Raw genomic sequence first — 144,179 nt, forward strand, 5'->3', positions numbered from 1 at the left:
GTTTATATTTATTTGTGCACATGTTCACACTCTCCCTACCCCCATCCAACCAACCATTTAAAATAGGTAGGATCCTTGAGGACAGGGACTTTCATTTTGTTTTTCTGTTTTCTCTACCTAGCACCATACCTAACACATAGGAGGAGTTTAGAAAATACTCATTGAATTGAAGCAGTACTATTCTGCTGAACAATTATTATGTCTCTTCTTGCCCCATTCCATCCCCAATCCAAGGTCACTTTTTGGAGTAACTGGAGAGGGATCCTCTACCCCAAATGAAGATATCTCACATCAAGCTAGACGCAAAAGGCTAAATACTGGTGAGATAGTCCTATTTTCTCCTCAGTTGAGAGCTCAGACTGTAGGAGGACCAGCATCGGAAACATTCCATCTCTGACTGGCTACAATGTGTCCTCTGAAGAAAGACTGCTAGGGAGGAGCTTCTTCACTATACTCCTAAGCAATCACTTCTCTCTCTCCACTAGCATGAGACATATTCTGCCTCCTGCTACCAACTGAATGTCCCAACTGGCACATGAAGAACCTCTAATACAAAAAAAGAATGTCCCTTTCTATGGCTTCAGATGTCCTATCTCTTGCTGCACTTGTCCTTTCAAGGTAGGGGACTGTTAGGGACTCAGTGATGAACATTTTCATACCTGGTCATACCCTTCACATCCCAGTGAATGAACTACACATCATTATTTAAACAACACTCTTCAACCCCTACCATCAGATTCCTCCTTCCCCTTCTCTCACCCCAAAGTTTCATCCTAACTCTACCCTTTCCCTTTCACCTTGCCCTCTGAAATACCTGTTCTATAGGCAACAAACTTTCCTTCATCTTAAACTTTTTCCTTTTCCATTCCCTCCATCTACTAGCTCTTTTTGTCACCTGGCTTTCTCCTGATGATGCAGACTCCCTGATCACCCTTCCAAGTATTGGCTGTACTTTTTCATTCATTCACTCTCGTTGGCTCACTGGTTTAGGTGGGGGAGTTAGAATACTTTTTGCTCCTCAATGCACTTTCAGATTCTTTCCCTACCTCTATTACTCAATAAACTCTTTTCCTTTGAGGTTCAGGCTATTCATATCTACCACTCAATCAAAATTCTAATAGCTCTTGGCCACAGATCTTCCAGGTCACTGAATGAGTTTGATATCTGGCCTTTTCTCTCCTCTCCAACTTTTGCCTGTACACTAGAAGACTTCAGCATACTTAATTGAGTTTCCTTTACTTAGCATCTCAATTTACTTACCCCTCAAACTATTCTTTCACACCCCCCCTTTATCCACACATAAAGATGGTCATACCCTTAATCTTGCTATTAGACACAAATGTACAACTTCCATGTTTAAGAATTCCGAAATTCCCTTGGTTGACCATAATCTATTGGCTTTTCACCTCTCCCTCTGCCTTCCCTCACCAAACTTTCTTCTTTTATTAAAACTTTTTATTTACAAAGCATATACCTGGGTGATTTTTCCAACATTGACCCTTGCATAACCTTTTGTTCCAAATTTTCCCCTCCTTCCCCCCCCACACTCTCCCCTAGCTGACAGGTAATTCAATATATGTTAAATATGTTGAAATACATGTTAGGTACAATATATGTATACATATTTATACAATTATCTTGTTGCAGAAGAAAAATCAGATCAAGAAAGAAGGAAAAGAAAAACTGAGAAAGAAAACAAAATGCAAACAAATAACAGAAAGAATGAGAATGCTATGTTGTGTTCCACACTGTTCCTATGGTCCTCTCTCTGGGTGTAGATGGCTCTCTTCGTCACTGAACAAGTAGAACTGGTTTGAATCATCTCAATGTTGAAAAGAGCCATGTCCCTCAGAATTTATCATTGTATATTCTTGTTGTTGCCATGTATAATGATCTCCTGGTTCTGCTCATTTCACTCAGCATCACTTAGTCTCTCCACACCTCTCTGAAATTATCCTGCTGGTTGTTTCTTACAGAACAATAGTATTCCATAACATTCGTATATCATAATTTTTTCAGCCATTCTCCAATTGATTCTTCATTCAGTTTCAAATTTCTTGGTACTACAAAGAGAGCTGCCACAAACATTTTTGCACATACTTTCCCTTCTTTAAGATCTCTTTGGAATATAAGCTCAGTAACACTAATGCATTATTGGTGGAGTTGGGAAAGAATCAAGCCATTCTGGAGAGCAATCTGGAATTATGCCCAAAAAGTTATCAAACTGTGCATACCCTTTGATCCAGCAGTGCTACTACTGGGCTTATATCCCAAAGAAATATTAAAGAGGGGAAAGGGACCTGTATGCACCAAAATGTTTGTGGCAGCCTTTTTGTAGTGGCTAAAAACTGGAAAATGAACGGATGTCCATCAATTGGAGAATGGTTGGGTAAATTATGGTATATGAATGTTATGGAATACTATTGCTCTGTAAGAAGTGACCAGCAGGATGAATACAGAGAGGTTTGGAGAGACTTGCATGAACTGATGCTTAGTGAAATGAGCAGAACCAGAAGATCGCTGTACACTTCAACAACAATACTGTATGAAGATGTATTCTGATGGAAGTGGATATCAACTACATCCAGAGAAGGAACACTGGGAATTGAATATAAACTGTTAGCACTACTGTCTTTCTACCCAGGTTATTTTTACCTTTGGAATCCAATTCTTAACTTGCAACAAGAAAATTGCATTTACACACATATACTGTATCTAGGTTATACTGGACTCATATGAGGGCTAACAGGAAAGCCAAGATTAAATTTAAGTTGACAGGAAACATAAGGTATTTATGGGGTAGAACCATGATTTATTGAGTCGAAATCAATTATCTTACTTAGATTAAAAACCTCTTTGGTTCATTCAAGACCTTTTTGGAACCATTCATATGCTAGACCCCCTGTGAGTAAGATAATTAGGGAGAATGATAGGATGAGCATAGTTCCTGTTGTTGGGAGTTGAATGGCCCCTGGGAGTGGTAAAAGGAGAGCAATTTCCAGGTCAAAGAGAACACATTTAATATGTATGGGATTGCCTGTCATCTGGGGGAGGGAGTAGAGGGAGGGAGGGGAAAATTTGAAAAAATGAATACAAGGGATAATGTTATAAAAAAATTACTCATGCATATGTACTATCAAAAAATTTATAATTATAAAATTAATAATAAAAAAGGAATATTAGCCCAGTAGTAACACTGCTAGATCAAAGGCCCTGCACAGTTTCATAACTTGTTGAGCATAGTTCCAAATTGCTCTCCAGAATGGTTGGATCCATTCACAGCTCCCCCAACAATGTATCAGTGTCCCAGTTTTCCCACAACCCCTTCAACATTGGTCATTATTGTTTCCTGTCATAGCCAATCTGAGAAGTGTGTAGTGGTATCTCAGAGTTGTCTTAATTTGCATTTGTCTGGTCAATAGTGATTTTTCATATGACTACAAATAGTTTCAATTTCTTTATCTGAAAATTGTCTGTTCATATCCTTTGACCATTTATCAGTTGGAGAGTGGCTTGAACTATTATAAATTTGAGTCAATTATCTGTATTTAGAAATAACGCCTTTATCAGATCTTTTGCATGTAAAATGTTTTCCCAGTTTATTTCCTCCCTTCTAATCTTGTCTGCATTAGTTTTTTTTGTACAAAAACTTTTTAACTTAATAGTCAAAATTATCTATTTTATGATCAATAATGATCTCTAGTTGTTCTTTAGTCACAAATTCCTTCCTTCTTCACAAATCTGAGAGGTAAACTATCCCATGTCTTCTAATTTGTTTATAGTATCATTCTTTATGTTTAGATCATGAACCCATTTCGACCTTATCCTAGTATATGGTGTTAGGTATGGGTCAATGTTGTGACAGTGGATAGAGAGTCAGTCTAGAAGTCAGGAAGGTCAAGATTTAAAAGCCTTGGTTCTGACACCTGACATCACTGGAGAGATATCAAAAGTCATTTAACCCTTCAGTGCTTTAGAAAGGTTAAAAATTGTACAAGTACTGATAGTATTAGGGGAAGGAGCTTCTTCACTGGGTTTGCCTTAAATCTCTAAAATCAGAAATCTAATCCAAATTTGGATCTAAGGTAACTTTTTCTGTTCTATAATTCTAAACCCCTCTTCTGCCATGTTTAAAGATCCCAAATCATTTGTCTTTACCCTATATCCTAACTGGACAGCTATTCCTCAGCACAAACTTTAACTATAGCTAAACAAGATTTGTCTTTGAACTGTATCCATACCATGTTCATTATTCTGTGTCTTTATTCATGAGAGTGCTGATTTTGGCCAAGATACCTCTTGGTTATAAATGTAAGCAAATTGAAGAAAGGAGATGTGTTACAAGCTAAAGGGAACATGGAAGAGGTGGGATTAGAATCCAGGTCTCCTTTCACCTAATTCAATGTACTCTCCTTTAGGGAAAGAGCCTTGAACTTGAAAGGAGGAATGCAGAATCACAGGGCTTGTCTCTCCTACTTACCACTAGTCCCTTAACTTCCTGGGCTCCAGATTTCTCCTCTGTAACATAAGAATGCTGGATTATATGACCTCTAAATTCTTTTTTAGCTATTGTACATTCAGAGGCATATTTGTCTATTAGTTAAGGAAAGGCTCCCCTATCAAGAAATGGTGTTTTTGTGATTCATTTTTAAAAATCAATGGATTTCTGCAGAATCTCAGATTCCATAAGTATGGGGATCAGGCCCCCTTAGTAATACGTACAGCTTATACAGTATAATAAAAATAGTACCAACATATACTCCTTCTACACAAATAAGGCAACAAAAGAAGGTGGGTGGTTTCAGATAACAATTAATCCAAACCATCATTTAAGTAGAGAGCAGAGCCTAGAACAGGCTTGAAGGCTCTGAGGTCTCTCTTCCCTTGGATTCTGCCTGATTGCAAGGTTGGGCCACGTCATCCCCATATTTCAGATCACAAGCTGGTATGCTCTCGTTGCCCATGGCAACCCAGCTGCACCAGAATGTTAGCATTTGTAAACGTGTGGAGGCTTAATATTATATTGTTGATTCCGTCTGGAGGGCGATAGTCTGATTGTACACAGCTCTGAATAAATTACTCATTATCCTTTACAACCATCGAGAGAGAGAGAGAGAGAGAGAGAGAGAGAGAGAGAGAGAGAGAGAGAGAGAGAGAGAGAGAGAGAGAGAGAGAGAGAGAACAAGAGAGGGAGGAAAGAGAGAGAGAGAGGAATTAAGGGAGAGAGCTCTTCTTTCTCCTTTCTTTTCCTTCCTTTCTTTTTTTTTTTTCTATTGAGGCAGCGAATTGTGTCAGCAGGTGTGAAATGAATGTTAACCATAACAACCAGGCCTGAGTAATCAACATCCCTGTGACTAATGTTAAGAAATACACAGGATATCATTGAACAACACAGAAGACAGGCAGGCAAAGTCTAGCATCAGTTGGATTATTCCAAGGAGAACTTTAGGAATAGTGGTTGAATGAATAATAATTGCTCCCATTTATACAGTGCTTTGCAGTTTGCAGAGTGCTTTCCTTGCAATACCTCCATGGGTTAGTACCAGCCTTATTGTCCTAAATCTGCTGATAAGGAAACTGAAGTTCTTAGGACTGGACAGTTAGAGAAAAGACGTAAGAAATCACTGGTGTGATATGAAGGTTATACTTTATATGATACTTGCCACATCATAAATTAAAATGTCTTAGAATTATTATGAAACAAGTTTTGGCCTCAAGGAACCCCTAAAAGATTTCAGGGACCCCTAGAGGTTCCCAGACTTTGAAGAACCAGTGCTCTCAACAAAAAGTTAGCATTTTCTTCAGCTAAGAATGTAGGTAATAAATCACAGTAGTATCAGCCTCCCCCAGATTGCCAAAGAGGGTTCATGACATAAAACAGGTTCAGAGCCACTCGACTAGATGAACTATGTATAAGGTCCTTTAAACTCCAAATGTCTAGGAGTCTATAATCGTTTGGAAAAGTGATTGTACTTGTTTTGCTTCAGAGGGCAAAAGAGAATGGGATGGCTTAAACACAAGCTTCATGTCCCTGGAGTCTTTACAAAAGCTGTATAATTAGTTTTCAGGAATGCTGCAAAAGGAATAAACTCTAAAGATCCTTCCAGCTCCAAAATTCTGTGAGCTTAAATTCTGTGGAACATCATGGGATTCATCTGGAGTCATATATTTGAAAATATTCAATTCTACAGGATACTATGTTAAATGCTGGGGATATGGGAATAGGGATTGGGACTGGACCTATTATTTCATTCACATAGAGAATTTCCAGGTGAAGAAATCCCAATGCAGATGAACAGCAACAGGTATAGTGTCACAAGACTATAATGTCTCTGACAGTGTCACTTGGAAGAGGCCAAGAGCTAATTCTGAGAGAGTTATAACACAACTGAAAATGTGTTTTTGAGAGCTGCTGGACATTCCGTAGTTGTTTCCAACCTGATAGCCACATGGTAAAAGTGGGGATCTTTGGCTGTGGAGGCATTCAGAAAGGAACAGGATGAAAATCTTGACCATTTTTCTCTTTGGTTGTGCACTAGTGGGTTTGATAGCACTATGGTACCATCCAGTGAGACACACAATGACACAAAGGAAGAGTCCTTGGATTTTGTCACTAATGAAGTCATGTGGCCCCATGAAAACGGACCTCTGGTTTTTGCTGTCTTAGCTCTTGAACAGGGAGCCAAAGCATATTCGCCATACCTATGTGGATGTATATGAGACACATATAAAACAATCACAAGGCAACCTTGCGAGGGACTGCACTAGCAACTGGAGGGAGGAGGGGAAGGAGAAGGAGGAAGAAAAGACGCATAGAAATTAGTGCTTGAGCAGAGTTTTGAATTATAACTCCATCCATGAGGCAGAATGAGGAGTAATGAAATCCAGGCATGGGGGAGCAACCAGTGCACAGAGAGAGGAGATTGAGAAGCACATGTGTTTAGTAATAGCAAGTAGTTAAATCTAATTAGGCTTTTGGATGGAAGAAAGGGAGCAACATGTTAAAATATTGGAGAAGTAGAGAGAACAAGTTGCAGAGGACTAAGTGCAAACAGAGGATTTTGTTTTGTATCCTATAAGTAACAGGGAACCATTAGAATTTCTTGGCTTTAGGAAAGCACTATGGCAGATGAATGGAGACTGGATTAGAAGTAGGAAGAGGCTTGAAGCAAAGAGACCATTTAGGCTATAGTAATAGGGGATAAGATGTGTCAGAAGTCATAAGGACTTGATCTAGGGATTATCAAAAGTCCTAAGGTAGAGGAGGGTTTGATAATAACTCTATCAAACACGTCACATAACATCATGTCACCTCTCTAAAGAACTATTTTTTTTTTTGTAGACCCATTCCTCAGCAGTTAACTCCACTAAAACAAGTTCCCTTCCCCACCTCAATCATGAGTTTTATACACTTTCCAATCTTCTTTGCCCTTTTTTTGCTTCTAGATACAAGATTCCAGATCTCAACTTCCAGTGTGTTGGAATGTGTTCCAATAATCTTGTGCACTTTGTAAGCCACCAACGTCTTTGCCATTTGCCAGGTCACTAGCCTCTTAAATGGGTACGAATGGGATTTATTTTGCAATTTTCCTTGATTTTTTAAAATAGGGGTAAAACTGAACAAGACTCCATAGGACCACACCTCTGCTGCCATTATTCTTTGTCACAGCTGAAGGCCAGTCACTAGGCCAATTAGTACAACAGACCTGCACTGATTTGATTCTTGACTTAATGGGGCTTTTGTTTGTTTTTGCTGAAGGAATTGGGGTTAAGTGACTCACCCAAATTTACACTGCTAGGAAGTATTATAGGTCTGAGGCCAGATTTGAACCCAGGTCCTCCTGACTTCAGGGTTGGTACTCTATCCATTGAGCCACCTGGTTGCCCAAGACTTAATGGTTTTTTTTTGGTTGTAATTAGAAGGCTTTAATGCATTAAAAAGTCAGTCTCATCTTCAACTGCAGGTCATCTAACACTTTAATTCAAGGTAACTAATCAATCCAATTCTTTCAAAGGACTTTTATAGGGATTGTACATTTCTTTTGTAAGGCATTGCTAGGGAAACACAAAGCATCATAACATGTTATTGTTGTTAGGGACTAGAGTTACAACCCAACAAACTAATTGGGGGTGGGAGGAAAGCTGTGGCTAAGAGTGGACCTGGAGCTAGATGAATTAAATTTGAAGCTTGTCTGCCAAGCTGGATCAAGTCATTTAATCTCCTATTTCTCTATCAGACTATAGAAACTTCTTCATCCTAGAAGTTCACTCCTCCTCTGGACTATTCTCACATTGGAAACTTCCTCCCATCCTCCAGGCTTCTCCTCCTGATCATTGGTTCTTTTCAGAACCTCCATTTGGAGGAGACCACCCATGTCTTCGTGCCTCTTTAAACTGCACTCCTGACTGCCCTCAAACCAGGCACCTTCTGCTATCTCAGGCCCCCTTTTCAATCCCCTTTATGGCTTTTTTTGTGTCATCTTCTTACATTATAATGCAAGCTCCTTGAGGTCAAGCACTGTCTTTCTTTCTGCTTATTTGTATTCCTAGTCTTAGCACAGTGCCTGTCACATAGTAGGTGTGTTATAGATGCTTGCTGATTTGATGTGATTTAATCTTTCTGAGGTCAATTTCCTCATCTTTAAAGATGAAGATAATAATGTTTAGAGAAACTCTGCAGGAGGGCATTTAATAGTTATAAGAAAGCCACCCTTTCATTGCTTTGTGATTCAAGATACACTTGTGCTGATCTCTATTCCTCACCCTTTGAAAAAGGAAGCCATATGAGATTCCTACCTAGCTCCCCATATCAAAATTTGTTATGCGCAGTTTTTTTCAGTCATGTCCAACTCTTCATTACTCCATTTGGGTTTTCTTGGCAAAGATACTAGAATGATTTGCCATCTCCTTCTCCGCTCACTTTACAGAAAAGGAAACTGAGGTAAACAAGGTTAAGTGACTTGCCCTGGGTCACACAATTAGTGGAGCTGGATTTGAACTGAAGTCCTCAGTTGGAAGGACCACCAGCATTTACTGAGTTCTTATTGTGTGCTAAACACTTTTATAGATGCTATCTCATTATTATAGATCCTCATAACAACCCTGAAAGTTAAGTGCTATTATTATTTCCACTTTATAGTGTAAAGGACTGGCACCCTATCCACTGTGCATTCTACCTTCCCATTTCAAATTGGTATATATGCTAAAATAATATTTTATATATCAAACACATCTTGGGAAACATAACATAAGAGTGTTATGGTTCAGTTAATATAATTATTCATAAAAAATTGCTCTCATCATTTAGCTATGGGTCTACTCTATTTAGCGCTTGAATTCCAGCTAACTAATCAAATTAATCCACGTCAACAAACTTTTAGCAAACCTATTTTCTAGAGAAGTCAGGAGATAGCTGCTATTTACAAAAATGGTAACTATTCAGACTTTTTTTTTTAATAGATTAAGGAACAACCTCCATATTCCACTTACCCAGTTTATAGTCAAAATTCAGAAATTTGCAAGACTAAATAAGCTTTTGATCTTAGTTGTCTTAGAAGAATTGAAGCCTGAAGAATTGAAGCAGCAAGATCAATAACTAGGGTGAGGTTAAAGATTTAGTGGAAAACATGAAGGAAGCTCATTCTTAAAGTAAAGAAATGCAAGCATATGATGGGATAAAGATGAGAGACAAGGACAGACCCCCAACCATGTGTGACCAAAAAAAACTTAGGAAAAAACCCCAAGAACTTCAAAGTTATATTTCTAAAGATTGAACAGAATCATATAAGGTATTTTTGGTAAGGTTATAAATACTTTGAAATACAAAAATTTACATCTTGGGTTTTAAGAACAGGATCTTTCAGTAGCATTCCATATACTGTTTTTTTTTCTCTTTTTCTTTTCTTTTTTTTTTTTTTTTTTTTTTTTGAGGCAATTGGGATTAAATGACTTGGGCAGGGTCACACAGCTAATAAGTGTTATGTATCTGTCACTGAATTTAGTCCTCTTGACTCCTGGGCTAGTATCTATCCACTGTGCTATTTAGCTGTCCTTTTCATTCATTCATTTTTTTTTCATATGGTGCTTTCTACCCACCATTTACTAATTTTATTTTTCCTTTTTCAATGGTACTTGTGGCTGTGTTATAGCTAAGATTTTTACCAATGCATTATACTCGCCTTTTTTGTGGCTATACTTTAAGAGAGACACTCCAATTACAAGCTTACAAATTCCATGGCAACAGCCATTCAGCCTATGTTCTGGAGGTCCTAATTCATCCCTGAACATCAATGCACAGCCCATGCCAACAGAAATTGCGAATGCTCTGTAAACAAATGAGACAAACAGGTCTTTCTTTTCTTCTGGGCAACAAAGTCTACTTCCTTGACAGCAGTACACAGTTCTCTGCTACCCTTCCCTCCCCCATATATCTATTTCCACAATAAATGACTCCCTACTTCTCCTGTCCCCCAATACTTTATTGCATTCTGGAGAATTCAGGAAACTAAGGCCAGAACCAGATGATTCTGAAAGGACTTTCCTTACCTCTGGTCATTGGAGGTCTCTAACCTGCCCAGTGCTGAATTTGAACGCATTTTGTTTCTTGGAGTCATGGTGCAAGACCGGAACTCTTTGCCTTCTCTCTAAGGGACCTTAGAATCCAATTGCACCTATGATTGTGGCGCAAAAACAAGTGAAATCTGGAATGTGATGGAGAGCAGGAGGTTTGCTCGCTACAGCCGGTGCCCTTTTTCTCGGCTCCAGTGTTTGGCACGTCGCACCCTGTAATTGGAGTGATGTTGTACATCACCTCCCCAGGGACATCGTCAGCATCACATGGGAAGGTAACTGATTCCTATGTGAACCTGGGGGAGGAGGAGGAAGAAAAATGAACCCTTGAACTGACTTCATTCTTATCTCCCAAGACAGAACTCCCCAGTGCATAGATTATCTAGCCTTGTGCATCCAGCCTTCACTATACCCTCCTCGCTTCTACTCCACATCAATAAAGTCTTTGAATTTCACAAAGGCGGCAGATTTTGAGCACAGAGCTAGAAGGAGGAAGGACCACCAGCATTTATTGAGTTCCTACTGTGTGCTAAACACTTTTATAGATGTTATCTCACTTAATCCTCATAACCCTAAAAGTTAAGTGCTATTATTATTTCCACTTAATAGTTGAGGAAACTGAGGCAAACTGACTTGGTGAAGGTCACATAACTAGTAAATGCTTGAGGCTGGATTTGAATGCTGGTCTTCTGGACTCCAATTTCAGTGCCCTCTATTCCGCCCCACCCAGTCATCAACAGGTGGGTATTAGAGAGAGACAGATTTTGGCTTAATATAATAAAAGAGCAATCCATATGAAAATGGTTTAGATTACTCATTAAGTAAATAAAATTCCTCATCACTAGAAGTGTTCCAGCAGAAACTTTTCATTGAATAACAAATAAGAGCTTTTGTTTATATCGCGTCTTTTCAGTGGACCTGTGATTTTATCAGGGTAGGAAGTTCCCAGTGTGAGGAACTCCTACTTCAAAACAGAACCCCCTCTACTATTAATAGTCTTAGAGGGCTGTCTGAGGCACTGAGTTAAATTATTTGTCCAGCATCATACCGCCAGAATATTTTTAGAGGCTAGGCTCCTGCTTAATAATAATAGCCAGCATTGATATATAAAATTATAATACATACATATATATATGTATATATATATATATGTACACACATGCATATATCCATGTGTGTGTATATATATAGGCAAAGTTTGAGAAACATTTTACAATTACTAACTCACTCAATCCTCACAAGTCTGAGAGGTAGATGTTACTATTATCTTCATTTTAAAAATGAAGAAACTGAGGCCTGGAGAAGTTATGGCATCTCAAAGGTAACAGTCGGCTAGTAAGCCAAGATTTGAAGCTGAGACTTTCAGAACCCCAAATTTGGTATCTTTTAAAAAAAACATTTGGTATCACTTTCAAGAATACCATAGAGGACTTTCATCCACCAGGGAGAAAGTTTTACCAGAAGATCTCAAAGATAACTCCTAGCATCAGTATTCTGTGGTCTTCTGTTGTCATGTTTGTTTAATCATGTCCAATTTGGGGTTTTTCTTGGCAAAGACAACTTGAGCGGGTTGCCATTCCCTTCTCCAGTTCATTTTACAAATGAGAAAACTGAGGCAAACAGGGTAAAGTGGCCTAGCCAGGGTCACACACCTAGGGTCTGTAATTGTATTTAAACCCAGGAAGCCAAACACTTTATCTACTGTGCCTAATAATATTTATTCTCATCTACTCCCAGCTTTAGGTTGATCTTGTTCAGGTGAGAATTTAATCAGTTCTGAGATGGATATTGGATGTTTACTCTCATTTAAACAGATAGGATTTAAAAAATATACTCTTCTAGACCCAGCTTTCTCCTACAATCTAGTCTTGCAATTCTAGTTAACTGTCAACAGGTGCCTTGGGTTTACTCTTTAAGGTCCCAGAATTCATTCTATTTTTTTCTATTTTATGCTTTTATGTTCCAGTATCCAATGCCTGGAACATTCTCCCATTTCCATCTCTAATTATTCAAATCCTTGTTTCTGGGATCCAGAAGAGATCATGTCTTCCATGAAACTTTTCCAGATTCCCTCCAAAAGAAATTGATTTAGTCAGTCAACAAGAATTTCCTAAATGCTTCCTAGATGTACTGTGCTTCTCTTCTTTCATATCATTCTTTATGCCCTCTGTCCTTAATCATATTCTAAATAGCATTCTAATTAATTCAGTTTTTTTTACCTTCCTGATAGATTATAGGTTTCTCGAAGCAGGGACTGTTATCTCATATCCCCAATATTAAGCATGATACCTTACACTTAATACGCTCTCTCTGTCTTTCTGTGTGTATGTATGTATATATATATATATATATATATATATTAGACATCAATGTTAACATAGATTATATATTATTGCATATTGTACATATATTACATATTGTATATAATCTATAACACATTATATATTATATGATATTAGTTCAGTTGGCAACATTAAATAATTGAGTTTATAGTTGGGTATCTATCTATTTCTCTTGAAGAAGGGCTGTAAGAATCCTATATATCTAATGCAGCAGAAAGAGTTAGAGCTGTAGCACTGATAAGTATTTTTTTTTTACTAAGGTAGTTGGGGTTAAGTGACTTGCCCATGGTCACACAGCTAGGAAGTGGTAAGTGTCTGAGGCCACATTTGGACTGTGGTCCTCCTGACTGCAGGGCTGATGATGCTCCATCCACTGCACCTCCTAGCTGCCCCAGCACTGATAGTCTTAGAGAGGAATTGCATTCTAGGATGCAGATATGTAGAAGTCTGTCCCTTGCATGGACATAAGCTGTTTGAGGCTGTTCCCCTTCTCTCAGAGCAGCATGGGCCCTGGATCCATGGATACCAGCATTAGTGTGACAGACACTGCTGACCTCACCTAAGATCCGTATAGGAAGAAGAAGAATCCGACTACATCTGAATTAGACTCCTGGTCACAACATCCCAACAAATGGGTATCCAGAAAAAAAGGCATCAATTTTGTTCAAGTCAGTCCATTCCACTTTCGGAAAAGTCAGAACTTTCAGGAAGTTCTCTGTGATATTTAACTGAAACCTGCCTCTTAGCATATTCCCCACCTATGATTCTGACTCTGCATCCTTCTTCAACACCACAATTGCCCTCAAAGTACCCATGGCCTCTCTATCTTGTCCCCTGTTCTTTTAACAGAATTTTGTGTGGCTGTCTCCAGTCTCTTCACCATCCTTGTAAAATATCCTTTGGGCCCATTCCAGTTTCCTCTTACCTAGAGAGTCTCTGGCCCTTTTACCAGGTATCTCCCTTCTCCTAGACAACATGTTTTCAACCTCTTGCCATGGAACTCACCAGTGAATCAGTGTCACTATAGTAGACCAGGTCTGGATCAGACTGGTCTGGTAATTCAGATAAAGAGATTCAAACCAAAAAAGTAACAAAAGGTGGTTTATTTGGCTAGGGCATGGAAAGGATATTCAGCAAGTATACAGCACTGGTCTAGTAGTGAACTGGTTCAATCAGCTTTGAGTCCGAGAAGCACTGACTCTGCTCAAAGACTGGTCTCTTCTATGTCCATAGGGAATCAGGAAATCACATCAATCAATGATGCTTTAGCTCTATGCTCATCAAGTCTCCAAGATGGCTTCTCAGCTTTTTAGAAAAAAAAGAATTAGCCTAACCTACATGTAGGGGACTCTATAGCAATTGTCCAAATTTCCTCCCAATGTGCACTACTAAAATCCTCCTAGACCTCTTACCTTACCTAAGCATGTCCTGGAGCCAGCCTTCCTGAGTCTCCCCTGTCCTATCACTATTTGGAACTAGAAAACAGATTGAGTCTCAGAATGGACCGGGATCTCTACAGCTCTTGTCAGAAGTAACCAGCGGAATTAGTTGGCTAGGCTTGCTCCCCTACAAAGAAAAAGCTGCAGGGAGAATATCCTTCTGTTTTTAGCTCCCACCAAGTACCTAAATCCTGACCCCATCAAGTATCAACACATCCCCTGCCTTCCCTGCTGATCCTAGGCTCCGGTTCATGGCCTGACAACATTGCTAGAGACAGTTATTCTCCACCCTTTCTGACCTTGGAGATTCCAAAATCTTCCAATCCCCTTCATTCTCATATTATTCCAGATTATACCACCTGCAACCATGAGTTCCAGTCCTGTCTTTCTATGGGAAAATAGAAATCTTCAGCTGGAAACTAGGTCAGATCTAAAAATTGATGTAAGGAATTTTCTCACAATTAAACATATCAAGCAACCCATTCTCTCATCTGAAAACTGAATCCATACTGGCTAATCAGTTATTATTTCCATATTCCATTCATTGAATACAGACACTTGGGAGGAATGGGATGTCTTTCTGATTTCAGAATATTGCACCTGTTTGTTCTCCGCCTCCCAACTTGGAAAGCCCTTCATTTTTCCTCCAATTGAAAATCAAATTACCTCATTTTGTATGCTGTTTTTTGCCTATTAATCATTTTCTTTTAATTATTTGGTCTTATTTGATTGCTTTTAATATAAAAAGTCTGTCTCCCTCTGTAGTCGGGGTCTAGTGCCAAAACTGAGGAGGCCCTGTCCCAATTTGTTATACAATTGGCATATATTATTTAATAAATTGACATGATCAGAAACTCAAATCTTTGTTTCTTTTCTTTCTCCTAACACATATTTCTCATCTTTCTTCTAACACATATTCTTGGATTAAGTTTCAGTTCTTCTCCTGGTGCTAAGGGAGTTCTGATTTGTTATCTCACCTACTTCACAAAATAAGAATAACTTACATTGGAACAGTGCTTTAAAGTACACAAAGCATTTTCTTCACAACAATCCTTATTGGGGAGTATTGCAAATATTGTCATTTACATCTTATGGATGGATGAGGTCAAGATTGATTAAGTGATCTACTCAAGCTCACTCAACTTAGGTCTTTCCTAACTTCAAAACATTTTCTCTGCACCATTCTACTTTTAAGAGGAAAACTAAGGTTATTCCTGTCCCTAGCCTCTGCAGTCACCAGTAGTCAAGAGTTTTTCAAACCTAATTGAATCAGTCTTTCAATTCCTTATAGGTAAGTTTCCCCTTCAAATTGAAGCTTCTGGGGGAAAGGACTTAGTGATTGTTTTATAGTGAGCCTCAAGGAGTCAGAATTAATTCTTAGGAGATGAAATAGCTGATTAATCCTCTGAACCATTAAAACAACCAGTGACTATTGATCTCAAGAAAAATCCTTGAAATGTTCAGTTTCTTTATTTTCCTGTTCCCTCCATAACATGGTGTATTTTAAAATCCAAGTGAACATGATAAAAACCATAATTACTCTAGTTTCCTAAAGTTTGAATATAGCTCCAAAGTCATCTAGCATAATTCACTACTAGATGATCAGTTATCCTTTTCATATCATGGAGATTAAGGGCACAGTTCCCTCTTGAACTGGAAAATCCATGTAAAAATATTTTGACCCTCCCTTCATACCAGAGAAGTCTGATTTTTTTCTTTTTTTGAGTATTTACAGTAATTTATTGTAAAATTTGGGTTGACATTATTCATTCCTATACACAGATTATGTGCATTTCTGAGTTTCTAAACTTTTCCTATGGTGTCTGCTGGCCTTTCACATATCTGCAGCATTCACCAAACTCCCCTCAAAATCCCATTTAATATCTTATGCTGATCTTCGATATATTGAAACTAACTGTATACTTTCAAGACACGTCAGAGTGGACTGATTCAGAAGGTCTCAGTTACCTCAGCCATCAGAAGGGAAGGAAGATATAAATGCACTGGTATAGGGAAATGGATCTCATTACAAGAAACACAGAAAGTAAAATCAAAATTCAAACTTAAGAAAACTATTCTTCTGTCGGGGGAAGGGAAACACTGATTTAAGGCTTTGTAATCAACAGATTGTGCCTGTTGAACAAAGAGAAGACCAGCTAAATTTAGAGGGATTCATCGTCAAAAGACTACCCACTAAGAAATTATTTTCTTTTCAGTCAAAGCAATTCACCTACTAAAGCAGGAAAGGATTGCTATTTACATAAGCATATGGAGCATCCAAGTGGTTAAATTCATAGATTCTAAAAGCACTAAAATATACATACCAGAATACACATTTATCTACATACCTCTTCATTTGGTTTGGCTTTTGTTTTTAACTAGCTCATCTTCTCTATCAAACAACAAAGTAAATTTCTTTAGCTGGTTGGGCAATACCAGGCCAATATGGCCATTATGAAAAGCATTTATCGAACACTTCCTATGTGCCAGGCACGATGCTAGGAACTGGTAATATAGACAAAGATAAAAACAGTCCTTCCCTCAAGGAGCATACATAATATTGGATGCTACTCTTCTAACTAAATTGACTGGACAATCATTCACACTGACAACATAACTTATATGTGAAACTTAACTATGATATCATCCTGACATTTCAAGCTACTGATTTAGCTATACTGTGAGCTTTAGTTAGCTATGAATACAAAATATAAAAGAGGTTAAAAATTAATTAGTTTTTAAGAAGCCTAACAACTCAATTCTAAAGGACAGAGGCTTAAGATCTTTGTTTTTGTTTTAATAAGACACTATTGAGATTTGTCAGCTCACTACAAAGGAAAGTATAGACAACTCTGTGCTATCGGATTTACACATTGAATAGGAAAAATGTGATTTTGGATCTATCTGCAATGCAATGATATTGAGGGATCTCATTAGTTCATTTCAGACTTGCTAGAACAGATACCTTTCAGATGTCTTCATCTTAAGGAGCTGGTAGAATAACCATTCCATCTCCACAGGGCCCCCAAAATATCACTGGACTAGAGTGCAACTTCCTATTCTCAAATGGAGCAGGATTTCTTCAGCCAATCTTGTGATTCCCCATTAATCATTTGGACTGAACTGAGAAGAGAGCTTAGGATCACATTCTAATCGGATTCATAAAGACATTTCTGTTAGAACTTCCAATATAAATAGACATTCTCAATCTGGGGCATTGGAATAGACTTAAAAGTGTATCCTCAGTCTCCTTAAAAGGAAGTTGCATGTGTAGAAATATGCACTGGTTGGATAAAAAATAGAAAACTAAGTTTTGGGAGTTTGGATCTTGACTTTATTTTCTATGTCTGTCTTCCTCCTGCCTATGGTTAAGAACAGTGCATTCCCCTCTCCTTTCCCTTTTGTTGTCTGAGGGAGTGTGACTAGTGATTCCAGTGAAATGTGCTCTATCTTCTTTCTGGAAAGCAATAAGGAAAGTTGTTCCCAAGTGCTGCTTTTATTATTATTCTGTCTATTATATATCTATTATTCTCTTCCCTTTTCAGGAAAGAAGAAAATGGCAAGCTCTTAACGGGTCTCCTCCTTTCTCTCTCCCCCTCCTGTTTCATCATCCAAGTGATACCTGTTAACTATGGGTGTCCAAGACATGATCATAAGATCTGTTCTCTTCATCTATACTACCCACAAGATGATCTGATCGGCTCCAAGTTCCTAGAGATTCAATTATTAACTCTATTTCTAGCAGCCACATGGTGTAAAAATGAACACTAATGAGCATGGTGAGGAGATGTTTTGCTTCAGAAAGCATTTAGGCAGAAGGTTCTGTAGAAAGTACCAGAAAACTTGCAAATTAAAGACACAATGATGTATATTTTTCCCTACTTTTCTTCAATTTAAGTCTGAATTTTGAAATAATAAGCTCATGATTTATAGTCAGCTCCAGGTAATAATAACTGCTTGTATCGAGTTTTGGCTACAATATCTGTATGTGTTTGTATGTATGTATATGTGTCTAAATATATGTATTTACATGTACATATATGTATGTATGTATGTGGGTGAATATATATATACCCCACACACACACACATATACTCATTCTGATTTCTATATTAACCATCCATGTGTAGAGTCAACTTTTGGGTTGTTGAAAAATAGTATTTGCAATGATTAACAAGTTATCTTGTCAAAGTATTAAGTCTCTGTCTGGCTTCATTTTGTACTCCAAGGCTAAACTTGCCGTGTTATTCCAATTATATTTTTACTTCCTACTTTAGTATTCCAACCCCTATGGCGATGAATGTGACATCCTTTTCTGCTGCTATTTCTAGATGATGTTGTAGATCATCATAAAACTGATCAACTTGGGTCTCTTTATCATCAACAGTTAAAAGAGACTTGTATTACTAGTGTTGAACAATTTGCCTTAAATTCAAACAAATATCATAGTCATTTTTGATAATATACCTCAATACTGCTTTTGTCATCCTTCTGTTGACCAAGAGGACTATTCTATTCTTGTAAAGGATTCTTGCCCACAGTAGTCTATATAAGGATCACCTGAATTAAATTTTACCTATTCCCTTCCATTGATCCAAGATGACAGTGTTTAATCTTTCTTTCCATCTCCTATTTAACCACATCCAGAGCACCTTGGTTCATAAATCTTACATTCTAGGTTTCTACAATTAATTCGCTGGATTTCCCTTTCATCACCAGACACATATACAGGGGAGCTCCTTTCAGTGCAGCCACTTCATTGATTTTGGAGCTCCTTGTTCTTGTTTTCTACTCTTTCTACTACTCACCCAGAAGGGTGAGAATATCTTCTGACCTAAGATGCTCATCTTCTGATGTCACATCTTTTAACATTTTAATACCATCCATGGAGCTTTCTTGACTAAGATGCTGGAGTGTTTTATTCTTTCCTTCTCCAATGGATCACTTTTTGTCTTAACTTTCCATCTTGGATAACTCTGCACGGCATAACTGGCAATTTCAGTGCAAGTCCCTCACACCATGACAAGGCAGATAATAAGAATTTATTAAGTATCTACTATGTGCCAGGCGTTGTAGTTTGCTTAAAGAGGCAAAAGATAATCCCTTTCCTCAAGGACTTCACAATCTAATGAGGAAGATAAAAAGCAAACAAATATGTAGAAGCAGGATACAGGATAAATAGGAAATAATTAATAGAGGGAAGGCACTAGAATTAGGAGGAGGCTGGGAACGGATTTGTGTAGAAAGTGGGATGTTAATTGGAACTTGAAGGAAAGCCAGAAGGTGAAGATGAGGAGGGGGCATTCCAGGAGTAGAGGACAGCTAGAGGAAATGTGGGGGGAAAAGATGGAAAATTTTGTTTATGGGATTGCAAGAAGGCCACTGCATGGTCACTGGGGATGGGAAGGAGCAAGGTAGAAGAAGACAGGACAAGTAAGAGACATAGAGGCTAGATTATGAAGGTCTTTGAATGAAAAACAAAGGTTTGTTTACTTGACCTTAGATATGATAGCAAGATACTGCGAATGGTGATATGATTGGACCTGCATTTCAGGAAAATTGCTTTGGCAGCTAAATGAAGGGAGGAGAGATTGGAGGCGTCAGACCCACCAGCCACAGTAGAACAGTGTGTGGGGATGAGGGCCTGCATGCACTAGAGTGGCGGCAGTGAGCCAGGAAAGAAGGAGGAGTATCGGAGAGATGTTGCACTATGCCCAAAGGGCATAGCTTGTGCATGCTCTTTGATCCAGTAGTGTCACTACTGGGTCTGTATCCCAAAGAGATCATAAAAGATCAAAAAAGAATTCCCATGTGCAAAAGTGTTTGTAGCAGCTCTTTTTATGGTGGCAAGGAACTGGAAGTGGAGTGGATGGTCATCCACTGGGGAATGGCTGAAACAGTTATGGTATATGAATGTTGTGGAATATTCTTGTTCTATAAGAAATGACCAACAGGATGATTTCAGAAAGTTCTGGAAAGCATAACAAGAACTGAGTGAAGTGAGCAGAACAAAAACATAGTACATGGTAGCAAGATTATGTGATGATTAACTATGATAGAATTAGCTCTTCTCTGCAAAACAGTGATCTAAGACAATTTCAATGGACTTGAGATGGAAAATGCCATCCGCATCTAAAAAGAAAACTATGGTGACTGAACACAGATCAAAGCATACTATTTTCACTTTTTGTTGTTGTTTGCTTTTTGTTCTGATTTTTCTTTTACAACATAAATAACATGGAAATATGTTTTAAATGACTGTACATGTATAATCTATATAAGATTGTTTGTTGTCTTAGGGAGGGGGAGAAGTAAGGGAAGAATAAAAAAATTTTTAACTCAAAATCTTACAGAAAATGAATGTTGAAAATTATCTTTACATGTAATTGAAAAAAATAAACCACTACTGAAGGGGGAAAAAGAGATGTTGCAAAAGTGAAAACAAGCAGCCTTGGCAACAGATGGAATATGGGGGTGAAGACAAGGGAAAAAATACTTAAGGATGACACCTAGGGTGTGAGCTTGGGGGATTGGGAGGATGATACTACCCTTAAAAGTAACACGGAAGTTTGGAGGAGAGATGGGTTTAGGGGGCAAGATAATGAGTTCAGTTTTTGACATGATGAGTTTAAGATGTCTACAAAACATCTTTGAAATGTAAGACTGGAAGTCAGAAGAGAGAGTCAGGGCAGGATAGGCAGATTTGAGAATCATCAAGGAAATAATATAGAGGGGAGAATACTCAGGCCAGAGCTCAGTGGGACATTTATGGTTTGTGCATATCCCCTGGATGAAGATCCAGGAAAGAAGACTGAGAATCAGGTAAGAGGAGAACCAGAATCTTATCCCAAAAATCTAGAGAAAAGTCAGTATTCAAGGAAAATTTGTTGATCAATTGTGTTAAAGGCTGCAAAGAGGTCAGGGAGAATGGAACTGAGAAAAGGCCAGTGAGAATGGTTTTTATGATTTTCTCCACCTCCTTTCAGTAGAACATGTGTAGGAGAAAAGGCAGAGGATGGTGGGAGTAATCCAAAACTGAGTGCAGTTGGTGAGATTATAATGGACTCAAGGACTCAAGAGGTAGGGTTGAACTGTTTCACCAAAGAATGAAGAGGAGGAAAAGAGGAGCAAGTGGCCTGATGGGGCAGGGAAATTATGGTGTGGACAGAGTTCAGTATGGAAAGGGAGAGGGAGAAAGCCAACAGATTATGGTGAGATAAGGGAATGTTAGAACATGAAAGGGGTGATGGCAAATCAAGGGAATGACCATTTTAGTGTTTTTCTGAGGTGGAGATAGAGGATTAGATCATAGGAAGTAAGTAGGTTAAGGAACCGGATGGTTAGGCTGTTTGAAAGTCAAAAAGTATATTGAAGTCTCTTGGTATGAGGGCAGGAGTTGGGGAGGAGAGAAAGATTGTAAGTCAGGTACTGAACTCATTAAGGAAAGAAGTGGGAAAGTGTCCGAGATATCCATTGAGGAGTTACCAAGAAATTTACTGGAAGATGTGGTTTGTAGGGCTGTAAGAGGGAAATATACTGAATGATGGAGTTGGATGGGATCCTGAAAGTGACAAAGAGGAGCAAGGAGTTTTCTGACTGTCCTACTTTGATCAGTAAGCCAAAGGGAAGGAGTGAAGGTGCAGCTAACATTGGAAAAAGGCTTTATCATCCAGCAGAAGTTAAGTCTCTGTGAATGCTGTAATATAGGAGAAATGGGAAAGAAAAAGATTTAATAAGATTGAAGATAGGAAAGTGTATTGCCTGTGAACAGGCCTTCCAGAGGGCATGCTGGAAAGGAAGGATGATATTTGGTTGGGAATTTGTGTGGGAGAGTTGTGGAGAGTTGAGGAAGATGGGAATAAAGAATTGGGTGATAAGGGATAGGAAATGGGATTCACTTGATGACTTACATGAGTTGAGAATCACGGGGTTGTAAGATGTATAATTAATATAAATATGTTCATTATTGATTAAAAGGTGTCATTCCTCTCCCAAAGTATGCTCAATATCAGTCATGAAACATGATCAGCTGAGATAGAAGAGAAATGGTCAGATGGGACAGACTCTTCCACCTCCCCTCTTTTCCTCCAAGGCTGGAAACTAAACATGAGAAGGTACCGCAAAAGGTGGAAATCAAACTTGTTCATCAGAAGTTCTGCTCTCTCTCAACTTTCTCTTTCCTTTTTCCTCATATTCTATTGCAGAACTCTAAAAGCTTCATACTGTATTAGCTAGCAAAAATATGGTAGTTGATTTTATATAAGATCATATATTAAGAGCTAGAAGGGCCCTGAGATGTCGAATCCAAACACATTTTACAGAGAAGAGACTCAGAGGACTTAAATCAATCGCCAGAGAACTAAGTAGCATTGTGAATAGAAAGAGGATGAACATGGAATCTGGGACAGCTGTTAAATACTGTTTCTACACTTAGTGGCTGTGTGACCCTTGGCAAGTAAGGTGGCTTCTAATTTCCTCAGCTTCCAGGGATGTTATGAGGATGCTAGCTATTATTATTATTATTATTGTGCCAAGACACAGAGATAGTAAGCAGCAAAGCCAGCATTTAAATACATCTTTTCTGACTTTAAATTCAACCTTCTTTGCATTGAACCATGGAAGAACTCTAATGCCTGCCGCTTGAAGCATTCTACAGAATTTCATAGCTAAAGTGTTAGCATTGGTTTTAAATTTAGTCAATTCAATATTTGTGAGGGCAGAACTATAAAGCAATTCAACACCCAGTGAAGCTTTTTGCCCTTCCTGGTCAACTATGAGAAAAAAAGATCAAAAGTTTCTTTTGCTGTGTATAAAAATTTTGCAATTTTTCCCTACTTCATTTTTCTTATTGTCTCTTTCATGGAAATGAAATGGAAATGTTCAATTCTTCTGCAATTGATTTAATCTAAGTGAGATTCCCTTCAGCTATGGGTTCACATAATATTCTCAACAAAGATCTCTTTCATCTAACTTGGATTTTTTAGGTTGGCGAGACTAATATCCTAAGACTTCAATGCTAGACTAATTTCACTGGCAGAATTTCATTCTATCTTACCAGTGCACACAAAAACCAAAAATTTATTTGGTGGAGAAAACTTTAAACCAAAGAAATCCTTTTTGGATTTGCCAAGATATTGCCAACAGTATTGTCTAACACCTTAGCTGTTCTGCTACTGGTAAGCCTAAGAATCTCTGAAGCTTTTGTTTGGAAAAACCAACATATTCTAAAAGCTGTCTGTGCATGTTAACATTTCCCAGAAGCTGGTAAAACTTGAAAAAAATGTAAAAAGATTTTGTTCTGTTCCTCCAACTGCAAGAGCTGCATTATTCAAAAAAGCTCAATTGATGCCTTGGAGATTAAGAGTACTGCAGACATATGTTACAGATTTGGCAAATATATTGTGAAGCATGTTTTCTTGATTTGCTTGAAATTTTTTCTGCATTGTTATACCCTTAACTTCTTACATTTTAATGTAATTTTTATTCAATTCACAATTGATAGAGAATTTGTGATTCCAAACCCTTTTATTCTTTTCATGAGCATGAATGTATTCCATATTATTCTATTTCTTCCTAACAATAATACTGTCACAACATAATAGGAAAGCCAGAATTTATACAATATATACTATGTGCCAGGTACTGTGCTAAGCGCTTTACAAATATTTCATTTGATCCTCACAACAGCTCTGAGACATAGATATTATTATTAATGTCATTTTGCAGTTGAGAAAACTGAAGCAAACAGGATAATCAGGGTAAATGAGTGACCCAAAGTCATAGTGTGTCTAATTTGAACTCAGGTCTCTCTAAGTGAGACATTTCAAAGAAAATAAAAATCTATTTCCAATACATCATCTATGTCTTAACGAAGTTTCCATTGGAATGTTACTTGCAAAACTATATAGTCTGCAAAGCAATAGCCATCACACCCTGGTTTGCTTTGAAGAGGTATCTTTATCTTGAAATTCAACTCATTTATTTGCCCAGGATGGAGGACCTTTTAAGTTTACTGGAACATTAGGATATGGAGCTATTCATAGATGACTGGCTGTTGATTGAGCCAATCAGACCTGCATGTGTTAAGTCCTTTCACAGGGGTGATTCATTTTCAAAGTCTATGTAATAATACACATGGACTCCTTTTTTAAGGGATATTTGTGATTAACCATTTCTGCCACACTGTAATATCTTTACTTCCTCTTATTCCTTCATTTTCTCCCCTTACCTATTATTTTATTCCCCCAGAGAAAATTCTGACAACAGACTAAATTAATTTGCATGAAATATTACATACCCAGAAGAAATATAATCTCATATCATATTATTTCCCTCTAATTTACCTTGTAGATTATCCAGAATGCAAAAAATTGTGAGAGAAAACAGCCCTATCCTGATTTAGCATTCCCTCTCAATTCACTTTCATAAGAGTTAATGATCAAGGATATCATTATTTGATAGACAGTAATGAGCATTTAGATCATTTCCTGTGACCCAATATTCCTGACAATAATGATGGAAGACAAGCAATGGCATATTAAACCAGTGGTAGATATGTTTTAAAAGGTGCCTTCCTTCCACCCTAATTGCTTGGATTTTGAAGATGAAGAAAATGCAGAGCTGCATTATTTGTACATATGAATATTTTAATTACCCTAATTCCTCCTAAAAAAAAAAAAAAAGAAAGAAAACCACACTGCATTTCTGACTAAACTATCACCTCAAGTGCACTACATTTTGCTGAATGGAATTGAACTTTTCTCTCCCCATAAAAATACATAGAAACAAAGTATAACAGTATATGCTTTGAATCTGACCATTTTTATTGAAAATTTTATTGAAAAGTATTCAATAAAATGAGATTATAGATCTGTTTTTCTTCATTTTGCTCTGGTTTAGAATATGTTATGATAATGAAACTTCATTATTCATATATGATGATTTATCACAAAAATACATGAATATCACAGAGTTGAGCAATTTTCTGGCATTGAAAATATTTTTAAAGTATATTTTGTTGTACTCCTTGCATGTGTTGTACCCACTACATGTTGTTATTGTTCAGTCATTTCAGTCATGTCTGATTCTACATGTCTCCATTTGGGATTTTCTTGGCAGAAATACAGTAGTAGTTTGCCATTTCTTTCTCCAATTTATTTTTGCAAGTCAGAAAATTAAAGCAAACAGGATTAAGGGACTTGCCCATAGTCACACAGCTGTCAAATGTCAAATGTCAAACCCAGGTTTGAACTCGGGTCTTCCTGACTCCAGATTCAGCTCTTTTTTTACTGCACCACTTAGCTGCCTTACCTCTGGTATCTGGTCCACTAGAAAAAGCTCTTCTTTGCTATTGTCTTCTGTGCCAAAAATAATGAAGTTTTTGGACTGGAGGATTTGAACAAAATTGGCAGATGGGAAACTAATACTCAATATAAACCAGGAGCTAGTCCTAAGAGAACACCTGATGAATTCAAGTCATCTAGCGCAGATGAGTTATATCCCTTAAATATTGAAGAACCTGGAAGATGTATAATTGCTGAGTCATTGAAAGTGATATTTCAAAGATAAAAACTTTGGAGAAATATCTCAGAAGAGGGGCATTATATTCCAATTTTCAAAAATGGGAAGAGAATGGAGTCTGTAAACTATACAGCCAACTGACGTTGACTGATTTCTGACAAGATCCTGGATTATTAAAGAAATTGTTGAAATATGTATCTAGAAAACAAAGTGGCAGCCCCCAAAGACCCAGTAATATTTCATCAAGGGCCATTTTCCCTTATTTCCTCTTGGGAAAGGGCTATTAGATTAGTAGACCCAAAAAGTGCCATAAACTTTAGCTAACCTGGATTTAAACATAACATTTTATAAGGTATCTCATGTTATTCTTATGGAAAAGATGGAGAAATGTGAGCTATATAAGCCATACAAAGATAGAACCTGACATAAGAGTAGTCATCTAAATTTGGAAGGAAGTGTTTAGGAAGGTGGCCTAGGTCTCTGTGACTGTATTTATGCCATTTAACATTTTTATCATTGACTTGGAAAAAAAGCATAGAAAACATTCTTGTTACATTTACAGATAAACACAGAGCTGGAAGAGATAACCAATGTGGTCAATGACAGGTCGAAAAAGATTTCGATAAGCCAGAATTTCAGGCTGAATAAAGATGGATGGAGTGTAAAAAAGGATAAAACTAAGGTCTGATGTTTGACTTCAAGAAATCCCCTTCACAAGCACAAATAGGAGAGAAATTTAGTTAGCCAGAAGCTTATATGAAAAAAGGAGAATAAAGGATTGCAAGCTTATATAAATCAATAATATAAAAAGTTATATTGGAACACAGAGTTTGACAAGTAAGCTTCAATTTAAGAAGGGCATTGATAATCTAGAAAGCATATAGAGATAGTGAAGGGCTTGAAGACCATGCTATACAAAGATTGAAGGAAAATATGACATTTAATCTAAAGATGATGTAGGGACTATGTTCAATTTTTTCATGATTCTTTGGGCTATACTGCCTATGGAATTTTCTTGGTAAAGGTTCTGAAGTGGTTTACCATTGAATTAAGTCAATCACAGGTTAAGTGCTTTAGGTAGAGTCACAACTATTACGGATCTGAAGCTGTATTTGAAGTCAGACTTTCCTGACTCTGGGTACAGCCCCCTCTTCACTGAGCTATCCACAGCTGCCCATGGAATGATAACTAGTTTTCAAATATCTGAAGTACTCTCATATGGAAAAGATGGCTCAAGAAAATTTATTCTGCATTGCAGAATTACTGGGAGGATATTGGGAGGAAGTTTCAAAGAGGCAAATTTAGGTCTACTGCCAGAATAAATTTCTTCCCACTTTTCTTATGCAAAGAATGAATCATAATTTATTTTGGTATCTTAACATAAGAATCACTTCTGGTGTATAGGTTGAACCAGATAATTAAGGTCACTTTGAACTTTGAACTCTGAAATTCTGAGATTCTGTGAGACTTTGGGAAAGCTGCTTAATTTCACCGGGCTTTCTTCACTCCTTCATCTATTAAATGAAAGTTGGATTGTCTGAGGCCTCTTTATCCAAGAATCCTATTATCCTGTATTTTAAGTGGATGGCAGCCTACCTATCACTGCTGATTCTGCCAGAGAATTGTTTGATGCAGTAATGTTGCATTTTTTACTCAGTCTTCTGGAAGAGGAAAAAAGGACAACCTTGTACAGTTATGGAATTTGTTGCACACATCCTCCCCATCGCACTCTTCCCCCAAAAATCTGTCAGGTGAGAGACTCATTTTAGAACTCACAAAATCACTACACAAATTTGCTGACAAAGAGAGCTATTTAATAGGGCTCACTATAAAAGGTCTTTAGGTTCAATGGAAAGGATGATAAGCCTGGATACAGGAAAACCTGAGTTCAAATTTTATCTTAGAAATTTAGCAGTTGTATCCATCTTTGGACAAGGTCCAGTGACTGATTAAGTGACTGGACAAATCACTTAAGAAAACTCCTCCAACTATAAAATAAGGATATAATAGCCCCAACCTCCCCAGGGTTGTTATAAGGATTAAATGTGATAATTTTTGTATTAAAGATTTTAATTTCCAAAACTTATGCATGGGCAATTTTTCAATTAACCCTTTCAAAATCTTGTGTTCCAATTTTTCCCATCTTCTCCCCACTCCTTCGCCTGGATGGCAAATAATCCAATATATGTGAAACATGGTAAAATACATGTTGAATCCAAAATATCATGCATACTTATACAATTATCTTGTTGCAAAAGAAAAATCAAATAAAATGAGGAAAATAAAATGCAAGCAAACAACAACAAAAAGTGAAAATGCTATATTGTGATCCACACTCTGTTCCCCACAGTCTTCCCTCTGGTTGTAGATGACTTTCTTCATCACAAGAACTGGCCTGGATCATCTCATTCATCAAAATCAATCATTATATAATCTCGTTGCCATGTATAATGATCTCCTGGTTCTTCTTATTTCACTTAGCATCAATTCATGTAAATATCTCTAGGACTTTCTGAAATCATCCTCCTGATCATTTCTTATTAAATTCATATACCATAATTTATTCATCCACTCTCCAATTGATGGGTCAGTTTCTCAGTTTCCAGTTTCTTGCCACTATAAAAAGGGCTGTCGCAAACATTTTTGCATGTGTGGATGAAAAGGCTTTTTAAAGTGCTTAAGAGGACAATGCCTATAACATAAGTAGGTTCTTAATAAACTTTTTTCTTTATCAGTAAATATACTATAAATGAAGTTTTAGCTCAGTGGTATACAGATAAATCAAAAACTATACATATAACATAGGATAAAAAAATGTAATGATAATTCTAAAGATAAAAAGCTCACAATTATTTCTGTAAAGAGAAATACAAATAATTAAACTCTCCTAAGTTCAGTTGGCTATTCCAGAACAGGAGGCTATCATATAGATTTCCCAACTCCTAAAGTAAGAAATAAAAAGAGTGAGATCAAATCAAGTCAACAAGGATTTATTAAGTTCGTTCTGTGTCAGACACTTACTAAGCAGGGGAAAGGCAAAAGTAGTCCTTACCCTCAAGGAGCTTACAATCCAATGTGGGAACATCATGCAACCAACTATGTACAAACAAGGAGTAAATTGGAAATGATCTCAGAGGGAAGACACTTAAAAGGTAAGAAAGGCAACATTATGGAGCCAAATTTTTTAAGCCCAAGAGATTTTATTAAAGCTTAAAACTAAGCTTTCAGGATACTCTCTATCTGATGTTAGAGACAATAAGGAGCTACTGGAGTTTATTGCATAAGGGAGTGATAGTCAGATCTAGATTTTAAGAAGATGAATTGGATGGCCTGTACTGGAGTGGAAGAAGGGAGACCAACATATTGTAAAAGTTCAGTGTGAGGGGCCCATATCAGAGTGGTAAATAGTATCAGAGAAGAGAAAGGGTTTACCTGAGAAATGTGAAGGTAGAATTGACAGGACTTGGTAACTGATTAGATGTGATAAGAATGAGGAATTAAGTGACATCTAAGTTGTAAGACTGAATGCCCTCAAAAATAATTGGAAAACTCCTGTTTTCGTCTGCTTTCATTTTTGTTTTCCTTCTCAGGTTATTTTTATCTTATTTCTAAATCCGATTTTTCTTGTGCAGCAAAATAACTGTATGGATATGTATACATATATTGTATTTAACATATATTTAACATATTTAACATGTTTTGGACTATCTGCCATCTGGGGGGGGAGGGGAAGGAGGAGAAAAGTTGGAACAGAAGGTTTTGCAAGGGTTTAATGCTGAAAAATTACCCTTGCGTATGTTTTATAAGTAAAAAGTTATAATTTTAAAAAAAAGAAACAAGTAATTAGAAAGCTTTGAAGGAGAGTGAGTGTGGGGAGGGGAAGATGATGAACTCAGTTCTGAACATGTTGAGTTTGAGATATCTATACAATATCCAATTCAAGCAGCTGGAAATGGGAGGCTGGAGGTGAATGGAAAGATTAGAACTAAAGTAGATTTGAAAATCATCAGCTTGTTCAATGGTTTAGTCATGTCTGACTCTTCATGACACTATTTGGGGTTTTCTTAGCAAAGATTTCTTGGAGTGATTTGTCATTTCCTCCTCCAGCTTCATTTTACAGATAAGCAAACCGAGACAAAGTTAAGTGACTTGTCCAGGGATACAGCTAGTAAGCGTCTGAGACTGGCATTTGGACTCAGGCCTTCCTAACCCCAGGCTTGGCACTCTATCTACTACACAACCTAGTGTTGACCCTCCCCAATAAGTAGAGCTGTGCAAAAATGAGCTGCCTGAAGAGGCATTTGAAGATCTTCAAACAGAGGCTTGGGTTATCATTTAAGTTATTAAGTGAGAGAGGGGATGTCAATAGTTGACACCTTGTTGATCAATGAAGTACCTTCCTACTCTAAATTTGTGATTCTTTGATACTATCCAATATGTGTGTATGTACATTTTGATACTTTCCATGACTCTGAAGCCATTAAAGCCAGGGAAGCTATATATATGGTCATCATTATTAAAGATGTGACTGGATTTCTATTTAGGTATGGCTTTTTGTACTGCCCTACTTCCAAATGGAGATGAAATGTTCTAAGGGAAAAAAAAAGAAAAAAGAAAAAAAAAAAAGAAATGTTCTAAGGAAGCAAATTGTGTGAGTCAAAGGCACACTTTTCAAATGCATGTCAATACCTTTAGTTTCAGATTCCTCTGTCTAAATGCTTTCTGAGGTACAACATTCCTTTACCAAGCTTATTAATGCTCACCACTGGTATCTAGATAAACTTCTGCAGAATAGCATGCTTCTAATGAGGCTATGTACATCTGGCCAACATTTTTGAGGCTACCTGACACATACATGTATTTTCACATGCATCTTTTTTGCTGCACCAAAATTTGTACCAAATAAGAATCATTGCCTCCTTTTAAAAACAAGGTGACCAGTCTGTAATTTTACCAAAGATAAAAACTAGAAGCTTTTCTAGGCGATTTTAAAATTTGATGAGTTGTTAAATTCATTATTGCATTAGTATTTATTAAACCCTCTACTAAATGTAAGGCATTGTGTGTTGGTTGCTAAAGATTAAAAGATTTTACATTTCAAATTATGGGGAAAAGGAATATAACCTGAAGAAAAATAAGTATAATATAAATTGGAGAAAGGATGGCAGGGACAAAGAAAGATATAAAAAAGTACTTTAAGACAATCTGAAGAAAGAGAGAAAGCTTTCAGCTAAAGGAAATCAAAGATTTTTTGCAGTGGTTGCACCTGAGGTGAGCGTTGATGGAAGGGAAGAGTTGTAAAAGGCAGGGATGTGGAGGAATTCCAGGAATGTGGAGACCTGCACAAATGTACAGGGCATCCGAGATGTTATATTAAATTTGGGGGAAAGTTTGTATTTTATTCTAAAGGCAATACAGAGCTCCTGAAGGTTTTTGAGGAAGTGACACATGAAGAATTTATGAAAAACACAAGAACAGTAAGACAACACATTTAAATTAGCAACTATCTTATTATTTTTCAATACTGACAGAAGTATGAATTTATTCATTAAGTACTGGATTGATGTCCATACACATTGGCTAAGCTTATTTATTATGCTTGTTGCCACTCCTGTTGTAATTTTCATTAATAAAATTCTGAAGAAGTTTTCTTTCTGGAAATAAGGGGAGAAAAGTTTTGTTTAATAAATGCTAAAGCAAGAGTAGAATAGAAGCAATTTATACCATTGTTCTTTATACCATTGTTTTAAACAAAATTGAGTATGCTAGGGAATATAACACTAACACAGTAATCATACAAGTAGAGAACAAACATGTCTTGGGCTATGATCCTTACTTAAATAAGAGGATATAATTATTTATTGATTGGCAAGACTAAACTTAATATTTAGAAGATCAGATTAGACTATATGGATACAAATCTATTTTCACTTACACTCTGCAGAGGAAAAAATATTTTGCCCAAAATGCTAGCTTAATAAACTCTTTTCCTCCTCTTAAAAAACAAAAAAACAGGTAAAGAAAAACATACAAACCATTTTTCATTATAAAAAATGATTATTATATTTCAATTTAAAACTGCATATTTGCTCACAATTGATTAAAAGTAGATGCCATCAACAATTAACCACATCACAGAAAGGAGCTCCTTCTAAAAATAATAGCAATTATCTAGTATTTATATATTGCACTTTAAGATTCCAGTATACTGTACATATGTTACCTTATTTGATCTTTAATATAACCTTGTGGACCTCTAAGATTGGATAAGATGACAGGAAAAGATAATGATAAATGTTGGAGGGATATGGGAAAACTGGGATACTAATACATTGTTCATGGAGTTGTGAACTGATCCAACCATTCTGGAGAGCAGTTTGGAACTAAGCAGAAAGGACTATTAAACTGCATAACCTTTGATCCAGTAGTCTCTTTACTACATCTGTATCCCAAAAAGATCTTTAAAAAGGGGAGAGGAACCCTCATGTACAAAATTGTTTGTAACAGCCTTTTTGTACTAGGCAAAAAACTGGAAACTGAGTGTCCATCAACTGGGGAATGATTGAATGTCATGGAATATTATTATTCTACAAGAAATGGTCAAGCAGGATGATTTCAGAAAGGCTTGAAGTGATTTACATGAACTAATACTAAGTGACTAATATTAAGTGAAGTAAGTAGAACCAAGAGAACATTGTATATAGCAAACAAGATTATGGGATCATCAACTATGATGAACTTGGCTCTTTTTAACAATGAGGTGATTCAGGCCAATTCCAATAGATTTGTGAGGGAGAAAGCCATCTGCATCCAGAGAAAGGACTATGGGGACTGAATGTGGATCATGACACAATAATTTCAGCTTTTTTGCTGTTATTTGCCTTTTTTTCTTTTTCTTTTCTTTTTTGATCTGATTTTTCTTGTGCAGCAAGATAAATGTGGAAATATGTATATAAGAATTGCATATGTTTAACATACTGAATTACTTGCTGTCTAGGGGAAAGGGTGGGAGAAAGGAAGGGAGAAACATTTAGAACACAATATTTTGCAAAGGTGAATGTTGAAAGCTATCTTTGTATATATTTTAAAGATAAAAAGTTATTATTTTTTAAATGACCTTGTGAAATAGGAGCTATTAACTATTTAGATTGATGATGATGATGATGATGATGATGATGATGATGATGATGATGATGATGATTTTACAGGAAACTAAAGTTGAGTGTGATTTGATAGTCAAGATCAGGATCACATTTCAGCAAGAGAATTCTGGTCTTCCTAATTCCAAATCTAACATTCACACCCACTGTGCTTATTTAATCTGTTTTATAAAGTTAACTATGAATAGTAAAAGTCAGTTATTTAGCATGTTTTATCATCTCATTGGTAGATTAAAAAAAGTTCTCTAGTCTTTCTTACAATTTGTTCCTGCTTCAAATACCAACTCCCCTCTCTCCTTCCTCTTTCTGAAATCTTTTATGCCTGGAAACCTCATCTGTTATAAATAGTACTTGACTACCTGAGACATCAGAGATGTGAATCAGTCAGAAGTATCTGAATGAGACTCTTCTACCCTTCCCTACAAAACCCCTTTAAAATATTTTCCCATTACATGTGAAAACAATTTTAACATTATTTTTAAAACTTAAAAAGTTCCAGATTCTTTCCCTTCAAACCTCCCCACCCCTCCTTTATTTAGAAGGCAAACAATTCTGTATAGGTATGTAGTCATGCAAGGCACTTCCATAAAATCATGTTGTGAAAAAAATCATAGACAAAATAAATTAAATAAAGTAAAAAAAATATGCTTCTGTATTCATATGTATTCTTTCTCTGGGTATGGATAGTTTTGGTTTTTTTCACATAAGTCCCTCAAAGTTGCCTTAGAGATGGTTGTAATGCAGAGAATAACTAAGGCATTCACAGCTGATCGTTTTACAATTTTTGCTATTATTTTGTACATACAATACATTTCACTTTGCATCAGCTCATAGAAGTCTTTCCTGGTTTTTCTGAGAGCATCATGCTCATCATTTCTTTTAATACAATGATATTACATCTAATTATACAGCACAATTCTTTGACACTTGAATCCTTTTTATTAGGGGATTGCTCCCAAAAGTGAGCTGCTCTCTACTGTCAAATTATATGAATTGATCCTACCAAAAGAGAGCAGCTTATGGACCTAGTATGTGTGTATTGGAGGAAAGAGGGTAAGGATATTAGAGGGAAATCAGTCTTGGAAGTGATAGTTCAAGTTTCCAGGATAAGAAGTTAACATTCTACATTGCTGGAGGAGACAGACTCCCGGTCTCCCTCCCCTCTCAGTGATTAGGAGATGAGGACAGACAGCTGAAACTCTCAGACCACATCAATGGACAGCAAATGAACCTCTTTCATATCATGATATAGCCTTTCTTTGATGTTCCTGCCTTTCCTCCAACGTTCCTATTCTTGGATGTCCACTTAAGTCTCAAAGCCTTCCCTTGGAGGAGGTTAAAACACTCAGATAATAGAAGTCTATTGCTCTGACCCTTTTGCAGACGTCTCTGTATCTCCCTATTCTCTGCTCCCTACCTCTCACCCCTCACCCCCACCCCCCAAATGGACTTAAGAGATCCAGTTTTTATACTTTGAAGAAAATAGCTTTCTAGCTCTAAAATAAAGCTGAAGGAAATGAACAACATAAAGAGTTTAAAGCAAACAAGCTGGGTCCAATGTAGCTTATAGGTCTACAGTTTTCTTATGAAGCTGTCAAATCCTGGCAGGAAAGAGAGCCATCAACTATCTGAATGCCCAGACAACTGGATCCAGACTCTTCTTGACTTTGAGTAAGACAACACTTGTGCTTCTTAGCAACCTTAGTCTGAACTTGGGGAGGAGAACAAAGCTCTTTCTCCATTGGTCTGAATATCTCTTGCCTTAATCCCATTCTTTTGTGATGATTCACTCATTCTGCTATGCTCTTTCCATCTCTCCTTGCTCCACTTATCTTATCCCTCCTTCTTGTCATCTTCCCTCTTCCTTCACTTTCAGCTGCATTCTCAACATTCAGGGAGTGCATATATAGGCTCCCGTTTTTGTTCCAATAAAAGGAAATCCTGAGATATAACTCCAAAGAAAAGATTTACAGGTATGTGAATAAAAGGAGAAAGCTAGAGGAATAGTAGCTGATTTTTTCCTATTTGAGAAATGGGAATGGTTTTAGGAAAGACTATGGTTTTTAGGGATTTTAATGTTGTTGTTCAGTCATTTGTCATGTCTGACTCTTTATGATCCCATTTGGGATTTCCTTGATAGAAATACTGGAGTTGTTTGCCATTTTCTTCTCCAGCTCATTTTACAGATAAGAAAATTGAGGTAAACAGAATTAAATGACTTGCCCCAAGTCACACAGGTAGTAAATGTTAAGAAGCTGGATTTGAAATCAGTAAGATGTCTTTCTGACTCTAGATTTGTATAATTTTTACCCTTTATACTCAGTGCCTAACATAGTTCTAAGTGCGTAATAAATACCTAATTGATACACCATTTTAAAAGGCATTAGAAGGCGGCCAGAAAAATGAAAATGATCATATAACTAAATTCTTATATGGAGACATTATGATTAGGTCCTCTCTTTCAAGGGAAATATCAGTTCAGAGAATAGAGCATAACAAAGTGGTGGTGGTTATTATTTGCCCTTCATTCTCAAAGGGGACCATGACATGCACATGAATTAGATATAAGTGACAGAGGGCTGTGCAATTCACCTGCCTCACCTTCCCCTCAAGAGCCATCTAGGACCAGTGACCAGAAACAGATTTAGAACAACTGGATGATCCTGGATGCAATGGAAGACCTTGGCCTTTTAAGAGACCGAGGTCACATCTGGTAGCAACTGAGGCAAAGAATCTCCTCTTTATTCAAGTCAAAAAATGTTAAATAATAAATCTGGGAAGGGAAGACCCTCAGGGTTTCTGGTCAAAAATCACCTCTCTCATGTCATGGTCCTACTTTGAGAGCAAAAGGCATAGCAAGCTAGGATGATGGAGATTGGCCACTAAGTGGGATAGTTCTATTTGACAAAGACCCATTGGGTTGCATTTTACCAAGGGACCAAATTGTGTCCTAGTTTGTTTTTCAACTTACCATCCTCTGGAACTCTTTCAAGATATTTCTTGATTTCATTTTCATTGAGAGAATTCAAAAGCATTGCCAAATCTAAGCTTTCCTTTCCATAATGCCTCTCATATGTACTCTGTGTCTTTGAAAGTTCTTGGTTCCAAATGTGATTAAGCAGAATGGAAGGAACTATGAAGACAAAGGAGAAAAAAATCAAAGAGAAGAAAGCTTGTTGGGTAAGCAAAGAATCGCAACTATTAACATTGTACTGAAAGTCTTAGTTCCTCATGATGAGCTGAATCTGCATCTTCAATCACGTGAGGAATTAAGTTAACATTTTAAATGAAACCTCTTTAAGTAACTAAGCCAGGAAAATTGGAAGGGCACAGAGCCACAAAATTATTGGTTTTCTTTTTGGAGGAGAAATGATGGGAAATACAGGTTTGAGTTTCCACTCACAGGAGTGCAATCAGGAAAGTAAATGAGTATAGTATATTGGAAGCTTGGGGAAAGGTTCAGGGAAGACTAGGGCCTGCTGGTGTGATACTACATTACTATAGTCATTGATTATTGTGCCTTGTGAATTTAGCCTATTCTGACAGTGGTATCTTTAAAAGGGAGTGTGAGGCTGACAACTTCATGCAACTCTGCCTCACTTAAAATTCAGTTTATACAAGAATCAAAAAAAAAAAAAAAGAGTAGAGGCAATGTTTTTACATGTAATCAGAAAAAATATGAAAATTTTCCAAAAAATTATTAGAAAATAAAAAGGACTGCTTCATTTTTGTCTCTGTATCCTTAGTACCTAACACAGTGTCTGGACCTTAAGATGACACTTTATAAATACTCACTACTGATTCAAATTGTGTTCTGAAGATAAGAATTTGGTTCCCCGTTTAACTTTTTTTTTTAAGCATATTTATGACTTCTAGAGCATTTTATTTTTTGCATCTCAGCTTCTTTATCTGTAAATCATGAGGTTTAAAATATCTTGAAATAAGGTATATAAGAACTCTTTCTAAGTAGCTTGGTTTTTGGAAGGTGCTTTCTTTGGTTCTTCTATTAGAATAAGGTAGTGTCTACAGATCTGGAAATTCATTTCAAACAAAGCAATGGTGTCACACTATGAAGATTTGTCTGGTTCTCCTTCTGGCTTTCATGGAGAGAAACTTGTAGAAAACTGTGTGAAGAGACAACCACAACTTTCTTTGACCAAGAAGAGTAATGAAATTGTATAAGTCGTTTGGAATGATTTTCTCTAGTGAAGGAGAGTAGAAATTGAATTTGAGAAAGAGAAATTAAAGAAATAATCTCTTCAACCAGATAATTCAATAGACCATTGACAGAAATAAGAAAGGGATGAAGAGTTTGGGAAACTAGAATGGGGTCACCCAAGTCATGATAGGGTGCCTCATTCATCCAGCCAACTGATTAACTGCTTTACCCAAAAAAAACAAAAACCTACAACTGATAATTTCTTGAATGTTCTTAGTGATGATTTTATCCTTAAAAAGGTAGAGGAAACCCCCCCCAAAAAAATGGAAATTCTATTCTGAACCTGATTCTCACTAACAGAAAGTGGCTGAATTTAGAATTAAAGCCTAATTTCACAAGATTAAGGTTGCTTATGTCTCAGTAGTGTTTAAGCAGTGAAATATACTTTTTTTAACTGCATAGTGGTCCTATTGACTTGAAGAGATACTTAACACTGTCTTCCTCTAGTTTCTGCTTCCTGTCTCTTCCCATAAAGGCTCCAAAGTGAGTAAGAGCTTTTAAATACTTGGTAAAGATATACAAAAACAGGTACACAATCAAGCTGTATTAGAGCTCACACATTTGATTCCTATTCCCCATCCCACCTCACCATGAAAGGCAGTTTTAATCATGATGTCTTTCAGTGGTTTTCGTTGGGAAAGTTCTTACAGAACTGAGAAGATAAGCCCACAATACTAAACTAGGAAGATAAGCCTATAATACTATTATAAATATCAAATCTATACTTACCAGTTCCACAAGCTGCAGCAATTGGTACTGTTGCATTAGATCCATATTTGACATTCAAGTCTCGTAATTCAGGTATCTTCAATGGGACTTGGAAATTACGCCTGAACTCAGTTTCTAGACGCTGAGGAATTAACTTTTTCCAATCAAGAGGCCCTTGTATAGTTGGTTTCTTTACTAAAAAGAATGGAAAATAACAAATGTTGTCTATTAGCTTAATGGAATTCACATTTTAAGTTAATTTTCTCTTCCTCGAACTATTTTCTATGCCAAAATATACTTCTCATATCTAGAGATAAAGCAAACATACTGATTTACAAATACAATATGACCTGGAATCAATCTGGAGCAGCTAAGTGGCACAGTGTGCCACAGAGTGCCAAATCTGGAGTCAGGAAGACTCATTTACCTGTGTTTAAATCTGCCCTCAGATTTGATCCTGTGTGATCCTGGGCAAGTCACTTAATGCTGTTTACCTCAGTTTCCTCATCTGTAACATGAGCTGGAGATGGAAACACGAAACTAGTCAAGTTCATCTTTGAAAGGAAACCCCAAATGGGTCCACAAAGAGTCAAACATGAGTAAAATGGCCAAACAACAAGAAGCAGCAATCTGCTCATTTATTTGAAACATGGGAGTCTGAGGGCTGATTGACTTGATTAGTTAGGATCATGGTCAGGCTGAGGTAATGGACTTAGTGTCAGTTAGTTCTTTTGCTCTACTATATGATTCTAAATGGCAGTCTTCAGGATGGACAGTTATATACTGCAAGTGTCTGCTATTGCTCAAAAACTAGAGTTTTCTCTCATTAGGAAAAAATTTTGTATAGTCACATCAAAGCCAGGAAAGTTGTTTGTTAGGTATATTTACATATGGATATTATAGAACAAAAATTTTGAAAGTGATGGCTTCATAGCCAACTTTTCCTTTTTTATCCTAGTCTTCCGCTTCCCCTTTCTTTTGCATAGGAGATCTAGAAATTTGAAAGGGGAACTGTAATTCCTTAAATCCACACAGCCATTTGTAGCTTTTGCATTTCTTTGTATTCCTAGCGTTAAACACACAGGTGCTTAATGAATGCTTACAAACATTTGGCATTTAGTCTTAGGGCGTCACAAAAAATGGTTAAAAGGAAAGACACTGACAATTAGAAATTAACTAGAATTAAAAATGTCTTCCTATCCTTAAATCAGACAGAATCTTAAGGCAGGAACTTGGATTCTATGAGCAAGAGGAAATCAATTCAAAAGCCAGATTACAGATCATTAGAGGTTAAATCAGCTGGTTAGTTGATCTGTCTTCCCAGTTAGCTTAAACCACTGGACTAAAACTTTGGAAGTTGTCAAAATCCTGCCAGGCTCAGATGCTTCTCTGAGCAAAAAGCTGAGCAGTATAACAAATCCACCAGATGACATTAGAAGTGTCAGAAATATGAGTTGCTCTTCCACATGTGTCCTTATGCACAATCCCTATACATGTTCACTCTTTCTACTGAATTTGTGGGAATATATGGGGGAAATGTTCTATTGCTGCTTATTATTCTATTTTGTTAAATACCTTTGCTTTGAACTGATCACTTCCTGTGGTTGATTATTAAAAGTAGGGGTTCATAAGCTATGGATGTTTTGAGTGTATATGGACTGAAAACTACCTTAAACTTGGGGTAATTCATCTGTTTTTTAAAATATATTTTATGTCTTTTGTCTGTACACTAGTTCATTTCTAGTATTCCTTTTAGATCAAACGCTTGTGTGATAAAAATAAAGCAATTTAGCAGAAATATATTTTATATATGTATGTTTTATGTATCCATATACCAAATAATTATAAATCATATATAATTCTATATATATCATGCATATACACATGTGTGTATGTGTGTATAAATATATATATATATAATGTATGTATGTATACATTACACAAGTATATTGTTTGACCAAGTAGTCCTCCTACCTATCCAGCATGAAAAAGGCAGAATGTTTTAACTCCTCTCTACAATTTATTTAGAAATCAATTTCCTTTCAGCAAAGCTTATATTTACATTGTGGTATTCATTGTTAATATTATGTCTCTTGGTTCTCTATAAATTAATACAAAATTTTCTCATGATTCTCTGAATCCCTCCTAGTTATTTCTCATCCCACATTATATTTCTATAATGTGTTTTTTCCTGTTATTTATCAATTTGTGAACATCCCTTTATTTCCTGTTGCTTCCACAAAGAACCATGTCTATGAATATTTTGGTATACATTAGAGTGTTGTTTTTCTTTGACTTCTTTGGGGCATATGCCCAATAGAGGGAATACATATCTATATATTGCGTAAGATACATATATGTGTGTGTGTATATATATGCATATATATACATATAAAACATTTCCCTATATGTTCTTGATAACAAATTTTATTTCCCTTTTATTTTTGTACCAAATATGTTTTTAATATGATTTCATCTTTTATGAATCTTTTATCTTTATACCTTTTATGATATCCTTTATTCCTTGTTTAGTTAAGAATTTTATAGGGAGAACATTTTTTCCTGGTTAATAATCCTCATAATACTTGCATGATATTAATAAAAAACTAGTCATTTGGCAGTCTCTCTTATTCCAAAGATGGGGGGAGGGTGTTCCCCACAAGCTTTTCTAAAGTTCTAGCCTGTGTAGGCTCTGTACTGTTTGCCTTAAGGTGAAATCTTGGTTCAGTGTTCCCATCCCAGAGTCCTTAGTTCTAGATGAAGACTGGGGATAACTGATGGTCAATTTTCCTACATCTCTGAAGAGAAATGGAGACATCAAGAGAAGATGAGAACCCAATACATTATTTCCCATGCAGGAGACAAGAAAAAAAGGGTGCTTACATTTTGTATTATCCAAGTAGTCTTCTCGGAAACGAGAAGTATACTGATCTGCTATTGCTTTACGGATTTCTTTGAGTGTAGCAGGAATTCTCCATGGAGAACTCTCTGAACTTCTTACTGTATTCAACGCTTGATGTGGAGGAGAGATCTCTGCCTTTTTTACTTTCGTCAACTCTTTACATGGAGAGGTGTCTTCTGCAACTGTTTTTGTCACATCTTGAGAAAGTTTCCAGGTCATAAATTCCTATCAATACGAAAACAAAATGGTTAGAAATAGTCATCCTTTCTAATATAAAAATGCAGTTGGTATACAAAATGTGTGTTTATGTGTATGTGCATTTTGTTGTTATTGAGTTGTTTCAGTCACGTCCAATTCTTTGTGACCCCCTTTGGGGCTTTTTTCCACATAATTACTGGAGTGGTTTGGTTTGCTCTATCCTTCTCCATCTCATTTTATAGTTCAGGAAACTGCGGCAAAAGGGTTACATGACAGAGCTAGGATTTGAGACCAAATTTGAAGTCAGGTGCAACCGACTCCAGAGCTGATTCAGACCAATCCCAAACGATTTGTGATGGAGAGAGCCACCTGCATCCAGAGAGAGGACTATGGGGACTGAATGTGGATCACACATAATATTTTCTCCTTTTTGTTGATGTTTGCTTGTTTGTTTGTTTTATTTCTCATGTTTTCCTCTTTTGATCAGATTTTTCTTGTGCAGCAAGATAAATGTGGAAATATATTTAGAAGAATTCCACATGTTTAACTGTATTGTATTACTTGCTATCTAGAGGAGGGGGAAGGAGAGAAAAGAAGGAGAAAAATTTGGAACACAAGATTTTGCAAGGGTGAATATTAAAAAAAGTATCTTTGCATGTATTTTGAAAAATAAAAAGCTATTAAAAAAAAAGGAGTAGTCACCTTGGACTTTATCCCCAAGATTTTAATACTGAGAAGTTCTAAGTCATTTTAGTAGTTTGGCCTCCCATGCCAGAGCAGCAGAGGTCCCCCATAGATTTCTGCCCAGCTTTCATAAGCTGACACTTGCAAAATATCCTATGAGTTTTGGATTCTCAATGACTCTTTGGCACTGTGGATTTATAAGCAATGGATGGTGAGTTACAAAATTCCATTTCTGAACTTGCTTCCTATATGACCATGACCACTTGGCCAGAGCCCTCAGTTTTCTCTTAAGTAAAATAGATTATTTAGACTAGCTCTCCTTCAAAATTCCTTCCAGCTAAGAATCTATGATTAAAAGATGCTTCTAAATGAGAGGAGGAATAAGGATTTCCACTATTATGGGTCTTTAGAAGATAACTTCCACTTCAATATTAACATAGCATTATTCTTAATTAAAATAATAAAAGATAATAGAAATATTTTATTTTCTGACCAAATAAGAAACCCAAAATTCCACAAGTATTCAATTTGTTATCTTATCCATTTCTTATAAATTAATATTTTTATTTTTCTATTATTTTTCACATCATTATCATCCAGTAGTCTTGTTATGTAGGGGCTATTATTGAGGTTTCTGATAGCCCCATTTGGATTAGTAGATTGGAAAGTTCCTCTAGAATTCCCCTGAGAACTGGGCATCAGCAGTACAAGTAAGATGCTCCAGACACAACTGCTCAGCATTCCTGAGCTATGCAATTGCTAAAAAGTCATCTTCTGTACACAGAAATCTTTTATGTAGTGTTTTCTAGCCTTGACTTCTTGGCACTGGTACAATAAAACAAGTATGAAATAGGAGCCAGAAGACTCAGATTTGAATCACAGCTCCACCTCCAACTAGCACTACGGGCCAGTAACAATCATTTTAATTCTGCTTTCTCATCGACAAAATGGGAATGATAATGCTTACAGGCAGGGGTATGCTGGTAAATGTTTGCAAAGAGCTCTTGAAAAATAAAAAAAATGTACAGCCAATTCACTTTTAAGTTCAATCTGCATTTTATTATTTTCTTCATGACTTTCTTAAGGCTCTAAGACAATTAGCAAAATAATTATCTAAGTCCTGATTTATAGCCTATTTCCAGAATTTAAATGCTAACACTGAAAAATTTGACTATTTTGTGAGCTAGTTCAGCTATCTAGGTCTGACTCACCCCTACCCTCACAACACAGAGATTTTTGTGAGTACAGCAGTTTGTAAAAGTATACAACCCATATATGAAAGCAGGCTATAATTATCATTGAAACCTCAGTTCACAGCTGTTTCAGTCCTTAGCTTCCCTCCCCTCTCGAAACAAGAGGAAATCCCTTTTTGTGGCTGTAATTTAGCTCAATCTCCAGGTGATTTGATTTCAACTCAATTAGGAGGCCTTTACTTTGTAGTTCCTGATCACAAATGAACCTCGCACACATGATGTTCACCATCCAGACATCATTTGATCACAACTCTAAAATAGACCCTCAGAGTCCAACTCATCCAAGACCCTTCCTCCTTTTACAGATGGAGGAAACAGGTTACACAGTCAAGTGACTGGGTAAGGTCAGACAGTCAACACCAAGAGACTGTTTAAATCTGGCTTTACTAATTCCAAGACTGGTGCTTTTTTTCATGGCAATATGGATGATCCAGGAAAGGGCACTAAGAAGGAATGGCCACACAAGCTAGTGATTATGCCAACCTAAAACATCATCTCCAGAGAGAAAGAAAGGGGGGCAGGGAAAAATTATACACACACACACGTGTGTGTATGTGTGTGTACATATATATATACACACATATAGACACACATATATATCTATTCATATATATACACATATATCTATACATAATATAAATATGTACCCCCATCTACATATACATAAATACACATACAATACAGATAACTATATGCATACATATACACATCTACATATGCATGCATGTACACATGCATGTACACACATATACCTATATGTGTATAAATATACACATATATACATCTATATACACACCTGTATATGCCTATACATATACATTTGTATGCACACACACACATATGTTTTCAAATTTGGTAGCGTCTTTCCTAATTTAATTTCTGTATTCTTTTCTCAGTGATTCCTTCTTAACCTCTCTGTCATTACTGATATTCTACCTTCCTGGATACTCTTTTCCTCCTTTTGTTTTCATGACACTGATCCCTCTTGATTTTTCCAACCTAGAAAGTCTTTCTCAGTTCCCTTCGATGAATCATTCCCACCCCAATGAAAAAAGCTCTGCTCCTGGAATTGCTCAATGCCAGCAAACATTCAAACCCATTTTCTGGTACTTACTGTGTGACACAACACAAGTCACTTAACTTCCTGTGGACCCTAGTATCCTCTATCTATAAAAGCAGGATGTTAGATGAGATCTTATCCAGCTTTAGATTCCATGATCCTATGACATACCTTGCCCTGACTCCCCCTTCTCCCCAAGGCTCTTTCAAAGGCTTTCTTTTCTCTTCCTACATTCTTGAGTACTTCATTAGTTCCCATGGATTCTGTTATCACATTTATACAGATGATTCTCAAATCTACATATCCCTCCTAATCTCTTTTCTCTTAAACACTAGTCTCAACCCAAAGATAATTGGACATTTCAACCCAAAGATAGTCCCATGAGCATCTATCTCAGACCTCTAAAACCAAAGTAGAACTTTTTTTTAAGTCCTTTTCCCTTTCTTTGAATTTTCCAATTTTCTGTCTAGGAAATCAACATCCTTTCACTAACTCAGGTTTTCTATAGTTCCTTACTTTCCCTCATCTCATCAATCAGGTTACTTCTGAAACATCTTACACATATATCTCTGCTCCTGCAACAATCTATCCTGTCAGACCGTTAACCCACACACCTTCCTTGACTACTTCAATAGTTTCCTAATTGTTCTTCCTGTCTCATTTTTTTCTTTTCCATGTTCCACATAGCTTCTTCTTTACCCACATCTTGTTCCTAACCCATCTCAGTTCATATTATCCTCTGTCATCTATTGCTATTACACCACTACATTAAGACTTCTGGAATCCATATTATTGTTAAGATTCTTTATCTTAGGGTCACTTTCCTCCTCATTTTCTAAGGATAAGGAAAATCTGGCTTTCTCCAGGTACTATTCCTAAAGTTCAGGTCTGATCAGGTCATTATTTTGAACTTTGTGACATTAGGAATAATTTCATAAAACTTCTGAAATAACTAAAAGTCATATATAAACTCCAAGGGAGCCCTAAATTAAGACCAGAATACTTTCCACAAAACTTCATTTTCAGGAAAGTTAAATGCTTCATTTGGTCTTTCTTCATCCTAGGAATCATCTCTATAGTCTTTGATTTCCAAATACCTGAAATTGTGAAGTTACAATTCAGCAACCTTCTGCCCCCCACCCTTTTCCATTTTTCTGGCCTGGACTCATGCACACAGCCTATATATACCACTCCTCCCTCTCAGTCTACCTAAACTAAGAAGGTCAATACAAAATATGCAAAATTCTATATAATCTTTCTCATTTCAAATGTATTCCATAACTATTTATGGAGAGCCTACTACATGTTAAACATTTCTAGACATTAGAGGAGAAATTATAAAGAATGTGGAAGTAGGATGAGCATTATCTAATACACAAAATTATAAGGTAAAAAATGCATAAAATTACAGGTATTTAAGGAGAAAGAGAAGAAAGACTATACAGTATCTAAGTAAATCCACATCTCAAACATATTAATACTTGTTAACTCTAGAATTTTGGTGATTTGCATTTGTATTTGGTCCACTGAGATGTTCCTTGAAGCTTTTTAGTCTTCACAAAGGCATTTGAACTTTCTTTGAGACATATGTATTTGTATATTTTCATATTTGTCATTACTTGGCAATGAAATTCTACTTATGTTTATATGTATGTACGTCACTCTTACCTTGCAAGGATGGGGTTTATTAGTTCTACTTCCAGAAGAAGTTGCAGTCCTTATCATGTCATCTTTGGAGGACGGTTTCCAATCAAACTGTTCAGTATATAATGTTTTAGCAAGGATAGGATCATTGAGCTTGTATGAATATCCTAACCCCTTGAAATCGGAATGACTATAAAAAATACATTAAAATTATAAAAAGGAATTTGAGACCATATGTTACCACAAAGAATGACAAATGCTTCTACCAGAAATATTTCTGGCAGAAATATTCCTAGAAACTTCTAAGTGTTAAAGGTAGGCTCGACCAAGTAGAAAAGGTCAAATATAGTTAACTCTGTAGGGTTCCTTCGGGTTAAACAATCCTGACATTGCTCTTTGCAAAAGTCTGTCAGACTTGAAGGAAAAAATTGGGGGGCAGGAGGGACCCTATTCTAATCAACTTATTATCATATATATTTTTTTTAAAAAACTGAACAATAAACGGTTGAAAAAATTTAGGTTGTATCTAAAGGAAAGGGAAACTATTAATTTTAAAACAATCTCTCTGACTTCAGTTTCCTCATCTTTAAAAATGGAAACAATATTTGGAATAACTTACCTCACACAACTGTTCCCAGTACAAATGAGAAAATGTATGAGAAGTCACTTTGAAACTATAGACAATTATGTAAACATACTAATTATCCTATATGTGGTCAAATCACAGACTGGAGCAATCTTCTACAGGACCTTTAAGAAGATCCATTTAACCTTTCTTGATGATGTCTTATGAATTATATTTAGATTAAATACTTGAGTAATTTGTTTTTTTGTTCTGTTTTGTTTTGTTTTTAACTCTCCTGGCAACTAGCTCTAAGGAGTTATACACATTTTTCTCCCATGTTTTGCATTTATATTACATTACATCGTTTCTAGGATCATAGGATTCTAATTTTTAGCAGGACAAATCCTTAGTGATTGCCTAAATCCAACCCCCTTCATTTTCAAGATGAAAAAACAGTTCCAGAGAGGGAAACATAACCAGTCTAAAGCCAAACAAATATCCAAGTACTCTGATTCCAAATACAATTTTTTTAGGATATCCAAAGCTATTCCACTATTGCCTGTCACTTCCACCTCCCAAATTTTACAAATCCTGGAGGATAGGAGATATGTGGATAACTCTTCCATTTTCTAGGCTAATGACATCTAAAATACTTCTGGGAACACTGTAGATATTCAGTAATTTTTCATTGATAATCACATAAAAATGTTGATCCTCCACAACAAAAGAAAATGAACCAATTAGAAGTATTTGTATTAAAATATAACTTACCGAACTACATTAGGAATTTCTCCTCGTTTAGGGGTGTATTCATGCATCATTGTCGTTTCATAGGAATCCCAATTAGTATCTCCCGCTGAAAGCATAACAGCATTTTTAGATATGATGAATCTGGGTTAGTCTCTGTTTGGATACTTTTTGAAAGTATTAATTCAATAAGGAAAAAGTTTTCAAATGCTAATGTGGCCCTTTTATTTAATAGTATATAGTTAAGAGAAAAGAATAGAAAATTTTTTTCTTTGGTTGTTTGGGAGCTATGAAAATATAGGTAATGAATTAAGAGAATCATAATTGGAAAGAATCTTAGAGGCCATGCACTTCATATGTATGAATTAAGTCAATTCTTTGGATAATACAAGCCATTAAATCTTGTTATTAAGGAAAAAATAGCATTTAAACTTGGATCATCCAAATTATCTATGCTCATTGAAAGAAATTCCTTTATAAGAATTTGGCCAATTGTTTGATTTTTTAAGTTCTTTTTCCTGGATAGACAATTACAGAATTATAGAATCACAAAGTTGAAAGGGACCACAGAGGACATCTATAGTCCAGTTCTTAGCTAAGCAAGTACCTCCCCCCACTCTCTCTTATCTGGTGTCCTGGGCCAAGTCATCATTTTGCCTTTCTATTTAAAACTCTCCTCCCAAGGCAACCCATATCACTTTTGTATAGGCAACTGTTAAGAACTATTTCCATTATCAGACCCAGATCTCCTTTATGATAACCATTTACCCTTTGTTCTTAGTCTTGCCTTATACAACACAAGCAGGACAAATGATGAATATTGATCTGCCTGCATAACACAAATTTTGACATGTTGTCTCATTGTTGTCAACATAACCTTTAATGAAATTGTTTCTATAATTTGTTCTATTGACCTGCCCATTCTTTAAAGTTTCTAATTATATTTAAATCTTCCCTTCAAAGTATCTTTATTGAATGTATTTGTAATTGCATTTTGATCAGTAAAAGATTTAAGATTTCCACTTTTCTGTGTTTGTGACGTTTGGGGTCCTAATACATCGCCAATTTTTGTGACTGAGTAATATAACACTGAGAAATAGATATGTTCCTTACCATCCTTAACATCAAGGTCTAGTATATCTAATAAACAAATTGGGGTATCTGATTCAAGTTTGGCTTGTTTCCATAGTGACCCAAAATAGTGAAATTTTCCATCTCAGATGTTAAATGACTGTTAAGTGAAGCAAAACCAAACTTTTCTAAAATTCTATGGAGGTTCCTTAACTTATTTATTTTTGTTTCAATTTATCTAGGTCTGAGAATGTTATATTGACTTTCCATACTGCTATAGTTTCCCTATAACTTACTTAACTTTTCCTTTAAGAATTTAGATGCTATCCTGTTTGGTGCATATATGTTTAATATTGATATTAATCCATTGTTTATGGAATCTTTTAGCAAATTTAAGTTTCCCCTTTCTATATATTTTCATCAATTCTATTTTTTTTGCTTTGTCTGAGAGATCATTTACCTCTGCCCTTTTAACTTCAACTACAGTATAATAGATTCTGTTCCAGACTTTTGTTCTATTTATTTAAGTGTAAGTGGCATATTGTTGGATTCTGATTGGTTATCCATTCTATTATTCTCTTTCATTTTATGGATGAGTTATTCATCACATTCACAATCACAATTATGATTGCTAAACTGTGTATTTTGCTCTATCCTATTCTCTTACACTTAACCCTTTAAGAACCTGTTTTTTTTTATTAAAGCCTGCTTTTTATTAATGTCTCCCTTAATTTACCTTCCCTCCCATAATCCTTTTTCTATTTGCTTCTTAAGATGTAGTTCTATAGCTAACTGTGTCTATGCATATGTGTATTCTTCACTCCTTCAAACAGTTCAGATGAGCTAAGATATTCCTTTTAATCAATTCGAATGAGAGATTCAAAAATAGCATTCAGTCCTCCTAGAATCCCCTCCCCATTGTACAAATTCTTTTTTTGTGAAAACCCATATTTATGTGATATAATTTCTCCCATTTTTCCTCCTCCCCACCAGAATTCTATCTTTCTCTACTTCTCTCTCCATTCCATTCTTCTTTTGATATCATCCAAATACAATAGAATCATACCCATGCCTTCTAATTTGACTCTTTCTGGGACTCCTGATGATATTAAAGTTCTGAGAACAATATGTAGTATTATTCCCACCTAAAAATGTAAAAACCTGTTCAACCTTGTTTTGTACCTAATGATTTCTTGTGCATGTTTGCCTTTATGTTTTTCTAAAGTACTATATTTTATTAAATTTTCTACTCAATTCTTCTCATCAGGACTACTTGAAAGCCCTATATTTCACTTAAAAATTCATTTTCCTCCATAGGAATATAAGTTTGCTGAGCAAATTATTCTTGGTTGTAAGTCTAGATCCATGGCCTTCTAGAATATATCATATTCCAAGCTCTCTGCTTCTTTATTATTGTGGATGCTAAATTTTGTATGATCCTATTTGTGTTTTTTCAATATCTGAATTCTTTCTAGCTGTTTGAAGTACTTTTCCCTTTGCCTGAAAGCTTGTACTATAACATTCCTGGGAATTTTCATTTTGAGGTTTATTTTCAGTTAGTATTCTGTGCATTCATTCCACTTCTACTTTACCCACTGTTTCTAAAAAATTTGATCACTTTTCCTTTGTTGATCTCTTGAAATAAAATGTCTAGGCTCTTTTTTTTTGTTCAGGGCTTTCAGTTAGTGCATTAAGTCTTAAATGATCTCTCTTTGATATGTATTTCAGGTCAGTTTTTTTCCTATGAGATATTTTCATATTTTCTATAATTTTTCAATATTTTTTCTGCATTTCACTATTTCTTGAGTTCTTATGGAATGATTAACTTCATTTTGGATAATCCTAATATTCAAGGAGTTTTCTTCCGATAAGGTTTTATAACCTTTTTTTCAAAGCTATTCTTCTTTTCATATCTCTCTCCCATGACTTTTTCCCAATTTCCCCCTTTTCTCTACTGTTCTTATTTGAGCTTTAGAAATAATTTTAGTCCCTCAACTCTTGTTTTAGGCTCTTCTAGAAATTCTGGTTAGATTTGTGTCCTAGCTGAATTTTTTCTTCAATTATTTTCAAGTTATTCTCTTATTTGTCTATATCTTGAACTTCTCTTACCATAATAAGATCTTTATGATTGGATTCTTTTTTGGTGTTTGTTTACTCATTCTTTTAGCCTACTTCTTGACTATGGAATTTATGTTAAGGCTGGTCTATGCAACACCTCTTGGGGGAATGTAGTCACTAGAAATTTCTGGCCATCCTTCCTTCCCAAGATCCTCAAAAATCTCTGTCCAGCTCTCTAAGCAGCTAGAAAATGGGCTATAAAAATGACACTGTGGGTGTTTTGACTTTTCCAATAAAAATTCAATCTGGTGCACTCTAAATTTTTGTCAAAATTTAGACTCTAGATTTTCATGTTTTCTTTCATTCAGGCATCTTGGTTCCACCTAGCTACAAACATAATTTTGCAATCTGTAATCCAATGAGCTATTCTTCTTCTCAATACAATTTCACCTAGCCCTTTCAAATACAATCTCTCATTTGAGTGATCCTGCTTTACTAGTTGTTGTCTACAAAGGTTCACTGGTGAAAACAGATTTTGAGTCAAGCTTAAAGCAAATAATGGGTTCATTTTGAAAATGAGGGTGTGGGGATAATTTAGATAAGAGTTACAAGAGTCAAGACCTAGAGATGGGCATGAGTCACAGCCAAGAAGATAAGCCAGGATGAGCCAGAATAGTGGGCTGCTTTATGGAGAATCTACAGGACACTGTGTATAAGAATGGGTCAGAATGAGCAAGCAAATCTGGGTTGTAATCTATACTCCTGGAACAAATAACCACATCAATGAGATTCTAGAATCACCAAAATATAAAAGATTGGAGGGGCAGAAAGTTGAAGAGGGGAAGGAGATAGAAAAAGTAATTGATGGAAAGACAACACAAATAGTATTCCAGAGTTAGTTTTTTATAGCAGGCAAGTAGGAAGCATTAAAAGTTCTTCATAAGGAAAGTGATATGATAAAAAGTTGTTTGAAGGAGGTCATTAGAGGTGAATCCCCAAAGCAGAGGATCTGCTTTCATTCTCATTTATAAAGCACTTTAAATTCCTTGCATGCACTATCTCATCCAGAGATGAGAAGCTGGGGTCACAGCTTCTTCATAAATAGAAAGGAAGAGGTGAATCCAGAGAAATTGATAAGAATGATGCAGTAGGATGGATCCCTCAGGGATGATTGAGAGCCAAGAAAAAAATAATATCCAAGAGGGTGATATCATCTTTGGTGACATCTGGTTGGGGTGGTAAAAAGAGCCCTTGGGTTTTGAAAGCAAAAAGACACCTGCTCGTGCCCAAGTTTTTTCATCTGTAAAATGGAAACATTAGGATACTATAAATCCTAATGTTTCTATTTTACCACTATATTGGTTGAAAAAAATTCTTAGAAGTAACAATTATTTTGTCAATTATCAAAACACTAAAAAATGACAGTTATTATGATATTAAAAGGATGCTAGGAAGTGTTATTTGAGGTACAATAGCTACTTGTACAATAGGTATGCTACAATGCAGAGAGAGGAGTGGGTCTTAGTCCCATGAGAGTTTGTGTTTGTTTATGATCTATGTATAAAAACCCCTTCCCTAATCATGATCCTTCACCCTCCTGATGTTGACAACCCTATAATCAATGGTATGATTTCCTTATTTATTGCATAGGAGTTGTATCTTTAATTTTTTGTCTTCTGACTAAATTGAGTCAGTTATTAGATATGCTTTATTAGTAGGATTGTACCATGTTAATAAACTATTATAATGCTTGGAAAAAACATGCCTCAGTCTACTTTTTGTTGAATTTCACTCATAACATTCTACAGATGAGTTAAAGGATATGAGTGCAAATTCTGCCTCTTGCCACTTATTGTCCCTTATACAAGTCTCAAAGTCCTCAGTTTTCTCATCTATGAAATGAGAGTTTTGGAGTAAATTTACTCTGATGGTTTCTTCAAGCTCTAAATTAAGAGTTATTACTTTGGGGTCCATCATGTAAATATAGTTATGTGTGTATTTATTTACTGTCTGTTATTCACTCATTTTCAATCATGTCAGAATTCTTTTTTTTTTAATTAAAGTTTTTTATTTTCAAAATATATACATGGATAATTTTCAACATTCACTCTTACAAAACCTTGTGTTCTAAATTTTTCCCTCCCTTCCCCCCAAACTCTTCCTCTGGATGGCAAGTAATCCAACATATATTAAACATGTATATATTTCCACAATTATCATGCTGCATAAGAAAAATCAGATCAAGAAAGAAAAAACTAAGAAAACAAAATGCAAGCAAACAACAACAAAGAATGAAAATACTACACGTTGTGATCCACACTCAGTCTCCAGTTCTTTTTCTGGATGTAAATGGCTCTCTTCATCATAAAACTATTGGAACTGGCCTGAATCATTTCATTCTTGAAGCTCCTCTATCAGAATTGATCATCGTACAATCTTACTGTTGCCATGTATAATGATTTCCTGGTCCTGCTCATCTCACTCAGCATCAGTTCATGTAAGTCTCTCCAAGCCTCTCTGTATTCATCGTGTTGGTCATTTCTCATAGAACAATAATATTCCATAACATTCATAAACCACAATTTATTCAGTCATTCTCCAACTGATGGGCATCCATTCAGTTTCCAGTTTCTTACCACTACGAGAAGGGCTGCCACAAACATTTTTGCACATGTGGGTCCCTCTCCCTCCTTTAATATCTCTTTGGTATATAAGCCCAGTAGAAACACTGCTGGGTCAAACTGCTGCACAGTTTGGTAACTTTTTGAGCATTGTTCCAAATTGTTCTTCAGAATGGCTGGACAGACCCCACCCCCATTTGAGGTCTTCTTGGCAAAGATACTAGAGTAGTCTGCCATTTCCTTCTCCATCTCATTTTACAGATGAGGAAACTGAGGCAGATGGGGTTTAAGGGACTTGCCTAGGGTCACACAAGTAGTGTCTGATTACAGATCTGAATTTGAGAAGATGAATCTTCCTGACTTCAGATCTGGAACTCTTATTGTCTGTGCCACCCAGCTGTTCATATATATCTTTTTTCAATATAATTTCTTTCCTTGGTAATCCCTTTGTGTTCTATTTTATGCATTTTAAAATGCATAAAGGAGCAGAACCAAGATTGGCAGAGTAAAGGCAGGAACTCCCCTAAGCTCTTCCAAATTTTCCTCCAAATTAATTTTAAAATGACTCAAAATTAATTCTAGAGTGGCAGAAGCAACCCAAAGACAGGGTGTGAAGCAATTTTCCAGCCCAAGACAACTTAGAAAACTGACAAGAAAGGTTTGTTTCGGTGAGAGTGAAGGCACAGGCTAACACAGATTTTGAGGATGATTCATTCAAACAGTAATGTAGAAAATATAAGAAAAAAACACCTTATAAAACAAAATAGGTCAAATGTTTTTTTTTTTTTTTAAAGGCACAAAAAATCACCCAAGAGGAAAAATTCCTTAAAAAGCATAGAAGATAAAAATGAAATATCTCATTGGAAAGATGACTTATTTGGAAAACAGATCAAGATAATTTAAGAATTATTGGACTACCTGAAAACCATGATTTTTTTAAGTGCCTAGACATCATATTTCAAGCAATTGTAAAAGGAAAATATTCTTATAGCCTAGAATCAGAGATCCAAAAATGAAAACTCCCAGGAACATTATAGCCAATTTTCAGAGCTCCCAGGTTTAAGGAGAAAATATTGCAAATAGCCAAAAAGAAATAATTAAAATTTCATGGAATCAAAGTCAGGATCACACAAGATTTAGCAGCTTCTATATTATATTAAAGAATGAAAGGACTTGGAATATGCTAGAATTCAAATATCACATAAACAAACAAACCTGAATGTAAAATACTTCATGGTTAAAAAAAAAAATGTATACTTTAATAAAATAGAGAAGTTTTAAGCATTCCTGACAAAAAAATCAGAGCTAAATAGAAATTTTGATTTTCAAATATGAGGAAAATTAATATAATGCTTTATAATTTGTTATTAATTTATAAATATTCTTTTCTAGCTAAGGAATGCTATCTCATTCCATCTCTTCTCACAGCATCAGCTCTTTAACTGAATTGGGTTGGGCAGAGCCCCACCTAATTAGAAACCTGAGTTCTGTTTATAAACAGGATTTAAATTGAATTAGTTACTTCCCCTCCTTCCCTCCCCCCCTTCTCCTACCCAAAGGATAAGCTTCAGTCCTTGTTCCCTTCATTAGAGTTTAGGGTAGACTGGCTCATGAAAGAGAAAATTAGCCAGAGAAGTAAATACTGAAATGGCTTCCACTATCTACATTGCTGGAGGCTATTCAAGCCAGGAATTTGGCAAGATAAATTGAGAACTTTTAGCCTCTTCTTCATTTGATATCCACCAATCAGATTTGTTTTTCTCTTCCTAGGAGAGTTTCCAGGTAATTTGCTGTCAAGGAGACAGATCTAGATTTATAATGGTGGGAGAATCTCAATGTTTTTGATTACTGAAAAAAATAAATCATCGACTATCAAAGTTTACTGATTATTGACTAACCTATAAATTGATTTTAATACCCAGAAATTTTGTCCCCTAAAATTTTATGTGCCACAAATACAAGACTCAAGAGAAAAATATAAAAAGGCAAACATGTAAGAGAAATCATGAGTTATTCAATAAGGTTAAAACATTTATATTTATCCATGGAAAGATGATACTTGTAATTCCTAAGCACTTTATCATTATTAGGACAATTAGAAGAAGTACATAGACAAAAGGCATGGGTATAAATTTACTATGATATTTTTAAATTGTGAAAAAGAGTCATGCACTGGGAAAAGAAGGAAAGGAGAGGAAGAAGAGGAATAAATTATCTCACACAAGAGAGACACATGAAAGGGCCTATATATTCCAAGATGAACTTGGAATAAAGCAGGACTGGATCTTTGCTCCCATGCTTTTTAGCTTGTTTTTAATTATGTTGTTAAACACCATCATCAGGATTTAAAATAGTATATCAAGATCAACTGTCACACGTTGATAGTAAGTTATTTCACGTGAAAAATCTACAAAAAGAAAAAATGAAGGAAGAGTTGGTGCTCCATTTATTTTTTTGGAGATGAAATGTACCCTAAGGTTTCTATTCTCTGGCTTTTGGCCTAACACCACACACAAAAAACCAATGGTTCTCCACCAACCATAACCACACCATCCATACAAAGCACTGTTAGTTGCATGAAATGGAGAAATGTTGAATGCTGTGAATGGATTCACTGAGCTGCCCCTACTAAACTCAAGATCTATCAAGCCCATGGTACTGACTTATGCTCTATGAAAGCCAGACAGCATACTGGCACACCTATTAGAAAATTGAACTGCTTCCATCTGAATTCTTAGGAAATTCTGAACATCACTTAGCAAGGTCTCAAGCTCAACTGCCAACCATTCAAACTCTACGAACTCAACTCCAATGGGTTATATATATATTATTTGAGTACCAAATATATATTTATCTAAATAGACTATTTTACGGAGGACTCACACAGGGAACAAAAGAAGAAATACAAGGACATTCAAGGGCACTAGAATGTCCAGCATGGCATGCCCACATCAAAGGAGCTATAGTCTATGACCAAAACAGAATTGAGATACCTCAAATACCTCAAAATAAATGTTAAGATGTACAGATTTAGAATCATTTCTCTCCCAAATGACTATTTGTACCCAGCCTGTGATAGAGCTTTCCAAGCTCATATTGCCTGATCATCCACAATCAAACACACTGTATACATTACCCTGGCATCATCATGTCATTTTGGCCCTTTTTGAGGAAAACAAAAATAACATCAGAATTAGCTCAAAGAGGGAATGATGTACAGAAAATTTACCCTACATGGAAGTAGGAGGAGAGGAAGGGGCTAGCATAAGTGGATAGGGTTGATAAAAGGGAAGGTGAATGGGGGAGGAAGTGCTCAAAAGCAAAATACTTTTGAGGACAGAGATAGGGGTGAAGGGAGAAAAAGATAAATAGGAAAAATAGAATGAAGAGGAAACATTTACAGCATGTTTTTCTGATGAAAGCCTCATTGCTCAAACACATAAAGAAAATTAAGTTGATCAAAGGATATGAACAGGCAGTTTCCACATTAAGAAATCAAAGTTATCCTACTGTCATTTTAAAAATTCACTACTAGGTCTTTATTCCAAAGTTTTTCTTAAAGGTCGATTGTGTACAAAAATACTTATAGCAGTTCCTTTTGTGGTAACAAAGAACTGAAAACAGAGTGATGGCCATCAATTGGGGAATAGCTGAATAAGTTATATTATATGACTGTAATGAAATACTATTATATTATAAGAAATGACACGCATTATTGCTTTCAAAAAAGCCTAGAAAGACTCACATGAACTGATTACAAAGTGAAATGAGCAGAACCAAAAGAATATTTTACACAATAAAAGCAGTATTGTATAATGGTTAAGTGTGAATGATTTGGCTTGGTTTTCTTTTGCTGCACAAGAAAAAATCAAGTCAAAAAAGAAAAAGATGAGAAAAACAAAATGTAAGCAAACATTGGATCCTTGGAACTCATATCATTGTTGGAAAAAAAATGATCCTATAATCTTGTTGTTTCCATGTCCAATGATCGCCTGGTTCTCCTCATTTCAGCATATAAGTCTCTCCAGGTTTCTGAAATCATCCTGCTGATCATTTCTTATAGAATAATAATATCCCATAGCAGTCATACACCATAACCTATTCAACCATTCTGATGGGCATTCACTCAAGTTTCCAATTCTTTGATTCTACAAAAAGAGCTGTCACTTTTTTGTACATGTGGGTCCCAAAGCATACTTTTTATACTTTATTTTTCTTGGGTGTTTTTGGTCTATTGTTTTCTTTCACAACATAGTTAATAGGGAAATATTTTTACATGATTGTGCATATATAATTATATTAAATCAATTACCTTATATCAAGGAAGGAGGAGGTAAAGTAGGGTAAGAGAATTTGGATCTCAGGATTTTTAAATATGAATGTTAATTTTTTACATGTTAAAAAATAAAATACTAAAAAAATAAAGAAGTTGCGGGAAAAACAAAGTAGTAACAGGGGAAAACCATTATTCTTTAAAGGAAGGCCATGTGATTTACCAGAATGTGAGGTTTATGACCTCCAAAAAGGTTTCAAAATCCCTGCTATATATCTACGGTCTTTCTTCCTAAGAGAGCACACAAAACTGTCTATTTATTCTATGTGCCAATAGTTTAAGGACTAACAAAATAACCTCTATATGAACTGGGAGTCAGACAGTGAAAATTGTTTTGACCATATCCAGACTTGCCTAACCCATCTCTAGGCCTGAATTTAAAGTGCCCAAAGCTTGTGCAGAGGTTTTGAGAACTAGGGTTCACATGACTGTGTATCCTCAGCCAAATTCAGCTGTATTTCCCCACACACACTCCTGACCTTTTAAAAGCCTGGGATGCACAATCCCACAGTTCAAGAAGTCTTTGACTCTTTTTTTCATATTCAAAAAAGATAAAGATTTCATGTCAGGCACTTTTTATTGAGATGATGGATTTATTACACTATAATGAGGCAAGTGTTTATTACCTCATCTAAGCATTGTTTGCTTTTCTTCTTAAAGGAGACAAGATATACTGGAAACTGGATTCTCTTTTTTCTTTAATTATTCTAGTCCTTATTATACCCAAAGGGCTATTAAAACTGTGCAAATCCTTTGATCCAGCAGTATTTCTACTGGGCTTATATCCCAAAGAGATCTTAAAGGAGAGAAAGGGACCCACATGGGCAAAAATGTTTGTGGCAGCCCTCTTTGTGGTGGCAAGAAACTGGAAACTGAGTGGACGCCCATCAGTTAGAGAATGGCTGAATAAATCATGGTATATGAATGTTATAGAATATTATTTTCTGTAAGAAATGATGAGCAAGTTAATTTCAGAAAGGCCTGGAGAGACTTAGATGAAGTGATGCTGAGTGAAGTGAGCAGAGCCCGGAGATCATTATATACTTCAACAATACTATATGATGATCAATTTTGATGGACGAGGCTCTCATAAACAATGAGATGAATCAAACCAGTTCCAATTGTACAGTGATGAAGAGAAACATCTGCATCCAGAGAGAGGACTGTGGGGACTGAGTGTGGATCACAACATAACATTCTCACTTTTTTATTGTTTGCATTTTATTTTCTCATTTTTTCCTTTTTTGATCTGATTTTTTTTGTGCAGCAAAATAAGCATATATATATATATATATGTATATATATATATATATATATACATATATATATATATATATATGATTTCACATGTATTTTTACCATGTTTAACATATTTTGGATTACTTGCCATGAGGAGAAAGCAGGAAGAATTGGAACACAAGGATTTGCAAGGGTCAATGTTGAAAAATTATCCATGCATATGTTTTGAAAATAAAAAGCTTTAATAAAAAAATAAATTATTCTAGTCCTTTTCAGGGGATGGAGTGTTACATCTTTGATGTGAGAACTTGCTGAGCCCTTTTCAGAACTGCTCATCCAACCTTTGGGGTCCAAAACTGGGCACCCAGCTAGCTCTCATCTGTGGCTCCAAAAATCTGTAACAGCCATAGGCCAGTCAAACCATCCAGCAGATGGGCTGATCCAAGTTGAGGGTAACCAATATATATCAAACTGGTGAGTTAGGGAGATTGTCTACCCCCAAGCATGTGAAGACTACTCCATCCCCCATGCTTCAGCAGAATGGGTGACTGAGAACCACTTGGCTGTTGTTCCATGCCAGAGTCATCATTGCATCCCAGTTGTTCTGAAAGTCCTGCTCTGTGTTTCAATGTAGCTGGAAGAATGAGGCTGATGACATTGTTCAAGGCTGCCTCACTTAAATCCAATTCGTGCAAGGCAAAACATCATGAAGACCAGACAACTTCTCTAGGTCCATACTATTTAAATCTCCCACTAGCCAAACCATTCCCTTCTTTTAAGGCTGTAGCAATTATATGGCCAATGGCACAATTAAATAGGAATCTTAAGGAAAAAAATACAAAATTTCCATCACCACCGCCTTATCCCATCCCAAGTGAATAAACTCCTTGGGATCAGAGAATGCTTTTGTTTCCTCCAGCTCCTAGCACACTAAGCATAAAAAGTCATAATAGCTATATATTGAGATGTTTTCTCCATTAACTCCCAGACCTCCCTAATCTCTTTAATGACTTCTACAGATCATAGAATCATAGGATAACAGATTTAGAAATGGCACTAACCTGAGAGCCTATCTAGCCCAAGCCCCTCAATTTTAAATTTGAAGAAACAGGCACGGATATTAAATGATTTTTCCAAGGTCATATTGATAAGACTAGTAGCAGAGCCAGAATTCAAACCTAGCTCCTCAGACTCTTTAATAGTGGAGTCAGTCCAATTTTAAAGAATTTATAAATCCTACAAAGAAGCAATATTAGTGTATGTTAAAACATAGGGACAATGTTTCTACTTAGTTGAATCTGTACCAGTGCCAGGGACAAAAATATTGAGGTTTTTTTTGTCCATTTACAGATGGAAGTAAATAGGGCCAATTATAAGCAAATTGTCACATTTTAAATGATCATTGTTATATAACTTTTATTAATTTTTATTATTTAATATTTATTATTTGATTATGTTATTATATAGTCTCTTCAAAATCTCAAGATTTTCCTTCCATCATTAGAAGGAAGTTTTAAGTTGGATATTCTATTACATAAGAAGCAGATTGTTTACAATGTGAATAAGCCATATTTGTTACCTCATCCAGTCATTTATTTGCTTTTTAAAGTCTTTCTAAAGAAGACATACCACACTGGACAATAGACATTCGATAACCCTGATTCAATTCCCTTTTCTCTAAAATGTCTTTTTTCAATCAATTAGCAAGTGTTAAGGTATCTATTTAATGTGCACCTTAGCACAGGTTTTGGGGATGGGGAAGACAAGCAACACAAGCACAAAAAGGTGAACCAATTCCAGCTTTCATGGATCTTACATTCTATGAGGAATAAGAAAAAAGATATAACAGGTGCATATATAAGAACTTTTAGAATATCATACTTTGGAAGCTTTATGGAGGTTAAAATGGAAAAGAGGTTTTAAATAGATTTTAAATAGGGACATTAATTTGGAGAATATTGCAACAATCCAGACAAGAGGAACCAGAAAAAAAATCTTGAACCAGTTCAGTATGTATATTGGCTAGCTAAGGGGAGATGGGGGACAGACTGATGAGATGCTGTGGATGTACACTTGACTGGATATGAAGAGAGTGAGGAAGAACAAAGGACCCAAGATGACTCAAGTATGGATAACTGGAAGACTGTCTCTCTTCAGGTTGAAATGCCTATGGGAAATCCATTTTGAAATGTCCAATATGCAACTCAAGACATGAGAAAACTAGGCATATGTATACATATATATTTATATAATTTATCTTCATTATTTACAAATTCTTATTTGTGAATTCTCCTCCTTGCCAGAATGTTTTTGTAAACCTCAATCAATAGTGGAAGCACTTTCACAGACATGGCATAGAGTGGCAAAAAACTTCGAGTCCCTTGATGCAAAGGATCCCAGCTGCAGTTGCTCTGTTCTCTGTATTTCAACTTTCATAGTATAAACAAGTGTCCTTTTCACGGTCAATTTAGTGCCATGTTTTTCACATTATTGTGCATTTTGTTGGTGATTTCACTGTTTAAAATGCTACCAAGCATAGCAAGGAAGTGCCGCCTAGTGTTCCTCAGCACAAGTAGTCTGTGATATGCCTTACTGAGAAATTAGATAAGCTTCATTCAGGCATGAACTATAGAGTACTACTGTTGGTCATGAGTTCAATGTTAATGAATCAACAATATGGTAGAGAAAAAGGAAGAGAAAATTTGTCATTCTGTACACAAAACTGTTCCAGAAAGAGATAAAGTAAATGTGAACAGAGGCTTGTAGGAACCTAACTCTGTATTTTTCCCTGGAAATTCAGTATTCACTAATTCAGTATTCATGATGACTTTATATAGAGCAAGACAACTTGACATATCTGTGTACATATACATGGAGATGAGAAATAAACTGAATTGTTGCAAGCTGATGAGGTCACTGAGAAATCTGAGTAGAGAGGTAAAAAGGAGAGTCTTATTTAAATCTTACCATTCCTTTTTTCTTCCAAGCCACTCAGGCTGAAGGTAAACTCTAAGGGACCAAAGGATTACCATCTCCTTCTCCCTGGTCTCACAGGGAATCAGAAATAATTGTTTTTGTCCTAGTCTATGGCAGCACAATGCCTGACACTGAGTAGGTAATAAATGTTTGCTGATTGGATAAAGAAGTGTTATCATTGCCCCTTAAATCTCTTCTCACAGCAAATTTCCAATTCCTTCCTCCTCTTGGGCTTCCTCCCAACAAACCTTTGCCTGCTCCTTCTTGCTATGAGGTAGCATTCCCTATGTGTCAAAAAAAGCACAGAATCACTGTTACTTCTAAATCTGGGCCTTGAGGGAAGACTATGAACAGACTAATAACTTGCTTCTCTCAAAATATTTTTTCAAAAATTGATTTTTTTTCACTTGGACCCATTCTTCAATACTATATTCCTCCTTCATAACATTCTCCCTTATCCTGATATTTTTTAAACTCTCAGATAGCATTATACAAACATCATTCCTCATCCCCAATTGCTGGTTCCCTTACTCTCATCCCTTCTGCTTCAGCCTTGCCCTCTCCAAATGTCCCATTTCTAACTTTGCCTGCCCCTTCTCTACTGTACTCTCTGAAATGCCTACTCCATAAAGAAGAAATGTGCTTTCATTTTAAAAATTTTTCCTTTCCCATTCTTTCTTCCATTTGCTACATCCCAATGCAGCCTAGCTCGCTCCAGAATATACAGCAAAATCTTTTCCCTTTGAGATTCATTCAATCCAAATTTATCATCCAGTCAAGATTCTGATAGCTGTTTTCTTCTACCCCAGAATATTCTTCTTACCTCAACGAATTCAGTGACTAGCAACACTGTTTTTCCCTCTACCTCAACTCCTTACACTTCATAGTAGGGGACCTTTAACATCCATATTAATACTATCTCCTCAAATACTCTAATTTCCAAGTTCCTAAATCTACTAAGTTTTCATTACCTATTTCCTCCTCCACTTCATCTTAGATACATACAGAGATGTTCATACCCTTGATTTTGTCATCATTCATAAGCGTTCCAATTCATGTTCATGACCTCTAAAATTCCTTTATCATTTTTTTCCTCCTCTGTCTTCCCGTTCCCTAATCCTGGTTCTTTATCCTCATCACTACCTTTAATTCCTCCATCCCTCAATTCTTTTCCAGGCCATCATCCTTGTACTTAATATATTCTTTTTCTCTCTTAACTTCCTTGGGTGCATATCAATCATCTTCTATACTTTCATTCTCCTCTGTACTTGAGTCCATTACTCACCACTATGCTAATACTAATTTGTCATCTCTTGCCAAGCCCATCTTGGATTATTCCCATCATTTATTGCCTTCAGAAACTATTATCTGTGTCTTGACCAGAGCCTAGAACCATGTTGACTACAATTATATAATATCAACCAGGGTTCTAAAAAACATACCTCCCTAATTATTTATACCTGTCACTTCCAAAATTTTGCATCCCTCCTCAAACTCCCATGGCATTTCCTTCCCAGCTGAGGACCTTGCCTCATACCTGAGCAAAAATATTGAGACCATTCTTACAGAGTTCCTTTTTTTTCCATTTCAAATCGCTCAAACATCTTCCCCCATTATCTTTTCCTCCATCCTTGTCTCACATGGAAAGGCAATCCTTTTCCTTGTCAAGGCAAAGCCCTCTTTCTATATACCCTTCTCCCATTGCATTTCATTTTTTAAACAATTACCTCATCCAATATCCCCATACTTTCTCAAATTTTCAATTTTTTTCCTATTTCCAACAATTTTCCTGCTGCCTGCAAACCCCACCCCTTCCATGTTTCCCTCATCCTGCCATGTCTCTGCTATCAACTTAAATCTATTTCTCTTCTATTTTGTGACTAAAATCCTTGAGAAACTCTAATCAGGCACTTTTACTTTTTGATTCACTAGATTTTAAACCCTCCAAATTCCAGTTTCCACCTTTAGACTAGATTCAACTGAAATTTCTCTCCTCAAAGTGACCAGTTATCTCCTAATTGCCAAATTTAATGGCCTCTTCTCAATCTTCAGACTTCTTAATATCTCTGCATAGTTTTTGACATAGTTGATCACTGTCTCCTGGATATTCTGTTCAACATTCTAGGTTTTTGTGACATTGCTCACATCTGGTTTATCTCCTCCTATCTGCCTGACTCTTGTAGATTATTTATCATATATTAATAATATTTAGATCTAACTTTTTGTGATTGAAGTTGCTTGTATCCATACCCATGCCCAGGTATTTTAGGTCCACCCAAGTTTATGTTCTGGGTTCCCTTCATATAATTCATGTGTAACTCATTTGTGATATGTTTATCAGGTCATTTGTGTGTAACTTTCGTGGCTTAGGAAAGCTTTGTCAAAATCCTATATAATGTAATCTTCTCAGAATCTGGAAGAGGAGAAGGAGCTCATACCTTTTTTTCCTAGTCTATCAAACATAAAAAACTTTCTTTCTAATACTATTTCACATTTTTGGATGTGTTCTCAGTAACAACAATATGATGGCAGAAGTGGGATTCCCTGGTGGTTGCCTGAATGAAAACCAAAGCTTCTCCAAAAATCATGGAAGCTGAGTAAGTCCTTATGATTCTAGAACTGTGCAAGGGCAGAGTAGGATTACATCAAACACAATCAGTCCCCTAGGGTTCAGGTCAGACACAAGTCCAGGTCTTAAGTACAGGTATAGTCCAGAATATTAAGGGGCTAAGACGTAGGTGGGGTTAGATATAACCAAGCTGCCCTAAATGGCAAATAAGTAATCTGTGACTTGATGACTCAAAAGCTTAGGCAAGCAATTGCTAAAAACTAAAATACTTAATTATAAAATTAGCCTTGAGGTCCTGTTTTTTCGCTTTCTCTTTCTTTCTATTCCTGTCTTTTTCCTCAACTCGCCCAATATACTTTGGTGTGTAACTATAACAGGGGTCAATGGTTACCTGTATATCCTGGTAAACACATAGGCATTATCAATTAGTTCTACACTCATTCATTAATTTAGGATGAGACTAGGTTATTGAGAGAAACTTGACAGTGAGGTGCATTTTGAATGGAAAGCTTCCATTTCCAAAGTTCTCCAGGGTTCACAAAGTCTTGCTACCTTGAGCAGGGATTTATCTTCCACTGACCTTTTTGATTAGTGGGAGATAAAAAGGAAAACTGCAATATTCTTTCTTTCTCACTGCCTTCAACAACCCTGTCAAGGTTGGAGATTGAAGAGTTAAACAGAGATGAATGACATATACTTCTATTACTCTTTACCCTTTCTTGAGAGAGGGATAGATGCATTTTGTTCTAATAATAGTGACACTCCATCTTCTTGAGAAAAGGCAGTATTGAAGCTAGTTTGAAATGATTCAACATAATCTATTTATATAAAAGTCACCAGAATTAACAATAGACTATACAATTCAAGAAGTATAAGAAGCAATTAATATAAGAAAATTCATACAAGAGAGATGTTAAGACTAGAATTTGGTTGAAAAATAAAATGAGATGAATTTAAGAAAAGTAGGGAAAGCAAAGTGAGGAATCAAGAGCACAAAATGAAAGATAAATTATGAACTTGCTGTCTTTAAAGCAGTCCACTGAAAAGAAAGAAATTACAGGAAAGAGTAGATAAAATTGGGGAAAATTTAAAGGTGGAATCTATTTGCACTGACTCTGAAATAAAGGGTTTGAAAGTCTAAGATTTGAAAGTTTTAGAAAGATTTGAGAAGGATTTTGTCCATTGAGATAAAGATTTGAGAACCTTTAGGGGAAGATTTCTATTCATTTCAGACAGACAAAAAAAAATCAAGTTTTTTGTTTACCAAATAGAAACTATAGCAATCTGCAGCTTAAAATTATTTGAGTATATAAGCAAACTAAAATCCTGTCCTTGAAAGACTGGTAAAAAGGGACATCCAAATCCTTAGAGACTCATGGGAAACAAAAGAGGGTGGGTGAAGGGAATGTTAAGGGAGCCCACCATGTGTCTTTGAAAGTGAGCTAATTGAAAGCAGTTGGATCTAGAATTTGAGGTGCTGGAGTCAGCTTGTGGTCTTTGGGGAAATCAAGATTTTCAAGTCACCAATCACTTTTAAGTTGAGATTTAATTTGTCCTGAAACAATTACAATGTGTGGTTCCATATATGATGAGATGTGTTCTCTATACTAGCCTCTAAGCGGCACAGTGGATGGAGCTGGGTCTGACTGAGTCAGGAAGATTTGTCTTTCCGAGATCACATCTGTCCTTGGACAGATTAACTCTAAACTCTAAATTAACAACTCTAAACTCTAAAAAATTCCTCTAAAACAAGCCGGAGGAGGAAATGGCAAACCAACTCCAGTATCTTTGCCAAGAAAACCCCAAATAGGGTCACAAAGAGCCTAATACAGTTGAAAGAACTGATTGACACCAAGTGTTCTCATGTTAAGATAATGGTAGAAATCAGAACTTAATGCAAAATACTTTTGATATCTGAAATTAAAGTGTAACTTGGAAACTGCATAGATCAGGAAAATATATAGACTCAGAAATGAATTAGTTGTGTTCCCTGAGCAAGTCATTTTTTTACTTTTGTTTGCCTCAGTTTCCTTATCTATAAAATGGGTTAAAAGCATCTACCTCCCAGGGTATGTATGTATGTATGTATATATATATATATATATATATATATATATATATATATATATACATATATATGTTTATTATTAGTATTTTCATTAAGTGTAATTATTCTATACTTGTTTTTGGATGTGATTACTATAGAATGCCAATTTAGATAAATGGTGATTTTTTTCATAGAAGAGGGGATTCAGCAATGCACTCAAATGAATTATTATTTCATTATCAAAATGTTTTTTATTACATGTTTTTAATAAATAATATCATTTGTTATTATTAGGCTTCTAATTTTTCTTGTATTGAGAATTTTGGGAAGCCATTGAATAATAAATGCTGTTAATATGAAAATTGATTCCCAGAGGGAGAAACTTCTTTTAATCTGAATGACTTAAGATTATTAATTATGCCTATATATACATACACATGTATGTATATATATATACTTCCAAATGTTTCTAATGCGGTATGAAGGACTTAAGTATGTTTTAGAAATAAGTTCTCAAAACTAGAATAAGGATTTTACATGTAAAATTGTATTAATGATTGTAAAGAAAATTTAAATCATTTTTTCCTATTTTGAAGTCTCTGATCATATAAAAGGGATTCATATTTTTACAAATAAAGGCCTCAAGGATCTTTTTAAGATTCTTTCTTCAGACTCTTGATGACATTTTTCCATATTGGGCATAGGTTTTTGGTAAAAATAGAAAAAGCAAGAGGTACCAAAAAACAAATTCTTTGAAGTTTCAGGTGAATGTGAATTGCTAATCTGTGTTCCTCTTATAACTCTGCTGTTAATAGGATTCACTCCATAAGATTTGAACTGGTTTTCAACCACATGAACTAGTTACTGGAAAACCAAATTAAGGAGATTGTGCTATATTGTGCGATAAATCCTTGTTACTAGCACATTTTAGCAGAATTACCTAGGGAAATCTCCCAAGTGACTTGAAACCAGAAAAAGTGATCTACAAGAAGGAGCCTCCTCCAGAGCTGCCTTGAAAATGAGATCCATTCCAGAATTTCTAAGGGAAGATGCTTCCAAGGACCAGACACCTACCTGGGATTCAAAATGTAGTTTTTTATTTCACATGAACATCTGGAAGGAGTTACAAGAAGACTTGATGTTACTTAACATGATGTTACATTGATGATTGCTGTAGTATTGCTTAGCTTTGTGTTTGCATATAAAAGCAGCATTGCTCAAATTCCTTCACTTATTGTTTGGGGATCAGGTCCATTTGTTCTGCAACTTTTTGGTTAACTGAAAGACTGTCTTCTGGGATTTTTTAAAATTAATTTCATCTTATCAAAACTTGACTTCTGGAAAAATAATGTTAACTGTTGACATTTCTCAAGTAGATATGCCAAAGGGAAGTTTGAAGAAAGGATTTCTTTTTTTTTTTTTTTAATTTTATATATATATATATATATATTTTATAATATTATCCCTTGTATTCATTTTTCCAAATTACCCCCCCTCCCTCTATTCCCTCCCCCCGACGACAGGCAATACCATACATTTTACATGTGTTACAATATAGTCTAGATACAATACATGTGTGTGAATATCATTTTCTTGTTGCACAATAAACATTAGAATCCGAAGGTACATGCAACCTGGGCAGACAGATATTGGTGCTAACAATTTTCATTCCCCTCCCAGTGTTTCTTCTCTGGGTGCAGCTACCTCTGTCCATCATTGATCAACTGGAAGTGAGTTGGATCTTCTTTATGTTGAAGATTTCCACTTCCATCAGAATACATCCTCATACAGCATTGTTGTTGAAGTGTACAGTGATCTTCTGGTTCTGCTCATTTCACTCAGCATCAGTTGATTTAAGTCTCTCCAGGCCTCTCTATATTCCTCCTGCTGGTCATTTCTTACCGAGCAATAATATTCCATAACCTTCATATACCACAATTTACCCAACCATTCTCCAACTGATGGACATCCATTCAGAAGAAAGGATTTCTTTAGGTTACCTTGGTAATATGTAAATCTTCCTTCCTAAATCAGTCTGTAGTGTACCCTGTAAATGTAGTTTAATCTTAAATCTGACTTGGTTTACCCTAATGTTTTTGTCTAGTTTTCAGTCAGTGGCGTCTGACTCTCTGACCCACATTTAGGGGTCAGAAAAACCATTTAGGTTTTTCTTTCAAGATATTGGAGTGTTTACTATCTCCTTCTCTGGGTCATTTTACAGATGAGGAAACTGAGAACAAACAAACAAGATTAAGAACCCAGGCTCATACAGATAGCACATACCTAAGGTCAGATTTGAACTCATGAAGATGAGTCTTCCTGAAACTCCAGTTTCAGTAGTTTATCCACTGAACCACCTAGTTACCCTGGTTTATGTAATACAGTCTGTTTAACAAAGTCTGTCTCCTTAAGTGATATATGAGAACTCTGCTTAACTAAGTTTGCTCAACTTTGATGACATAGAAGGAAACATGGGATTATGATTTTTTGTGATACTTGTTTCCTATTGTAAATTTAAGTCTCAAAAAAAATAGGAGATTTAGAACAAATGCTTATTTAGATTTTTCTGATCATGTGATATTGGGCAAAGTTTATCACATTCCTTATCCCTCAAATACTTAAATGACTTATAATCAAACTTTTTAAAAGATGGATAATAATAAAAGTATTTGCAAGATATTATAACCCAGCTTTGATTTAGGTGACCCAAGGTGAGTACCCAAAGATTCTCATTTTAATACAGTCCATCTCCCATTGTGGGTAACCACTGAGAGTTGTACCCTCTTATGAACAGTTATTCTTTGAAGGGCAGATAAACTGCTAATAGGGAACTTTAAGAAAAACAGCCAAATGGCCATCCTTTTATTAATAATGCACTGACCTTATTATTAAAATGATGAAATTACCCAAAATCTATATCTCTTTGAATTTTTAAATTATCACAAACTCAACCTTTTTTCCTTCAACTCCTGGTTTTCCTTGGCTTCATTTAGGAAAGATTTAGCTCAACTCTCACTTCCTGCAGAAGTCCTTCTACCTTTCCCCTCCATTATCTCCAATTCTCCTAATGATAGTGCCTTCTAAGATTACCTTCTATTTATACTGTATATATCTTACATATGAAAATTTTGGCATGTTACCATGCCTTTATTTATATCCTCTCAAACACTTAGCAAAGAGTCTAGTTCTGTTAAGTGCCTAACAAATATCCATTGGGCCAAATGACCAATGTTGCCTTCCCCATTAAAATGTGTTGCATTCCCCATTAAAAACATGAGTTGGTAAAGCTTGTTTTTAACCTTCATTTGGATGCTCAAGTATTTGGTACTATGCCTGCTGGTACATAATAAGTATTTAATACATGTTCTTCAATTGATTGATTAAGATTGCTCCCAGACATCCCTTACCAACATTAATGAATTCCCTGGGAATTAAGTTCCTTTACAATGAAGATGGATAAAATTAATTCAAAATAAATATAAATGATATAAAAATAATGAAATTCGTATGAAAAAGAGATCAAGAATTAAAAACAAACAAATGTGGAAAGAGACTCTCCAAAGTAGCAATCCAATGTTGAGGGAGGAGGCAGGAGGAGGAGAGAGGGAGAGAAAGAATCAATCAGTGGAACACATATTAGGCACATGACATTCAGTATCAAAAACACACTGTACAACCACACAAACTCAAAGATCCCATTTTTCTGGAAATTTTTTTTACAAAAGATGCTGGCAAAATTGGGTAACCAACCATCTTTTCAGAAATTAGTTTTAGACCAACACCTCACATCATTTAACAGGATGCTTGACCTAGATATAAACTTCACATCATAAACAAATTAGAGGAGCAAGCTAGAAATCACCTTTCATATCTATGTTTAAGATAAGAGTTCATGGCTAAAGAAGTAATCAGAAATCACACAAGATAAAATGGATAATCTTGATTATATACAATTTGTTACACTTTATTTACAAAAATAAATTTAATATAAAAAGTAACTGGGGAAGAAATCTGTAACCAGTTTATCTAATAAAGGTCTCATTTCCAAGATTTATAAGAAAAATGTCATAAATTATAAGACTAAAAATAATTATATAATATAATAAATATATAATTAAAGACTAAGAATAAATGTTAAAGGACATGAATAGATGTTTTCAAAGAAAAAAAGACAAAGATCTCAACAATTACATTAAAAATATTCTAAGTCACTAATAATTAAGAGAAATAATTAAAAAGTAACTGGGAAGTTCTCTATATCATACTCTGAAAAAGATGACACAAAAGGAAAAATGACAAATGTTATGAGAGCTTTAAGAAAACTGGGTACTGGGGGTGGAGTTAAGATGGCAGAGAAGATACATGTATCTGAGCTCTCTCTGATGTCCCTCAGAACCAACACCAAATCTAGCCTCTGAACTGGTTTTAGAGTAACAGAACCCACAAATATTTGGAGTGTAACAAATTTCCAACAGAAGATTATTTTGGAAGAACTTTATAAGTCAGGGATGGAGGGAGGTGGCCAAACACAAGCAAGTGCAGACACTCAGGGAGATGTGGCACCTCCTGAGCCAGGGAATCTACTAGCAGCAGTGTTGGCTACTCTGCCCTGATTGCAAACCAATAGATCAGCAGATTAGCTATAAGACATTCAGCACAAATACAAAAGTCAAATAGTGAGCTGCTGAACCCCAGACTATCAGGACTTGGCCACACCACTCAGCACTAAAAGTTAGTCAGCACTGATCCAGAGCAGCCACTGTCACCTATACAGGAAGCTTGGGACAATCTCCCTTTGCCTGAAAAAGCAAACCTCAATTTTTTTAAAAAATGAGCAAAAAAGCAAAAAGAGCTCTGACCACAGACAGAATTTATGAAGAAAGAGAAGAACAATTCAAACCCTGAGGACACTAAAAGCAGATATCTCCAGATGAAGCCCCAAAGGGTGATATGAGTTGGTTCCCATCTCACATGATTCTCTTGGTAGAATTCAAAAAGGACCTTAGAAGAAAGTTAGAAGAAAACGGGGAAAGGAAATAAGAACATTGTAGGAGAATTTGGAAAAGGAAACACAAATTATCTGAAGAAAACTTCTTACAAAATATTTAGTGAAATAGAAAAAGCATATAACTCCTTACAAAACAGATTTGACAAAATGAAAAAAAAAAAACTCCTTGAAAAACAGAATTTGTGAAAAGGAAAAAAAATCCATTGAGCAATTTAAAAATTCAATTGACCAAATACAAAACGATCTAAAAAAAGCAATGGAAGAAAATAATTCACTAACAATTAGAATTGAACAAATGGAAATGAAAGACTCCATGAGAAATTAAGAATCATCAAACACAAACCCAAAGACTTTAGCTACTGGGATTAAAAACTCACTATTTGGCAAAAACTGCTGGGAAAATTGAAAACTAGTATGGCAGAAACTAGGTATTGACCCACACCTAAACACCCTATACAAAAATAAAGTCAAAATGGGTTCATGATTTAGACATAAAGAGTGATAGCGTAAGCAAATTAGAAATACAAAGAATAGTTTACCTCTAGAATTCATGGCCAAAGAAGAATTGGAATTCATTATTGAACGCAAAATAGATAATTTTGATTATATTAAGTTAAAAAAGTTTTCATACAAACAAAACTAATACAAGATTAGAAGGGAGCAATAAACTGGGAAAACATTTTTTACATTCAAGGGTTCTGATAAAATGCCTCACTTCTAAAAGATATAGAACAATTGACTCAAATTTATAAAAAATTCAAATCATTATCTAATTGATAAATGGTCAAAGGATATGAACAGGGAATTTTCAGATGAAGAAATTAAAACCATTTGTAGTCATATGAAAGGGTGCTCTAAATCACTACTGATGAGAGAAATACAAATTAAGACAACTCTTAAGTACCACTATATACCTCTCTGATTGGCTAAGATGACAAGAAAAGATAATGATGAATGTTGGAGGGGATGTGGGAAAACTGGGACACTGATACATTGTTGGTAAAGTTGTGAAGTGATCCAACCATTTTGGAGAGCAATTTGGAACTATGCCCAAAGGACTATCAAAATGCACATACCTTTTCATCCAGCAGTATTTCTACTAAGCTTATATCCCAGAGAGATCTTAAAGGAGGGAAAGGGACCCACGTGTGTAAAAATGTTTGCAGCAGCCCTTTTTGTAGTGGCAAGAAACTGGAAATTGAGTGGGTGCCCATCAGTTAAAGAATGACTGAATAAGTTATGGTATATGAATGTTATTGTTCTATTAGAAATGATGAGAAGAATAATTTCAGAGAAACCTAGAGAGACTTACATGAACTGATATGAAGTGAAATGAGCAAAACCAGGAGTACATTGTACATGACAACAGAAGATTATGTAATGATCAATTCTGATAGATGTGGCTCTTTTCAACAATGAGATGATTCAATTCAGTTCCAATGATCTTGTGATAAAGAGAGTCATCTGTACCCATTATGGATGGACCACAACATAACATTTTCACTCTTTTTGTTGTTAGCTTGCATTTTATTTTCTTTCACATTTTTTCCCTTTTTGATCTTATTTTTTCTTGTATAGCATGATATTTGTGGAAATATGTATAGAGGAATTGCATATGTTTAACATATATTGGATCTCATGCCAACTGGAGGAGGTAGAAGGGAGGGAAAAAAATTAGAACACAGGGTTTTGTAGGGGTGTATGGAGAAAATTATCCATGTATATATTTTGAAAATAAAAAGCTTTAGTTAAAAATAATAATAAACATGTACAAAAAGAAAACTGGGTATTCTAATGCATTGTTTATATAACTGGGAATTGATTCAAATATTCTGGAAAGCAATTTGAATCCATGCTGAATTGTGCATACCTTTTGAACTAGTAATGTATTTCATTACTAGGTCTATATCCTAGCAAAATTAAAGAGGAAAAGAATTTAAATGTACAAAAATGTTTATAGCAGTTCCTTTCAAGATAACCAATAGCATGTCATCTGATTAGGCAATAACTAAACAGTGGGCGCAGCTAGTTGGTGCACTGGGCTTGGAGTCAGGAAAATCTGAGTTCGAATCTAATCTCAGACATTTACTAGCTGGTGTGATCCTAGTTGAGTCATTTACCCCCTATTTGCCTCAGTTCCTCATCTATAAAATGGGGGCACACTGGAGAAGGAAATGGCAAATCATTCCATGATCCTTACCAAAAAAATTCCATGAACAAAGTGCATGCAGTCACATAAGAGTCTGACAAAATTCAACAACAAAATATGAAGTATGAATGTAATACACTGTAATTGTGTCATAAGGAATAGTGAAATGGATAATTACAAAATAAACTTGGAAGACCTTTAAGAACTAATGAGAAAGAAAAGTGAGCAAAACCAGAATATTTTCTACAATAATATTATAAAGAAAAACAATCTTGGAAGACCATATAATAGTGTTATTATAAAAATTATTCTGGTTTTGCTCACTTTTCTTTCTCATTAGTTCTTCCCAGTTTATTTTGTAATTATCCCAAGTAATAATGAACCATGAATCCAAAAAATGAAGATGAAACCTACTAATCTTCTGCCCAGACAGATGATAAACTCAAAATACAGAAACATCCTTTTCCAGATATAATTATTATGGGAATTTACTTTGTTGGGCACATTTTAGATACGTATTGAAGAATTTGTCTATTTGAGTGTTTCTTTTGTTTTTAATTTGCTCAATTAAGAAAAATGTAGAAAGAACAATTTTATTTTTAAAAATCTGTTATTGAAAAAATGGTCTTACAAATCATACAAAGCTATATCAGTAGGTTAACATAGTTTAGTGAAATTTTCTGCTAAGCTGGGCTGGTACACATAACTGCCTGGGACAAAAATATTGAGTGTCTTTTCATCTACTCACAGCTGGACATAAGACCTACCAGGCAAAGCAAAATTGTTGAGTCAATTAAGTTTCTCTCTACACTAGGGGTTCTTGGCCTATTTTATTTTTTTATGTCAGAGACCCTTCTCTTAGCTGCCTGGTGAAGTCTTATGGATCCTTTCTCAAAATAATTTAAATACATAAAATAAGGTACAGAGAATTGCAAAAGAAACCAATTATATTGAAAATTATCAAAATAACATTTTAGGGGCAGACTTGAGTTCAAATCTGGCCTCAGACACTTAACTCTTCCAAGCTATGTGACCCTAGGGGCAAATCACTTACCCAATTTGCCTCAGCAAAAACCAAACATTTTTGAAAAGAAGTTTATGCTTTTTAGACACTGTTCTATACTAATTTTCCTCCCCTTCTGCTTCTGCAGAATCTCAGAATACTCTCCTATCAATGGCCAGGTATCTGACATTTATCTCAACAGATAGGTTAATTGATTGCACTTTAACATGAGTTTCAGTTAATAATATATTTGTGACTTCATCCAGTCGTTTTTGACATTTTTAAGCCTTTTATATCTGCCTTTGAACCCTATTAAGGTAATTTCAGACTTCAACAAGAGGGAAGACCCTTGAAGTTAAAAAAAACTTCCAGTAAAGGCCCTGAACATAAAAGGTTTTTTCTCCCCAAAATATTTGCACAACCCAAGATCTTTGAGTTTAATGTCAGAAGACCCAAGTTCAAATTCTAGGTTTTAACTTACTACATAATATATGGGGACCTGAGACAGTCTTGGTCTCAATTTCCCTCTTACCAATTCTAACTCAGTTTGTGACCTAGCAGTAAAGAGATGGATTTCTTCACAATTCTGCCATTCCTCTCCCTACCCATGGAAATACTCCTTTCATGCATGCTTGGGCCCACAATTCTGTTAACTTAAAGTTTTACAACATCCTACAGCTCCCTAGATGTTGGAGCCTCAATTACACAGCAAGACAACCGCAACTGGGTATTTGGGGTCATTAGAATGGCAAGGATGGAATTGAGTGCACAGTAATCAGGCAGCTAGTATCCCAGCAGGAGGAGGTTCTCTCCTCCCCAACTCAGTGTAAATTAAATAGCTAAATTCAGGAGAGCTGCTGCATATGTATGCATACTCTGTACGAAGAACACCACATCTGTTACATACAAATTTCCTTTTTAATAACCACAGTCTCCCGTCCCCCAGCCAAGGTTAGAATTAGCTGCACTGTCCTGCCCCCACATTACTGTGAAACATAAACCCTTTGCTTTGGCATTTAGTTGCATTCCACCACCTATTAAAGTCTCCCCGGGTGCCCTAAGCTAGGTCTGCTTTCAATGACCATGACCACAGCGATTCCAAGTGCCTCCATTACCATTCTCCCCCTCCTCCCTCCCATAACTAATGCACATTAATAATAATGCTGGACTTATTTCAAGTGTTGTTCCAGTTGCAAATTGGCTGGAGGGGAAGGGATGTTGCAGAGGAGTGTATGATGCTCCCTTGGGGACGGGAAGTGGGGATGCTGTGCCCACTCTTTCCTCAAAGCCGCCTGACTCCTTCCCTGCTTGGTCTGTCTCCTTGTGCTCCTAAGTGTAACCTGTCCGGGGCTTTTTTAGATTCATCATCACAAGGGACTGAAAGCTACCAAGTGCTTGTTTTGGGAAAAAAGCATCCAACGGAGGGGTGGCTGTGAATGAGCGTCTTTCTCGGTTTTGGAAAGGGGGATGACTCGTGTGTTTGTGTGTCTGTCTGCCTCTCTTACACACACGCACAAAACACACATAGAGTCATTTCCCTCTCTCTCTCTTGTCAACTCTGCACTGGCTTAGGAGGGACCTTGGATTAAACCACACAGGAGCACCACTCTCCCAGGGAGTTCCCTCTCCCTACCTAGTCCAGCAATGATCTCCCGGCTTTGGGCCCCTGACGAGAGCTCCGGGCTGGAGCCGGTGAGGGGCTGGGGCTGGGGGGGCGGGGGGGCGCGGCTCTCTTACCTGGTCCGGACATAGCTGGAATGGATGTTGGGAAACAAGTTCCCGTCAGTCTCCAGTTGTTTGTATGTTTCTGCTAGCAGAGTTCAGGACGCTAGGATCCTTTGCCAGGACTCATTCGGCAGCCGACTGAAATCTAGGAAAAGAAAAATGGGGGTCCGGGGCATTTATTGTGACCCGTCGCCTTGGAGACTCGGGGACACGTCTCCAAGACCTGACTTGACGTGAGCATCACGCGATCGCCGCGCATTGTGTCCAAGTGAACTTTCGTGAGCTGATGGCCCGCGGGCTGTTGTACACAGTTGGAGGGGGAGGGATAAGGCTGTGTCCGTTGTTTGCGGGACTAGTGGGAGGTGGGGGTGACACTGCTGCCCCCTCTCCATTGCCCACCGACTCTCTATTAAAACTCTCAGCTTGTTCAGGATTTTGAGGTCAATTCAACTGAATCTCTCTCTAAACCAAAGAGATCATTTCAAGTGTGATCAGTCGGAAAAGGTGTTGGGAGTTTAGAGAAATCTTTGGATAAACCTTGGTGGCCATTCTTTTGATCTGTGTTGTTCAGTTCACTCATCATGACTTCATTTGGGGTCTTGGCACTGCAATGGTATGTGGGCCAAGAGAAAACACAATCTGCCTCCTTAGCTTAATTTTTATATTTACTCATTCACATGAATTTACAAATTAATATTTATATTCATACATAAAATCCTCTGTTTGGCTTTTAAAACTCTTTAAAATCTTCCTTCCCTGAAACATGTCAAGTCCTTTTACACCTTGCTCTCCCCACCCCTATACTCTCTGATGCGATGGTCTCTGCTGTTGTTCAGTAAAGACACAATTATCTTCTCCTGACTGTCCTCCATTTCTGGAACTCTCTCCCTCCTCATTTCCACTTCCTTGCTTCAAGTCTTGCCTAAAGACCTCCCTTTTACAATAAACTTTTCCTAATCTTCTTTAATCTTAGTTTTCCCCTTTAAAATAATCTTCAATTTATCCTGTCTATATCTTCTTTGTACATAGTTGTTGGCATATTGTCTCTACCACTGGACTGTGATGTCATCCAGAGTAAGGAAAGGATTTTCTTCCTTTTTGTCTTTCTGTCCCCTAGGGATTCTTAGCACCATATCTGGCTCCTAGCAGGCTCATTGACTAGATTTTACTTGGTAAGATACAAGATATTGGGGAAGGTGAGGGAAGAACAGAAAAAAATATATATAGTGATCTAGACCCACACTGCTTGGTGGAGCTTATTTGATAGGGCCCCTTTAAAATGATTTTGGGATAACACAAATAACAATAACAACTGGCATCTATGTAGTGTTTTAAGTTTTGAAAAGTACTTTGCATCCATTATATCAATTGAGTTTCATAAAGGAATTAAATGGGAGTTATAAGAACTTTCTAACCATAAGTTAGAAACTTTGAACAAGAAAACACCATGATCCCATTTCTAGGCTGTGTGTTGCTTTAGAGAGAGAATCAATTGAATTGAATCAATGACCTCAAAATCCTGAACAAGCTAAAAGTTTTAATAGAGAGTTGATGAGCAACAGAGATGGAAACAGCAGTGTCTCTCCCATCTCCCACTAGTTCCCAACATACAACTATCCTTCCCCTCCAATTGTATACAAGAGCCTACATCACCAACTCAAGAAAGTTCTCTAGGACACAGTGCACAGCCATCCTGTGGTAGAGACTACATGTTATGCTCAGCATGTAACAGACAGACCCAAAGAAAATAATGGATGAGTTACCATTCACTTCTGCCCAAGGCACATATGTGACATATAACCCTCTAGTTGTATTCTCTAAGTGTACCCCCTTTCATGCTGAAGGTATGTATGTTTGTGGGAGAGTGTGTCCCAAATTAATAGAGGAAATGTCATCGCTACTCTCACCTATTTTATTAAATGCCTTTAATTTGTAAGATTGTGTCTTCTACCTCATTGGTAAAACTAAATACACCAGTAGGGGATCGTGAGATAGATTTTTTTGAGTGGATATAGGTCTATAGAATACCTTGAACCCTGGGTCCATTTGTAGGGGGCTTGCACGAAAGAGGAGGTACCCTTGGAGCTAGATACTATTAAAAGGTCTTATTTCTGTCCCAACTTTGCTAATGAGCTTCATGATTATGGAGCCTTTTGTTTCTTCATCTGTAAGATAAAGTAATTAGATGAGACTGGATGAAAGGAGATCCCTTTCAATTCAAAGGTCCAATTATTGTGACTCTAAACTCTGAGCCTGTTGTTGTTGTATCATTTTTGGTCATGTCCAATTTTTGTGGTCCTTTTTGGGGGTTTTTTTGGCAAAGATATTGGAGTGCTTTTACCATTTCCTTCTCCACCTATTTTACAGATGGAAACTGAGGCCCAAGATCAGCCAGCTAGTTAGTATTTAAAGCTGGATTTGAAATCAAAGTCATCTTGATTCCAAGATCAGTACTCTATTTACTTCATCACCCAGCTGCCCCATGAGTCTGTGTCAGCATCTAAAATGAGATAGCATTCATCACAATTGAGTCCCTTCTGAAACTGATAGAACTAGTAAAAATAGCTCCATTCATGAAAAATATATTCTAAATGAATGGAAAGTTTATAGAATTTCCAAAGAGTACTTGTTAATAATAGCTTGCTTTTGTAAAACAGTATTACTATTCTGTGGTTCATTCTTTTGAAGAAACATTTCTATTTCAATATTTATATGAGGGCATCATGTTAGCCCTTTCTATTGTGATCTGAGAACTGTTTCTGCATAAGTCATCTGGTTGTCCAAGGCAACCCCTTTAAACAATGAAGTTGATTTGTTTTCAGGTTCTAGAAATATCACACTAAGGGTGGCCAAGTAGCCAAACTATGAATTCCTATTATAGTGGCATTTATTTACATGGTACTTCTAATTCACAGTATCTTTATTCATCAGATTTCTCTTCTTTTGTAGCACTCTATTCATTATTTACATGGAGAAATATATCATTAACCTCTTATTTCCTGTAAAAGAATCCAGAACATCTAGTTTGACATCCCTATCTCTATATAGGGTGTCACTAAATGATGCAAAGAAGAGGAATATCCTTTCTTGCTATATCCAAAGTGTCCACAAATTTTCTAGGGTCAGTCCAGCCGCCTAAGAGACATTAATTAATAGGAAACTGAGGGGTTCCCAATACCCATCCCCAGATGGGGTTCCACCCCTTTCTACACAAAGCTCAAAGTAAGCTTGTTTGTTTCTAACACAGGAATTAAAATTTTTCTTAAAGCTTTTTTGAACTTCCTCTCTCATGAAACCTTTACTTCAATAGCTATGACCCCAACAGCAGTCGCTTCCCTTCAAATGGATTCTGTGCTTTAGTTGCTTTCTTTCTACTCCTTATGGTCCTTTCTTCCATTTCTTCCACAATCTCCATTTTAAGGGAAAAGCCAGACCAGCCAACTTTCATTCTCTGGACTACACCACCATGCTCTCTGCATGGCTATCTCCTTCTACTCCCACCCTCACTTTAACTTTCTTTTGTGTGTTGTCTTTCCCCATTTGAATGTAAGCTCTTTGAAGGCAAGGCCTTTCTTTTTGTTTTTATTTGTATCTTCTGTATTTAATAGGACTTGACAAATAAGTGCTTAATAAATGCCTTCCAATGTGAAGGCATGCCATTTATTGTCTTGTAATGTTATCTTATTGTGAGCCCAAATGGTGTATGGCTCTGACTCTAATTTTTTTAGACAAACATAAACATTTTATCCATCCAAAGACTAGTCCTTTCTGAGCAGCTTCTTTGTGAGGCTATAATATTGTCATTGATCAAAATTGTTTTAGAATTCCTTTTTGAAACTTCCTTCATCGTGGATATAAATTGTGGAGTCTTTAAATTAGGGAGGCCAACTTTATGCTGACTTTGGAAGCAGGATTCCCAAATAAGATATTGCTGTTAGCCCAGCAGAGTAGTTCTGGGACTTGGACATTTATAGGACTCTGCTGTGTAGAAACTGAGTTAAATTGAGTGAATCTAAAGCTACCTCCCCTCCCACTTCCATTTCTTTCCCAAAAACTTAGATCAGGGAAAGGGATTATACTTCTACCAGAGGGGACAGGAGAGAAGAGAAAAATGAAGAGAAAAAAGAAGGGAGGGAAAGGGAAAGCAAAAGGGAAAGAGAAGGGAGATAGAAGGGAAGGGAAGGGGGAAGAGAAGGGGGAGAGAAGGGAAGGGGGGAAGAGAAGGGGAAGAGAAGGGAAGGGGGGAAGAGAAGGGGGAGAGAAGGCAAGGGAGTGAGAAGGGAGAGGCAAGGGAGAGAGAAGGGAGAGGAAAAGGAGAGGGAAGGGAGAGGAGAGATAAGGGAAGGGAGAGAGAAGGAAAGGGAAGGGAAAGGAAGGGCGGGAGGGGAGAGAGAAGGAGAGAGGGAGAAGGAGAGGCAGAGGGAAAAGGAGAGGGAGAGGGAGAGGGAAAAGGAGAGGGAGAGGGAGAGATGGAAAAAAATCCTCAGAACCCAGGACTTTTAAATTCCTTTTTTTTTTCACTAGGACAAATCTTCATCCATTAAGAATGAATCTAAATTATGGGAATGGCCAAAAGTAATTCACACAAGGCTGGCTAAATGAAGTAGGTGATGAAGTAAGAGATGATTCTCTAAAGGAAAGCAAGATTCAAATACACATAAATTGAGAGTGAGAAAGAACCTTAGACATCACCAAAAATCAAACTACATCCTTTCACAGAAGAGGAAGCTGAGAACCAAAGAGATTCATGAAGTCTGATTGAAGCACAGACTTTTAGGAAGCAATGGAGAGAAGCTACAGGCGAAGCTGCTCCATCATGATTGTTCACAAGTAATAAGTCTTTCCAGTAAACTGCAGCACTTGTGAACAGCTCCTGGTTACAGGTATCATGGTAGCTGTAAAAGCATGGAATTAAAAGCAATGGAAAACTCATGTTCTGCCACTTATTAGTAACTATCAGTTCCAAAAAGTCTTAGTGCAGTTTTAAAATAAAATGTTTTGGAGCTTTTAAAATTGTTTTCTTTTCATTTGACTCAGTAAATGTTCAAGAGCTTTATCTTTAGGAGAACAAGAAAAGGAAAATATTTGAGCTTTGGTTTTAAGTACTTCCATTGTTTGGGTACCAAGGTTAGTTCTGAATCAAGTACCAAATCAAAAAGGAATGTGAATTTTTATTTCATTATTTAATCATAAGTAGTACACAAAATACGATATACATTCAAAAATAAACAATTGGCCACTGAATTCAGTAACAGTTAAATACAGCATGGTTCTTATAGAGAAAAAGTGGGTCATTCAAACTCAGTTGTAAGCCTAGTGCTATAACATCTAAAGGTCTTGGCAAAAATGATTAGAATATATTCTGCAAAATTGATGATACATTGTATCAGGTCTCATGGATTACAGATTTTTGAGACTAAAGTTTTAATTAGGTTACTTGGATATTAAAGGCCACTTAGGGCACTGCTGACTTGTTTTATTGTTGTTATTCAGTCATTTCGGTTGTGTCCAACACTTTTGTGACCTCATTTGGGCTTTTCTTTGCAAAGATATTGGAATGATTCACTATTTCCTACTCCAGTTCCCAGTGGAGGAAACTGAGGCAAATAGGGTAGAGTGGCTTGCCCAGAATCACACCAGTAGTAAGTGTCTGAAGCTAGATTTGAACTCAGCAAAAATTAATCTTCTTGACTCTAGATCCAGGATCAACTGTAAAATAAAGGTAATAATAGTACTTATTTCCCAGGGATTTTGTGAGAATAAAATGAGATAATATTATGGATTTTTTCTCTTCCTCTGTAAAATGAAGGGATTGAAACATAAAGATCATCTAACATTTAAATCTATGATTTTTTTTTTGCTGTTTTTCCTCAAATTTTTAAAAGAAAGGTGATCCTTTATTGAAGATAGCTTTCATTATAATTGGAAAACTGGACAAATATAAGTAAGGAATACATCTATTTTAGATTATGTTTTGTTCAATAGTAGAACATAAGATCCTTGAGAGCAGGAATTGTTTCATTTTTGTCTTTGTATTCCTTTAGTGCCTAAAACAGTGCCCAAAACAGTGCCCAGTACATGGTATGTTCTTTTTTTAAAAGTATATTCTTTAAAAAAAGCTTTTCAAATTAAATTGAAACTTGTTTTTTTTTCCTCAATTACTAAAGACTTCAAACTTCAGCACACAAATGAAAGTACAATTCCATTAGAATTCTGTGAAGAGCAATTATCCCCTTTGGTTATTATATACCATTTTCTTTCAGTTTCCCCTAAAGACCCATTGCCATGGAGTTCCAAGTCTTGTTTTGCTTCTACCTGCTAATCCCATTCCGAAAAATGTTTCTTCTGGTTGTTTAATTTCCCATCAAGTCAAGAAGGTCCCCAGCTGTTCAGGAACCACAAAGAAGCACATGGTATTTCATCAAGTTGCTGAAGAAGTATGCTTGTCACCAACACATTGCCTTACCCATAGCAGGTACTCAGTAGATATCTGCTAAATAATCAATCTAGTGGGAAGGGGGCAATCAATTTAATAATTATCATAATAAATGCTAAGAAAATCACTTAATTGCACTTGGCTGAGTGTATACCAACAAAAGAAACCATTAGTAATGTTATCCAGAGTGTCCAAATTGGCAAAAGGAAGCCAATAGATTACAGAAAAATTTTTAAACAAAATTATGCCCTGAACACAAGCATCTGTAACAATATTTATCTATGTAGTTGTTGATGATGGGGGGTTTTTTAATCTTTGAGATGATTGTATCCTCTGCTCTGGCATGGTTCCAAGTCTCTCCCTGGATAAACTCATCACTTCTAATCTAACCACCATGCTGCTAACTCAAGCCTTAATTAACACCCCTTCCTTCGTTCTTCTCTCTCCTAAGATTGGAGGGTTGGAGGGGATAATAGCAAACTTATCCCAATGCCTTCCATTATAGAGGGCTGAAAATCAAATCAATCTACTTTACATCTATTGTCCTGCCTGGTATCTACTCCAAGGAACAAGATGCTTCTGCTGGTTGTCCCCTGTCCTGCCCCCACCCTTTGCTACCTTCTTTTGTCTATTATTTCACAATTTAGATTGTAACCTCCTTGAGAGCAGGAACTCTTTCTTTTTATTAACTGTATCCATTCTGCTTTGTATGGTACCACACACCTAGTAAGTGCTTAATAAATGTTTATTGGATTGGATTGATCTTAACTCAAATCTCAAATGCAATTTTTTTTGTTTGATTTGGTTTGGGTTTTTTGTTTGTTTTTGCCATTAAAAAGAATTGTGGCAAAGATAACTCTTCTTCCATTCAGTTTCTAGTATTCTGATTGCCACAAGCTCTTTCGAAGAAGGAAAATAACAAACATGCACTGCTGTGAATGAAGGAGTAAATTAAATTATTCATTACCTTCATAATACAGCACCAGATATCAATCATCCAGCTTCATAGGATTTCAAACTGGAATGTTTTTAGGGGCCACCCAATCCAATCTCCTCACTTTACAGACAAGGAAAATAAGATCCAAAGAATATCACAAAACAAGTAGTAAGAAGCAGAGCTATGACTCGAAACCAGGTCTCCTGTTTCCAAATCTAACTCTCTTCTCTACTATCCTACTCCTGAACTACCCAGATCACTTTGAACCTGGGGAGGTCTCAGGAATTCACATTTCAAACAGAGGTACAGTTACCTTCTCCATCAAACAAACTAATCCTCCAGATTTATCCGCTTGGATAGTTTACATGAGCAACAAAGAAATTAAACTCTCATTTCTTGGTGTGAAAGAATTTAACCCACTTCTAGCTTTATAAAAACAGAGTACCAATTGCCATAGTGGTTACCACAAGCCTGCTAGATTGGGATTAAGGTAGGAATGTTCCCAGTCACTAAGTAAATCCAGTGCTCTTTTGTCTGGCATGGCAGGAATACCTCTTATTCTGATTAATTTCCACAAAACAAATCAGAAATGTCCAACCACAAGGTAGAGAAAGCAGGCTGTGGTTGCCAAAAGCACAGCTTCTCCCACAGGCCTAAAGGAGAATGTCCCCAGTCCTGATGAGCACATCTCTAAAATGATTCAGTTGTCAGAGCTGCTGGATTATCACATCTTGTAGAAAATTAAACAAAAAAGTCCCTCTAGGGGAGTCTAATGAAGGTGGATGGAGATGGACTGACCTCTCCTAAGGAAATAAAGGAGGACAAAAAGTGGGAAAAGGCCCTCTCTTATCACCACCCCTGCCTGTGACCCCCTAGACACATGCTTTTCAGTTTGAAAAACTCCATTTTACACAAATCGGATGAAATTGTTGGGTCTCTCTTCGGATTCCAAGACTGCTGAAATTGGAAATTCTGCTAGAAGAGGATCCGTCAAAGATGATCTAGGTGACAGACTGCAGGTAAAAACATCATCTATAGAGCCTGAAAAATAGCAAGGGAAGCATGGTTTTATTGTACAGAAATTGAGGGCACAGAAACACATCTTAGAAAACCTCTCCTATGACAGTAATTTGAAGCAACAGTAGAGGGACCCAGACTTGTTGAAAAACCCAGGAGATAAATAGTAAAAAAAAATTCTGTCCTTTGTGTACAAAAATGACATGTCTGGTCAAAAGAGCATGTGCTTATGAGTTTTCCAGCGGTGTAGATGGAATTATAATGAGTGGGTTAGATCTACTCTATCACCATGTTTTGCCTGGCGATCAGAAAGCACAAACCTTTTTGAGAGGGGTTGTTGGGACTGGGAGGACCTTTCAGAGCCATAGCCCAGAGCAATAAACTCATCCCTAAGGTGCTCTCTGAACTTTGCCTGATTTCATACAGTCCTCAAACTGAGTGAGCAACCTCACAAAACAGACCTGGTGTGCCTGTTTAAGCAACAGATTACTTCTTAGTTACTTCTTAGTGGTAAGGGCTCAGAAATGCCTCACTGGTATAAGCAACTTCCAAAAAATTTCCCTGTACTAATGCTGATTAGCAATTATACCGCACCTTATAATGCACTGAAGCAGCTAGGTGACACAATGGATAGAGGGTTGGCTTGGGGCCAGACGACCCGAGTTCAAATCCAGCCTCGGACTCATTAGCTAAGTGACCTGACTCATGCCCCATTTTCCTCAGTTTCCCTATCTATAAAATGGGCATCATACAGCACCTCATTCGCAGGATTGTTGTAAGGACTAGATGAGATAATTATAAAATGCTAAGTATAGAGCCTGGCCAGTAGTAAGCACTATATGAATATTAGCTATCATTTTTGTTGTTATTATTATTAGGGGGCAGCTGAGTGGTACAGTGAGTGGATAAAGCACTAGGCTTGGAATCAGGATATTTCATCTTTATAAGTTCAAATCCAGCCTCAGATCCCTAACAGAGTAAAAGACTGAGCAACAGATTATTAACTTCTACCTGCCTCAGTTTCCTCAACTGTAAAAGGAGGGTCAGAATAGCATCTACCTCCCAAGATTATGATGAGGATCACATGAAACAATATTTGTAGTGCTTCGCACAATGCCTGGCACATATTAGGTGCTACATAAATGCTTATTCTCTCCTCCTCCTCCTTTATAGTTCAAGATAGTTACCCGATGTCACATAGCCAGTAAGTATCAAAGAGAAGACTTAGAATCTACTTCCTCCTGACTGTGAGGCTGGCTTACTTTCTCTCTACCTTCTCAGTTATAGTTATAGTGTCCATAAATGATAGCTGTTGGATCAGTGTAGACTGAAATAGCTTTTCCAGAATTGTTCTATTTTGGAGTGTCCATGAAGACAGGAGTTTTCTCCATCAGCCAGTCAGCCTCCTATCTTATCCTGGATAATTTGTTCACAATAATATATTTTCAGGAAAACAGGGAAGAATCTGTTAAGACTCACAACAGCCCTACCTTTCCTAAAGAGGAAAGGAAAATTACTACTGTGTCCATCAAAACAAAGGACAAAACAAAAAAAAAATGGAATACAGTCTACATTTTACAAAGAAAAAAGGAAAGATAATATATTTCTATTTCAGAGCAGTTTCTACTTCATGTTTTCTATATTATGCTTTTCCCTCCAGCCAATAAGCACTGCTTTATTCCCCAGTGAATTGGTTCCCATTATCTATAACAATGGTTCCATTTTTATGTAATTTATAGGATCCTAAAAGATAAAAGATAAAATTAGGCCTTAAGATTAACATACCTCTAGAAGTAACACTAAATTTCCTATCTGAGAAACTGCTTCTTCTGATAAGAGGTTCACTCATTTTTTCCAGAAATAATTTTATCGTTTCCTTCTTTTCTGGGCTAGTGCTAGACAAATTCAGGATTTTTCCATTAATCTTAACTGTGGTATTGCTGAGACCAAACCAGTAGAAGAAATCAAACAAGGCATCTGCTTTGAATTCATATACAAAATTCAAGTCTTCTCCATTAACCACTTCATTTCCTGGAGGAAAAAACTTCTTGACCACTTCTCGAAAATTAAACTATATAAAAAAAAGAGAAAGATATTTCTTTAACCTCCATGAATATCCACACAAACATTAACATATAAAGATATTTTAAAAAACAATAAAACAACATCAACATAAAAATACATTATCTCTTCTCTCATAATTTGGGGTGTGTAAAATGAAAGTCTGTGTATGTGTCCCTATTTGTGTGTTTCTTAAGAATTTGAAAGACTACAGCTTGGGGATGTTTGCATTAAGCTAAAAACCTTCCCTACCAGATCTTGCCACTAGTGTGATTTAAGTGTTAGAAGACTAAAGAATTAGACCCATCTAATTAACTATCAGTCAAATGATTTAACATAAGTTTATTCTGCCTATTATTGTGTCCCATTTTTATTAAGACTTATTAGTGCCCAAATAAATTCATATTAAGGTCTATGATGTAGACGAATGAATATCAGATTTGTAATTTTTTTAAAAATAGGGTCAAATATATAGCTTTCTAGATATTATCAGGCTATATTCCAAGTCAGAAAATCCTGAGTTCAGATTCTAATTTTCCTGTACCTCAATTTTGCCATCTAAGCTTGAGGATGATAATTACTTTCTACCTAATAGAAAAATTTAAAACTGGCAAGTCCTCAACCTCTGTGGACCGCATTTCCTTATTCTATTAAAAAAAATTCACAAACACCTCATGGAGTTGTCATGAAGATCAGAGAAAATATATATGTAAAGCCCAGTGCTAATGATGACTATTAATATTATTAAAGTCCCTCTCTCCCACTCCTTTGATGTCACTTAGCCTTTTTCAGCCTCCATTTCCACATTTGTAAAATTATAATAACACTACCTGTCCTGTCTACTTCACAATGGTAGTATTATGAAGACCAAATGAGACCAGTTGTAGAAAGTGCTTAGTAGATGATAACGTGTCATGGAAGTATCAGTTCTCATAATATATTCAAGATCTGAGGACATGATTATTAAATTATTAAATGGGGGATACTACTGTCCTGGTTATTCATTGTTCTTTGTTATCAGAATCAGGTATATCTTAGAAGGGCCAATTGCATTTTGTTGGAGGGAAGCATATCTCTAAGAATGGTTTTCACTTTTTTGATTGTAGCACTGTCCTTAAAACTAAGTTTACTATACAGTCATTAAAATTTATTTTTGTTTTTCATAGTGGCAAATATTAATATCCTATCTTCCTTCCATTCAGCGTTTTAAAAACCTGTTGTTGTTGTGTTTCTTTAAGTCATATCATCTTTCTTCTAAGAAGTACTAACTACTTAACATGTCCACATCTCATTTAAGCTCATAAGGTTTGTAATGGGTAGAAGAGACTTATCACTCCCAATCTTAGGTGGCAAAACAGATATAGTGAAAAATGACTTAACCAAGATCTTATAAGTTAAGGCCCTAGGACAAGATCCAGGTCTCCTAAAAACCCATCCCTTTGTTGTTTCTCTAATTCTTGATGCTTTGCCAATTAGTCATTTCCAACTTTTTGTGACCCCATTTGGGGTTTTTTTTGGCAAAGATGTTGAAATGATTTGCTATTTCCTTTTCCAGCTCATTTTTACAAATGAAGAAACTGAGGAAAACAGATAAGGAAGCTGAGGCAAACTTGCACAAGGTCACAGGAAAACTTGCACAAGGTCACACAGCTAGTAAGTGTCTAAAGCCATATTTAAATTCAGCTCCTCCTGACGCCAGGCCTGGCACTCTATCCACTGCATAACTGAACTAATTCTTAGTAGCACTGAATTCAGACAGTTCAAAACTTACCTCAAGTCGGTAGCTTTCTCCAATCACTGAGGAAATGACTGTATCCATCCCATGCTCAATCTGTCTTCTGATCTTGGGGTGTCGTGTATTCACAAGAAATGCATATGTCTTTTCTAAAGGTAGAAAGCACAGTTTAGAGATGATTTTTCATCTTTTACATAAGCACCTTCCTTCACAATCCACCGAGCCATCCTTCACAATGTGTTTGTAGTTCTATGATTTTATGGCATACTTCTTACCCTCACCCCATTTTGTATGACATTATTAATGTATTTTAAATAAAAAATTAACATTCCCTTAGAATTTCACCACATATTTTGAGACAGATTGGGAAAGCATAAAATGACATTTAGAAGAAGATTCTGAACATGGCAGAATAGGTCAGAAAATTTCTGACTCTCCAAATTTTCTCCACAAAAAAAAGAGAGATAGAACATCACTTCAGAGGGAATGTAGAGCAGAAAAATAAACAAAAGTCAGAGTAAAGAAGTTGTTCTCCTAAAATTATATAAGGAGACCCTAGGAAATACCTGATCTCCAGGTGTGGAGATTTAGCAGAATGAAGTGGAAATACCTCTAGACCAGGTCAGAGAAACCAACAAACAACAAGCCCTGGGGACAGCTAGACTTGGGAGCCAATCTCAGCCTCAAGAACTTTCATCTCACTGACAGTGTGGGCGTCTGGTCCAGTGGGAGAAGATTGAAGGAATTTCCACACAGCTGCACTGGCCAAACCTGATCTAGGCTGAATTGCTGCTGTGAGGAAAAAGGAGCCTGCACAAACCTGGGAAATGCAGTGGCAGAGGCACAGTGGGCACCTGGCTTCAGTTCCAGTGCAAAGAGGACAGCTGTACTTGACAACCACCAGAGAGATTGAAAAGAACAAGAACATTTATAGGATAGCATGACTCAAGAACCCTAGACATGGATTAGGAGATCCCAAAGTTAAGCTCTGGGACAGACCTCAAATAAAACAAGACCTGAGGCTTGGGAAATAATTCCTCATATGTTGGGACTACAATCTGATTATACTAATAAATGGAAAAATAAAATAAAATAATAAATAAAAAATGAGTAAGCAAAGGACTCATGCTATCTGAAAAATATGATAAAAAAATTGATATAGGATCACAAGAAATTATCCAGAAAAATTGCCCTGAACTTCTAGAGCAAGAGGACAAAGCAAAAATACAAAAAAAAAAAATTATTGATCACCACCTGAAAGAGATGCTGGGAGGAAAATTTACAGGTGTATCATAGCCAGGTTAAGGAGAGAATATTGGAAACAACAAGAGCAGCTGTGGGACAGCATGACTCAAGAGTCCTAGCCATGGATTACAAATATAGAGGAGAATCCAAGTTGGAGTCCTGGGGATAGATCTCAGGGCTTGAGTTTTTAAAATAAAATTTTAAAAAATAAATAAATGAGCAAGCAAAGAAGAAAGAACCCAACAAAAATAACTATTATGGGGATAGAGAAGATCTGGATACATGGTCAAAGAAAGATCATGAAGCTAAAAAAAAAAAAAAAAAAAAAAAAAAAAAGAGCCACTTCTTTTTTCAATGAGAAATGTCAAATGGTCCTAAGCACAAAAAGAATTCTTGAAAAAACTTTAAAAGGACTTTAAAAATCATGAAGCTAAAAAAAAAAAAAAAAAAAAAAAAAAGAGCCACTTCTTTTTCAATGAGAAATGTCAAATGGTCCTAAGCACAAAAAGAATTCTTGACAAAACTTTAAAAGGACTTTAAAAATCAAGTGAGAGATCAAGAAAAATTAGAGGGGGAAAAAGAACATTATGAAAAAAAAGTCAACCAATTTGAAATAAAGAATCAGAAATTTAAGGAAGAAAATAATTCATTGAAAACTAGAATGGGGCTAATGATGTTTTGGACACCAAAAATAATTTTTAAAAAAATCAAAAGAATGAAAAAGTAAAATAAAATATTAAACATCAGAAAAACAACTAATTTGGAAAAAAAGATCAAGGAGAAATAATATAAGAATAGCTGAACTACCTAAAAATTATGATTAAAAATAATTTTCATATATTGTTTTAAGAAATTATCAAGGAAAACTGTGCTGAAGTTCTAGAACAAAAAGGCAAAACAGAAATTGAAAAAATTCACCAATCAACATCTGAAAGAGGTCCCAAGAGGAAAACTTATAAGATTATCATAGGCAAATTTTAAAACTCCCAGGTTAAAAAAAAAATACTGGAAACAACAAGAGAAAAAAAAAATTAAATATTGTATAGCTGCAAAAAGGATTACATAAGATCTAGCAGCTACTATGCTGAGGGAACAATATATAAATTTAGAAGGGTATAAAAGTCTGCTAAATTCAGAAAGAAATAAGAGTGCAAGGGAATAGGGTCAGGAGAAGCATTCTTGAAGAAGCAAATAGATTAAAGAATAGGAGGGCAAGGTAGTGAGTAGAAGTAAAGCAGAAGAATGAGGAGGGATAGAAATGGGGTGAGGATGTTAGTGAGGAAAAAAAATAGAAGGAAAACACACAAAAAGTAATTATACCTTGGAATAGAATGGGATAAATTTATCCATAAAATAGAAATTGATAGCAGATACATGGAAATGTTTTTGTATTTCTCTTCTCATTTTATATTTAAGTTTAAATTTTTAAAAAGAAAAAAATTAGGTGTAAGAATCACTGTTTTAAAAACTTTGAAGTCTATGACCTTAGTTGAGAATTTGTATCTGAATCTTATACTTAGGAGGTGACATAATGAAGCAAAGACTGAATCTAGTCTCTATTCCATTCTATTTAACAAGTATTTATTAAGCATCTACTATGTACCAATACTGTACTAAGTATTAAGGGTACAAAGGGAAAAAAAGTCTCTGTCCTCAAGGAGCTTACTATATATTACTGAGACATTAAGGTATAAAAGTCAGGAATTTAGGAAAATATTAAATTATAGTCTTCTTGTTTCTTAGGGGGGGAAAGTCTTTTTTTTCCTAATCTCTCACCTGTATAACAAAGTTAAATCCCAAGTAGTCACAGAATTAGTTACGTGCCCAAAGCTCTAAATTAGTCTATCCCTCAAGTCCTTAGACTTCCCTTTTCCTTGAATGAAAATGTCCACTCCAACTTCAAATTTAAATCATCAGAATTTTTTGAGAAATGAAAATTAGAGTATATTTTAAAGAGGAAAAAAAAATATTCCCATATCATCTGGTTCATATAGCACATTTATCCTTAGAGATCCCAAAAGCTAGCCGTTTCTGTTTGGGACCAGAATTCTGGAGTCAGGTCTACCCAATTGAAATACTTTTAAGTTTTCCAATTTGAATGATTAATGGCTAATAAATTTGAATGCTCTCCCACGATGCAGCATCTGTCTCTTTTGCCTTGACCACTCAGCTAAGCTGTCCAGGTGGACACAAAGATGTGTCAGCCATTAAATGCTTTTGCACAGTGCATTAATTTTCTCTAGCAACCCTCAAAAAAAGACCAGCAAGCTCATTCAATACCCTGATTTCCAAATTTCCTCTAACAAGATTTCACACAGCTCTGCATTTTTGACAGGTCCTATGTATCTCTGCCTGTACTTTTAATGCTGATGCTAAAGTAGCAAAGGCTTTTTTTTTTTGTTCTTTAGTTTCCTCCTGAGTGAGTTAGGCAGGGGGTGGACTTGATATATCTGTGAATTACAGCTCTATAGAAATATCTGGCTCTCCGGTCATCATCAAGCCAAACAGCCTCAGCAACTAAGCTCTGCTAACAGAAATTGCTCTTTATAGTGGGCTCTGTTCTCTGCCTCTGATATCTCTCTAGAAAAAAGTATTAGAGTGTTGAATTATGGAGAGAGTTTCAAGAATCTTGATGAGAATGAATCTTTGATGGGTTTTATTTTGAAGTCCATCATCCCTTTACATCTTGCACTAAATGTAAAATGACCATCTGAAAGCAAATATGATGACTTGAAACAGCTCACCTTGGAATTTTGAACAAGGAAGATATGTATGGGAAGTGCTAGGTTTAAGGTGAAAGGCTCTGAGTTTGGATCCTGGTTCTTATCAACTGACTGAATGGGGGCAAGTCAATTAACCTTAGAAATTGAGGTAATGAAATGGATAGGGTACCTGCAGATTCTTAACTGCTGTGTGACCTTGAGCAAGGCACTTAACCCTGTTTGTCTCAGTTTCCTTATCTGTAAAATAAGCTGGAGAAGGAAAGGGCAAACCAGTATCTTTGCCAAGAAAATCCCAAATGGGGTCACAAATAAAACTAATTAACTCAATAATAACACAACTTCTCTGGACCTTGGTTTCCTCATCTGTAAAAATTACAGGATTGGCTTACATAAACTCTTGATTCCCTTCTCCAAATCTTTACCTTTGCTTCTATATTATCCTTACACCAAAAAAACTCTGAGAGGTATAGTAACTGAAAAAGAAAATGCAGAAAGATTTTCATAGTGGGATTCTAATTAAAATGGCTGTCAATTGTTGGTGTGCTTTGCCTGTGATTATTTTACCTTCAAAGGGCCCTTCTGCTTTCTTCTTAGGCCTGAACCTTCCTTATGACCATAATAAATCCCATCTCCTGGACCCCTGCCATGATCTCTGGGCAATGATGTAAACCATAAATGTGCCAATTTCAGGCTTGGAGCAAGCTCTAGTATCCGCAGGTCTCCCACCTGGCCACTGTGGCGAGGGACCCAGAATGACAGAATCCAAGTTAAGGATAAAGCACAGCAAAAGAAAGCATCATGGTCTACTTCTCCAACCCACCTTTTGAGGAATCTCCTTCTGTTTGGACGTTAATAAAGAACAGCATTGGTCTGCTCAATATAGTTTCCCGATAGTCTTTGTAATCACAATAGTTGGTCAATTCCACATACCTATTTTAAAATAAAAAAGCAGAAATGATTTGAAATAAAACACTTCTTGTCATATGACATTGAATGAAAGTGCTGAAAATAAGACAATAAATTTAATTAGGGAAAAGAAACCTTTCCTTTTGTCTCTTTCACCTCTGGGGGAAAAAAAAGAGAAATGGAAAAACTTACTGTTATTCCTAATAAAGGGTATTACTGTCTAAAAAATGGAAATATTACTTAAGGATTTTTTTAAAAGTTCATTAAGTCCTGGAATCTTGGAGCTGGAAGGAACTTTGCTGTTTTCATCTTTCTTTATAGCCCCAAATCTGGCACATAGGAACTGTTTAGTAAATGCTTGTGTAATAACTGACTGACCTTTGAGATCATCTCTTCCACTACTGGGATCCTCCTATCTTTCTACGATATCCTCAACATGCAGTCCTCTAGATTCACAGGGAAGAAAACAATGGCCATTTTATTTTCAGCTAGCTCTAATTTTGAGAATATTTTCCTTTATAGTGGGGTCAAAGATTTCTATCCCTGTAACTTCTACCTACTAGTCCTCTCCTTAGCTGCCAAGATGACCTACCATAGCCCAAGTCTCAATAAACTCCTATAGCTTACTATTTCTTCCAGGATCAAATATATAAAAAGTTCCTGGTTAGCTTTTCAAGCCCTTCATAATTTGGCTCCTTCCTAATTTTCTAGTCTTTTTTATATATTACTCTCTTCCATATCCTCTAATAATCCATCAGCTATCTCCTTGTTCCTCAAACAGGATACTCTCATGCAATGGTCCTCAAACTTTTAAAATAGGGGGCCACTAACACGCCCTAGCTGTGTGACCCTGGGCAAGTCATTTAACCCCAGCCCTCAGGAAATAAATAAATAAATGAATAAATAAATAAATAAATGAATGAATGAATGAATGAATAAATAAATAAATGGCCAGTTCACTTCCCTCAGACTGTTGGAAGGCCGGAATATAGTAAAAACAAAAACTCACACTGTCTCCGCCCCTCAGCCCATTTGCCATAACCCGGCCAGCCCCATAAAGGTCCTCAGGGGCTGCATCAGGCCTGCAGGCCATAATTTGAGAGGCCCTGCTCTAATGTCTTACATGGAAAGGGTAATGTTCTCCCTCCTCAGTTCCACTTTCTAGCTTCCTTCAAGATAGATGACATTCCACTTTCTGCAAGAGATCTTTCCAAGTATGGTTCCTCCCCTCTTACCTAGCCCCCTTTCTGTCCTTCTTTTTGAAATTATCTACCATTTACACTGCATATATATATATTTTTTTTTCCTCAACAGTATTTTGTTTTTCCAATTACATGTAAAGATAGTTTTCAACATTTATTTTTGTAAGATTTTGAATTCTCCCTCTTCCCCTTACCTTCTCCCTCCCCAAGACAACAAGAAGTCTGATATAAGTTATACATATACAATCATATTAACATATTTCCATAAGTCATATTGTGAAAGAAAAATCAGAACAAAAGGAAAAAAACAAGAGAAAGAAAAATAAACAACATTCAAAAAAGATGAGAAAATATTACCCTTCAATCCACATTCAGTCTCCAAGTTCTCTATCTACATCTTGATGGCATTTTCCATCCCAAATTTATTGTAACTATCTTGGATCAATGTATTGCTGAGTAGAGCTAAGTATCATAGTTGATCATCACATAATCTTGCTATTAGCAAGTATAATGTTCTCCTGGTTCTCATCATCACTTAGCTTCAATTCATGTAAGTCTTTCCAGGCTTTTTCTGAATTTCCCCAGGAGAATATAAGTATTTTATGGGCAGGGTCTAAGTTTTTGTCCATCTTTTGTATTCCCCAGAATAAGCCCTGAATAAATGCTTATTGACTGACTGCTGACTCTGCTAGTTTTGCCTTCTGGCTATACAGAGACTAAGCCCTCCTCCAGTGATGGAAAACTTTCAGATCTCAGGCCACATGCAGAAGATTTTTATATCTTTCAGGGTGAAGCTTTCATAAACTTGCCACAAAATGGATATCAGTAACTATAGACCTACAGTTAAATAAAATGGTTGTGTTTTTTCTGGGATTTTGTGTAATAACCCCTTTTTATTTTCCTTGACCTCCAATAGAAGGCTTGTAATAATACAGTTACACCGAGCTCAATGAATACAGTTATACTCAGTTCTATAGTTCAAGCTGAGTGTTATACAATGTGAAGGGCCTGCTGTGAATCAACATTTTGACATAAGACTTGAAGCAAAGAATGACTGTGATCTCAGAGGGCAGATATTTGCTTAGAGGATCCATCAAAGTTGAATACAACACTAGTGGAGCCAAATCGCATGTTCTCTACTTTAAAACAAGCAAATTCATTTTTGTGGTTTGTCATGTTCCTTTCGAGCTCATTTTTACAGATGAGAAAACTGAGGCAAATGGGGTTAAATGATTAAGGGTAAAACAGCTAGAAAGTGCTTAGGGGAGATTTAAATTTAGGAAGATGAGTTTTCCTGTCACTACATCCTATATTCTTTCCACTGAATTACCTAGCTGCCCTTAAAAATTTTATTTAATTTTGTTTATATCATATTAAATTTTTTTCATAAAATAGCAAGAATGCAACCTATTTGTTTCACATTTTTTAAAAAAGTATTTTGGATAAAAATAAAGAATATGTAATAGCAGACTCCATTCAGAAAGGGACTGGGAAAGATAATCCCTAAAACTCCAACTAAATCTCAAATTCTGTGTAAATCTGTGATTGACATCTTCTATTTTTTTGGTTTGCTTTGCTTTTGAACCTATGCATCATGGGAAAAATATGATGTGTTTATTTGGTTCACTAATTTCCATCATTTAAGACAGTTTGCCACCTGATAGAGTCTTCTGAACATGATTTCTAATAAAAAAAAAAGTTTACTAGCTACAGTGTTTTAAGATTTATAGAGTGCTTTACATGTAATTATCTCATTTTATCCTCACAATAACCCATTTTTATTATCCTTATTTTATAGAACCCTTTTTAATAGAATTTTATAGAAATTGAAACTGAGATTAATTGACTTGCCCAAAGTACATGTTGAGGAAGGATTTGAATATAGGTCTTGACTCAAATCTAATACATGGTCCATTGCACCAGTAAGCTGCCTCAGAGAAGATTCTTTCCCTGCAGTCTAATCTATGTTCTTTTTGGCAACTCTTCAAGTATTTATTATTATTATTATTATTATTATTATTATTATTATTATTATACTCAGCAAACTGAGGCAATTGGGGTTAAGCGATTTGCCCAGGATCACAAAGCTAGGAAGTATTTGAACTCAGGTCCTCCTGACTTCAGGGTTGGTGTTCTATCCACTGTACCACCTAGTTGCCTCTACCCTTCAAATATTTAAAGGCAATTATGATTCACCTCATGTCATCAAGCTAAATATTCCTAGTACCTTTCATTATTCCTCAAATGACATCATTTATAGTCTGGCCAAGACTCATAAGATTTAATCTAGAGTTGGAAAGGAACTTAGTGATCATCTTGTTTCTCATTTTAAATAGGAAGAAACTGAAGCACAGGGAGGATAAGTGTTTTGTGCAAAGTCATACAGTCAACTGAATCAAACACTTTACTCCACACAGACAAGATAAATACTGTAGATCATACAGTCAATCAATTAACAAACCTTTATTAAACACCCACAATATGTCAGGCACTATGCTAGGTACGAGAAAAAAATATGAAAGTCTCTCATCTAATACCTTTATTTTATAGGGGGAAATAATAGGTGCACATTTCAGAATAAATGCAGAATAAATACAAGGTAATTGAAGAAGGGAGGAAGCAATAACAGCTAGGGGGTGGGTGTGGGGGAACATTAGGAAATGCTATGTGGAGGAGCTGGAACTACAACTGAACATGGAGGAAAATCCAGTGAGGAGGGAATGCATTCCAGATGTAGGGTACAGCCTGTGCAAAAGGCTATAGAGAGGAAAGACAGAATGTGTTGCTAAGGAATAGCAAGGCTAGTTTAGCTGGACCACAGAATATATGAATGAGGCCGAAATATAAATAGGAATGAGAATGTGTAGGACTTTAACTCCTAAATAGAAGATGCTCAAATAAAATTGCGCCTAAGTTCGCAGGAAGCCAATGGAGTTTACTAAAATTTAGCCTCAGACACACACTAGGTGTATGATTCTGGGCAAGTCATTAAAACTCTGCCTCAGTTTTCTCAACTGTAAGATGGGGATAATAATAACACTTACCTCCCAGGATTGTGAGCATCAAATGAGATAGTATTTGTAAAGAGATTTGCACCATGTTAAGCACAGAGGAAATGGGGAATAAATGCTTCTTCCTTGGTCTGAGCTCTATATTTCTCTTAATACAGCCTACGATTTCTTTCATTTTCTTAGCAGCTATATAACCATTTGCAGTCATATATTAAGTCCAAGTCAACTAAAACCTGTAAATAGTTTTGATGGTAGTGATGATGGCAGAGTGTGTGGGAGAAGAGAGGAGGGTTTGTAGAAATGCAGGTCTGGAGGTGTGAGAGATTTGAGGGGGTATGAGCATTAGCATGTGGGGAATGAAAGGGATGTGTGTGTGCACATGCACACAAATGCATGTTTCACTTAAAGTGCTCATTAATCCAGATGTTTCCCCATCTTGTTTTGTACAACTAGGTTTTAATCTAGATGCAGAAGTATCCCTTCTGCATCTAATTCTATTCATCTGAGTCCATCATATCAACCTGTTAAGTTCTTATAAAATCTTGATTCTTGGTGTGGTTTTTTTTTAATGGACTGTTACAGGGATGGAAAAGAGAGGTATAACTGCAGCTATTCCCATAAGCACACTTCTCATCCCATCTGAATGCTGAGGGGAATGGGGTGGGGACAGATTGAAGCTAGTCAGGGATTATTTAAGGGTTCCAAGGAAGTAGGAAAGCTGCCAGTCTATAGAGAGAGGTAATAGGCACAAAAATCCAGCTATTTAGAGGAAGATGACTGAGATATGAGAGTTCTGAACTAGAAGAGGCTGGGGGATGGGGCTGATATTTATCTAGGGTCACCCCTATAATATCATAAAGATTCTCATGAGCAGGTCACTCTAATACCCAGGGAAGTGTATACTAGAGTACAGCAAGCAAAGACAGGGGGATCTACAGAAGCAGATTCTATCTGGTACAATTTATCTGAAATAAGTAAAGCTTGCCTGCTGCTCCATTCTAGGGAAGAAAAAAAAAGATTGTCTAGGAAAAAGCTGGAGACAGCTAGCTGAGCTTGCACTCAGGAAGATTCATCATCTTCCTGAGTTCAAATCTAGTTTCATACTTAGTAGCTGTGCGATTCTGGGCAAGTCACTTAACCTTGTTTGCCTGTTTCTCCATCTGCAAAATGAGCTGAAGAAGGAAATGGCAAACCCTTTCAGTGTCTCTGACAAGAAGACTCCAAATTGGATCATGAAGAATCAGCCATGACTGAAAAATGACTGACCAAGAATAAGGGCTACTGACTAACTTAATATTTCTGTTATCCAAAATTGCCTTAATTCCTCATCTTTCCATCCTTGAATTAGATCTGTGATCTCATTAACTTACCTAAGCTATTTATCCTGTGAGACTCTTTCTTGTCCACATTCTCCCATAAAACCAACATCACTGCACAATAACTTTGCTAACCAAACCCCATTAAAATTCCTCAAGCTGAAATCACTGGACCCTTCCTGTCCCGCTCTGCCCTACATCCTCCAGGTTTTAGTATTTGTACTTAGCAGGTTCCCTTCCAAACTTGATCTGTTCTGCTCCAATGTACTACTTTTTTCGTGTTTTCAGGAAACCAGTGAATGATGTTCAATGGAGATCTGTGTTTGTATAGCTTTTCTGTCATCTTTAAATTGGAAAACAATGCCATTTGTCTTCATTTATTCTGAAATATATATCAACTAACCATTTCAGCTCCCCAGATCAAAATATCCCCCACTTCCTAACCCCCATGCACATATGCTGCTTTCTCATATTAGAATTTAAATACTTCCAAGATAAGGATTATCTCCCTCTTTATACTTGGATTCTCAGCACTTAGACACATCGTTAGCATTTATTAAAGTTTTATTCATTCATTCACTAATCCAACTCATTGAAAAAGATATTGAATAGGATAGGGCCAAAAATGGACTGCTTATATAATAATGGTTATCACTGATATAGTTCAAGTTTTGTATAGCACTTTACATATATTTTCTCCTTTAATACTCACAACAAACCTCTAAAGTAAGGTATAGTTATTATGATTTTATACATGAAGAAACTGAGCTTGAGAGAAGTTCAGTGACTTGCCCAGACCCACACTACTAGTAAGTAAATGATTCAGGATTCACATTCAGCAATTCCTGACTCCCAAATCCTTGGCTTTATCTTCTATCTCACAGTTCCCTGTATAGACTATATGGAAGGTTATAGCTTTTATTCTGGACATGATTCCCTAAATAAGCCATGTCTACATGGAACAAAACATACTGTTCCCCTACACATTCATGGGGCTGGTTGGCCAACACGCATCCCGACCCACGGAAGTTCCCCATATGGCTGATCCAACTGCAGTGCATATGGCTACAAGGATCAGGCTGGTTATGGCCAACAACACTGGCTCTCGTTGGCCGTGAGGCAGCCAGTGTGTTCCTCACATGTAAACACAAGCAGAGAAAGCTTGGAATGATATTGCTCTTGTTGGCTGCTTTTATAGATTTAACATAAAAATCATACCCTTGAGCTTTTGTTTGAAGAGATACTTTCCCTATATGTGGAGCCTATATACTTCATGGGTCACACAACTTTCATGGACAGACTTATGGGTCAATGGAACCAAGAAAATCAGTCCCCATGTCAGAATTAGGTTGCCCGTGCTACCACTCAATTTTCTAGTTTGGTTTAAAAATATCCCTTTAATTTCTTGGAATACTACTCCATTAATATGTTCTTCTTGATTTTCACAATATTTGGTGTGGATTTAAATTTGACCTTTAGCTATCCTCAAACATACCCTGATTTCTATTCTACCAGACCTTTGAAATAAAAGAAATCTGTAACTTATAAAGCTCCTCTATTCCCAAAAGTGTGTAAGTTGGTTGGTAGAAACTTTGAATGCATTTTCTCCAATGTCATGCATAAACAGGCCTCATAAACCCATGATATACATCAAGAACCTGATACTGTGTATTTGGCGTTTTATACCCCCACCTGTGATTTTTACTAGTGTGCCTAGGAGGAAAGAAGAAACCCCTGTAATGAGAATACAGCTGAGAAGAAAAAAGATAAAATTGAACCTACTCTGCTGAATAAAACATGGTAAATCTCAATAAAGAAATTATCAGAAGCGGGGAGAATATCCATTTCCCTCTAGTATTTTTGTGGAATGCTTCTTAATCAGAATTTATTTTAATGTATACCAAGGTATGCTTCCCCTATTTGAGATCACAATTCAATGGAAAATAGAATTTCATCTCTCTCCTGGCATAGCTGAGAGAGAATGAGGTGTTCTCAGTTAATCAAACAGTCTGGTTAATAGAGAGTTTTTGTTTTTTGTTTTTTGTTTTTTTTCAAAGAATACAAATGATGTGTTTTTTTGATGACCCAGAAAACATTTCAAGATCTTTCAGGGTCTTAGTGAAAATATCCTTGTTATTGAATCCACTAATAGAAAATCCTAATTAATAGATCTGTGGATCACAGTTTACTTCAAGTACTTTGCATAATCCTTACTAAACAGATGCCCCACCCAAGTACTTACATACCATCAAATTCAACAAAAATCTCTTTAGTACAAAGGTTTCTGAGTCCTACACAATAGCAATTTTCAGCACAATAATATGACAATGAAACAAAAGGATGTGAGCAGACCCTTAGAGTTCATTATCATGAAATTTAACCTTTAAGAAAAAAGTCATTAATGAAAACCAGAAGAACAAAGAAGTCCTGTAGCAATCTAGGCTTCCTGCATTTATATGCTTTAGGTTATTTTAAATGTGCATTGATTGACTACATTATAGACTAATTCTTTAATCTTTAATCAGCGAATATTTCTGAATTAAGAATGCAAATATTGCTTCCGTGTATTTAATATTTATTATATTTGCTAAAGCTATCATTAGTGATAAAAGCAAAGAGCCAAAGATAGAAGGATCCATTAAAATGTCTCTTCTTAAGCAGCTTTTAACTTGGTCCAAAGGTACTTCTGGGCTGTAATTTTCTACACTTTACTTAAGTCCAAAGATGATAATAAGAAACATTTATTAAATACTTACTATGTGTCATTTATTATATTAAGTATTAATTTCCTCATCTGGAAGAATGAGCTGGAGAAGGAAATGGCAAACCACTCCAACTTTGCCAAGAAAACCTCAAAGGGCATCACAAAGAGTCAGATACAATTTAATCAACTGAATGACAAAAACAAAAAGACTCTATAATGTATTTCTCTCTCTTAAATTTGAGAGAATAATCCATATTATTATTAAAACCTAATTTCAATGGATCTGTAATTTCATTAAAATGGGTAATAACATTCAGTAGTACAGATAAGCAGTTAATAATCATTATAATCAATTATAATCAACTAATAAACAACTGTTTATTAAGAACTTCCAATGTCACAAGGTTTTGTAGTAATCAATGTTGAAAAATTATCCATGCATGTCTTGAAAATAAAAAGAAGAGAAAATGGGCAATTCCTCCCCGAAAAAAGAACTTACAATATATCAGGCACTGTTAGGTATTGGAGATGCAAAGATGCAAAAAGCAAAAATAGACCCTGCCTTCAAGGAGGTTACATTCTAACTGATGGAGCATGTACAAAAAAATAAGCAAATAAAAGATACTTATAGAGTAAATGAAATGTAACTACAGAACATAAGACAGCAGTAGTCTAGGGACCCAAGCAAGTCCTGCTACACAAGATAGTGTCTGAGCTGATTCTTGAGGGAAGTTAAGGTTTCTGAGACAAGTGAGGAAGGAGAGAAATCCAGGAATGGGGGATAGCCATCATTAAAGAGGATCAGCAAGTGTCAGTCTACCACAGAGTGAGAAGAGGGAAATAATGTGTTAAGCTACTTGAAAAATATGAAGGACACAGCTTTTAATACCAAATAGAGAAATTTATATTTGATCATGAAAGTAAAAGGGACTTCACTGAATAGAGGCATAATTAGACCTATGTTTTAAGAAAATCACTTTGTTTAGGATGATATGAAGTAAGCAGAAACTTGAGACAGAAAGTCTAACTAGAAGGCCATGGTTCACGTGACAGGTGATCTAAGTTAGTGGCTATATGAGTGGAGAAAAGGAGACAGCTGAGGAAATGTCCTGGAGTTAGAAATGATAAAGTTTGGCAAATTATGGGTATGTGGAGTAAGGGATAGTAAGGATTGAAGATAACATCTAGGTTGTGAAACTGAGGGACTGGAAAGATAGTGGTGTCCTCAATAGGAATAATAGAAAATTTTGAAAGGGGGAGTGTTGGGGGAAAAGACAAGGAGTTTGAAATGCCTAGGGGATAGCAAGTTCTAAGCCTTCAACAAGGACCTTGTGAGGAGAGTAACTAGAGCTGGATAAATAGAGAACTATCATCATAGAAATAATAATTAAACCCATGGAAGCTGATGAGGTAAACAAGTGAAAGAATATAAAGAGGAGAGAAGAGGGCAAAGGAGAGAACCTTAGAGAACAAGCACAGTTCCTAGGTGTGACATGAAGATCCAGAAAAGGGCACTGAGAAGGAGCAGTTAGAAGAGAAGTAAGAGAGAAGAGTGTCATGAAAATCCAGAAAGGTGAAAAAAAAAATCAGGAAGAAAAGGTGTTCAACACTATCAAATGCTATAGAGTTAGAGAAACATAAAAACTGAGAAAAGACCATGAGATATGAGAATTAAGAGATTGCTGGTAACTTTGGAGAAGCCAGTTTCAGATCAGAAGCCAGAATTCAGGACAGTTTAGAAGCAAGGAAATTGAGGCAGGGAGAACATTGAAACAGGGAGGCTCTCTGGCAGCTTTTATATCATTCCTCTTCAGCAAGTCTGTTAGCAATGTATGACACTGCCCTACTAATGCCCAGCATGTGTCCCTCCATTGCCCTCCATGCAACATACAATACTTTGTGTTGTAGGGATTGTATTAATATATGACTCACAAAAACACAGCCTCACTAAAAGAATTTTAATGATACAAATGAAGGACATAACTTGGGGTCATAAAAAGGACCCTACTATCTCTCAAAAACTAGTCAGCTCACTAACAAAGACCCATCCATCTCTGGGCCCAGTTCCCTGTCTTTCTAAAGTATTTTGTAATGTCCTTCTGGAGGTTCAGGCGCCAAAATGTAGTGTCCGGACAAGCTCTCTGGAGGATCCCAGGATCAGCCTTGATCTTAGTGGAGGAGTGCAGGAGGCAGGAGAGCCACCAGAATGGTCAAAGATGGGATGTCTCTATTTCCAGTCTTCTGATCCCTTAAATAAATACTTCAGCATGATTATATCATTACAGCATACTACATATGTGTGAACTAGAGAACTATTACATCACCACTAAGTATGAAGTATATGTGAACTAGAAAACCATCATCTCATCAATCACACTGAGTTAACACCTTGTTGTGAGTATCTTTGCTTCAAGTATACTTTTCTCAGAATATCCCAATATCTGGGGTCCTCTACAGTATCTGTTCAAGATTTATTGAGAGAACAATGCTATTATGGATTGTCACTCCAAATACATATCCTATTCTAAACAACAGGTATTTATTCTTTTTTGGTTCCCAAAGCAACAAGAAAATTTCTGTCTGTGACTCAGGTCTCTTACTGCACTAAGATAAGAGAAAAACTGTGATGGGAAGAAAATTCTGACTGACTTCTTCCCATCATTACAATAATGAAAGAACACTGCCGCAAGTCCTGTTTTGAATTTCCAGTGCTCAGGGAAGTCAGAGAAGTTCAAAAGTCACATTGCCTTCATTCAAGGCTAAAAGAGAAACTACAAGTTGACCAGTGGCAGTGGATGAGTATTCTTTTCTTCCCTTCTCTTTTACTTGCTTCCAGATATATATACCCTTATCTTTTGTCCTATAAAATCCCACTTTTCCATGGTATTTACGCATTCCCCTTCTATATAAAATTGTAGAAGTTGATGCTCTAGGCTCTCTCTCTCTCTCTCTCTCTCTCTCTCTCTCTCTCTCTCTCTCTCTCTCTCTCTCTTTAATACATGAGCCTACACTCTGAGGATAAAATGAAATCTGCAGATAACTATCTCTGTTGATTCAGAGATTGGCAAGCAATAGCTAATCAATAGATCCCTCAGATAATTTTTACCACGAACAGTTTAGGTTAAACTCCTTGTGAGTGAATTTTAAAATTGATACCTCATAAAAAGTAATGCAAATACAATTGGCTAAATCACTCCTGATCTCTCAATAGTTGGTTCCAATGTACTCAGTGACAGCCACCATTACAAGAGAATATACTCTGTACACCAAAAAGACGATGGCACTAAGAATGCAAAAACGAAACCAGCCCCAGTCCTTCAAATTGTCTAAAATAAGCACACCAAGATTCATTCCTACTTAATTATCAGCTCTCTTCCAAAAAAGTACTTCAACCCTACCATCTTTGTTTAAAAGCACTATGTTCCATTGACCAAACATATTTGTGCTTTTCGGGGATCTACAACAAAATGTGCAGGTGACATAGGCAATATCTGGAGAATGAAAAAATGGGAGTGTCTCCTGCCATTTCCTGCTTTCTATCAGTTCATGCTTCATCTTGTCATAGTTACAGAAAACACTGGGGCAAGACAGTGATTAAAAGATACAAATGAATTAAACAGGAGAGCTCTCATTATAATTTCAACAAATAAAGAATACTTAACAAGGTCATCTCCTCAAAGCTGTACCTTTCCAGCTCTGTGACATTTCTAAAATAATCCAGAGAAACAAAAGCTACTGAGTTCTCCATATGACTCTGAGAAGTTAAGAATCATAGCTCATATTCATACAGAACTTTAAGATTTGCAAAGTATTATATATATACATATATATATAAAATCTCACACCAACTCTGCAGGGGAGGAACTATTAATATCCCCATTTTATAGATAAAGAAACTAAGGCTTAAGTAATTTACCCAGGTTTGCATAACTAGTGTTAGAAGCAGAACTCAAATATAGATATCTCTACTCTAACATTCTATCCATTCTATCTCCTGACCATGACTTCCCCATCCCTTGTTTCTGCTCTCTTGGGTGACTGCTTCTGTTCTGGTTTTATCTTCCTCTCTTCCTAAACTTGATCCCATAGTTCAGCTATATACTGTTCTCTATCTTCAAATCCCTTGTCCCATCGAGCTGTCAGTACTCATTCCTTACCAAACCACAGCAAGCCTTGCCTTCTTCCTTCCTTTTTATTCACATGCTGTTGAACTAGAGGAAGTCTTATAGCTCTGATGACTGGGACTCTTACGAAGTCATGGTACATAGTTTCCACGGAATCCTCACTGCAGCAAGGCAATTTTTTTATTCTTTGCTAATGGACTGCCCTGTTGCCTTATTGTAGCAGCACCAGTACTATGATTCTGAACTCAAAGGAGCTAAGAAGGCTCAAATCTTGCTTTGAACACCTACTATCTGTAGACCTTTAGCTTGGCATTCCAGGTCTTAGTTTCCTCATTTGTAAAATGAAGTGGTTGAATTATATGGTGCTTTATGGCTCTAAATCTATGACGATATGTTCTGTACTGAAATCCCATTCTCTTCCCTCCCTGCAAAGGACCTTTTCTTATACTTTTCTGAGTAAATTGACACCATTCATCATAAATTCCTTCATCTTTTCTCATTTTTTTTCTCTCTTTTCTTCATCCATTTTCTCATTAAGACCACCTCTCTACTTATGTCCTCGAGCCCATTAGCCTCCTCTCTCTTCTGACAGCCTATCCCCACCTCCCTATAATTTTCAATCTCCCTCTTCAAGTTTTCTTATTACTGCCTACAAGTCTTCCCTAACCTTTAAAAACCAAACAACAATAACAAACCTAACTTAACCTTACTATCCTCTGAAATTTCTGTGCTTCAGCTCTTTCTTTTCATGGTCAAATTTCTACAAAAAGCTATCTACATTAGTTTCTTCTGCTTTCTTTCTTCTCATTTCTCATTTCCTTCAAGCCCCTTGAATTCTGGATTCTGTCATCATCCCTCAACTGAAACTGACCTATCCTAAGTTATCAATGATCTCTTAATTATCAAAAATTACGTTCTTACTTCTCATCTTCCTATAAACCTACTCTGTAACTTCTGATACTATTGGCTACCTTCTCCTCTCTAGGATTTCATGATGCTAATGTCTCCCAATTTTTTTTCTAACTGTTAGGTCATTCCTTAGAAGCTCTTTTGCTAGATCGTATCTAAGTCTTGTCCCAAACATGTGGGTATAGCCTAAGAATATATTCTGGATCCTCTTCTAAGTTCTCTCTTGACAGCCTCACTAGTTCCTATGAATTTAACTATCACTTCTAGCACATGTATAACTCTATTCCTAATTTCTTTCTGAATTTCAATTTTGTATTTCTAATTGACAATTGAGCATTTCAAACTGTATGTCCTATAGGTGTATTAAAAACCAATATACCCAAGTGAAGTGAGAAGAACCAGGAGAATCTTGTGTACAAAAAGAGCAATAATGTACTATAAATGACTTAGTTATTCTCAGGAATACAATCATTCAAGATAATCGCAAAGGACTTATGCTCAAAAAAATGCTATCCATTTCCAGAGAAAAAATTATTGGATGCATATCGAAGCATACATGTTTTTAACTTTCTTTTTCTTGGGGGGTTTTCTTTCATGATAAGTATGCTTTGCATGAATGCAAACTTGCATTGGAACTCAAATTTTCAAAAAACAAATGTTTAAAAAATTACATGTAATTAAGAAAAAATAGGAAAAGGTAAACAACTCCAAGGAAAACAGGATTAGAGAGCTGGAAAAAGAAATCAGCTCTCTAAAAAATACAATGGAAAAAAATTCCATAGAAGATAAAAACTCAATTGGACAATTACAAAGAGATATAAAAAAAGTGAGTGAAGAAAATACATCATTGAAAATTAGACTGGAACAAGTAGAAATGAATGACTCAAGGAGAAACCAAGAGGGAGTCAAGCAAAACCAGAGAAATGAAACAATTGAAAAGACTGTCAAGTACCTTACCAGAAAGACAACAGACCTGGAAAACAGATCCAGGAGAGACAATTTGAGAATAATCGGACTCCCTGAAAAATGGGAGGAAAAAAAGAGCTTGGACACCATTTTCGAGGAAATTATCAAAGAGAACTGCCCAGACGTTTTGGAAACAGAGGGTAAAATAGACATTGAGAAAATTCATCGATCACCTACTGAAAGGGACCCTAAAATCAAAACACCAAGAAATATAGTGGCCAAGTTCAAGAACCATCAGACAAAGGAAAAGATATTGGAAGCTGCTAGAAAAAAACAATTCAGATATGGAGGATCCACAATAAGGATAACACAGGATCTAGCAGCGTCCACATTAAAAGAACGCAGGGCCTGGAACATGATATTCCGAAAGGCTAAGGAACTTGGTATGCAGCCAAGAGTGACTTACCCAGCAAGAATGAGCATCATTTTCCAGGGAAGAAGATGGACATTTAACGAAATAAATGAATTCCATCTATTTTTGATGAAAAAGCCAGACCTACATAAAAGGTTTGATCTTCAAATACAGAACTCAAGAGACTTCTAAAAAAGGTAAAAAGAAATCTTGAGAACTATACTTCTGTCAAAAAAATATGTAAAGAACATATGTACAATTTGTCTTAGAAACTAGAGGTGGAAAGGAGATTATATCATAAAAAAGTATAAAGTGGTGGTACTACATCTCATGAAGAGGCAAAGGTAACCTATTATATCTGAGAGAAAGAAAGGAGGGAGATGAACATAGCGTGTATCAATAGACATATTCGATTTATGGTGAAACTTCTTCCACTTCATTGAAAAGTGAAAGGGAAGGAGCAAGCTAAGGGGAAGGGAATACAGTAATTTCGAGGAAAAGGGATAAAATAAGGGGAGGATCTTTAAGGTGGGGGAGGGATCCTAAAAAGGGAGGGCTGTGAAAAGCAAGTGGTGTTTACCAGTTTAATACTGGATAGGAGGGTAAAAGGGAAGGAAAGGGGAAAAGCATAAGCAGGGGTTAATAGGATGGCAAGCAATATAGAATTAGTCCTTCTAACCATAAATGTGAATGGGGCAAACTGCCTCATAAAGAGGAAGCAGTTAGCAGACTGGATTAAAAGTCAGAATCCTACTATATGTTGTTTACAGGAAACACACCTGAAACAGGATGAGACATTCAAACTAAAAGTAAAAGGGTGGAGCAGAATCTATTATGCTTCAGGCAAAACCAAAAAAGCAGGAGTAGCCATCCTCATCTCAGATCAAGCAAAAACAAAAATTGATCTAATTAAAAGAGATAAGGAAGGGCATTATATCCTGCTAAAGGGAAGCATCAATAGTGAAGCCGTATCAATATTAAACATGTATGCACCAAGTGGTGCAGCATCTAAATTCTTAAAAGAGAAATTAAGAGAGCTGCAAGAGGAAATAGATAGCAAAACTATAATAGCGGGAGATCTCAACCTTGCACTATCAGAATTAGATAAATCAAACCACAAAATAAATAAGAAAGAAGTCAAAGAGGTAAATAGAATACTAGAAAAGTTTGATATGATAGATCTTTGGCGAAAGCTAAATGGAGACAGAAAGGAATATACTTTCTTCTCAGCAGTTCATGGAACCTATACAAAAATTGATCATATACTAGGGCATAAAAACCTCAAAATCAAATGCAGTAAGGCAGAAATAGTAAATGCATCCTTTTCAGACCATAATGCAATCAAAATAACATTTAATAAAAAGCCAGGGGAAAATAGACCAAAAAATAATTGGAAACTAAATAATCTTATACTAAAGAATGATTGGGTAAAACAGCAAATCATAGACATAATTAATAACTTCACCCAAGAAAATGACAATAATGAGACATCATACCAAAATGTGTGGGATACAGCCAAAGCAGTAATTAGGGGAAGTTTTATATCTCTACAGGCCTACTTGCATAAAATAGAGAAAGAGAGGGCCAACGAATTGCGTTTACAACTAAAATTGCTAGAAAAGGAACAAATTAAAAACCCCCAGACAAACACAAAACTTGAAATTCAAAAAATAAAAGGTGAGATTAATAAAATTGAAAGTAAAAAAACTATTGAATTAATTAATAAAACTAAGAGTTGGTTTTATGAAAAAACCAACAAAATAGACAAACCCTTAGTAAACCTGATTAAAAAAAGGAAAGAGAAAAAGCAGATTGATAGTCTTGAAAATGAAAAGGGTGAACTCACCACTAATGAAGAGGAAATTAGAACAATAGTTAGGAGCTACTTTGCTCAACTTTATGCCGATAAATTTGATAACTTAAATGAAATGGAAGAATACCTTCAAAAATATAGCTTGCCCAGATTAACAGAGGAAGAAGTAAGTAGTCTAAATAGTCCCATCTCAGAAAAAGAAATAGACCAAGCTATTAACCAACTTCCTAAGAAAAAGTCCCCAGGACCAGATGGATTTACAGGTGAATTCTACCAAACATTTAAAGAACAACTAACTCCAATGCTATGTAAACTATTTGAAAAAATAGGGATTGAAGGAGTCCTACCAAATTCCTTCTATGACACAGACATGGTACTGATACTTAAACCAGGTAGATCGAAAACTGAGAAAGAAAACTATAGACCAATTTCCTTAATGAATATTGATGCTAAAATCTTAAATAAGATATTAGCAAATAGACTTCAGAAAATCATCCCCAGAATAATACACTATGACCAAGTGGGATTTATACCAGGAATGCAGGGCTGGTTTAATATTAGGAAAACTATTAGTATAATTGACCATATTAATAATCAAATTAATAAAAACCATATGATCATCTCAATAGATGCAGAAAAGGCATTTGATAAAATCCAACATCCATTCCTACTAAAAACGCTTGAGAGTATAGGAATAAATGGACTATTCCTTAAAATAATAAGGAGCATATATTTAAAACCTTCAGTAAACATCATATGTAATGGTGATAAACTAGAACCTTTCCCTGTTAGTTCAGGAGTGAAACAAGGTTGCCCACTATCACCATTACTATTCAATATAGTACTAGAAACTCTAGCCTTGGCAATAAGAGCCGAGAAAGAGATCCAAGGAATTAGAGTAGGAAATGAAGAAATCAAATTGTCACTTTTCGCAGATGACATGATGGTATACTTAGAGAACCCCAAAGACTCTGCTAAAAAGCTATTAGAAATAATTCAGAATTTTAGCAAAGTCGCAGGATACAAAATAAATCCACATAAATCCTCAGGATTTTTATACATTACCAACACAAACCAACAGCAAGAGATACAAAGAGAAATTCCATTCAAAATAACAGTCGATAGTATCAAATATTTGGGAATATATCTACCAAAGGAGAGTCAGGAATTATATGAGCAAAATTACAAAACACTTGCCACAAAAATAAAGTCAGATTTAAATAATTGGAAAGACATTCAATGTTCTTGGATAGGCCGAGCGAATATAATAAAGATGACAATACTCCCCAAACTAATCTATTTATTTAGTGCTATACCAATCAGACTCCCAAGAAACTATTTTAATGACCTAGAAAAAATAACAACAAAATTCATATGGAAGAATAAAAGGTCGAGAATTGCAAGGGAACTAATGAAAAAAAAGTCAGAGGAAGGTGGTCTAAGTGTACCTGATTTAAAGCTATATTATAAAGCAATAGTCACCAAAACCATTTGGTATTGGCTAAGAAATAGACTAGTTGATCAGTGGCATAGGTTAGGTTCACAGGACAAGATAGTGAATAAAAATAGCAATCTAATCTTTGACAAACCCAAAGATCCCAAATTTTGGGATAAAAATTCATTATTTGACAAAAACTGCTGGGAAAACTGGAAATTAGTATGGCAGAAACTAGGCATGGACCCACATTTAACACCACATACTAAGATTAGATCAAAATGGGTCCAAGATTTAGGCATAAAGAACGAAATCATAAATAAATTGGAGGAACATGGGATGGTTCACCTCTCAGACTTGTGGAGGAGGAAGGAGTTTGTGTCCAAGGGAGAACTAGAGACCATTATTGATCACAAAATAGAACATTTTGATTACACCAAATTAAAAAGTTTCTGCACAAACAAAACTAATGCAAACAAGATTAGAAGGGAAGTAACAAATTGGGAAAAAATTTTTACAGTTAAAGGTTCTGATAAAGGCCTCATCTCCAAAATATACAGAGAATTAACTTTAATCTATAAGAAATCAAGCCATTCTCCAATTGATAAATGGTCAAAGGATATGAACAGACAATTTTCAGATGATGAAATTAAAACTATTTCCACTCATATGAAAGAGTGTTCCAAATCACTATTGATCAGAGAAATGCAAATTAAGACAACTCTGAGGTATCATTACACACCTGTCAGATTGGCTAAGATGACAGGAACAAATAACGATGAATGTTGGAGGGGCTGTGGGAAAACTGGGACACTGATGCATTGTTGGTGGAGTTGTGAAAGAATCCAACCATTCTGGAGAGCAATCTGGAATTATGCCCAAAAAGTTATCAAAATGTGCATACCCTTTGACCCAGCCATACTACTACTGGGCTTATACCCCAAGGAACTACTAGAGAAGGGAAAGGATCCTGTATGTGCCAAAATGTTTGTGGCAGCCCTTTTCATAGTGGCTAGAAGCTGGAAGATGAATGGATGTCCATCAATTGGAGAATGGTTGGGTAAACTATGGTATATGAATGTTATGGAATATTATTGTTCTATAAGAAATGACCAACAGGAGAAATATAGAGAGGCTTGGAGAGACTTACATCAACTGATGCTGAGTGAAACGAGCAGAACCAGAAGATCATTATACACTTCAACAATGGTACTGTACGAGGATGTATGCTGATGGAAGTGGATTTCTTCAACATAGAGAAGAGCTAATCCAATTCCAATTGATTAATGATGGAAAGAACCAGCTACATCCAGAAAAGGAACAATGGGAAATGAATGTAAACTGTTATTTTTACCTTCTGAATCCAATTCTTCCTGTGCAACAAAAAATTCGGTTCTACACACATATATTGTATCTAAATTATACTGTAATATATTTAACATATATAAGACTGCTTGCCATCTGGGGGAGGGGTTTGGGGGAGGAAGGGAAAAAATCTGAATAGAAGTAAGTGCAAGGGATAATGTTATAAAAAATTACCCATGCATATGTATTGTCAAAAAATGTTATAATTATAAAATAAAATAAAAATAAATTTAAAAAAAAAAAAAAAAAAAAGAAAAAAAGAAAAAATAAAATGAGAAGAAAAAAAATCAATGTACCCCCAAACAAAACTCACTCTCTTTCCTGTTAAACTTTCTCTTCCTAATTTTCTTCTATTCAGGACACCATCATTTTTCCAGTCTCCAGTTATCCTCCCCCACTATCTAATTATTGTTGGATTTTATCAATTCTATATCTACAACATATTTCCTCCCTGTCTTTTTCCTTCCACATCATCATAACCTAAAGGTCTTTACCAGTCATTTGAGCAATTATCATACCCATTCATTTCATTCATTCATAAAACATATATTCAGGAAGGCTGTACTTGGTACCTTGGTAGTCTCTGACTTCTAGGAAATTCCAATATAGCAGGAACAATAAGAAAAAATATACAAATAAATACAGAGCAAAGTAAATGCAAAGGACATAAAGGTCCTCTTTCAACACCCCAGACTGCTTTAAATGAAATAATAATACTTAATAGTGTATTTGTATCATTTCTGAACCAACCTTCAGTCACCAAACACTGAGCAACCATTGTGTTCAGGCTACAGTGTCAGGTGCTTCACATACAAAACAAAATGAAAAACAACACAATTGCTGCCCTAAAGACACTTACATTCTACTGGAGGATGTAACATAAATACAGATATGTAATCACAATATAATCTGAGAAGGAAGAGAGCAAGGGTTCTTAACTTTTATGTGTTTGGTTTGAACCCCTCTTGGAAGTTTGGTGAAACCCTTTCTCAGAAAAATATTTGCTGCCTACATTAATAACGAAGGAAATGTGCAATTTCTATTAGAGGTTAGTGAAAATAAAGACATAACTTTTTTCCATCTAAATTCATGGGCTCCTTGAAATCTATCCATGGATCTCTCTGAGCTACAGGGATTAGAAAAAATTCCTATATGAACTGATTCTTGAAAGAAGCAAGAATTCTAAGAGATAAATACAAAGTACATAGCAGCCTCTGCAAATCTATACAAAAGAAGGAAATAGAATGCTGAGTTTGGAGAATAGCAATGTGAACAATTTGGCTGGACCACTGCATGAATGAAGCAGAAAAAAATATGTCCAGAAAGGCACATAGGACAAAGTCAAATCATAGAAGGCTTTAAATGCCAAAAAAGAAAAATCTGTATTTTCCCTAGAGGGAATAGGTAGTCTCTGAAGCTTCTTGAGCTAGGGAATGACATAATTAAACTTGTTTTTTTAGGAGGATTGCTTTTATCAACTATGTGAAAGATGTATTGAAAAGGGAAGACTTTATAAGTAAGAAACCAGTTAGGTTGCTATTTCAGTAGTCCACATGATGAAAGCCTGATGAGCATGATAGCCATTTAAATAGAGAGAAGGGAACAAGTATGAGAGAGACTATAGAAATAGAGTTAGTAAGATTTGGAAATTAACTGGATACGGGAAGAGGATTTGAAAGAACATTTTCCAACTTTTTATTGTATGACTATTCTACCCTTTTTGTCTTACTTGTATCCTATGTATACACACGCACACAAATACATGCACACACTCACACAAATAACACTCCACCACTTTCACCACCACTCCCACCCATTTTGAATGTCCCTTACATATCTCTGTCTCTCTCTTTACTTCAGTCTGTCTCTTTCTTTGTCTCTCTCTGTGTGCCTCTCTATTTCTCTCTCTCCTCACAACTTTACCTCTTCATATAGAGTTGTAGCAGTTGGAAGAAACTTTTTATTATTTTATTATTTACTTTATTGTCCATATTTGGGGCAGATTTTACAACAGCTGCCCCAGCCAAAGAAATTCCATATCTATATTTTTAGATTTCAGAAAGCAAGACTAAATGGTGATGTTGTCTGTGGCATTGGCCAAGGAATACCCTTAAAACTACATGGTACTGGATACTGCCAAGGGAACATGGGACTAAGTCCAAAGGATTTGGATTCTAGTTCCAGCCCTAAAATCAAACTATCTGGGCAAATTACCCACCTCTGTGGATTCTATTTTGGAATTAGCATGGTGTAGTAACTAGACAGCCAGCTTTGGAAGCTTTTAGAAGCCAACTTTTGGAAGACTTCTGTTCAAATACCACAGCTGGCCATGGGACCTTCAGTAACTCTAGAAGTTCTTAACCTGAAGTCCCCCCAAGAAGTTTGTAGATAGATTTTAGGCATCTATCAACTTGGAAATTTTAGCATCTGGCTCTGTATTTCAATATAATTGGTTTCCTTTGTAACCCAATTTTATTTTATCCTTTAAAAACATGATTCCAAGAAGGGATATGTAAGTTTTGCCACACTGCCAAAAGGGCTCATGACATGAACAAGCCTTAAAAATTCTGCTCTAAGATAGTAAGGTGTAGAGCAGATGCTGATCTACATTAGTAGAAGAGGACGAAGAAGAGGAGAGTGAATGAGAAGAGAAATAAGAGGAAAAGGATAAAAAAAGAGGATGAAAGAAGGGAAAGGAAGAAGAAGACTAAGGGAAGAAAAAAGAGAAAGAGCAGGAGGGGGAGGAGAAGGAGAAGGAGTAAGAAAGAGAAGAAAGAAGAAAGAGAAAAGGAAGAATAGGAAGGGAAAGAGGAATATGAAGAGGAGGAAGAACATGTTTGTACTTTGTATATGGATATAGACAGATATAGAAAGAAAAAATTTGAAGAGCAAAAATTTACCAGCAGTCAGACAAAACAACAAATATTGGAGATAGATAAAGAACTCATTTTAAAAGACTAGCATGCAATGTTGGAGAGAAAACATGCAGAGCTCTTTGCCAGCACTAATCATCACCTAAAAGATAAGCCAGTGATAAAAAAAATGTTTATGAGTCAGGAAACACTTATCTAGAAGATGAGCAAACACAACCATTCATTTCTTTCTGTAAGAACGCCTCATGTTAGTGTGAGGTGGTCACAACCTCTAGGATTATAGCAGGGCTAACCAAAGTTTATGCACATCCTGGGTCTGTTCTAGACACTTATTTAAAAAAAAAAAAAACAAGTTCACTATTTCTGAGTCAGAATTTCAATGTGATCCATTTTCATTGCATGGAGGCAAATTAACTCAGCACCCCCTTCATCTTACTCTTGAAGTTTCTTTCTTAGTTACTTATGTTTAGGATGCTCTCCTCTTCCCAGCTCACCAAGCACACTTTCATCATTTAGAATTTCAAAATCTTTCCTTTTCAATAAAAATGACTTTCCTAAGTAGAAGAAACTTTGATGTTAGCATAATCTGCCCTCTCCCTCCCTCTCACACCTGTAATGTTCTGCCTCCTGAACTCTTCTTTATTAAGTCCCAACCCCATCTGACCCTTTTCAAGACTTAGAGCCATTTCCTAGAAGAGAACTTTTCTGATTACCTTAGATGTTAGAATTTTCTGTCCTCCCCCTAATTATTCTGTACACAATTCTGTTTACATTTTGCATTTATTTATCTTATTGTACATGTCGTTTCTTTCCATCAATAGAATTTAAGCCTTTTCAGGACAGGAACTAATTCCTTTGAATCTTTGTCTCCTCCATGTTTGGCACAAAGTTAGGCACACAATAAATTATATTTCACTAAGTCCCATCCTTCCCTAGAGGAAATGCTATTCAGGATCTTCTCTGCATCTTAGCGAAAGGTTCTTAAAACTTTTTCCACTCAGGACCCTGGGTATATTAATTAGTATATTAAACAGGTATGAAAATCAAACATTTATTGGTGATAAATCATAACTTTGCAACCCCCATATTGTCATGAAATCCACAGTTTAAAAAACTTTGATTTAGAGAATTATATAGAATAGAGATTAAGTGACTTATCCAAGATCCCACAGCCAGTATTTGTCTAAAGTAAGGACTAGAACAGAGTTCTTTCTGTCTTAGAGAAGAGCTCTTTGTCTACTCCTCCTTAGTTCTGAACAATTATAATTAATTTTATTCAATGATCACTATTTACTCGGTAATCTGTTCAACTGGTTCCTCTCTTTGCCAATCCTTGATCATTTGTTTAAATTGTAAATTTCTAGTGTGGGGGTAAGGTTTGAATTTACTATGTACAGCATATATCCCTGTGGAAGCTCTAATAACTAGCACTTCAGAGCGGAAGCAGAAGTCCGCTTTCTTTATGCTATCTGTGAAAGCCCTTAGTTTATAGAATTAAAATTGATCGCTTCTCCCCTTAGGTCAAATCCTGGGCCTTCAGATTTCTGTAGTGTTCTCCAGTCCTAAAGCTGAGGAAAGTCATTTCTCATCTGCCTCTGCTTCCTCTAAAGGAACTCACTCTTCTAGATTGCAGGAAACCTAGTTGAAGATCTAGTCTCAAGGAGTCTATTTGTTCAGCGATTTGGATGAGGAAGACCCTGTGCAAGGTCACATAACCCACCCAATTTTCCAGACCTTAAAATAAGTGCTTTCCCAAAGGACTTTGACCTACACCTGAGAAAATGTAATGCAAAATACAGGAAATTTTATTGGGAGAAAATGGGTGCACAGCTGCTGTTGGACAAAGCAAGAAATCATCAAATTTGGAAGTTGCGAATGGGGAACCTTCAGGAAGGTAGGGATAGCTCAACCTCGGATAACTGAGAAGGGAGAATAGAAGGGGCAGCACGGGAGAGTTCAGCATTCTGGGGGAGCGGAGATGGGATGCAGGCCCTCCGCGAGCCTAAGTCACCCACCTTTTTAAGTAGTTGCTGACTCTGTAGAGACGCCCGTCCAAGCGTAGGAATCCGTCGCAGAAAACGTTGAAGCCCCCACGTGGGGCCTCCTGAGGCCTAGGCCCCAGGACCAGGAGCTGGTCTCCCAGCAGCTGGAAGAAGCCCGGCTGCATCTGCAGCAGCTGCTGCAGGGGCAGCAAGGCCAGCTCACAGTCACAGGTCCACAAGCTCCGCAGCTCCCCAGAGGAGATGGAGGTCAGGCTGGGCCGGGGCGGCTGGGGGTCCTCTTCTACTCCGCTCCAGTCGGCTGGCTGCACACACCCTGCCACGGCCATTGCTTGCTTTTCACCCCGAGCCCCTGGCCGTACCTAAAAGCCCTGCAGCAGACCCAAAGCCCCAGCGGGACGAGAAGGCCAGCTAGTTCACCCTTTTGCTCTCTAGTTCTCACCCCGTCTCTCCTCCCTTTTCTTCCTGCCCCTGATTTGAAGTGGGTGAGTTCTCAATTCCTGGAGTTTTGGCTTTAGTGTATATATGTCTCCTCTGTCCCTTGGCTATCTGCTTAGCCACGCCTGGACTGTCTCCCTGGCCGCTGCTGGGATGCTGCCTGCCTCCTCCCCCTCAGACCAGCCCTCACCTCGCAAAAAGGAGATCGAGGCTTAACGATGTCCTTTTATCCCTGCTAAGCTCGGCCCTCTTGCCCCCGCCCAGCCCACAGGCAGGACCCTAAATGTTGTGATTTAAGTTATCATGGTCTTATGACTTGGCACAAGCTGCCCTCGCACTACGTGCTCTCAGCCAAGGGTTATTCATCCAGCCCTGTCCGCAGTTTAGCATCCCTAGACTTTGGGGCCCCACCCCTGGCTTCAGAAGTCTAAGCCTCCCCTGGGTCCCATGCAGCAGAGCTCAGGCATCTGGACATCCGCGGGCGGGAGCAGGCAGACTCTTTCCAGCTGGCCAGAGCCCAAGAAACCACCCCCCTCCCCATAAGGATGATTGGTGCAATGCTCGCCACTACGTGTTCTCTTTCCCGCTTTCCCCTGCAACCTTAGCCAAAGTTCACTTACTTCATTCAGTCCCAACCGGATTTCTGCCTTTTCTCCTTGCTGAGAGCCAAGATTGTTCAGTTCTGGCCCAAAAACTTGTTTTCCATTCGCTCCTCCTTTTCTCCTGGGTCCTGGCTTCATGTTCACACCCCGACCCAGATTCAGTTCTCATCTGGGGAAGTTCCATTCACTGAAACAAGTAACTGGCTTTCACACATAAACATCACAAGTCACCCTTTCATTCATTCAACAAACGCTGACCATGTCAAGCTTTGTACCAATCTCTGAGGATACAAAGAAAGACAAATAGAAAACAGTGTCTGCCCCCAAGAAACTTGGATTCTCTTGGAGAAAACAACATATATGCCTAAAACTGAAGATAATAAAGATACAAAGTACTTGAACTGGCATGGGGTGGGGAGAGGAAGATTGTGATATAAGGATCAAACTAAGCCACTTGTAGAACGTGATGTTTGAATTGAACTTGAAGGACATCTGGTGTCCAAAGAATTGTAGAAGGGGGGAAAGTCATGCATTCTAGGCATTAGAAGGAGATAAGAAAGGAATGCCCTGAGTCACCAACCTCAAATAAACCAGTTTGGCTGAAATGTCAATGGCAAAAGCCTTTACTATTCCTAAGCCCCTCACTAACAATTTTGCCACTATGGAAGTAGTTCAATAAATGTTTATTAAATGCCTAGGCACTCAAACTGTTTGTGGCAGCCCTTTTCGTAGTGGCTAGAAGCTGGAAAATGAATGGATGTCCATCAATTGGAGAATGGTTGGGTAAATTATGATATATGAATGTTATGGAATATTATTGTTCTATAAGAAATGACCAACAGGAGGAATACAGAGAGGCTTGGAGAGACTTACATCAACTGATGCTGAGTGAAACGAGCAGAACTAGGGGATCATTATACACTTCAACAGTGATACTGTATGAGGATGTATTCTGATGGAAGTAGATATCTTCAACATAGAGAAGAGCTAATTCAAGTCCAATTGATCAATGATGGACAGAATCAGCTACACCCAGAAAAGGAACACTGGGAAATGAGTGTAAACTATGAGCATTTTTTTTTGTTTGTTTTTCTTCCCAGATTATCTACCTTCCGAATACAATTCTTCCTTTGCAACACCAACAACAAAATTCGGTTCTGCACATATATATTGTACCTAGGATATACTATAACTAGGATATACTATATGCCTGCCATCTAGGGGAGGGAGTGGAGGGAAGGAGGGGAAAAATTCGGAACAGAAGGGAGTACAAGGGATAATGTTGTAAAAAAATTACCTAAGCACATGTACTGTCAAAAAAATGTTATAATTATAAAATTAATTTTAAAAAATGCCTAGGCACTAAGGAAGATGGATAAAAAGTTTTTTGAAAATTATTTACAATGTATAGGCACTGTGCTAATTAGTCATTGACATGAAAGGATCCCTGTCCTCAAGGAACTTATATTCTATCAAGGGAGAAAACATGAACATATTTAAATATATTCAAAGCCATGTAGAACTCCATATCTGATCTCAATTAGTATATAATCTAATAATGGTGATTAAGACCTATACTCATATCAAAATGCAAAATTGAATGAGTTCAGTACAAACAAATACTATAAAGAACTCTGAGAATCGATGAGGAAAGGAATAATTTAGGAAGGAGTGGAGGGAGGCTTTGCTTTACTGGAAATCATTTTTTTTTCTGATAAAAAAGGGAAATTCTAAATTTGCCTCTTAAAATTTTCAGAGAATCAAAGATTTAGAACTGGAAGGAATCCTATTAAGTCTCCTCCTTTTTTATGGGTGAGAAACCTTCAATTTGCCCAAAGTAACATAGCTAAGTAGTGGCAGAAGTGGGATCCCAACTCAATTCTGACTTCAAATGCAGTGTTCTTTTTGGAGCTCCATGTTCATTATTTTAGAGGATAGAAATAAAAAATGTAGTTCCAAGAGTACATGTTCCTCTCTTCAGTATTACATCATCCTTCATACTGATTAAGCCTAGAGGCAATTTCCTTGCAGTAAGTAATAACTAATAACTACCTTTAGATAGACATTAATATTAACAGGGATTGGGACTAAGGACTAGTATTACATTGGTATAGGGAACTTCCTGATGAGAAAGCTCCTACTACTATTGGATCATAACTTTTTTTTCAATTTAAAATCTCAGGGAGTTGTCTAGATCATTGAAAGTTTAGGTGGCTGACCCCAAGTCACAAGTCAATATATCCAAGGCAGGGATTTAATCCCTTAAACATATTCATTGCATTAATTTGGTAAGAATAGAAAGATAGAGTGAAATAAACTAAGCCAAATAGCTGCCTACAGGGTATTTGAAATATAATTTCTGCCATCACCTGAAATTTAACATATTTGAATTACTCCCCAAGTTTGGATCTGGCCCTTCATTCAGTTCTGTACCTACCTAACTCCATTATCATTTAGCCCACACTTCTCCATCTTGACCACAAGGACATAGTAAGACTTTTTCAAATGCTTTGGTTTGATCCAGACATACTCTGTCTGTGATGTCTAACTAATTTTGCAATTTAGAAACCCTGTCAAAAAAGGAAATGAGGTTATTCTGGCATGACTCCAATGATGGATTCATCCTGGTTCATTGGGATTCCCAAAACTTAATTTTTTCCCACTTAATAGTATTTTATTTTTCCCAATTATATGTTAAAGTAGTTTTCAACATTAATTTTTGTAAGGGATTCTGAGTTAGAAATTTTTTTTGTGCTCCCTTTCTTCTCTCCCTCCTCCCCAAAATAGCAAGCAATCTGATATAGGTTGTGAGTGTATAATCATTTCAAATGTATTTCCATATTAGTCATGTTGTTAAAGAAAAGTCAGCAGAAAAAAGGAAAAAAAAGTGAAAATAATGTGCTTTGATTTGTATTTAGTCTCCCTAGATCTTTCTCTGGATGTGGATACCATTTTCCATCACAAGTCTATTAAAACTCTCTTGGGTCACTGTATTGCTGAGAAGAACTAAGGTTATCATAACTGATCATTACACAATCTTGCTGTTACTGTGTACTAGTTTTGTTCATTTCATTCAGCATCAGTTCATGTAAGTTTTTCCAAGTTTTTCTGAAATTCATGAGCTGATCATTTATACCTCAACTTATTTAGTCATTTCCCATTTGATGGGCATGCTCTCAATTTCCAAATCTTTGCCACCACAAAAAGACCTTCTACAAACAATTTTAGACATGTGGGTACTTTTCCCTTTTTTAATGGTCTCTTTGAGATGTAGACCCATTGGTGGCTCTGTTTGATCAAAGAGTATGCACAGCTTTATGGTCCTTTGGGCATAATTCCAAATTGCTCTCCAGAATAACTGGATCAATTTACAACTCCACATATTAATGTTCCAATTTTCCCACATCCCTACAATATTGATAAATGTGAGGTGTATCTCAGAGGTTTTTTTAATTGCATTTCTCTAATCAACAATGATTTAGAGCATTTTTCATATGACTAATTTCTTTATCTGAAAATTGTTCATATCCTTTTATCAGTTGGAGGATGACTTTTATATACTCTTAAAATTTGACTCAGTTTTCTACATATTTTAGAAATGAGACCTTTATCAGAAACACTAGTTGTAAATATTATTTCCCAGCTCTATGCTTCCCTTTTGGTTGTATTAGTTTTGTTTGTGCAAAAACTTTTAAATTTAATTTAATGTAATGTACCATATTCTCCATGATTTTTCCCAGGAAAACAGAGTAGCTTAGCAATCCCATCTGCTATATACACCACTGATTTTAGTTTATTCAGAGGAAGGACATATGGGCTTGATAGTTTAATCTCAACCAATGTACTTTCCCTTCTTGGGATCATAGATTGAGAGCCAGTGGAGAATTTTTTCCCCACATAATACTTTTCATTTTAATCTGAATTATTAATATTTTCTCCCTCTTATTCTTTTTTATTTTATATGTGTATATTATTTTCCCTCAATTACATGTTAAAATTCTTTCTTTAACATTTGTGGTATTTTTTAAGTTTTGAATTTGAAAATTTTTGAAATTTCAAAAAGTTTTAAAAATTGTTATGGGCCAGAACTCTGTACTTGAAATAAGGATTCTTACAAAGTGTTAAGTCAGTGGAATTGATAAGACAATGGTTATCTAGTTTAGCATGGTGATTAATAGGTCTCTACTTCTGTATGATTGATTTAATCATACAGCAAATAATGGTTCCCTAGTGATATAATGATTGGTTTATACTCAATACACTATAAATGATCTAATTATAATAGAGCATATAAACTGGGACAAACTCAGCCAGGGTCGGACTCAGAGACAGATTCATTCCATTGTCCACCTTTGTGGAGAGCACAAGCTCTCAGCCAAGGAGAGAGATTCACTCCATCTCATACCACCATGGTGACTGGCCTGTCCTCCTGCATTTCCTCCACTAAGACTAACTTAGCCTGTGCCCCAGGCAAGGAGACAATAAAGAACTTAGACTTTAACATCTGGCTATTTTTGTGGTGATTACTTGGCTGAAATGAAAGTTGGTCCAGAGACCTCAAGAAAACCATCAAGAATACTACAGAAAATAAAATTTCAAATTCTATCCCTTACTTCTCTTACTTACATGTGCAATACATGTGCAATCATGTAAATCGTTTCCATATTAGTCATTTTATACTAGAAAACTCAAATAAAATAAAAAGAATGAAAGAAAGTGAAAAATAGCATTAGTCCTTTGGGATTGTCTTGGATCATTGTATTGTTGAAAATAACTAAGCTATTAACAATTCTTCATTGAACAATACTGCTGTTATTGTGTACAACGTTCTCCTGGTTCTGCTCACTTCACTTTGCATTAGTTCATTTAAGTTTTTCTGGATTTTTTCTGAAATCTGCCTGATCATCATTTCTTTTAGCACAATAATATTCCATTATAATCATATATGACAGTTTCTTTAGTCATTCCCCAATTGATGGGCATGCCTTTGACTTGAATTCTTAGCCACCACAAAAAGAACTACTATAAATAGTTAAGAACAAATAAGTTCTTTCTCCTTTTTTGGATGTCTGTGATATAAACCTAGCAATGGCATTGCTATATCAAAGGTTATGCACAGTTTTATAACCCTTCTGATACAGTTCCAAATTGGATACATTTACACCTGCATCAACAATGCATTAATGTGCCAATTTTCCCACATTCCCTTCAATATTTATCATTTTCATTTGTATTTTTGATACATTTATCATTTTCATTATCATTTTGCCAATCTGATAGGTATGAGGTGGTATCTCAATGTTGTTCTAATTTTCATTTCTCTAATCAATAATTCAGAGCACTTTTTCATATGACTATAGGTAGCATTGATTTCTTTGTCTGAAAATTGCCTATTCATATCCTTTGGTCATCTTCCATTAGGGAATGACTTCAATTTTACAAACTTGGCTCAGTTCTCTATATACTTGAGAAATGAAGTTTTTATTAAATATACTTGTTGCAAAAATTTCCTCCCACTTTTCTGATTTCCTTAAAATTTTGGTTTTGTTTGTGAAAAAACTTAAAATTAAATTACATATTTTGATTATATAAATTAAAATATAAAATAAAGTAAATATAATATATAAGTATATATTTATATATAAATATAAGTATAAATAAAATATATTATATATTTGATTATATAAAATTAAAATTTTATATAATCAAAATCATATGTTTTACATTTTGTCATGATCTCTCTATTTTCTTTGGTCCTAAATTCTTCCCTTATCCATAAATCTGATAGATAAACTATTCCATGCTCTCCTAATTTGCTTAAGGTGTCACCTTTTGTGTGTAAATTATGTACTCATTTTGACCATATAGTATAAGATGTTAGTCTGTTCCTGGTTTCTGGCATATTGTTTTCCTGTTTTACCTGTTGTTTTTATCAAATGATGAGTTTTTGTTCCAAAAGCTTAGATCTTTGGTTTATCTTATAATAGATTACTAAGGACATTTACTGTAATGTAATTTGTACCTTATCTATTCCACTCTATTTTTTAGCCAGTTATCAGATTGTTTTAATAATTATTGCTTTATAATATGAGATTGGGTACAGCTGGATCATTTTCCTTCATATTATACATTTAAATAAAATAGGAGTTGAATACTTTATATCATTCACATCCTAATCCTATTTAGCCCCAAGTCATCATATTATTCATTTCTCCTTTCTCTTGCCCCCCAGCAGAGGTCTAAGAAATATCACTTTTTTTGTCCTTAGCATTCATCCCAGTTCATTTGAGGCTTATGTCATAAGTGGGGATGAGATGCTATGGAGTACAGAGGCATCAAAGGGCATAAGAGGTACATTGTGGAGTGGATGAGAGATTTCATTAAGACATTCCCAAAAAAAGATCAGAATTACAGTTCTATATTAGAGGAGGACCTTGACAGCTTTCCAATCCAAACCATTCTTTAACAAAATCTATATCAAAATTAAAAATTATAAAAATATGCTGACAAGTAGTCATCCAGTTTTTGCTTGAAAATTCCCAAAGAGGACATCTAGGTGGCATAGTGGATAGAGCAATTGGCCCTGGAGTCAAGAGAATATTAGTTCAAATCCAGCCTCAAATAATTACTAGTTGTATGACCCTGGATAAGTCACTTAATTCTGATTATCTCCCAAAAAGGAGGGAGAAGAAAGAAAGATTCGTAAAGAAAAACTCCTCTTTCCTGTGGCAGCCCATTATACTGTCATACCACTCTACTGGTTAGAAAGCTTTTCCTGACATTTATGCTAAAGTTTTTCCTTTGTCATTTCTATCCATTATATCTAGTTCTTTCTTCTGGAACAAACAAAACAAATCAAACATTTCACACAGTGGTCCTACCACTGTGCCTGGTTATAATGAACATATAATAAACACTCATTGATTGATTTTATTGTTTATTGACAGCCCTTCAAATGCTTGAAGATAGCTGTCTTTCCAATGTCACCTCCAATCTTTTCTCAAAGCTTAAACATTCTCAGTTTTATCAAGTCATCCTTATATGACATGGATTTAAGGCCCTTCACTATGCTGATTGCCTTTCTCTGGATGCTTTGCAACTTAATAATGTTTTTCTAAAACTGTTGTTCTAGAAATGAACACCATACTCCAGAAGGGATCTAACCAGAACAGAGTATCAAGATAATATGACTTTCTTTTTAAAAGTTATTTTGGGGGGACGGAGCCAAGATGGCGGAGAAGATACACACGACTCTGTGAATGTTCTTACTCCCTCACAACCAATTAGATAAATCAGCCTCAGAAATAGCGCTGGACTGATAGATACCACAAGGACTGGAAGCACGACTTACCAGCTGAAGAGAATCTGGAGTTTCAACAGAAAAGGTCAGTTCCCAGGGGAGGAAGAAGAGAGGCCAGCACAGATGGTTGGGTGCTAGCATACTCTGCCGATCGCGCTGGGAAGGGCTCTGGGATCAGAGAAGCCACTGAGATAGAGGAATCTGGCACAGGCTGTTAGCTCTTCTCTGCTTATAATACAGCAGTTCAGAAGAGAAATCTAAGCCACTTTAAAAATTCAAAGATAGATTAGATCTTCTGGGATCCTGGGGGTGACTCAGCAGATCTCGGCACTGTGGGTGTGGCCCCTAGCTTTCACCTGTGAGTAGTTAAGAGATTGAGAAGTGGGCCCAAGGTAACACATAGTTCCTGGCTCAGCTGGAGGCTGTGGAACTCAGACCCGGAAGTCCCAGAGAAGCAGAACCTTTGAACTAGGGACCGAGGTTTCTGGCAGACACTTCCAGTTTGAGCGCAGGGGCTTTTCACGTCACCTGCTGCTGACATCCACGCCCCACCAGGACGCATAGGCTGGGCTTTGTATTGCCTTTACTGTTCAGTCTCAAACCTCAGGGAAGCCACTAGAACACAGCGCCCTCAAAGCACAGCAGTGCTGATCACCTCTGAGGCACTTCCAGGGAGGGGGTGGAGAACTCTCTCCCAGAGCTCTCTCTTAGCTCAGGCGCAGGAGCCGCTGCATCCATCCAGTCTGGGAGGAAGCTGGTAAAGAAATAAATAAATAATTTCCTACCCCAGGGACAGACCCCAAAAGATTTTTTAAGTATGAGTAAAAAGCCAAGAAAAACTATAGATTCCTTCTACACAGAGAAAGAGCAGGTATCCAACCCCGAGAAAGTTAACAGCAGAGAGTCAGCAGATAACAACCTAAAGGGGAACGATACCTGCCCCCCATCACATAACTCTCTCCTCAAAGAGACTATTAAAAAGCTAAGAGAGTTTGAAGAAAAATGGGGAAAGGAAAGGGAAGCTATGATAGAGAATAACAACGTTCTGAAATTGGAGTTGGAAAAAATAAAGAATTCACAGGCGATGCAGGGAAACAAAATTTGTGAATTAGAAAAGGTTAAAAAATCACAGGAAAGTAGGATTTCTAAATTGGAAAAGATAAAAAAAGTCTCAAGAAAATAGAATTTCTGAATTGGAAAAAGAAAATAATTCTCAAAAAAAGATAGGGAAATGGAAAAAAAAAATTCAATAGAGCAAAATAATTCATTTAAAAACGAAATTGGGCATTTACAAAAAGAACTAAAAACTGTGAAAGAAGAAAATAACTCCTTAAAATTCAGGATGGAATAAATAGAAATGAATGATTCACAGAGAACCCAAGAATCAGTCAAACAAAACAAAACAAAACAAAACAAAAAAAAAAGAAAAAAAAAGAAAAGCTGGAGAATAACGTCAAATACTTACTGGGAAAATCTATAGACCTTGAAAATAGATCTTGGAGAGATAATCTGCAGATCATTGGACTTCCTGAAAACTATGACCAAAAAAGGAGCCTAGATTCTATTTTACAGGAAATTATCAAAGAGAACTGTCCAGAGATAATAGAAACAGAAGGGAAAGTAGATGTCAAAAGAATTCATCGAACTTCTGAAATAGACCCTAAAAAAAGAACACCACAGAATATTGTGGCTAAGCTGCAGAATTACCACACAAAGGAGAAAATCTTGCAAGCAGCTAGGGAAAAAACAATTTAAATACCAAGGTGCCACAATAAGGGTCACTCAAGATCTGGCTGCCTCCACATTAAAAGAAGGGCCTGGAACCTGATATTTCGTAAGGAAAAAGATCAAGGACTGCAACCAAGAATGAACTACCCAGCTAAGTTTAGCATCTTTTTCCATGGAAGAAGATGGTCATTCAATGAAATAGAGGAATTCTATATGTTTCTAAGAAAAAAACCAGACTTAAACAAAAAAATTTGATCTACATCCACAAGACTGAAGAGAAACAGAAAAAGGTACACAGAACCCTTGAGAACTGTAACTCTGTTGTGGGTATATAAAAAGTACTCATGGATAATTTGATTTTACTGATATAAAAAGGGGGGTGTAGTAAAGGGAAGGAGGTCATTCCAGAAAAAGGGGAAGGAATGATAAAAAGAGGGAAACTACATCCCAGGAAGAGGCATAGAAAATACACCATATCTGAGGGAATTTAGTGAGGGGGAGAATCATTGTGTGAATCTTACTCTCATCAGAAGAGGCTCAAACAGTAAATAATTGACATATTTGTTTTTCAGAGAATTTTCTCTCACCTCATTAAAAGGGGGGAGAGGAAAAGGGAAAAGGAAAAGGAGAATAAGTGAAGGGACTTGGAGGGAGGGGGGAGGGATACTAAAAAAAAGGGAGGGCTGCGCGTCACAAGGGGGGTCTATAAATTAAATACCGGGGAAGGGGATCAGGGGGGTCAAGGGAAAAAGCATAATCTGGGGATAATATGATGGCAGGAAATACAGAATTAGTAATTATAACTGTAAATGTGAATGGGATGAACGCTCCCATCAAACGGAGACGGATAGCAGATTGGATCAAAAATCAGAACCCTACAATATGTTGTCTGCAGGAAACACACTTAAAGTAGGGAGATACTTACAGAGTAAAGGTAAAAGGTTGGAACAGAGCCTATTATGCTTCAGGTAAAGCCAAAAAAGCAGGGGTAGCTATCCTTATCTCAGATCAAGCAAAAGCAGAAGTTGATCTAGTTAAAAAAGATAAGGAAGGAAACTATATCCTGCTGAAAGGTAGCATAAATAATGAAGCCATATCAATACTAAACATATATGCACCAAGTGGTATAGCATCTAACTTTCTAAAGGAAAAGTTAAGAGAATTGCAAGAAGAAATAGACAGTAAAACTATAATAGTGGGAGAGCTCAACCTTGCACTCTCAGATTTAGACAAATCAAACCACAAAACAAATAAGAAAGAAATTTAAAAAGTAAATAGAACATTAGAAAAACAAGATATGATAGAACTTTGGAGAAAACTGAATGGCAATAGAAAGGAATATACTTTCTTCTCAGCAGTTCATGGATCCTATATATTAGGACATAAAGATCTCAAAATTAAATGTAGGAAGGCAGAAATAATAAATGCCTTCTTCTCAGATCACAATGCAATAAAAGCTACATTCAGTAAAAAGTTAGGGGTAAATAGACCAAAAAGTAATTGGAAAATGAACAATCTCATCTTAAAGAATGACTGGGTGAAACAGCAAATTATAGAAACAATTAATAATTTCACCCAAGATAATGACAATGATGAGACATCATACCAAAATCTGTGGGATGAAGCTAAAGCAGTAATAAGGGGAAATTTTATATCTTTAGAGGCTTATTTGAAGAAAATAGAGAAAGAGAAAATTAACGAATTGGGCCTGCAACTTAAAAAGCTAGAAAATGGCCAAATTAAAAACCCCCAACCAAAAATTAAACTTGAAATACAAAAATTAAAAGGAGAAATCAATAATATTGAAAGTAAAAAAAATATTGAATTAATAAATAAAACCAAGAGTTGGTTTTATGAAAAAGCCAATAAAATAGATAAACCTTTGGTAAATTTGATCAGAAAAAAGAAAGAGGAAAATCAAATTGTTAGTCTTACAAATGAAAAGGGGGATCTTTCCACCAATGAAGAGGAAATTAGAGAAATAATAAGGAGTTACTTTGCCCAACTTTATGCCAATAAATTTGATAACTTAAGTGAAATGGATGACTTCCTCCAAAAATATAGGCTCCCTAGATTAACAGAGGAGGAGATAAATTGCTTAAATAGTCCCATTTCAGAAAAAGAAATAGAACAAGCTATTAATCAACTGCCCAGGAAAAAATCCCCAGGGCCAGATGGATTCACATGTGAATTCTACCAAACATTTAAAGAACAATTAGCCCCAATGTTATGTAAATTATTTGAAAAAATAGGGGATGAAGGAGTCCTACCAAACTCCTTTTATGACACAGACATGGTACTGATACCTAAACCAGGTCGATTGAAAACTGAGAAAGAAAATTATAGACCAATTTCCTTAATGAATATTGATGCTAAAATCTTAAATAAGATATTAGCAAAAAGACTTCAGAAAATCATCTCCAGGATAATACACTATGATCAAGTAGGATTTATTCCAGGAATGCAGGGCTGGTTTAATATTAGGAAAACTATTAATATAATTGACCATATTAATAATCAAATTAATAAGAACCATATGATCATCTCAATAGATGCAGAAAAAGCATTTGACAAAATCCAACATCCATTCCTACTAAAAACTCTTGAGAGTATAGGAATAAATGGACTATTCCTTAGAATAATCAGGAGCATATATTTAAGACCGTCAGTAAGCATAATATGCAATAGAAATAAACTGCAACCTTTCCCAGTAAGATCAGGAGTGAAACAAGGTTGCCCACTATCACCATTACTATTCAATATAGTACTAGAAACGCTAGCCTCGGCAATAAGAGCCGAGAAAGAGATTCAAGGAATTAGAGTAGGAAATGAGGAAATCAAACTATCACTCTTTGCAGATGACATGATGGTATACTTAGAGAACCCCAAAGACTCTGCTAAAAAGCTATTAGAAATAATTCAAAATTTCAGCAAAGTGGCAGGATACAAAATAAATCCACATAAATCCTCAGCATTTTTATATATCACCAACAAAATGCAACAGCAAGAGATACAAAGAGAAATTCCATTCCAAACAAATGTTGAGAATATAAAGTATTTGGGAATCCATCTAACAAAGAAAAGTCAGGAATTATATGAGAAAAATTACAAAACACTTGCCACAAAACTAAAGTCAGATTTAAATAATTGGAAAGACATTCAGTACTCTTGGATAGGCTGAGCGAATATAATAAAGATGACAATACTCCCCAAACTAATCTGTTTCTTTAGTGCTATACCAATCAGACTCCCAAGAAACTATTTCAATGACCTAGAAAAAATAACAACAAAATTCATATGGAAGAATAAAAGGTCAAGAATTGCAAAGGAACTAATGAAAAAAAAACTCAGAGGAAGGTGGTCTAAGTGTACCTGATCTAAAGCTATATTATATAGCAGCAGTCACCAACACCATTTGGTATTGGCTAAGAAATAGACCAGTAGATCAGTGGAACAGATTAGATACAAAGGACAAAAAAGGGTACATCTATAACAATCTAATCTTTGACAAACCCAAAGATACCAACATTAGGGATAAAAATTCATTATTTGGTAAAAACTGTTAGGAAAACTGGAAATTAATATGGCAGAAATTAGATATGGATCCACACTTAACACAATATACCAAGATAAGATCAAAATGGGTCCATGATTTAGGCATAAAGAGGGAGATAATAAATAGATTAGAGGAACAGAGGATAATCTACCTCTCAGACTTGTGGAGGAGGAAGGAATTTATGACCAGAGGAGAACTAGAGATCATTATTGATCACAAAATAGAAGATTTTGATTACATCAAACTAAAAAGTTTCTGTACAAATAATACTAATGCAAACAAGATTAGAAGGGAAGTAACAAATTGGGAAAATATTTTTAAAAGTAAAGGTTCTGACAAAGGTCTCATTTCCAAAATATATAGAAAACTGACCCTAATTTATAAGAAACCGAACCATTCTCCAATTGATAAATGGTCAAAGGATATGAACAGACAATTCTCAGATGATGAAATTGAAACTATTTCCTCTCATATGAGTGTTCCAAATCACTACTGATCAGAGAAATGCAAATTAAGACAACTCTGAGATACCACTACACACCTGTCAGATTGTCTAAGATGACAGGAACAAATAATGATGAATGTTGGAGGGGATGTGGGAAAACTGGGACACTAATACATTGCTGGTGGAGTTGTGAAAGAATCCAGCCATTCTGGAGAGCAATTTGGAACTATGCCCAAAAAGTTATCAAACTGTGCATACCCTTTGACCCAGCAGTGCTACTACTGGGCTTATATCCCAAAGAACTACTAAAGAAGGGAAAGGGACCTGTGAGTGCCAAAATGTTTGTGGCAGCTCTTTTTGTTGTAGCTAGAAACTGGAAGGTGAATGGATGTCCATCAATTGGAGAATGGTTGGGTAAATTATGGTATATGAAGGTTATGGAATATTATTGCTCTGTAAGAAATGACCAGCAGGAGGAATATAGAGAGGCCTGGAGAGACTTAGATCAACTGATGCTGAGTGAAATGAGCAGAACCAGAAGATCACTGTACACTTCAACAACAATACTGTATGAGGATGTATTCTGATGGAAGTGGAAATCTTCAACATAAAGAAGAGCCAACTCACTTCCAGTTGATCAATGATGGACAGAGGTAGCTACACCCAGAGAAGGAACACTGGGAAGTGAATGTAAATTGTTAGCACTAATATCTGTCTGCCCAGGATACATGTACCTTCGGAATCTAATGCTTATTGTGCAACAAGAAAATGGTATTTACACACATATATTATATCTAGGTTATATTGTAACACATGTAAAATGTATGGGATTGCCTGTCATCGGGGGGAGGGAGTGGCGGGAGGGGGGGATAATTTGGAAAAATGAATACAAGGGATAATATTATAAAAAATATATAATAAAAATAAAAAATAAAAAAAAGTTATTTTTGAAATCACTTCTACTTTTGTTTCTTCTTTTTAGTATGAGTCAATGTGTGGTTGCTACAAAGCATCACTCTACATTGATCTTACATAGCTCTTATTCAGGGTTGTTCCACTAGTCTTGTGGTCACTATTGGTCATTTATGATCATTTTAGGGCAGATTACACACAGAAATATAGCTATGGAGCTTCTCTTCATTTCTAGCTTCTGTTTTCCCAAGGTCCTATCCCTTCCTCATCTAAGGAAGAGTGGACTCTCATATTCTTTCAATTTAAAGCTCAAGACTTTCCATTCTAAGTGTCTTTTAGAAAGCTGAAAGCCTTTTCATACCAGCCATTTGACTAAGGGGGAAGAAAACTTTCTAAGGGGAACCCCTTCCCAGATCTCTTCCATGAGGAGTGTTATCTATTTCTTTTAGAGACATGGATAGAAAAAGGGATTTCTACTTAGAAGAAGATTCTTTGCTTCAAGTGCCAACCTTTTTGGAATATAGAGCAGTTACTCCTGGCTAACTAGACTAACTTGGCTAACTCTTTTGGGCTTAATTTTATTATTTGAGCAGTATTTTCCAGTTGCTGAGGTTTTCATTAGAAAGGGCTTTGACATTTCTCTTGCTCACTTAAGACTAGAAAATCTATGAAAACTCTCTGTTTAATTTCCAGTGGCTATAATTAGTCATCATCCTCATAGAGGCTAATCCTTCAGTCAATTGCTAAGTTCCCTGGGATTCAAGTTCCCCAGTTTTTCCATTCCAAAACTTTTTTCTCTCTTAGGAAAATGAGTGGAAAAAGGAAAGAAACAAGACTAAAATTCAGAAGACAAAATCTTAATCTTCCCTCTCCTTAGCCACATTTTTGCCTTTATTGTATAGATATGGCAGGCAAAACTTTTTCAGGTTTAAGCCTGTCTTTGAATACATTAAGAAGAAAAATCAAAGGAAAATTTTAATGTCTGGGCTTTTCAGAGGATCTCTGGATGGCCATTAGTCTTTAGGTGGAAAAGTGATGGAAGACAGGACAGCCACCATGAGGCTGGTCAAAGATGGAGTCCAGATTGTGGAATCTGGAGTCTTGAGTCTTCTCTGTGTCTGTGGCTCCCTCAGTACAATTACATCACTATAGCACACTGAGCATGTGCCAACTTAAGGACCATATCTCATTAAGTATATGTTTAGAGAACTCATTATCTCACACTGAGTAGTTGCTTAACTATAAGCACCCTGTTGTCCTTGATTCAAGTATACCTTTTCAGAATTTCAGCCCTCTACAGAAAACTTCTCAGAAGACCTGTGTATCCTTAAAAATATAATTTATTAGTCAGTCAATAAAATTTAGTAAGCATTTACTATGTGCCAGACACTATGCTAAGCACTGGGAATTTTTAAAAAGGGGCAAAAGATAGCTTTTACACTCAAAGTAATGGGGGAAACAAAAAGCAAATAAATATGTGTAAATAAGCCATATAAAGCTACATAAAAGAAAAGTAGAAATAATTGAGAGGGAAGGCACTAGAATAAAGAGAAGTTAGGAAAGCCTCCTTGTAGAAGATGGAACTTTCATTGGGACTTAAAGGAAGCCAGGAAAGTCAGTAGACAAAGATGAGAAAGAATAATATTCCAGGATCAGAGAAAATACTCAAAATTGAGAGATGGAATATCTTGTTCATAATAGTAAGGAGGCCAGTGTCACTGTCTTGAAAAATACATAGCAGGAAGTAAAGGATAAGATTAGGAAGGGGTGGGGGTGGGGAAAGGGGAGTGATGCTAGGTTATGAAGAGCTTTGAATATCAAACAGATGATCCTGGATATGATAGGAAGCCACTGGAGTTTGTTGAACAGAGAAGTGACCTGGATCGATTTGTATGTTAAGAATATAAGTATGACTGCTGGATGAAGGATGGATTAGAGTGGAAAGAGACTTGAGGCAGACAGACTCACCAGCAGGTTATTTCAGTAGTCTAAGTTTGAGGTGATGAGGATCTGTACCAGGGTGATGGAAGTATTAGAGAATAGTAAGGGACATATTCAAGAAGTGTTGCAAAGGTGAAATCAATAGGTTCTGACAATAAATTGGATATGTGGGGAGGTGGTAAGAGATAGTAAGGAGTCAAGGATTTTATTTAGGTTGCAAACCTTGGCAACTGAGAGAATGATGTTGCCTTCCGTGATAACAAGGAAGTTAGGAAAAAGAGAAGAGTTTAGGAGAAATGATAAGCTCAGTTTTAGATATGGTGAGTTTAAGATACATACTGGATATCCAGTTGTCTGAAAAGTAATTGAAAATTCCATGTTGGAGATCAATGGAGAGAGAAGTTGGGACAGGATAGGTCTATTTGAGAATCATCAGCATAGAGATGTTAATTAAATCCATTAGAGCTAACAAGATCACCAAGTGAAACAGTAAAGAAGAGAAGGGTGTCCAAGCCAGAACCCTATAGGATGCTTATAGTTAGAGGGTACACATGAGTTGGATGAGGATCCTAAAAATGTAGAGAGAAGAGAGTATCAGAGTGGAAAGAGTTGACAACAGTGTCAAAGGCTGAAGAGAAATTAAAGAGACTGAAGATTGAGAAAATGCCAGATATGGGACAATAGTAAGAAAAAATGAGAGCTTTTGAGGCTGGGGAAGACATGACTAAGGCTTATACTTGGCAGGGCACAACTGGTGATATGATAAAGGGGACAGGGATTCAAAAATAGAAGGCAATGTTGGTTGGTTGGTTGGTTTTTGTCCTTCATTCTCACAAAGGACCAAAATGATATCACTATGTTATAGTGAAGTTACAGTGTGTCTGACTATGGCTGATCAGAGCCATACAAGCTTGGAATGCTCAACCATGGTTCAGACACAAATAGTCCATGTGAACATTTGGAATGGATTCTCTAAATTTGTGTATCTTGAGTTTCTTTTGAGCTACTTCAACTCTGCTTTGCTCATAGAGCATAATACCTTTGATGAATGCACACAAAGTTGGGGACTCCTGTGCCAGTGTCTCCCAGGAAAGGCAATCAGTTCCAAAGTTCTTCAGAGATAACTTGAGAATGTCCTTATGTTACTTCTTCTGATCACCACATGATCTTTTGCTTTGTGTGAATTCTCCATAAAATAGTCTTTTTGGCAAATGTACATTTGGCATTCAAACAATGTGGCCAAAGTTGTGCTCTCTGTGTAGAATTTGAATGCTTGGCAGTTTAGTGCAAGAAAGATTTCAGTGTCCAGTACCTTGTCTCGCTAGGAGAACTTCAGAATCTTCTTAAGACAATTCAAATGGAAACAATTCAGTGTGCTTGTAGACTATCTAGGTTTCATAGGCATATATCAATGAGATCAGCATATGTAGACCTCTCCATATTTTTCTTTGGAGTCTTCCAAACACTACTCTAGTTCTGACAACGCATGTGTCAACTTCATTATCAATGTGTACATCCTTGGAAAGTATACTGCCAAGGTAAGTGAACTTATCCACAGTATTTAAAACTTTCCATTTGCTGTAACTGATGGTTCCACATATGGCTGGTATGGTGCTGGCTGGTGGAGTGCCTGTGTTTTCTTAGTGTTAATTGTTAGACCAAAATTAGCACAAACAACAGAGCAGTGATCCATACTTTGTTGTATCTCAGCTTCAGAGTCTATATTGAGTGCACAATTATCTGCAAACAAAAATTCACGCACCAACTCTCCCTCCACTTTAGTTTTAGCTTATAGCCTTTTCAAGTTAAATAATTTACCATCAGTATGATAGCTGACCTTGATGTTCTGTTCATTCTCATTGAAGGCATCTGACAATGTTGCTAAACTATGCTAAAAAGCATACAGCCTTGTTTTGCTCCATTGATGACTAGGAAAGTGTGAAAGTATCATCTGTTATCCAGAACTCGAGCAAACACACCATCATGAAATTGACGTACAATTTGATAAACTTCTCTGGGCAACCAAATTTTGACATGATTTTCCATGACAGTATTAAAGACCTTGGTCAGATCAAGGAATATGATGATAAAAGAAACAGTAATTTTAAAAAGAGGACAATGTAAAGTTAAATTCATTCATCAAGGGGTCAAGATGGAGAAAAAAATGAGAATGGCTAGTACAGGCAACATAGTCTAAGATAAGACTATGAGATGGTGGGATTGTGGGTCATAGCGTGGATAAAGAACTGAGGTTAGAATGGGAAGGCAGAAGGATGGATAAAAAGTATGTTCAGATAAAAAGATTTCAAAATTCTTATAATGGAGGTGATACATTGCTGGATAATGGCAAAAGTAAGGGTATGACCTTTTATGGATGACTGAGTTGAGGTGGAGGAATAGGTAATGAGAATAAGTAGATTGAAGAAATGATGCTTAGGGTACTTGAGAGCTAGAGTCAATAAATATTGTGAAATCCCATAGGGCAGAAATAAGAGTGAAAAGAAAAATTATGAGCCAGGTACCAAACTCATTTAGGAGGGAAGTCTGGGAATCTGTAGACAACAGCTAACGAAATTTGAATAGATGGTAGACATGAATTCTCTTTAAACCTCAAAGGAGAGGAAACTGGAAGTAACAATGAAAAGTAGGGAGTATCCTAACTTTTCTGTCTCAACTAATAAACAAGAGAATGAGTAAAGGTGCAGCTAGTACCAGAAAAGACAGTCAGATAGGCTATAGCATCAGAGAAGAGCTGGATTTCAGTGATTGCTAGGTGGAAGAAATAAGAGAGGAAAAGATTTAGGATGTAGAGTAGTTTGTTGACTACGGTATAGACTGATATAGATATTCTAGAGGTCCCAATGGAGGGACATATGATTGAGGTGGGAAGGTTGAGGGAAATGTGAAGAGTGTTTGAATGATGATCTATAGGAGTTCAGAATCACTAAGATGTGTAGGTCATGACCAGGTGCGAAAATGTTTATGTTTGAGTATATAGTACTACTCCTCTTCCAAGAGGAAGCTCGAAATGAGGCAGGAGACAAGCATGCCAGGAGTCAGAAGATATATGATCAGATTGAAAGTCCATTTTCACTAAAACTTCCATCCAAAGACTGCGGATTAAATAGAAGATGATACAGCAAGAGATGAAAATCCTGTTCTTCACCAACTTTCTTCTCCTCCATCCCCAAAATACAGGAAAAGCAGGAGATAGAAGGCCTGACATCCAAGGGAAAATTGTTCCTCTTCACACCAGAGGGTCTCCAAAAGGGAGTGGGAGACAAGGCTGGCAGCAGAAAGTGGAAGATACTCTGTGTTAATATAAATGGAAATTATGTGAAACCAAAGATGGAAGGTGCAGAATCAGAGGAAGATCTGTCTTAATATTAAACATCAATATAACCAATTAAACTAGCCTCAAAATTAACTACATTTAAGTAAAAGAACTTCAGCCTACAGAGAAGGCACCATTCCCAGTCAGCCCTAGGAGATGGAGATAGGAGTAATTAGAGAAGATTCCATTCCTGACCCTTTCTGATTATAATAGAGAATAAAGAATGCCCATCTGCCTTTTTTTCCACAGCAATCCAAGGAAGGCACTTAAACTAGTAAAACTAGGGCAAATTCTTAAATTGAGAAAGTCTCTGGTGTCCAGAGTTGAAAGGGAAACAAAGGACCAGATTGTTTTTTTTTAATCTACAATTTCTCTGATATAAGGAAATTCTAGTGAGTAAACTCCCTCTACTAATATAGATCAGCAGCTACTTAAGTCTGAGAGAGTTTGCAGAGAAACACTGAGAGGTCACCATTACTTATCCAGGTTCAGTCAGGTAGCATAGAATGTGTCAGAGACCAGACTTGAGGCTGACTCAGAGGTCCTCTGTCCACTATGTCATGCCCTTTCTCTTTTAAACCATAATATGGATCAAAGGACTCATTTTTTGCCTTCATTGATGCTATTAGATATTTTTACAGTATAGATCTAATGGGAAGGTAGATTTCTGCTTAGCAATCCTAAAAGCATTTCCTTTTTGGGAAGTCCAAAGCTTTGAGTTAACTTCATCAGGTTAGATACCTGTATGAGTTTCTAGGGATAAAAATAGATTATGGGAATTGAGGAAGTTGTTTCTCTAGAAATCTCAAGTTAGTTTTCCTTCTGAGAATAGTCCAAACTAGGGTTATAAAATTCAAATTGAAGTAGATCAATTGAAATTAGTATCTAACAAATCCTGCAGGCCAAATATTGATTTAGAAAGCTGAATATTAACACTATCTATGTTCTATTGTATTTTTATTTATTTTGTCAAATATTTTCCACTTATGTTTTAACTTTTGCTTTTGGCAATATGGCTGGCAGAGTGATACCTCTGGTTCAAACCATAGGATGTTTGGGGATAGGGAGAACAAGTTTTTATACAGCACCTATTATGTTCCAGGCACTGGCACCTTACAATTATTATCTCATTTGATTCTTGAAACATCTCTGAAAAATAGGTGCTGTTATTGTTTCTTATTCTTTTTATTATTGAGTATGCTATTTTATTTAGTTAGTTAAGGAAACTTAGGTAAAATGGAGATTGCATAGCCAGTAAGTGTCTGAAGTTGGATTTGAATTCAAGTCTTCCTGACTTTGAGAGGAACATAGTATCCACTACATTATCTAACTGTCTTTTAGGATGCTATACATTTGGGGAAGTACACATTTTGGGAAATATATTTCTGGAGGAAGATAAGACTTGTTGGAAGGAGAGAAGAAAGGAATAGTATTAACTGTATGAGTCCTTTTACTTGCCAAGAAAAGAGACATAGAAGTAAAAGACAACCTAAGTCTAGAATACAACCAGATTTTTTTAAATGTTCCTAAAGAAGGTGAGAAAAAATTATGAATGAAGAATGAAAAGCAGTAGGAGAAAAACCAGTTTAAAGAAACTTGACAAAATATCCAACTAATAAAAGTCATCTTAAAGATATTTAAGATTTTCTTCTTTTCTTTCTTAAGGTTTAATTTCTTGTTACCATTTGATACCTAGATGCTGATCTCACTTTCTTGAGATTTAAGTTCTTGTTACCATTTTTGTTTGCTCTTTTCTATTACAAAAATATTTGTCTCGACAAAGAAAAAAGAAGAAAATTAATCTGATTGATTAATTAATCAATTAATTAATTAATCTGATTGATTAGTCAATCAGAAAGCAAGCATTCATTAAGGACCTATTATGTCCAGATACTATGCTAGGCACTATGATCATTTTTTAAAAATGAAATAATTCCCTCCCCTTTGGGAGCTTATATTCTGTCAGTTGCATGCATATTAACCATCTTTCAATACAGACCCTCACTATCCCTGAAAAGAAGTCCATAATTTCCATATTCTAAGTTGTAGTGTAAAAATCTGAATCCCATCCTCAGAAACTATTTCACACTTTAAGTAGGTAGTAGTTATCAGATATATCATATATATTCCATAAACTCTTGTCTTTGTTTTCCTGCAGGTTCACCAGGAGTACATTAATGTGCTCAGATTCTTCTGTTATTCTGTGAATACCAGTGGAGTAGTTATTGATGGTTATGTTTTACTCCTGCCATATGACTGACCCAACTTCATTTTTGATTACACATATCTTTGATGGGGATCCCTTACAACTCCTCTTCTTTATTATTCTTGGCTTATAATATGTTGCAATCTACTTGTCCTACATTTTACTTCCAATCCATTATATTTGGGTGTTCATTAATTTCAGATTCCTGGAAATCATAGCATAACATTATCCTCAGTCAACATTACCCACTTGAAGAATATTCATATTTTTTAAAGTGTTTGTTTTAGGACTAAATTTGGAGTCATTAAAAAGGCATTGCATTTTTCCCAAGGCAATCCAGGCAGCTCTCCTCCTGTATAATTCAGGCCCAAATCATCATGCATCTGTCATGCCTATGATGATATCTAATATTGATAGTGATAGGTGAGCACTATAGGTTTTCTCTTCATTAGATATCAGCACATCAGAGTTTGGACAATATTCATTATTCATTTATTTAATTGCTACTGTGTGAATTTCGGACCAAACTCTTTTGAAGAATCATGCAGCTCATATAGGAGGCTCCGAACATTTTGGTATTTGATGCAATTAGCACCATGTGCTCCTCAAACAGAAACACCTAGAGGACCACTGGTTATAGAGAATTCCTCTTTAACTTGAACTGTGCTTTTGAGATTTTTCCTGACAATGACAAACATCTTGACCATACCTCTTCTTATTTCACACTTCATTTGATATCAATGACACAAAGTCATCAAACAAGATTATCCCTTTGTTGCATATTTTCAAGGAATTGTATATAATTTTGACATGTGATGAGAAGCACAACATTGGAAGAGAACCTTAAGGTCATGTTTTGTGCAGTTGAATCAAATGCTCTTTTTATGGTCAAGAAATAATAAACCATGTGACATCCTTATTTTTGACATATTGATCAATTGTGTTATGGTTAAAATGTGGCCTATTGACAAATCACATTTGTGAGAGTCTTTCTGATTCCTTCTAATAAGTATTCTTGTCAAGGATACTTTTAATGAGTATGTAGGTTATTCTCATTAGAATTTCATATAGATTGAAAAGTAGATGTATGGGTCAGCAAACACTGATGTTCTCTCACTTGTCTTTTGGATCAATAATAAGATCTGAAATTATTTCTATACTTTTAGTATCTTCCCCTTCTTCAGATTCTCAAAGTATCCTTAAGTATCTTCACAATTGCCACCTGTGCAGACTTTCTCAATATATACTTAGTGCAGTCTAACTACTTTTCTCATCATTGTCTCTTTGGTGCCATTTGCACTTATTCATGAAGCATTTCTGAAAATAAGTTGCATGATCTGATCAAAATAATAGAAATGAATAGACTAGTTTCCATTTAGGAGTTTCTAATGGAGTATCAGAGATCTGTCTTTGATCCTGTTCTGTTAAACATTTTATAAATAACTTATGAGGGCAAAGGTAGTAACCCTGTTTAATTATCATGGCCACAATTCCCAAAGATCTCAAGAAATTATGATAATGATTCAAGACTAATACAATTATGTTTTATAGGTGAATTCTCCCAATAGCTATCCTAGGTTCTAGATATTTCATGGATCACCGGTTGCATCCCCCATGAATGCATGCATTTTTATCAGTCAGTCAGAAAAAACATTAGTTTAAAAAAACACATTCAAATGGCATAACAAATGAAATAATAAAAAAAGATTCTCATTCCTGGGTTATATAGCTATTAAATCATTAGTAGAGAGAGGTAGATAGGCAAAAAGCAAGCATTACTTCAGAAAAGAAAGCATGGAAAGAACATATATGCTTGGAAAGTATATGCATTAGGAATGTATATGGCTAGGGAACATTTATGAAAAGGCCTGTGTCTGGAATCTATATACTCAGGAACTATCTGGGGACACACACATAGTAGCCATGTATGGCCAGGGTATACGGATGGCTAGGAAATTCACAACTGTAACATTACAAAGCTTCCAGTATATCTATTAATTACACCACTCTTTTATGTTCTTCACTGAATTTTCTGTCTTTGCTTTGACTATATATCTCTGCTGGTCCTCAAGCTTCTCTGTGCCAGCAGTCTCTGGACTTTACCTTTTCAGGGTTCCATTTTCTCCATTTCTACTTTCATTTGCCAGACAATAAAGATGAAAATTCTTCTCCTTAATACAATCATTAAGCTGACATATTTTTAATTATAGTATAGACTATAAGCCATTATAATTAGGTAAAGAAACCTAGAAAAATTGTGAAACAATAGCCGTAGGCTACAATTAATTTTTTCTTTTTTCCTTTTTACTCTCTGTGTCTAGGGGTTCTTTTTTAAAAATCATAAATAGTACCTTTTGTTATTGAACTATTTTCATTAATATGGACAACTCTTCTCTCTTAGGCATCTGGTACTCAGTCACAACTATCGAGCCTCTTAACTAACTCCTGGAGAAGAAAACCAGAAGAAAAGTCTAACTACTATTGTCTTCCTTCCTGCCTGCCTGCCTATCTGCCTTTTTTCCTTCTTCCTTCCTTCTTTCCTTTTTGATTTTCTTCCTTTCTTTCTTTTTTCCTTAATAGCATTTTATTTTTTTCAATTATATGTAAAAATAGTTTTCAACATTCAATTTTGTAAGATTTTTGAGTTTTAAATTTTTCCTCCCATCTTTTACCTCCCCCCCTCCTCAAGACAGCAAGCAATCATGTATAGGTTATACATGTACAGTCATTATAAATATGTTTCCAGATTTGTCATGTTGGAAAAGAAAAATCACAACAAAAGAGAAAAACCACAAGAAAGAAAAAGCAAACAAACAAACAAACCAAAAAAATGGTGAAAATAATGTGCTTTGATCTTCATTCAGTCTCCATAGTTCTCTCTTTAGATGTGGATGACATTTTCTATTAGGGATGTATTTTACCAGACAACTCTCTGACTTAGGGTTAAACTTTCTCTATAACAGATTGTGAGCAAACTGAATCCCCAAACCCATTCTGGGGAGGCTTTGCCAAAATTATTCTGAAGAATTTTGTTATGAAACTCATTTAACTTCCCAATTCTTCTCTAGAGTGACATAAATTAATTCTAGCAAGCATGAAGCTAAGCAAAGAAAGCAAATGAATAGCCACCCAGTTTGTCTGCTTTCCTACCTTTATTATGTATATCAGGTAACAAAAAAAATAAATCCTGACTTCGGTTCTACACTTTCACTAGTAAATGTCCTTCCTATATCCTTTAGTGGAATGAATATAAATTTCTATATTTGAGTTTAAAATAATAACTTCCAAAGTACAGTAATGACATGATACAACTTAGCAACAGTTCATGTGAAAAAGATCTATGGGTGTTCCGTGAACTGAAAGCTCAGAATGGGATCTGTTGTCAAATGCTATCAATCAAAAAGACTAATATAATGATTCATTGCATTAATAGTGGCAAAGCTTCCAGGACTAAAAAGGTGATAACCTCACTGTTCTCTTTCCTAATCAAACTACATCCAAAGTATTATGTTTACTTCTGGGGATCATCTTTTAGGAAGAGTAAGGGTAAAGAGGCCAAAAATCATGAAGGAGGAATTAACTTTTGGTTCTGTCTTCTTGGGAGCTGTTATGGTGTTGCACATAGTGCTATGAGCAGCTGATAAGGAAAAGGAACCTTGCTATTTAGGAATGTAAATGACTGAATCTTTGATCATTTGAAGTTTTCTATTTATTTTCCAATGGTTCTGTCAAGTGTGCTTTTTAGTATTGCTATCATCATTGTTGTTTTAAAACCTTTTAATAAAATTTTCCTTTCTTTAAATTGATAAAATGCTAGTTTCCAAGAGGAATCATGTTAGCACTTTAGATGGTATTAAGTAATGGTTTTTACAAGATTTTCTAAGTTTAGCTATAAGAAATCCCCTAAAGGAAACCTAGACTCTCCATGTTGTAAGAACCCGTTACACAAAGGTTACATGTACAATTAACATTCCACTAAAATAGCTTTTCTACCACTTAATTATTTCCTAGCCATATACTTATAGTTCTTTGGGCCATTTTACACACTGCAAAGAACATAGGAGGACCCTGAGGAGCAATAGGAATAAGTAGACTTCACTACTAACATTACTGATCATTGTGGAATTGAGAGAGGATCAGTGTTGAAATGGTCATTTACAAACCAAGTTAGTGGTAGAGATTCCTTTATAACTCAGATCATTTGACTCTGTTAAAGAGAGATTGAGTATCACAAACTGAACTCTTGAACTAAGCTTGAGTTAGAGAATGGGCCATATCTCTAGTCCTAAGTTATGATAGAACCACTTTTGTGATCTTACAGCTTCTTGAAATCTAAACTTATAATGAGCTGAAAAATAAAATCGCAGAGATCCAAGGATGTTTTTCCCAGTCTTGATCACTTCCTATTACAACCTCACTGAACTAAATCCAAACAACTTTAATCATGACTGAACTAAAATGGAAGTTTACTGATTTCACTTCCTGTTTATGTCATTGGATTTTAGTTCTTTCTCTACAAATTCTTCCCTATTTGAACAAACATTCCCCTATCCCTCAATAGCTTGCAAATCTATTTCTACAACATTTGCTGATATTTTAATTAATTTCTGCAATATTATTTAGAATCAAGATGACCAGAGATTAGGATGCTTTAACTGAAAGATATGCCATGTGAATTTGGCACTAGTAGCAGATGCCTGAAGAAAGGAGTAAGTAATTTTGTCCAGCCAAAACACAGAATAAAAACATTATTAATTCATTAATAGATTGGCTCAAAC

General features: G+C 36.1%; 2 protein-coding genes across 3 annotated transcripts; both read right to left on the reverse strand.

Annotated features, from left to right (window-relative positions):
- Window positions 1–10,556: 10,556 nt before the first annotated feature.
- TEX26 (testis expressed 26) lies at window positions 10,557–77,088 on the reverse strand. Of its 2 annotated transcripts, none has more exons than XM_074303541.1 (7): window positions 75,822–76,066; window positions 47,035–47,119; window positions 45,723–45,888; window positions 40,841–41,084; window positions 37,979–38,152; window positions 36,002–36,163; window positions 10,557–10,865 (listed from the first exon to the last, which is right to left on the reverse strand). In XM_074303541.1, the coding sequence occupies exons 1-7, from the start codon at window positions 75,832–75,834 to the stop codon at window positions 10,807–10,809; spliced, it is 903 nt and encodes a 300-aa protein (XP_074159642.1). In that variant the 5' UTR covers window positions 75,835–76,066; the 3' UTR covers window positions 10,557–10,806. The 2 variants fall into 2 exon arrangements, with proteins under 2 accessions (XP_074159642.1, XP_074159641.1); XM_074303540.1 differs by lacking the exon at window positions 10,557–10,865 and adding an exon at window positions 31,361–31,524 and having other exon boundaries at window positions 75,822–77,088.
- A 3,875-nt stretch (window positions 77,089–80,963) lies between these two features.
- On the reverse strand, window positions 80,964–117,842 carry MEDAG (mesenteric estrogen dependent adipogenesis). The gene is made up of 5 exons (XM_074303542.1): window positions 116,955–117,842; window positions 92,784–92,893; window positions 88,032–88,144; window positions 85,985–86,270; window positions 80,964–84,223 (listed from the first exon to the last, which is right to left on the reverse strand). Exons 1-5 carry the CDS (start codon window positions 117,266–117,268, stop codon window positions 84,090–84,092), a joined length of 957 nt encoding a protein of 318 aa, XP_074159643.1. The 5' UTR covers window positions 117,269–117,842; the 3' UTR covers window positions 80,964–84,089.
- Window positions 117,843–144,179: the final 26,337 nt, after the last annotated feature.

Source organism: Sminthopsis crassicaudata, chromosome 3, assembly GCF_048593235.1.
Source record: "Sminthopsis crassicaudata isolate SCR6 chromosome 3, ASM4859323v1, whole genome shotgun sequence".
In the NCBI taxonomy this organism is placed as follows: domain Eukaryota; kingdom Metazoa; phylum Chordata; class Mammalia; order Dasyuromorphia; family Dasyuridae; genus Sminthopsis; species Sminthopsis crassicaudata.

What these genes read in the sequence shown, in the direction of transcription:
- TEX26 (XM_074303540.1), bottom strand. An exon ending in TGCTGCAGCTTGTGGAACTG is followed by an intron (nt 36,164 to 37,978) that starts GTAAGTATAGAT and finishes TTGTCTTCATAG; the next exon opens with TTCCTTCCATTCTGCTTAAT. An exon ending in TGAAAGAGTTCCAGAGGATG is followed by an intron (nt 31,525 to 36,001) that starts GTAAGTTGAAAA and finishes CCTTATTTCCAG; the next exon opens with AAAGAAAACTTCTTCAGAAT.
- MEDAG (XM_074303542.1), bottom strand. Translation starts at nt 117,268, where the DNA reads ATGGCCGTGGCAGGGTGTGTGCAGCCAGCCGACTGGAGCGGAGTAGAA. An exon ending in GAGAAAGCTACCGACTTGAG is followed by an intron (nt 86,271 to 88,031) that starts GTAAGTTTTGAA and finishes TTTTTTATATAG; the next exon opens with TTTAATTTTCGAGAAGTGGT. An exon ending in ATTTAGTGTTACTTCTAGAG is followed by an intron (nt 84,224 to 85,984) that starts GTATGTTAATCT and finishes GCTATTTTTCAG; the next exon opens with GCTCTATAGATGATGTTTTT.